Raw genomic sequence first — 101,025 nt, 5'->3', positions numbered from 1 at the left:
GACGGAACGGTGAGAGATGACGGGTACCTGTATCGCGTATAGCAGAGAGGAAGTCTACCGTGAAGCGCTTGATGACACCACCGATATATAGGGCATTTATATGCGTACAGGAAAGACGGGGTGTATTACAGCCCGCGCTCGGCTTCTATTTATTGGAACGTGTTCCAGTGTCGCTGGCTAGTGTGGCCCGGCTTGGAATTCGACGCTGTTTTCCGGTTCTCGGTTCTCCTTTACCTTTGCTCGTCGCGCAGATTGCATGCGGTCAAGCGGTGCTGGTTCGCGACGGGGCGCTGTCTTTCGTATAAATCGCGAGCTGTCACGGCGTGGGCAATGCTGGACACTGGGCATTGGTGGCGGGAACGTTTTGTTCAGGAAGCGCGAAGAGAAAGAACCGGTCTTCAAGAAGCAGGGTATGCTTTTTCGTCTTTATGGTCAGCTGGTCCTGAGAGATATTTGTGCCTCAAGTAGAAACCTGAACGCGAAAAAGTCGGGTGACTGGCACTTTTCCGTGAAGGACTTCATCGCGTCATACACGACGGAAAAGTGGTATACATATACGAATTGTATACATGTGACCAGCCATGAGTTCCCGCTGAGGGCTGTTCTTTTCGCGATTTTCACTGAATACTTATTGTACAATAAACTCTCGTAGGCACTGTCAATAAATGCTGTAACGTTGAAAATCCGACTGTAGTTTCATTTTATTCGGCTGTTTAGAACAAAATGTGCATGTCTCTTCTGTTAAACCCGGCATTATGCGCGCAGTCGGAAAGGAGGCTGTCCTACTTTACGTATATAACCGATGTCCTACTGATGTACACCCTACTAACGTCACTATTAAGATACACAGAACTGGGTTTTCGCAACGCTAGTATAACGGCTTAATGGAAGGACGCCACACAGAACAGCTCATCATATCCATTAAGAAGGCGCATACTTGTTCACAACAATACAAAAATGCGAAACTGCGCATGTCAAGGACACCGGTAGTCACAATATATGCGGGAGGGCTGACATACATCTGATGTCGCGGAGGTCATTCTACTGCTAGCTAACCTGAGCGCGACTTTTTTTTTCACTTCCCTGTTATTACACTGTGCAACCCTACATAACGGAAAGAAACGCACTCGCGGCAGAAGCGTGCGTTGCGTTAAAAGGCAGGCTGTGTACAGAACACGTACGCGTAAGCGGGGCACAACTGCGTATAATTCCGACGTGCTCTGCGTTTTATGTGCGGCACATACTTCTTGTTTCAGGCGAGCTGGTTGTGTATACACAGGCTTGCATCAACGTTTAAAGCGTTGTGCTCCTGCAGTTTTGTTTGTTGTGTGTTTTCAAGGCTGAGTGGAATTTCGACTCATATTGTACACGGGTAGGTATGCTTCAAAAGCAAATAACTTCGGGAAATATTTATTTATTCGTTTATTTATTTATTTATTTATTTATTTATTTATTTATTTATTTATTTATTTATTTATTTATTTATTTATTTATTTATTTATTTATTTATTTATTCGTTTAATTATTTATTTGTATTTCTCTCAGGGTGCAAATAATGGTACAAGTATATGCAAAGACAGAAGGGTTGAGTAATAAATGTATTTAAAACTCTAAAGAACCAAATTCGCTGCGGAAGTTCGCCCATTAAGTTAAGTAAACCAACAAGAAATAATAAAGTACAAATGCAATTTCTAGAAAGCGGAATTAATGTCAGGTGCTTAAGCGGCAATTAAAATTTTTAAGCCCCAGAAAACTAGCCCGACTACTGTGTCAAATGCGTTAACTTGCAGGTATTCCCAGTCGAAGGAGTTACGAACGCAATCAGGCACCATGCAGAACAACCCGGTATATACATCATGGATATTAGAAGGCGTACTGAACATCGTTTAAGAGCTGACGCTTCAGGTGGAGTGGGACATTTAGAAGTATTAACACTTAACGTTCATTCGAAGTAGTAAAATCAAATATGTACCAACAAGACGTGGCACAAGTAACGCGCTTGGTATAAAGTTGACTGATAGTTCTATCGCTCCAGTGTAACATAAATGGGCTTTCCACTGTGCTCATAACTTGCAAGTCCTAATATCCATGTTGTATATACCGGGTTGTTCTGCAGAGATGAACCAGAACTTTCCAAATTCGCTTTTTTTGCGATATCGAGATGGCTTCATCGGCTTGACAGTTCCAGTGTTGGCTGGAATGGCAACATATGAATTATGCTAACTAGTAAGCTGGTTAACTTATCTCGAGCCTTCATAGTGGTGCATTCTTTAGGTCGCTCGGCGATTGTGCCCGAGGATGCGGGATCGAATCCCGACCGCGGCGGCCGCTTCTCGATGGAGGCAAAAAGCATGGTGCCCTTGTGCTGTGCGATGTCATTGCACGTAAAGGAACGCCAGGTGGTCGAAATTTCCGGAGTCCTCCGCTACGTCTGCATGCGTACTTCCAGTGAAGACACCCAGCGGCTGAAGGCGGTCGTGGTGTCGTGCAGAAGTGGGCGTGCGCTCTCTCCAGAAATAAACCGGGGCGCTCCCATGGCATAGCCAGAGTCGCTTTGGGACGTTAGTGCTACTAACCAAACCCAACTCAACTCAAATATTTTACCGGGTCAACTAGTGCACTTGGGTGCTTGAATGTGACTGAAGACTTGTAGGCGGCCGTTAGCAATATCCAGATACAATTTTAAAATTTCTAAAAGGCGACTTTCTCGGTGCTGTGGCTCAACACATTTCGTCCTCCGCGCGCCGTGAAGTGACGTCATTGTGGAGCTCACCTGCGCCGTGACCTGCCGCGCTCCGCTTGCGCTGCAGTTTTCTTTACTCGCTCTTTCAGCACACAAGGGGCCACTTTACATGTGCACCGCGCAGTGATGCGTAGTGATGGAAGGCCGATCGCGGCCTGCCGTGGAGACGCCCGAAAAGGTAGCGCAGTGGGCGATATTCGTGTAGCCGCAGCGCCGACGGCAGTCACGTTATCAAAATTTTAAACTTTGATAGGGATCAATATTCAAGCCGCTAAATGGAATAGTTAAAATGGAAACTTTTATATTTCATTTCACCGACTTACTAGTTAGCGTGATTCCCCCTTTCATGACATCGGCCAACACCGGTATCGCAACGCCGAAGATATGCAAAAAGCATTAACCTTCGCAAAATCACCGTCTATATTATACGTGTACCGTGTTCCCGTTAAATATGACCAAGATTAAAAAGAGAGAGAGAACAAGAAATGACCTAGCCCCGCGCAATAAACTGAAAGCTGTTGAGAGTTACCTGACAAAGTCTGCAGAATTTTTTCTTTCGCCAAAGTGGATAAATTAGTAACTACTAATTTTATGTATTCGCATACGTTCTCGTCTACTCCCACGGCGCCAACACTGTGGCCAGTGAGCCACTCTGTCACAAAGTATCTGATAATTCCCTCAGGATCCTTCCCCCCACTATAGCTACAGGTCTCCAATTTCAAGCAGGGAGTGCCGCACCGTTCTGCTCAGACCAGGCTACTCAAGTCAGAGCCATGCAGCTAGCCATAGGGCTCGCCTAAGCCAATGCTCTTTTGGCCACTTAACGAGGTTGCGACCGCGTCCTTGTAACCCATGACTGAGAATAAATGTTTTGCGTCGTTCTCCACTCTCGGCTCCCCGTTATCGACATTTACGGATATTTCTCCTTTCATCAATGCCATAAGTGGCCTCATGGGACGTCGACACGTTTTTCACGTTACAGCTTTGTCCTGCTGTAGGTGCGTCGCGAGTATATAGGTCTTGTACCATCGGATGCGGTTGCCTAGAATTCATCTTTAAACGCATAAAAGCACAAGGACTAAGCAGAACACAAAGACCAGCTGTCAGGACAAAGCAAAATTATTCATTGTCTCCATGGTCATCATTATCATCGAAGTCATCAGGTCCGTGTTGCCGTGTCATTCGGAGTAGACCGAACGACCCCCCCCCCCCCCCCCCCCCCCCCAATTTCTGTATTGCGGCAACAGTGGGTAATACACGGCTTCAGTTTATATTTCGCTGCTTAAGATGTTTGTCTTTCTCGGCCTTTCTCTATTCATGCACTTAAAAATGGAGGTACGTTTCTTGTTATTTCAAAAGGGCGACTGTTCATCGCATCAAGGTCACCCTTCAAGTCCGCTCCTGGTATTAATGTAGCTGAAAACGAGGGGGCACGTCCACACATGTTTGTGCGACCTTGACATTGTGCGGCGGCATGCAAGGAAACAGATCGTACCGTCGATTGACGTCAGCTACCATGCTAACTAAACGAAACATAACTCTTTATGACGGAATCGCTTAGTTGAACTTTTACTAAAGAATTGTCGAGCGAAAACGACGGAGAGAGGAAAACAAAAAGAAACGCCTATGATGCAGCGTTGAAAGCCTCGCTCGACACGGATCGCTAAAATCGACAAATATATCATTCCGATATATATTTTTCTCAACCAAGTCTAGTTTTCGATTCATTGGCAAGAGACCAATTTCGAACTCGGCGCGTCTCTAGCTTCATTCTCGTACCCATGCGCGCGCTGTTAAAAATGAGCGAAGGATAACGTAGGAGGATATAAGAAAAAAACAAAGAGAGGGAGAGAGGAAGTCCTCGAAATGGAGTGCCGCTCGGCGTGTATCCGACACCGGATGAGATGTGCCAGCTCTTTTGTGCTATTCAGTAGCCGCTCTCTCTCTCTCACACCGTTTTTTTATCTTTCTTCCTTATTTCGCGGACCCGTCGCGGCGTCGCATCGCATGACTCGTGTCCTTATATATTGCCACAGCAGCTGCGGCGGCATGCATGCAACAGCTTTATGCGGGCGTCTTACACGCTACATCTCGTGCCCAGGGTCGTCGCCTAGATGCTCCTGCGCGTGCTCGTCGACAACGCTGCTTCACTCAAGGCCTCCATCCTCCAGCTCTGCCCGCATTCTCTCGAATCGTGCCGTCAATCACTGAACCGGGCAGACTTGCTGTCGCAAGGCGAGGAATTCACTCACTCGTGCACCCACTGACATACAGACGTAGACACACGGGCGTCGGGCGCGTCAAATCTGTTTTCTCTCTCGAGCGATTTGCCACACAGTGATGTGCCGAGAAGCGATGACGCGCCAACGGCTACCTTGACATTGAAAGCGTGTTCGAAGGGTTTCCGGCTGACGTGCGTGCGTGCTTCCTCCGGGTTAAGCGCGAACTGCTTGTTGTCGAGGCCTTGCTGGCTTCAGCCGATATCGGAATGAAGACGATCTCGATGCATATCTGGTTGGTTCAAACAATAAACCGTATAGGCACAGACCTTTTTATCCTGGTGGGGCCGCAATTTTCGACATGACCCTTACCAGCGCAACCTCAAAGAGTTTGTACTTATTGTTTCTCATGTCGTTTTGCACGTCGGACAAGATAAAAAGTCTCCCTGGACAAGGAACTCATTTAAAAAATGATAGCGGCGAAAACCACACATGTAGTTGCAATTAACATAGATGCTTGTGAAAGAATCTTCGTATCTGTTTCAAGCTAGCCCAGCCCAACTTCTAATTTCACAATTGGCTGCAGATCTTGCGCACCTCGACGGATCAGAAAGGTTGCGCAGTTGGTTTCGTTCTACCCGTTTTAATGCGCGAGTGACCAGACGTGAATATTTACCAACATAGAATTTAAAGTATATACCACCGTACGTAGAACAAACACTTAGTACAATCACAATGTCAAATATCTGGTTGTTGTTGCAGGCTTTCGGGTGTCTAGCAGTCTTTGATAGTACACGATCCTTTTTTTTTTTTTTTTGCGCGAAGGAAATTATACGTTCTTGATTGAGCCGTATTTGCTAACCTGATCTTACTCCTGTACACGAGTTCAACACACTCAAACTACGCCATTTCATGCTGGGGTAACGCCTATCATGTTCATCTTTGGCCATTAATAAAACACAAAAGCAAGCCATAAGCCTCATAACCTACTCCCCTCGAATGTCACCGTCGAATATTTTGTTCATGGATTTAAATGTTCTACCCCTCTGAGGTCTTTATCTTTATAATATTGGTATTCTATTCTTTAAGATTGTTCACCATCCGCTCCCGCTTAGCATTTTTACTCCCGACACGTTCAAAAACAACAGCCTTACGCGGTTCGCTCTACGTAATAATTTTCTACTACATAAAGTCAGTACTAATTACGGGAAACAATGCCTTCAATTTTGGTTAATATAATTTTGGAATTCTTTGAATTTCGACATTAAGCAAACTAATACACTTTCTTTGTTCTTAAATTTTTCTTAATTTGTGATTTCTCTGTTATTTAACTTTTGTGTCACGGAATTTGTTAGTGCATTTTTGTACCTTTTTCTGTATTCTATTTTTGTATCTAAATCTGTCTGCTATGCACTTTTACTATGTATTTCGTTATTTATTTGCATTGTTGCTTCATTTCACAATTTTCCTTTCAATAGTAGTATTATTTAAGTTGCCTATCGTAATCTATTACCATGGGAGGTCCCACCTGCGGTATTGTACCATCAGACTTCTCACTGTATATCCCTGCATTTTTTTTTTTATTTGAGAATAAACTTCAACTTCAACTTTAACTTCAACGTCCGTGCAAGCATCCTCTTAACTTTTTCCACTTTCGGCTTTCTTAAACTTACACACATATAAGGTAACTTATCGAACTCGTGCTGTTTTTCGCGTACCTTCCTCTTTTGGCGAGCTTCAGATCGAATATTATATTTCGTGCTTCACGTGTTTGCCTGCAAAAACACAGGTTCTTTTAAACTACCTGTACGTCATGGAATTTTCCGCGCGTATCGCGAGTTCCCCACACAACTGAGTGGTCGCATTCACCGTGAGGCGAGCTCGAAAACCTGCTCCTGAATTTATAGAACCTTTCTTACGCAGGGACAAGTTATGACGACCTGAAGTTCGCTCATGCCACAGGTAGTCCTAGAAAGGAGCGAGACGCAGTCCGAAGGAAGGAAAGATAAAGAAAAGAAGAGAGAGAAAAAACGCGGCTATTCATCTCCGCAGCGAGCTATTTTACATAAGATAGCTCGGACATTTTCTTTAATTCATACATTTACTCCAAATGGTTCCTAGAGGATTACAGCCCCGTCTTTTCTTTCTGCGGGCACCAAAGGGCAGACATATCACACATCTTATACTCATGTAATCAAGGTAAGCCGCCGGAGAGTCTGCAGCTCTCTCCCCATCTCAGTGGGAGGTCGCGCTGCTCGGCAAAGACGCAGTGGTTCAACTCCGAGTCACAGAGCGGGCCGAAGATGTCGTCGAACGACATCGTCGCTCGGCCACCTGGCGTCCGGATTAGACGAGGAACCCACCGCTGGAAGAGAAGTACTCCCCAACCCGCGCCTAAAACCTCTTCCTTAATAAAGTTTTCCTGCTCCTACACGTAAGACAGCTGACGCCAACAGCAAGTCCACACCGACACGTGTTTTCAGTAACGTCGTGTGACCTTTGTTTTCTTTCATTCAATACCTTTTTCTTTTTACATAGTTATTTATGTACTGATACAGTAAACAACGTTATGAAAAAAATATTAAAGGCGTAGGCTTTGGAGGTCCCCCAAAGTTCTCTCGAACGATGAGCGCGCATGACCAGGACCCGTACTCCGAATTTGAGTCGATCGTTTTTAGCATGGAGGAAGGAAACAACTTAAGAGAGGCCCTTGCCACTCCCCATGCATTGGAAAAAGTGTGGCGGAAGTGACGCCAAAATTTAGCGTTAGCCAAGTCGGGCCATTAGCAACGGCGGCGCTGTTGCTATGAAATTTCGGGCCACTGGCAACAGCGTTGCTAAGGTCTCTAGGTACGTGAGCGTCGCGGAGAAAAAAAAAAATGCGGAGGGTAAAGGAGGAGGAGAGACGCAGCGTCCGGTCACGGCGTGGCCGCGCCGGCTTCAAAAAAATGACGTCAGGGCCTCTCCTAAGTTCTTTCCTTCCTCCATGGTTTTTAGAGTCTTAGAAGTGTCGTTTTTGCCCTCACTTCGAGTCGCCTGACTGGTGGAAACACCGTAACTGGATGTTAGTTCGATTTCCACCACTTCCGGCTCCGGTGTTTAGATTAATCAGATGAGTGCGAAACCGGCGAAAACAACGCTTCTGAAAACAGCAGTAGCCCAAAATATGCACTCAAATGAATTAGACGGTTTCTACGACACCAAACGTTACACATTTTAGACCAAAACATGCTGCTCAAGAAAAAGTGAAGATGTTGCTTGAACACACGCAACACATCGTGGCTTCGACCGTCAATTGTATGTGTAGCACAATATCTTGTTCCTCGCTAGGAGTCGCAGCTACGCTCCGTTTACTCATGTTAAACTAGACTTTGAGTGCTAATTCGTTTTCCCTGTTTCCGTGAAGTTTTTCGCCCCTCACCCCATATTAAGCTGGCAAAAGACAAATTTGACGCGTCCCTGAGGGCTAATTGTCTTTCTCTGCTTAATTATAAACTGGACGTAATTAAGTAACACACATCACTCAGTATAATGATAGTGCGGCAGGCACCCAAGATGCTTGACATCTGTATCAGAATTGCTTGTTTCGAAGCTTCGGATTGTTATGGCTTCAAAAACTACTTGAGTTAAGTAAATATCGAGAGAAATACAACGGCCTTCGTTAGTACATACGTTTTCATTAGCTGCACCCAGTGGTTGAAGCAATGAGCTTGCAAGGGCCAGGGCAGACGCAGCGGGCAGGCTTCGCGCACTTGCCCGGGAACACACACTCTCCTTGTGGGAATTCTGACCAGTTTGCGAACTGCCGCTTAAAGTCCCTGGACCCTGACCTGAAGCTCCGGCTTCCACCAGGCCTAACCCGACGCGAAGAAACTTTGCTGTGCCACCTGTGGGTTAGTGTAGCATTCACAAACTCGTATTCTTTTATAATAGGCATGGCAAACAGCCCTGCATGTACAAACTGTGGATGCGACGAGTCTATATGCCACATTCTTTGTGAGTGCTCTATATACAGTGAGGAAAGACAGTCTCTGTGCCGTACGCTGGAGCATCTAGATGGACGCCCATTGACTGAAATTAAGATTTTAGGTCCCTTGCCACGGCGATCGTCTGCGGTGAGGGCCTCCCAGGCACTGCTCCGCTTTATGAAAAGCACAGGCCTAATCGAAAGAATATGAGTTTGCTGTTATGTTAAGTGATATGACTGTGACGTGATGTGATGTGGCATGTCTGTGATGTGACTTTACTAACTTCAACCATCCCTCTCTCACAACTTTTATATCCACTCACCCCCTTCCCCAGTGCAGGGTAGCAAACCGGTTGCTTTTACGGATTAACCTCCTTGCTTTCCTCCTCATCTTCCTCCTCCTCCTTCTCTAAGTAAAACGTAAGAATATCTTAGGGACATTTAAGCTGCGCCAAGGGCATGAACTGAGCGCGATAATATAATGAAATGGCTCCTGAATACGACTGCCCTTACTGATCCTCGTTATAGCGTACATGCACTTGCCACCTAATCACTGATTTCTATCTATTTATGATTGTGTTATTCGCGTATGTTCATTATCACCTACCGCATAACCTGAAATGCCACTCGACATGGGTATAATAAAGCATCGAGCCCGCATTGCCCAAGCTATACGAACACCTGGCACGGATTGGTCGGCATGTTGTGTGACGTCGCGCGACCAAATTTCATAGCCAAGTTGATAGGAGTTACCAGCACAGGCAGCTCCTTTAAGGCGAGAACCTAATCTAGAACACTTGGTTCCCGAGTGAGACACGCCTTAGTGGCCTAGGGTTATAGTGGTTATAGCAGTTTTTTAACGCGAGAGCGTTTGTGCTCCTATGTCGAAAAAAAATAATTAGTAGAGTGAAGTTTAAATTAAGACTTAGAGCATCAATCAGCCCTTTCTTAACCATTAGCAACCGACGAGAAGTTGCCCTTATCGCTCTGCTTAAATTTTACATTACGCTCTTGGCACGTGCTCCCCGGAGATTGAAAACGAACGGGATGAAGGCTTGAAGTCTACACCGCAGAGCGTCATGCGAGTCGGTGGGTGGGGCGGAGTGTCAAGCCCATACATAGGCAAAGAGTTTAGGCAGGGTGCCGGGAGCAAGAAAAAGTGAAGATGAAAAGAAAAAAAAACTGTCTTGCGGTCTAACCAGCTTGCTGGCAGCGCTTTGAGGTATTTACCACCGCGTTGCTCGTTCATTATCCCAGTGACCTTGCACGCGCCCCGAGCCTTTCCTTTAGTCGGAAATCAGACTTTTGCTCCTTTTATGTTTTGTTGGTCTCCTACTGGGGTCTGGTGCTTTAAAATGGCTGATATCTCGTAGCGTCCGGCGAAGGGTAGAGTAGAACAATCAAAATTCGAGAACTGATGTCAGAGCTGCCGCTGTCGGACTATAATACCTTGTGGTCGTTATCAACCTACATTTCGATCGGTGCTCCGTGACGCAGAAATTCGACATTGACGTCATCGCACTCTGTGCAAGCGGCTAATGGCGACGATGCCTGTATTTCATATTCAGACCATTAGCTCACAAGAACTGCAATTATAGTGAAAATTATCTTTTTTGTCAGCAGAGAACACTAATCTATTGATATGTGCACATTTCGTTTTCTTCTCAGTGGCCCATTTAGCAAAGGCGGTTTCCGAGAGCCGCGTCTTATCAGGCCACAAGAAAAACTAATTGCAGTCATTTTGCTTTTTTTTTTCGACTGAAAATACAATTTACAATTTTTTTTTCTTTTATAGGGTGGCCGAGGAGGACATTACAGTGAATAAAACTTTGAACCGCAGAAACCTTGTTGTGTAGGGGGCCACATAATGAACTGATCACTGTTACTGTGCGTAGTGCGAGCCTCGGCAAGAGTTAGATATTTAGATACGCCTCTGCCATATTTACTCAGCTTTGTTCCTCTGTGCAGTTCGGAAGTCTTTTTTTCGCTCGGGTAGTTTGAAATTCCGTAGCAGTCAGCCAGCTTAGTGTCCTCAACCTTTCAGCAAAAAAAAAAAAAGCATAGCCCCCCTGCTTCCCTCCTTCCCTCCCAAGTGCGTGCCTTAAATAACTGCAATCGTCAGGCGACGCAAAAAGAACAAAACAAAAACACACGCGAGCAATTATATGCGTTATAATGAGATGCATCTCGACCGGATCTGAAAAATGAAGCATTACACTATCCGCAAGGCCATTTTTACTGCTCCTGCAGGCGGCGGCGCCTATTCAGTTATCGGCTATGATATGTGCTTGCCGCGGCGGCTGAAGGTTGACCAGGAAGGGAAGCCAACCAAGCTGTCGTCGTTGGCGCTGCGCCCTTGACGAAGCATGCCCGCCGTAGCGCAAATCGCCGTGTGTGGGCAGTGTCACGGGTAGGGGAGTGCGGAAGAACGGGGGAGGGAAGAACGGAAAGTGACCGCCGCTTAGTGTAAATGCTAATCCCACGATACTGTCTCGGGGAATTGCGGCGGAGTAATTCGTGAAACGATTGCGTCGCTCCCCACCTTGCACGTTTTATCGCCGGTCGGAAGCCAGTTAGTTGTTGCTACGACTGCGCCTCGCTTTTCTTTTTATTTGTGCGTCAATAATGTTGTCTTTCTCCAAATAAAATGGCCAGCAAATGATAGTTCAGAGATTGTAGCGCGCACACACACAAATAAAAAGCAGACTTGTGTTTGTTTGAGGTAAGAAAACTATTTTAGCGTTATCTGTTGTGGGTTCTGCGGAAACAAGGTACAGCAAAACACTCAAAATCCAAGCGCGGCTTCATCTAGTGCCACTACTTTACGCAGAAGCTACAGTATGTGCTTAGCGAGCATTAAATCTACAGCTTAGTCGCATAATGCGGAAATTTTCAGAAGTGGCAATGGTACTAACAACAGTGACAATTCCAGTCTTCTTGAGAGTTACTACTGAGGGTCATCATCATCACCAGTCTGACTATACCCAATGCAGGGCGAAGGCCTCTGCCATATTTCTCCAATTAACCCGGTTCTGTGCTAGCTGCATCCACTTGACTCCTGCGAACTTCTTAACCTCATCCGCCCACCTAACTTTCTGCCGCCCCCTGCTACGCTTTCCTTCCCTTGGAATCCAGTTGGCAGAGATATCAAAGCTAATCAAATAGAGCAAAGTGGCCGATATAAGGAAGTATAACATGGAGAAAATTGAGCATGCTTTAAAGAACGAGGGAAGTCTTAAAGCGATAAAGGAGAAATTAGGCATAGGCAAAAATCAGATGTATGCGCTAAGGGACAAGGAGGGCAACGTCATCACTACTGAGGGTACTCTTGAATTATTATGACCTGTCGCAGTTGACGAAGAATGGAATCTGTGCCGTTCATCGCCTCGCGCATGGCCGCCGCAGCAGCCGATAACCTTCGTATATGTCCGACAGGGCCGATTGTTCTGCGTGTTTGTAGAGATCACTTATTTTATGCAGGTCTTGAGTCTCTGGTCGCAACGGACTCCAATGTGCTTATAGCCACTACAAATACATTGTGTTGAAAGTGCAGTCCGCGATTGTTCTACTGCGTTAGAGTTCTTGCAGAATTACTGCAGTGCAACATTAAAATGCGACATATCCTCGCCGTGGTGGCGCAGTGCTTAGGTCGCCCGACTGCTGTGCCCAAGGAGGCGGGATCGAATCCCGGTCACGGCGGCCGCTTTTCGATGGAGGCGAAAAGCAAGGCGCCCGTGTGCTGTGCGGTGTCAGTGCACGTTAAAGAACCCCAGGTGGTCGAAATTTCCGGAGCCCTTCACTACGGCGTCTCTCATAGCCTGGATCGATTTGGGACGTTAAACCCATTAACCAAACCAAACTAAAATGCGACCATCCCATTGAAGGACTCTGTTACGACTTATGTGCACGGAATGTTTTGTTACGTGAGAAGCGTATACAGCTCGTTCGTCGTCGCATTTGAGAAAAGCGTGCTGAAAAAGAAAAAAAAAAAAACTACGCACGTGATTTTGCATCCAAATTGTGACGTCACCATTCTTTGTGCAGCTTTCGGGGCAGTGTCATACCATTTCCCTTCTCATTTAGTATCAATCTGCAAGTAAACGGGGATGCTAGTTTCCGATAGGGATTGGAACCGACAGGATTTGTACCTCCAAGTGTATGCAGTTTTTTTTTTTTTTAATGCAGGCTCCACTCAAATATGAAAGAGATGCTACGCCTCCCTCTCCTCCAATATAAAACAATATAAAAAAAAATTGCGGAATAAAAACGTGGCTTCAAAGGTTCTCTCGGGTGAAGCTTAAGCGTCCTCCTTAATTTTTATTTGCTCTTCTACCCTCTTTCGCATTGAATGCTCCCACCAGCCACCCTCCTTTTTTTTCTTTCACTGGAATAGTCTTGCCATTTATTCGCCGACTATATTATTATATATGGAGGGCGTGCCAGGGACGAGGGGCGGAAAGTCCGCCATTTGGCGAAGACTGACCCAGCACAACTGAATCGTGCCTAGCTTCTCAACGGCAGCTATTTTCTCCGTGAATGCTATAAAATTGCGGTTGTCGAATGTTATATTCGCTTTTTTTTTTTTTTTTCATCCCTTCATTCGACGAACATGCACAGCAGAGTTCGCTGTAACGAGAACGTGTTTCCTAATTTACGATTGCGAAGACGCCGCATGAAAAGGAAAATGTTAGGCGGGGAAACGACGTCATGTGGCACCACAGACACGTTGACTAGCTGGTGCTCACAATAGTGATGTTGCATCGCGTTAACTTAACGCATTAGGCACGCTGTTCTCTTCGCTTTGCATTACGTACGCTTACCAGGTCGTGCAATGGTACAAGGCACGTGGCTATATAAGCGAAAGGCGGTGTTCTGATAGTAAAGCCCTGGTCCGCGTCATTTACTTGCAGCTGTCAGCGGAAAAGTCTACTCCGCTCGCAATGTAAGGCTATAAGCAGACAAAGCGATGCGTACTCGGTTGGCAAGACGTGCTCGGGTATAACCGACGTTGAGTCCATGCACGGGAAATTCCCACCGCTCTTTGTACGCGTGCCGCTTCTTGGAACTTAAACTGTGCCCGACAGCCGAGACGGCCCTCGCTCGTCATCGGGAAAATTAATATTGAGGAAGTCCAGGAGGCGACCCGGCCGGTATTTCTATTCACGCGTTCCGTAAGCCGACACTGGTTTCACTCAGAATACGCTTCCTCACCGGATGGTTTCTACGCGAACGATCAGACACTTGTACACGTAGGATGACACCGAAGTAGAGTGTGAGGCACGCGCAGGCTCCTGTAGAGGAAAAAGTCTACAGTACAAGGTGTGGAGAATAAAAGAATGTACAGAGGATGAATGAGTTTACAAGGTATAATTAAAACAAATCTGGCGACGAATCTGCAAGAATCACTTGCTGCAAGTGCGGCAAGAATCACTTGCAAAGATCTCGGATAGTATAAAACAATTCATTTCGCTCCACCAACGTTTTTTTTTTTCTTTTTTTCTTTTTCTCATACTGACTGTCTTCTGTGGCGGTAAGGCAAGTTTTTATTCACAGATTGTGCTACGGTTCATTTTGACGAGCACGCGAACTTCAAAGGAGAGTTAAGTGAGCGTACTGCGCGCCATCTGAATTGAAACCAACTTCGTTATATGATGTCAGACAACTTTATGGCAGTTGAAATGCTCATCCTCTCGTCGGTACACGGCGTGAAAAACATGTCCTTATATGCACTTGTGGAAACCATAAATAATATTACTGCATGTAGCTGGGACCAGATTTCATTCATCCGGTGCAGGGACACTATCTAGAACTAAGTGTCATGAACGAAGTTACGCAATAATTGGAGCCATGTGCTTTTTTTTTTTTAACATATGTATGCCGAGTTAGGCCATGCGCTCAGGGCAAGCTGCAGTTGAGAGTTCACGGCTGGCTGGCACTTCTGGGACTTTTTTAATTCTCAGAGTTTTCGCAATCCGCACACAGGGGTTTTGCTATGCTGATTCAATCGAATGCGTGTTTAATCCCTTAATCATAATTGTAATTGTCCGCCAAGCTTAACGTGCCGTTGAACGTTATGAGGTTTTCGTTCAGGAATTAATTCTTAATTTTTCTGCTCGAACTCCGTTACGCGCATCTAGATAAACCGGAAGAAGGTAGCCTGATAAAATAAATATATAAGCATTATGTTGCCGATATCACCCGAAAATATTCATATCCACACTTTGTACTTTCTTTTTTGTTTCAAGCACATATCGTAACCACATCTTGTTCTGTGCCCGCATGTTGAAGTTTCGGTGCCCGGATGAAGGGGAATCGGTCCCAGGTGAATGGAATCGGTGCCCGAGGTTCGTCCCCTATGTTGGTCCGACGTCACCTCAAGGTCGCCGATAACGGGGGATAACTTTTCAAGGTTTGAGGAGTGCTCACTAGAGGTTCGATCAGCTGCACGAAAGTATTTTCTGGCCTACTTGTCACAAGTATTTTCTGGCCTACTTGTTTTTTTTTTTATATATATATATGTGCCCCAAGTAGCCGCGGTAAGCACAAAATTTCGTACAGAGCTATAGTCCCGAGTGGTTTTTTACGTGACCATCGTCTCATCACTGGGCATTTTTTTGCGCGCGCCCTTCCTTTTTCGTTTTTACCTTATAACTGCTGGCGTATGGAAGGGGGTGACAAAATAATAGTCCAAAGCGGCATGCGATGAAAGCAGCCATGCAAAATAATTACCGGGTCAGCCGTTCCGCTTCCTTAGACAGGCTGTTCATTGCGTGTTGGGGCAACCCCTTTGCCCGCTGCGGTACGTTTCCTCGAAGGAAAACAACGACAGCTAAAGCATTGTGCTCGTCTAATGGCTCCGTCGTGGCACACGCCGATGAAACCTAAGCGTGGGCATTCGAATGGAGTACGCCATTCCAGCGTTCTATCTTTCCACAGCCCACCGCGCAGTGGAGAAAGTGCGTGCCGTATGCACCCGCCTATAAACATCCCTACTCTCAATATTTCTTCGCTGGAGCACCATTTAAAGGATGCACTTCTCCTCCGCAAAACGCATTTACACGCTTGACATGAGCATATTGGACACTTTACTGATGAACTAAAAAGGAAAATAAAAGATTATAATGGAGAAAACGCCTCTTCCTCGGGCTTTTACTTTTAAGGTGGGCAGAAACAGTTGCATGTAGACTTATAGCGCAGTTCTTCCTTAAGAGCAGGTTCCCTCTCAATGGCTAAGTACAGGTACGAGTTCCAGGGAGCTGTGAAGGCGATCAGGTATATGTCGTCTAAGACTCTCGGTCTTCCGCTTTTAGCAAGGTTTTCTATGCGGGGCCACAAAGCCTTCTATAGTTCAACTAATAATGAATGACCAATGCTTGATTTACTTGCGCTGTAAGGATACAAGTAAACAGTCGGCGTTTGACCGATTTCACGTGGCTGTCATCACATCACTGGCAGTCTATTTTATGATACCATGTGTTACTACTAAACTCATCTCTATTGTATAGGATAACATGCGGACAAACGCGGTAACTGAGGCTGATAGACGACAAGTACTAACCTTTGAGAGATTGTCCTGTGCGGGTCTCTTTCCCTGTGCCGAAGAAAGGCGAGTGGTCGCGACGTTCCTGGATATTATATACGCCGTTGGTTGCAACTAAGCGAATCCAAGCGTAACGCGCGTCGCACAGGTGGTTATTTAAGCTGGAGCTTATGCCGAGCTCTGCACCGATATTACGTACAAGCTTCGCAAGCTGAAAAACTCCACGTTGCTTTTTATATGTATAATTTTTTTTTTCGCTTGTATTCAGTGCCTTGGTTAGCAAGTGCCTTTTAAGGTATGAGCTCTTTCACACCGCGATATTTAACACGATGTTAACTTCAAGGCCTTTTTCTTTGTTTTTCTTTTCTTGCTGGATACAGCCTTATTTTCCTTTAGCCGCTGAACTTCGCCAACTTGTTCTTGGGTGGTGCAAGCTTAATCTGAATAAATTGTTATATAGTACAGATAAGGCGTTGTGCTTAACCTTCATTCAAAACGATTTAATTACGACAGCTAAAAGCACCTCATGCTTGTGTCATCGCTGGAGTGGTCTATCTCTGTACATGCTAACCGGCAATTAGATGTGGCATGCCGCCCAGAGGGAGGACATGACGTTACCGACAACGCAACTCAAGTTAACATCCTGTTTGTAACCGCATTAAATAAATTATCAACTTTTCTTCTTGCGACATTAACTGGGCAACAACCTGTGGCATTCTGCCGGCGCTAAGCAAGCCCGGGCTATCGAAATTAGTCCGGTGGCCATATACTGATCTTGAGCAGTCGACTGTATGAGGGAGATTTATTGGTGTATACTGAAGGCTCGTGACGATTGTGGTAGTAGTAGTAGTATGATAGGAAATCAAGAGAGAATATTAATAGTATAACTGTAGTATTGGTAGTGGTTGTGATAGTGATAGTGTTAATAGTGGCAACGTTGATGCGAAAATTGTGCACTGTAGGGTTTAAGTGAGCAGAAGCAACTTAACCTATATGTTTGACGTCGTAACGAAAGGTTTTTAATTAATTTGGACAACATGAGATTTTTCAACATGAGATTCTTCAACGTGAGCTGGCATTTCAAAGCATATGAGCCTGTTCAGCGTTTAGACTCCATCAAAACCACGATCTCAAGGTTGAGGAATCTGCAACCGAAAACTGAAGTCGCCGAGCCGTCGCAGAGGATCGCGAATGTTGGAAGAGCTGTAATATCACTAATGTTAGTAAGATGGCTATTATATTTAATTGTAACGAAATATTGTCACTCAGCAAGTTTTTTTCTTTTGTTTTTGTTGCATACAATTAGGAAACGTTTGGCTGAAAATTTCGTCTGTCATAAAACTGATGAGATACGTGGTAAATGTAACGGGAAACAATTTAAAACTTGTATTTGCTCTCCTGGTGACTCGTATTAGAAAGACTATGCTGTAATATATTAGAAAGACTCGCTGGCAGAAGCCTATTACTTCGTAACTTTTTTTTTGTTTTTTCATTTTCCCTCATCCTCTTGGTTTGTATTCGTTTCTAAACTGTGAAAAATTTACAGGAAAACTCCGATGGGTTAAAAAATATACCACATCTCCGCCTACAAATGGTTACTCTATAGCTACTCTATCCATGAAGCAAACTGCAGTCCACACGGGGCCATTATGCTACAAGCACCATCATGATCTTGCAGGAGCTAATGTCTCCTACGGAGTCTTCATTGTACATCGGAGCATGAAGTAAGTTCTCAGAATTAGCTGTAAGGAAAGAGTGGTTATATAGATGAGCGAGTGAAGGAATTAAAGGGATGACTTCGTGCACTCGGTTTTACTGTTTGTTCTATCATACTTGGCTCTTTCTGACTTGGTGATTGGTCGTGCCTGTCACGATTAATCATTTCATAGTTGCAGCACACCATCACTGTACATTTCTTCCGTGTAATACTGCCATCAGCGGTCAGTCTGGCGCCGAATGTTCAGATTGCAAGCTACGGGCGAGAGTCAAGCACGGTTGGTTTTGCAAACTGTTATAAAATAAGCAAAGCAACTGGCATTAACTGAGCATGTCGTTTTATTGAAAAATGAGACGTATGCGACTGTATAGCAATTAAGCAGGTCGTTGTTACAGTTTGCAAACATCGTGTGGTTTATAAACGGATGTTAATAACATACCTGGCCGCCGTGAACGCATATGAAAAAATAGCAAGGTATGTAAAGTGTAGCAAGAGACAGATATAAGAAACGTTAATGGACCAGCCGTATACACTTCACATAGTTGTAACCGATACAAAAAGAACAATTTATCTGTTGATGTCCTATTCCTTAGAATAACCAGACTTTGAAGTTCATTTCTTTCCTGATATAGCTAGCGTAGTTTACGGCCATTCAAAAAAGCTTCATCATGCATTCCTCTGCATAGTTTTATTGCTTGATATAAGGCCGTGTACCATGACCGTGAACACGGGCGCCAACATATCGCGATCAGTTTCACCATTTATTTCTCACACGCGTGATTAACTTCAGCCTTGCAGTCAGTCGTTGGTGCCTCATGGTCACCCTGGTATCTTTTTCATAAATTATTTAAGCTCGCGAGCTGGGCGACGCCTAAAAAGTAACTAAACTCCGTTCGTGCATATATATTTTTTTCCAATCCTATATGTCTGCATTTTCGATTCAGAAAATGTACTAGCTCCTTTCGAGCACTTAAACGTTTTCCGCACTTGCAAAGCAAGTAGACGGGACGCCTATAGTCTTGCAACTGGTCTGTTTGGCATCTTAGGGATTACATTTATTTAAGTAACTGCGAAAAAGCGGCCGTTTATGTAACATAGCCTGTATGTAATTATCATTGTTTTACCTGTCCTAGCTATATAGTCCTCTCCGGAGGAGCTCCTGTGAGAAGTCCTTTTTACATTTGAAATTCAATTTCAAGTAAACTGTATATCGGCCCACTTAGCCTGAGTAAGAACGTTTGCATAAGTAAACTTTAGGCATTATAGAATTAAAACCCCGGAAGCGACAGGCTGCAGTAAGCAAGGAGACAACACAGGGCGGCACTGTCAACTAACATTTATTGAAAACATACTTGACTTATATGAATCAGACGCCCGCAAACTGCCAACAATCACAAGTTGGTGTGTAAACATCAGCATACAGAGCAAATGCTTCTTACGCCTTTGATTTTCTCCTCTCTGACTGTTTTCTCCTTTTTGCTCCATTCGAATGCGTCTTCCTTGCTCAGTTTTCATTATATACTCGTGATGATTGCTACGTTTTTTTTTTTTGTTTTTTTGCTTTTACGTTTCCGCCCACTTTAAGATTGACTGTGTCTTTTTTTTTTTTTTTTCGCTGATTTCATGCCATCTACGTCGTGATGGTTATCGTAGGTTCGCATTTGCTGTGTATGCTCATGTTTACACACTCCCACTTGTAGTCATTGGCAGAATAGACGCATCTGACCCATATAAATCAAGTATGTTTTCGATACGCGTTCGTTGCCACTACCACCCTGTGTTGTCTCCTTGTCTCTTTCCTGTCGTTTAGGCGGTTTTATTTTTACGACATCCCATCAATTGGCCTACAGCCATGCTCTTTTACTTTAGGTAGCTGGGCGTGGAAAATGAGGACAACTGACAATGTTTGATTCTCCTACCAGCTAGCTAGAGCTTCAAATGCTATGTTCATGCGTCTGGGATACAAGGAGACGGAGGAAACGAAGTGGAAGGCATTACAAATGAAGAAACTTCATTGCTTTCTTTTGGTGCTCACCGCCTCGTTATACACAAACTACATCAACGATGGTTACAACTTTCTCAAGACGTGCTTTTAGCAGCCTTTCACGTACAAAACAGGCTGCCTTCATATATTGCGAGGCATTTTTTATGGCATTGCTGTCTTATATTCGAGATTTCTGGTGAATGTTTTTTGTTCATGCACTTTGCCTGAGATTATGAAGCGTCCTCTTTAAGATGCACATATGTTTCCCTTATATTCCTAATGAGAGACGAGGCTCAGATAACCAAAGCACATACTTTACCTTATTCCTTGATGATGGTATCCGGCCCAGCGTAATTGTCGTAGTAATATACGTTCGCAGCTGAAGGGCGATTCTATATTTCATTGTGCAAACAACAATCTATATGCCGAACCATGAGTAAAACAACAAGTGCTTGATACCCGTTAACTGCTTACAAACATATTTTTCGAAAATCTCGCGCGATTTACTGCTAGCAACTTCGCGATCCGGAGATGTACAGGACTAGTTTATTTTTTTTTTTTTTTCGGGCAACGAGCAACCACTTAGCGGCGAACTCTGCCTATGATCTGCTGAAAAAAGTGGGCACTTATGATTCAGTGGCCTTCTGTCAGGCATGAATCCGCGATCTTCCACGGCCAAGGCCGTGGGCAGGATATAAGTTTAGCAGACAAGTAAACGATCTGGAACTTAACCTAAATGTAGCCAAAAGTACGCGCCATTTGGTGCTAGTGCCATATTTGTATCCATATATAGAACAACATGAAGAGCAATAAACTTTGGCCGATTTGATTGGTCATGAAGCCACGTGTGTGCTGCAAAAAAATGAGTAAATCATTAAATCTTCCATTGGAGTGCACATAGATTATCTAAAATAGATATTTCTCTTCCCAAAGTAATTTTACTACAGGTGTAATAAGTGAATGATTAATCATTGTCATCTACCCTATGAGCATTCACTCCCTTATAACAAATTCTACTCCACAAAGGGGGTTTCTCCGAAACCTTGGACTAATTTTGCCGAAAATCTATTCAGCAACTCCACTCGAACGTCAAACCTTAAATATGTGCTTTATTGAACACGTAGATCAAATATGACTCTTAGAATTGCTATTAAGGATGTTCAACTTCATTTTGCCGTGAATTTCTGTTTTTGTCAAGTCCACACACGTTATTATGCCCTTAGGGAACAGTCTGAAATAAAGTGGCAATGACAAATAATCGCTTGCTACGCCAGTTGAGGGAAACGGCATTCGCAGCGATAGTGTCCTTGTACAATTTTGCTGCGTGCCACAAACTCAAGCATGTTTGATAAAGTGCACGGGTGTCGAGTAGTCGTGTTGCTTTTGTATACATCGCTCTTCATAAGCATAGACGTATAAAAGCACAGGGGGAGAGCTTCACATACTCGCGATGAGGCAAATGAGGCCTGCACAGTAATATCTAACCTCCTCCTCATCAGGATCCAAACAAAGCGCTGGGCGCTTCTTTCTGTGGCCCGACAATAATTTGAGTGGCAGCCGCCACTCTTGGCGCTGCTTGGCGCTGTCAATGCACTTAGCATGCATGATACTCACGGAGGAAGTACCTTTGGTACACAGTGTTCTACAGAAGGTGCACTTGCCGCGTCAACATCGAGTGTGGGTGCAAGCGAGTCATTAAAGAGGTGCCAAGCGCGTATTCAGGCTCTCTAGGCGAGCGCATGTACGGGACGCGCGGCTCCTCTACCAGAAAAGCAAAGCTTGAAAATAGTCTATTTGCTTGCCATTGCATTTACCATTGCTAAAAGAGGCTTGTAAATGCGCCAAAAGAAATGTTCTAGGTACACAGAAAGCAGCGAGCCAAATGGAAAATTTCATCGCCAGAGAGGGTTGCAACAAAATGAATTTGGCGTAAAGTAGCCACCAACGGCAACCACGGCCGCGGGAATTCTGGACTGGGGACTCCCACCGGAGCTCTGCAAGGTTTTTTTCAAGCACTTAAATGTTTCATTTCTCTCTCTGCAAAGGCCACTACTCATGCAGCTATGAAGTTAAAAGAATGTGCGTGAACACTTCACGCTGTTTCATCGGAATCGAATTTGGCCGTCGAAATTAGAGCCCTAGTCTGGTCGTGCGTACCTGTGGGCTCGCCAAGCGATGTGGACAAAGAAATTGAATCCCACAGGGACAGGTTTGCGAAAGCATGGTGACCATCACCGCGGATGTGGCCACCATCAGCTCTACTGTAAACTTCTATGACTCGCACCAGTTTCAGCAAATGATGTTTTCAGCGTAAACAGGCAACGCCTCGTCGAAGATGTCTGGAAAAGATGGAGGAAGGCGTATGTCCTGCAGCTTCGTTCCACGCATCATGTAATGAACAGGCCCGCCATTGAACTAAACGTAGGCGACGTAGTGCTTGCTCATACTGAAAACGTCCCACGACAGTTGTGAAAACTGGCGCGCGATTCAGAAGTTTTGAAGAGTGCTGATGGTCACATCCGCTCCTACAAGGTCAAGTGGGACGACGGATTTGTCACTACGCGAGCTATACATAAGCTTGTGCCCTTGGAGACAACACTTGACACTTCGCGGCCGGGGGTGCGTTAAATCTTAAGCGCCGCTCTTGTTACCGCGCCAGCGAGAAGGATGATGACGACCGGCAAGAAAGCGGGAGCTCGGGAGCGAGGATGTTGGAGGTTGCCATCTTGAGCTAAAGCGCACGCATTGAATGCACTTTTTATGGACATCGTTCCAGACTTCAGTTTTTGTGTGTGTGCTCATGGCTCAGCCTAAATGTTTTGGCTCCGGTTTCTAGAAAAATTGGCATTTAATGCGTGCGATTTAACTCAAGATGGCGACCCCAACATCCTCGCTCCCAAGCTCCCGCTTTCTTGCCGGTCGTGTTCTTCCTCCTGGCTGGCGCGGTAAGAAGAGCGGTGCTAAATATTTAACACATGGTTCTACACAGCTGCACGCATCCAAGTTTGCTTGAGAGTATTTTTCTTACCCCCCTTTAATTTTTTTTTTATTATTATTTTCAGACGCTGCCCCGCCGTGGTGGTGCAGTGGTTGTAAGGCTCTCGGCTGCTGTGCCTAAGTATGCGGGATCGAATCCCGGTCACGATGGCCACTTTTCGATGGAGGCGAAAAGCAAGAGGTGAAACGGCGTCTCACACATAGCCTGAGTCGCTTTGGGACGTTAAACTACCTAAACCAAACCAAACCTTATTTGCGGTTGCTAATTGTTATTTGAATGAGCATAGTTCGGAGCCCATTTTCAAAGGCTTGAAATGCACTCTAAATTTCAAAATTATTTCGCGTTGAGAAAGCCTATATGCAAAGGCTTTCAATCTCCTGCTTGGTTGAAAACTGTATATTGCTGCACTTCTTTTCTGTGCGATCAACTTGGGCTAAGAAAAAGGCGGATACATGCAACGGTACCGTCCATGTTTTCGAATGTCATTATAGTTTCCCAGAAGTCTGTGCGTTTATCTGTCTGTGTCATTATAGTTTCCCAGGATGTCTGTGCGAAAACGCTGTTACATGCCTCGAATAGAATTGGGCCGATGACCCAGTCGAGTGCAATCAAATTTTTATTTTTCCGTCGAAGGCTCGAAGTTGACTCACAGAAAGAATAAAAAGACTTTGGACGAGCGCTTGTTTTCACTTTACGCTCGGTTCGGCTTAAGAATAACGCACAATATCTTTACCGCCATAAGAAGTAGGCATGCTGTGGGGGACGTAAAGTAGCGCGGATGATTGGTAGCCAATAAAAAACAACAATTAACACGTTAACATTCAAGATCCAGAGCGGAATGTAGATTTGACAGTCCATACTGTAGCATTACAATATTACGCAATTCTCGGGAAAAAGAATGCAAAACCACCTTTGAGTCGCAATCAAACCACCGCTGCAATGTACTCCGATCCATGACACGGACATTTAAAGAAGTAAATCGCTTGCAGTCGATACAACAGGTGTCTGCTGATATTTTTGAGGAAATGGCTGCTTGACGCACTTAGCTTTGCGCGACTTTTTTTGCCTCTGTTCTAGTTTCTGGCGAACATGCAACTATTCTAAATTACCGAAAATTAAATCTTATCGAAGGCTTTTCAACAGTGGAACGCGAGAGGGAAAGGTCCAGTGCCTCGTACAGTGTGGGCATCTGCTGCAGGTGGGGATTATTTTCACGGCGAATGCCATGCCTATATTTGTCAGCTAATATCTCTGTACCCTTGCGCATACACTCCGCCTCATATCTGCCTTCAAAGCCTCGCTCTTCCGCAGCTGTATATAGAGGCCATATGTTTCCCCGCCGCCGTTCAAAGGCCATCGATGGGCGCACACTCGCGAGCCTAGATAATATGCATGTGTCTATGTGCTGTAGATGCTGTAGGTAAAGGCAACAATGCTGCTGTACGGATGACTTTCTTCTCGCTTCTGAGGTGTAAAGGAATGGGCAAATTAGTTTTGGCAAATTATTTATTTATTAACGCATGCGAAGTTACCGACATTCTAGTGGAAATTAAGAAGAAGAAATGGACATGGGCAGGACATGTAGTGCGAAGAGAGGATAACCGATGGTCGCTTAGGGTAACAAAACTGGATTCCAAGGGAAGGAAAGCGTAGCAGGGGGAGGCAGAAAGGTATGTGGGCGGATGAGGTTAACAAGTTCGCAGGGGTCAAGTGGATGTAGCTAGCACAGAACCGGGTTAATTGGAGAAATATGGGAGAGGCCTTCGCCCTGCAATGGGTATAGTCAGGCTGATGATGATGATAATGATGATGACATGCAAAGTGAAAGAAATATGCTGACAACAACATGAAAACAGTTTCAACGAAGTTTACGCAAACAACTCTGTTATCCCTATCTTAATTCACAATCAACATCATCGCCATCTTAATGTTCCATTCAAAGGCGGTGACAATAGGAGAGACAGCCGACGTGGACGGGGATGTGGAAGCAACCATGAAAACAAGAAAGCGGAGACTTACGTTCTAGAGAGAAATATCCGTGAAGAGTCATCGACTGTTGAATACCTACCTAAGTAATTCGGCTATAGCGCACTTGCGGAAGTTTTTTTTTTTCGTGAGCATTACCCGTTATAAAGCGAAAGCCGCAAATTGAAATCTAAAATCTATGTGATCAGTTCCCGAACCAAGGAATCAAGTGTTCAATTGTTGCAATGTGTGGTCCTATATAGCGTTTAAATATGACCTAAAATACTGCCTCAGAACACTCGGCAATGAAATCTTTCTGGAGTATATTATCCACACATTAAAATGGAACCTTCAATGTTACAAAATATGCCCAACCACCTGAGTTCAGCTTCAATTTATCGATTATACGCAAAAAGAATACCTCACTGGTGTCCTTACGGAATATAAAATAGTCAGTCATAGTTAATCATTTCTAAATTAAAGCTGTTGAAATCGGGGACTATGCTATTAAGTTAGGGTGGGTTCTTACAGCTGACAGGCTATGGCGATGGCTACGACGATTGGTTGCTTAGCCCAAGGATGCGGGGTCAAATCTCTTTCACTGCGGAGGCATTTATATGCATAGAAGCAAAATATAAAATTTCTATTGTGTTATGCGAGGTCAGTGCATATTATTGAACTCCAGGCACTAGATATTAATCCGGATACTATCACTACGGCATTTTTCTTAGCCCACGTGCGGCTTTGGTGATCTAAATTGTATAGTTCGACCTGATATTCACTGACTACTAGAGTAACCGCTGAACAGCGAAACATTTCAATGCACTGGCAAACTTACGCTTTTGCTTATGCACATGAAGCAGCCGTTCTAAATTTATAAAGGATTTCGTAGTCACCCCATACTACTCAAGCTGTCAGTATATCTAGTTACTACAAAGAGTTCCCGCTGAACACTAAAACATTGTAATGCGCTGATATACTTGCGCTTTTGTTTATACACATTAAAGAGCTGTTTTAAAATATCTTGACTTCGTAGTCACTCCATATTCTGATAACAATCAAGTCTGTTACGAATTTGTGTTCTCTGATATTTGCATGCATTACTATTAGTGCGTTACCGTGTCAATTTTCTTTCTTTTTTTGATTGTGGGAGCTTGGTTTGTCACATCCTCAACCTACCGAACAATATTTGGGGTCTTAAGCGGTTTTTCGTTTGTTAACCTGGCTTTTTTTTTTTTTTTGCCTGGAGTCGTTTCTCATTTTCTTGAAAGAAGAGAGACAATCTTTCACTCCCGTTGTTTCCCCCTAATCCTGTCTTGATTAAAAGCACGTGAAAACGCAGTTTGATTCCATGCCTGCTATTACTGCCTGCTTGCCTTTGAGCAAGGTATATGGCGTTATCTCGTCATTAGCGTAGGCGCAATGTACGTTCTTCACGTATCGTAGTTTATTTTTTGTTCCGCGACCCCAAGCACGCAATCTTTATCGCGCCTTCGCCTCCACTTCACCCTGGGTGGGTGGGCGATAACGTGCAGTGCTCCTGGCACGAGGAATCTGCTGCCCAGTCTCAACCTCGACGCACGCTGTCAAGCGCCTGTGGCAAGCGTCGGGGCCCCAGGTGTGTCATGCATTTTAGTTGAGACAGAATCCTTGACTTTAAGAGCTTCCACGTTTCCAATTGAGGTGTGCGCGGCCGGAATTAATTTGATGTGTGCGCTAACGAGCAATTTGTGTTCTGTTCCTGAAAGTCGTTGATTTGGTGATCGCTTTCGCACCGGTTTTGTGCATGCGCTTCGAATGATCATCGTATGATTTGAGAACAGCGATTATATCAAGTATTGGATCTTACAATGTGTGACAAGCGTGGCATTTGATAACGGTATCTACTGCAAGACAAAACAAACTTCACTGCTGTAGTCAGCACTTTTTTTTTTCTTTTTGCTTTTCCTCGAAGAATTTTGTGCGTGACCGCGTTATTTGTACTTGAAGCTGGTAAGGGTTGTTTACCTTCCACAAGTCACGACTTGCTCGGATGCTCTAAATAAGAGGTTCAATGGACCTTTTCTGTCAGTGGCGTTTTCGTAGTGGTCTTGCGTCAACCCCTGGATCCTTTAAGGCGTCGTTTCTACAAGGCTGGCCTGTTTAGCATTACCGAACTCTGGTGCGTTTCCATTAAAATCACTTTAGCAGAAGCGACACCAATTTTCATTACTTTGAGGACCTTTTGTTTTGCGGTAACGGACTGAAGAGGTACTGCCTGCCACGCATCGTCATGGCCAGCGGAGACGAAGCCGAGACCAGACCAATGCGGACGCACGTCCGGGACTTCCAGTGCGGCCTCGGCGCGTGGCGTCCCAAATGGCTGCAGAGTTTTGCGTCCCCACGGTGCCTGTTCTTCTTCCTCAACGTGCTCGCAATGTGTCAGTCTGCCTACAAGTCTTACACAATGGGCGCCCTGTCGACGCTGGAACGCCGATTCAGCCTGTCTACAAAGTCTATAGCCATCATTCTCGTTGCTGAGAGCATCAGCCCCATCTTCTTCGACATTCCTTTGGGGTACGTCGCCAGCTGGATAAGCCGACCGAAGCTCCTTTCCATGGGCATGATGGTTGTAGGGTGCAGTTCTTTGACCGTTGCCCTACCTTACGTCATTTTCGGGCCCGCGACTCATCTTCTTTCCAATGATGACAGCCCAAACCAGGTGCCAAATCTCGCTAGCTTCGAGTTCTGCGGAGGTGGAGCTGCAGACGGTGGTCCTGCGGAAATCAATCGCGACTGTGCCAGCCAGGCGACGGAAAGCTACCTTCCCTTCATGATTCTGTTTGTCGCGTCTTTTCTGAACGGATTCGGCCAGAGCGTTCTGCAGGTCGCCGGTAGCAGCTACATCGACGACAGCGTCAAGAAGAAGAGTTCGCCGTTATTCTTTGGTAAGCTCCTTGGATGCGTTTTATATATATGCGGGGTCAAGCTGAGCAGGCTAAGAAGACGTGAGCGGGGCAAATGGACAAATTAAGTTTAGCTTTAAAGCAGGTAGTTGTTTTTACAGTGCGATTTTGAATTTAAGCGCTGTCACGCAGTACCTATAAGCGCAAAAAGGGCACTAGTGCCGGGTCCCATTCATTGCAAATGCTCTGAGATGTCATTTTGTCTGACAGCGCGCCTCTCCATTGCTTTAGATAGGTGTGCTCGCGCCTGTGTGCCATGTTAGCAAATGAACTGGATGTTGGTACACATAGGTGAGTAAACAAGCAAAGATGTGATGCCAGGGGAAAGTAAGAGAATAGAGACAAATAAACCGAAAAGTAAAAGCGAGAAACAACATGTCTATACATGAAACCGTAGAGCTACCTATACGTCAACCTTTGGCAGGAGCCACACCTCCCTGTTTCCAATACACATCGCCTTGCAGGTTTACAAGGCAGCTGCTTGTTCCTTTCACTTCTGATTCAACTGCGCATGAGATTCATTTATATTTTTACCATTTCAGCACCACTAAGCATGCACTTATATGCGCCAGTAATGTGAGGAAACAAAACCGCATTATTCTTGCTGTTGCATTACATCGCGTAAACGTCTGCGTATAAGCTAGCTGAGAACGCGAGTGTATACCCTTAAGTGCATTCGCGCATTGATACGACACCTACAGGGGTTTTTTTTTTCTCTATAAATTAACAATTGAGTAACTTGTAAGTTCGTTAGGGAGGCTGAGAGATAAGCTGCTATGTTTACAAATTATTCTAAATAAAATCACTTCTCCACGAGAATGTACAATGCAAGTCCAGGCTCTAGCTGCAGCCTTGAGTTGCGCCGCACCATTAGCACAGTGCGCTCTATGTACCTAACTTGCCAGTGTCTGTTTTAGCGCCCTGTTCCTACGTTGTTGCATCGATTGTGCAGCTTGCAATTTCCGCGTCATTTGAAAGCTAGTAGCTGAGAGCTAGTAGCAGTTTTATTAGCTAGAATTACGCACTTTGAAAATTATACAGCTACTGTAGGTTCCGCTGCTCTAAAAAGCTGATACGCAATGAAAAAAAAAGGGGGGAGGGGGGAGGGGGGTCGCACCAACAGCGATCGCGAACGTCAGCTAAAATACCAGCATTGTAGGAGGGCGGACAATGTAATTAACCATGCCACACGGAACGGTTAATTCTGTGCGAGTAATTGTCACCTACGGCTTTCAGCTTCTACAGCAGCGGGCTTAAATCCTAGACATAGCGTCACCTTTCCCATTATTACGAACCATTAAAAATATTATATGCTGGCATATTCGGTTTAATGTCTCAGAGCCACTTAAGCTACGAGGGACGCCGTCGTGGGGGCCTCCCTGGAAATGTCGACCACCTGTATTTCTTCAACGTGCATTGACATCGTACCGTACACAGGCGCATTGCGTTTCGCTGATATCAAAATGCGGCCGCGCGACTGGGGTCAAACCCGCGTCTTTGGGCTCAGCAGTCGAGATCGTTATCCACTCAACATCCGCGGCAGTGCACACTATTGAAGCAGGGAGCCTGAAACAAAAGCGCTCCACACTTGCGAGGTTTTTATGGCGGCTGTGCGCGAGTAGCGAGACACGGAGAAGATTGTCATTTAATTCTTAAAGAATTGTCGACCTTCAGCGCGAAATGATAAAACGGAAAAAAACTGAGCGGCGCTTTTTAGGAGTTGCAGTCGAAAATGAAAAAGATATAAGCCCGTATCGGCTTCCTGAGACAAATTCGTTACTAAATAGCCAGCGCACAAAATTTATTTTGACTTCGATACAGATTGCCGCACAAACAGCTGTTTAGAAATAAAGCTCCTTGCACTGACTTATGCGAGTTGATTTGGCTGTAATTTTCCGTATCTTCTATGCACGTGCGTTACATAGACTAAAATACCTATACATAGAAACGACATTAAATATTACAACTAGAATCGGAACCTAAGCTCTTAGAGTACGTAAATGCCAGCGTTCGTCCTTTCAGTTAAATCTGAGCTATGACCACGTGATGGCACAGCTTCGGTTTCTTTTCCCCAACATCATTCAATATAAAGCTGTAGGCGCGTCCAATAAATATTACGTGTAAGCATGTAGCTCTGCAACCAACCACCTTGCCGTCAAACTCTTGGTTACAACAACGTGGTCAGCAGTACAATATTAAACAATCAATGTCACCCCCCCCCCCCCCCCCTCACCTTTCCCCCGACACTTGTGTTCACAGTCTGACTCGGTTAGAAACGATTCGACCTCACTTGCTAGTTTTCGCTTGGCCGTTATCTTTCTCGCTCAGCTAAGAGAGATACACACACATGAGGAAGCAGGGCTGCCTCTGTATACTCGCGGGCTTTATCGGTTTCCACTTGTTTTGTCTCTAGGTCTGACAAATAGAGAGGACTTCTTTTGTTTTCTCCGTTGTTCCTGTTTTGATAGATAGAGATAGGAGACATTTGTGCTCACTGTCGACTCTAGACAGCAAATTGAGTGGCTGGGAGGTTTCCAGCAAATTGTACGTATGTGTGACTCAAGATATTCGTTTCTTATTTGGCTAAGAAGGCGTTGCATCGGAACATTGAACACACGATGTAATAGGAAATAGAAGCGCTAAATTTAGCTGATCAGCAGTTCGCTGCGTTTGAGTGTTTTGGCGTTTTCTTGATGACAACTCGATAATGTCATATTTGTACAGGACGAGCTTTCGAAGTAAAACCCTCAGTGAGACCTGGTATTGAGTGCACAACAAATAACTTCGACAAATTCATAACTAAATAACATTGCTAAAATGTGCGAGCAAATAGATCTGAATTTTTTCAGTAATCAGTTATACGTGTTCCTTCAATCTACTTCTTGATCTCGTAATAATGTTCGTAAATATTTGAAGATAAGATACAGAGGAAGATGCACCCTTTGTTTCTCAGAAAAACTGCATGTGCTGGAGACGTGCCACTTCATACGCTCAAGATCGTATCCTGTAGCATTTAATTCGAATAGCATATTTTTTTTTTTATGAGTGCTGGATATATTCTTAGTTGAAAAAAAAAAAAAAAAACTACAGTACGATGTCAAAAATACGACAAGATATCCTGTATAGCTATTTTGTACTGTCAAAAGTATCTGTATGCCTGTAGTGTTTTGTACACTCTGTAGTTGGTTGTTATGTAGTCTGCAACTACAAAAATTCTCATGTTACTACAAAAATTTATGTTGTCAAATGAGGTTCACGGCCAAAAACAACACAGAAAGTATGTTTCTGCAAGAAAAACTTTCCAGTATTTTTTTCACTGGGTTAGTAGGAAATATATGCACGCTTTTTACGTGAATAAAAGTGCAGTGCATTCCGCGACACATTATTTCCAAGCAGAGGGGTCAAAAGCTTCAACGGTACTCGACCACCAGGGAGATCGCCATTCCTTCTCTGCTTGGCGTCTCTGGTGATTGCCGTGATGCCTTCGCGCAGGGGCAAGTTTCTCGGTCCGGTCCATTGGTCCAGCACTGGGATTTCTTGCTGCCAGCGTCTGCCTGTCACTCTACGAAGATCCTTTCCGTAAGTTCTATTCGAAGACGTCGCAATGGTGCCTTATTTCGAGCAAAACTTCTTGACGTGAGACTTGCCGCTAGCACGTAGCTGACGTAGCTTCCCGTGGTTGCTTCCGCGCAGTTCTTGTCCTGGTTGCATTTATCTGTTACTTTTGCATTTTTTGTTTACGCGCGGTGCTTTATTCGCTTTGGCTCCGCGCTGCTGACCCAAACGTTCCTGACTGACACGTGGCGCTTTTTGATGTGGTCGAAATATGAAAACACACGTTTTGTGGTGTCGCTGCACGTGACTGAATACAGATGGCTACGCAGTTATGAAACGAATTAAACGTTCCTGGTCACAACGGGCCTCTCACTAAGCATCGCTCTTGATAAATGCACTTCCTTATACTCCAAAATGTTAAAAAGCGCTATCAGTACGGCGATCTTGGGCAACTCTTTGATTTGAGAAAGTTTAAGGCTTCCTAACAGCTATGTGCTTCGCGGTTGGAAGTTAATAGATAATTAGCGGTTGAGTCTACGGTTTTCAGCTGACAGAGCCTGCGATATCCGCCTTTTTATTTGCAATGCCAAACAGAGCAAGAGGTTTCTGTAAGCGTCTGTGTCAGCCTTCGTTATCTTTTTCCTGGCATAGGTGCCTGTCCACATCACCCGGATGCACATGGCGGGCGTAAGCATTGCGATCTGTTAAAACAAAGAAACAAAGCGCGTTGCGACAACGCACTCCGCGTTCTTTTTGTTCGGGCACAAGGACGTCTAGTTCTTCCTGGATGCTTTTCAACTCATCACGTGTTTTTAAAGCAACGACCCTCCAGATTTCTCAACGAAGTCACTAACGTTACGATGTTCCGAAACGGCAACCCTGGATATGGGGTACAGTAGTGTGTGTGTGCGTGTGTGTGCGTGTGTGTGTGGGGGGGGGGGGGGGGAGCGTAATCAATCAATCAATCAATTGGTGGTTTACTGTTCCCTGACACAAACAAAAAATGATTAAAGGGTTTCTAGATGTCTCTTAAGAAGAGAATGGCGACAGCCTACCCTTCCTCTCCTATCATTTACCTCTCATCATTTGACTCTTATCGGCGTTCGTTGAAGGGTTACATGTAATTATAATTGGTGTACAGGAAAGGAAAGGCTCAATATCTGTCACACTTTCTCCGGCAAGTGTGTTTGGACGGTACACCACTACTCCTGTCGCGTGGCGTTCCTTGGCGCGCGTTCAAGTGTGGCATTGCAGGACAGGAACACTAAAGAACACATCTCGCGGAATCTCGCGGAATGACAGGTCTCACGCACAGATCTCGCGCACAACTCTCGCGCGTGGGATTTAGTTACGTGAGCCTAGAAAGGCTCTCGCTTTAAAATACACGTAACAATAATATTCTACAAGAGTTTCAGAAGCGGGACTGTCGGGGACCTCATATGCAGTTGTTATATATGAGAAAGTACAATGCACTGCGCGAATATAAATACAATTTGTTAAATATCTTAGGCTCATTTATTCTACAAATTGGATGCTGGCTGAATTATTAGTGGGCTGTTTGTTCGCACTCAATCTTGTGCAGAAGTATTTCGTGACATTAACGCGAACTTTAGTTTTCGAAAGTGATAACTGACTGAAACTGACTGAAACTGACTGAAACTGACTGAAAGTGATAACTGATAACTGAGAAGCCTAATGATAAACGCAATCACCGCAAAAACAAAAAGCCCTGGCTATCTGTTCAACTTAGAAGTACTGCTTAGACTTTATTAAAGCGTTATATAATGATAATAATAAATTGGTTTACAGGAAGTGAAAGGCGCAGTCTTTGCAACACTTTATTTTTTTTTTTTGCCCCGCCGTGGTGGCGCAGTGGTTACGGCGCTCGACTACTGTACCCAAGGAAGCGGGATTGCATCCCGGCCTCGGCGGCTGCGTTTCGGTGGAGGCGAAACGGAGTGGCGTCCGTGTGCTGTGCGATGTCAGTGCACGTTAAAGAACCCCAGGTGGTCGAAATTTCCGGAGTCCTCCACTACGGCGTCTCTCATAGCTTGAGTCGCTTTGGGACGTTAAACCCCACAAACCAACCACTTTTTTTTTGTGTGTGTGTGAAAACTTGAACCGTGCCTTAAGGGAAGGGAATGAAATTGGAAAGAGAGAGAAAAAGGAGCCGATAAGAAAAAAGGATTGTAGCTCGTATGTGCAATTACATCTTGTTTTCAAGCCATGACTTTATCCTTCCATTGTTTTTGGTCAAGCTCAATGCCATTTTTTTTTTTTTTCTGTATTGTGAGCAGGGGTGAAATGCTAGAGGTTAAAATTAAAACTTTAGTTCAGGCGGACCTCATTTAGCCTGTCGGTTTAAGCTGTCTCTCGAATCTCGCGTTATTTCTTACACTTGTTTTTTTTTTTTTCTGCAAAAAATATTTGATTGATAAGAAGCTATCTGAGTGTTGGACTAGCCGTTTGCGCAACTATCTTAGTTTGATGAAGAGTTATTCTTATATCGGAAAACTATAAAATAGTCGAATAGCGAGCACGACATTTTCACACTTAGTCTGATGTCCGCAGAAATTGTCATGTCGGCCTCATTGCGGAGAGAGACAAGGTGAACAGCACGAGAGAAAGACCCAAGTATAGGCTGATAAGTTTTATCGTAAGTGGTGCAACCACTTCTACTGTAGCGCCGCTTATTCATCCTTTCAATCGCGGGAATGTTGAAGCAGTGCGAGTCAGTGAGAGAGCCCTCGAAGTGCCCCTTTCCCTCCCCGCCCCCTTATGTTCTCTTTTCGACCCCATCATACAGCGCATTTCACGTGCCAAACATGAGAGGAAAGGTTACCGTGCATTTTGTTATTCCTCGCAAAATCGAGTGCCATAAAGATGGCACAAGGAAAGAAAGACAGGGCAAAATTCTCACTGTCTATCACATTAATGTGCTAAATCTACAGTGCGAAACGAAATCATGCAGAAAACAGTGAAAACACCAGGGAAACCGCCTTCACATGTCGACAGGCGATCAATGACACTGAATATTTGTATTGAAATGGGTGTCAACATGCCATCGTTGGTGGCGCGCAATTCGGCTGTCTCAGTTGGGTGACGTAGAGTGAAACCGGAAACCGCTCCTGTCGGTGCAGTGAGTCCGGACATTCCGACGACGGATCCCCGATGGGTCGGGTGCTGGTGGCTGGGCTACGTGTTCTGGGGCTGCCTGCTGCTGCTGGCGAGCGTGCCTGTGCTGCTCTTCCCCAAGGTGATGCCAGCCCGGTTGCCAGACCCGCCGTTGGTCTTCAAGAAGCGCGCCGACTCAAGCCACATCTCGGGTCAGTCGCTGCCTCACGTTCAGCTTGAACCAAACTGATCGATCGAAGTACTGATTGACTGACTGATAGTTAAACTGGCTTATCTATCTTACGGTGGGCTGATTGATCGCTACATGTGTAGCTGTCTGTTTGTTCTCAGTGGTCGGGATCAATTAAACGCAGCAGTAGCTCAGTGTCTGGGGTATTTGACTACCGAACACGAGTTCTTCAACAGGTGTGAAATAAAATATGTAGAATACATAGAGATAATTCTCAGCTCTCTAGCACGTCCATTGCTAATCCAAGGGCTATACAGCTAACCAGCTTCCGAAAACCTGGTTTGTGTAAACTGTCAGCTTGTCATTTGCTTCATATTCGTGTTATGGTGCTCATAACGCTGTAATCATTTGACACAGAAACAAGCGTTCAATAAAGGTGCCAATCGCGAGCCTTCCTTCAATTTCCACGCGAAGTAATCGGTCTTCTCTTTCCGGGGTTACGTAATCCACGTGTTTGGTGCTTGTCTCTATCCCTCTGACCTCAGAGATCAGCAAATCGCTGACCCGGCTGCTCCGGAAGCGGGTCTACGTGCTGCAGTTGTTCGTGTCGATGCTGATGTACAGCGGCCTGCATGGCTACACCATGTTCTCGGCCAAGTACATGGAGGTCGAATTTCGCAACTCGGCGGCCAGGGCAAGCGCTTTCGCCGGTGAGTCGACCCTAGCTGGAGCCACATCATGCTGCTCTCAAAACTAGGAAATTTGCCGGCGCAGGTTTTGGTGGCTGCAGCTATTGATCAAGTATAATGATAGGATAACTTGAAAGAGTCCCTAGATGTTATTTGTTTTCGCAAACTCTCTTTTCATTGGAGGTTTTATGTTGCCACCGTAGCTAGGAGTTCGGAACAGTGGACCGGTTCGCTCTTTTCCATCAAAATAAGCTAGTGAATGTAGTTTTCCTGGCAAAAAAAAAAAAAAAAAGAAGAAGAAGAAGAAGAAGAAGAAGGATGAGGGGAATACGTGATAGCAAATTCTAGCTCCCCACTGTGTGATGTTGCAATACACAGCTCGCCTACAACTCAATGTATAAGAGTGTGTGGACACATTGGTTGAGATCTGTACCGCGTGGAGGTACTTGGTTGCAAATTGTGTTTGAACCTATTTCCACTGTTTTTAGAAACATGGCATTAAACAAAGAAGCCATCAGCCTCTAGTTTAAAATTTTTCGTAGGTAAAAGGCTACAGCAGGTGTAGGTTACTCAAAAATCGTTTTGTAACCAAAAAAGAAACTTAAATTTTGTTTCCACAGAAGCCCAATAGTTTTGGAACCTATGTTTTCTTTCTTTTCTGTTCTTTTTTTTTTTTTTTTTGATGCTGTGAATCCCATCAAGGATTGTATCAGGAAGGGCTTTGAGGATACGTACACTAAAGCTGAAAAACATACATAACATTGCATAGTGTAGAGTGTTACATACAAGCTTACAATGCTCACAACGTTAGGCGAGTCATCGAGAAGTTGCTGCAATATGTAGGGGGGATCACTGAGAACATAAAATACGGGGAAAACCGAGAATCCACTATTTGTATACGATTAGCTTTGGTGGAAAACAAATTTTTCAATGATATGTAGATAGACCGCAGGCATTAGCGATGCTAGCTTAGAGCCGCCTCAAATTCCACAGAACGGGCATGTTGTACACTGAAGGTGCTGGCTCATCGCAGTCCGGAGAATACTTGAAATTCATATTTTGTCATTCTGTCGTCCCTGTTCTGCGTCTTCCACAATTTAGGTGCATGAGTGCTCTGGGCATTTTGGACGTTGTGGGATGAACGTAACGCTGACTGCCGACACCCCATTGGTGGATTCGCAAACAGTGAACGTGATCGATCCTTACGTTCTATTCGTTGACGATGGTGGGCAATGAGGAAATACGATCTGACACAGTTTAAAAGATTATATGTTGTGGGCTGTTATATAATTGTTTAAGTCAGAGAGTAGACCTTGACACATGTAAAATGGTAGCAGTTGACTATTGTGCTACTGCGTACCAAGCATTCTGGTAGAATTTCTTGACTACACGCTAATGAAGCTATTATTATTATTATTATTATTATTATTATTATTATTATTATTATTATTATTATTATTATTATTATTATTATTATTATTATTATTATTATTATTATTATTATTATTATTATTATTATTATTATTATTATTATTATTATTATTATTGCAAGGCAATTTTAAACGCTTCGTCCTCCAGAGGATCCGGCGTCGGCTTTGTCGACGTTCTGAGCGACATATCACGGACATCGCTGTGGCACGTGGTAGTTGGCACCTGACACGTACGGTTGTGTCAAGCTTGTGGGACGTAACGTGACCACATGACATGACCGATTTGGCAGGAGCCACCAACTCTGTCGGCTCTTTCGAGATGGGAGGGAGGTGGTATTCCAGCCCTTTTATGACACGCTTATTATAGGACACAGAAGCACGTTCGAACGGTTTGGTTAAAGCAGGGCGTTACATTTTGTTGTGTGGTTCTTGCATTTAATGTGGTAGCCCACGTGTGCATGCTAAATTGAAGCACAAATTATGATATTCTTGATTAAGCGAGTTACGCAGCGCATTTCTACGAATGAGGATCCACAAGGGAAGCCGCGGACGGGAGCCGTTCGCGCTGTCGCGTCACAGCGTCATAAAGGCAAAGCTTAAGTGTCCACCCAAATTTCATCTTGAAAAACGGCCGAAGAATAGGGTCAAGTATTGACACGACCAAGGTTCAAGTCGTGTAACGGGAGCACTGCGGTTTCAAAAACAAATGAAAGGGCATGTTTAGCTCTCCTAAAATCTCAAGTGGAAAAACCGACCACTGAAAGACGTGGCCCAAAGTGTTCGATCTTTCCCCCTGATAAATATGAGGAATTAGTGTATTGGCCTTCTGAATTTGGGATAAAGTTTGTGCTATAAAAAAAAATAACTTTTTTAATGTTTTTTTTTTTTTTTTTTTAAATATTGGAGTATTATGCTACCTGCTTCCTAGCAATCAAGATGTGTGTTCCGGGCCTCGAAACAGCACGATATTTTTCTTTCTCAGCTGCCAGTGTTTGAGTATGCTTCGCGTGTCTTTCTAACCGCGGAACACTTGCGCGATTCATGTCGTGTATCTGTTATCAACAGTGACAGTTCACCTGAAAACGATACATTAAACTACATAATCTGAAGCTTTCCAATCTTCTCGATAAATCTGAGCTTCAGTTTCGCATGCATGAAGGGTAAGCCAATGAGGTTCCTATACTGCTTCTTCAACCCAGGGATTGCAACAGGAAATGTTCACAGATGTTTTGCTGTCCTGCATGAGTTAGTACGGTGTCACGAGGCAAACCTTATTCAAAGAGTCCGTTGTTAAACGCCCTTATTATTTTCGAGAAATGTGCAAACAGTAAGGGTGAAGCCACCATTGATATTCATGTCGAATTCACGTTAACAGACATGAGTTACTGTAGATGTAAGCGGCAAAAAGAACCACAAAACAAGTTGAAAGCCATAAATAATATACAAAAGTCAATGGTACGCTCTGTTATCTCTTTCGCAGTTCTATTTTCCAGAAGCAATTTATTCGAAACATTTTTAATCGTAGCTGAAAGTTATCGTCACCGAATAATGCATGTTTTGTCATTTCTCTGCGAGTCATGCCGACGTGCGACCAAGGCGTTACCTCTCAATGAATGCGCGCAGAAACCGCAGCGACGACTTACTGTCGGTCGTATTCACCGCTTATCGGGGGAGTCTGTATGTTTCTAAAGTATCTGTGGCTTATAATTCGTATACCTTATAGCCTGACCTCGAGTAAGTTGCCCGCACGAGCAAGGTCCCCGTTCGTGTTCTTCAAAATCGCTGGCCTTGAATTGAACCATTGCGAGAGCTACACACGTATGACTTTGCGTGCACGCATTCAGTCGATCGTCCACTGTGTCGTTATCTCTTTGTTTCTCTCTCTGGTTACTTGTCGTGGCACCCGAACAAGTAGAACGTCTGGAACATGACGGCTGAAGCCAAGCGTCTTGGCTTTCACTGAGGAAAAAAAAAAAATACTTTTTTGATTCTTGTCATCGTGCATGAAAATGTGCTCTGCTAAGTTAGCCTCAAGGAAAGCGTCCAGAAGACATGTCAAACGTTGTATAGCAGCAACCTATAGCACATACTTAACCAGCCAAAAGGCGAGACACAGCAAAGAGGAGGACAGGACAAGGCTGGCTCGTCCTTTGGCTGGTTAAGTATGAACCCATACCAACGTGCCCAGTCGTCAACATATAGCACTTTGTCATAGCTGTATAAGGGAAAAGGTGACGGAACCATGGAGTTCATGCGTCCTATATACTCTGACGTCACAGGGTCGCTGCTTGCAACGCTTGGCAAAAGCTGTCCCGAAAAGGAAAAAAAAAAAGGAAAGAAACAATATCCTAAACGCCCCGCAGCACAAACAAATTGAAATCACCACATGAAATACATTAAAACGAAGCGCTTCTCCAACAGTAGGAGCAATGCTGCCCGCCACTTGATAATTCTACACAGTAATCTGCTTGTACAATGGGGGATCCGCTGGCACTGTCAACGCCACTAGTCGGCCTCAAGGAAAGCATTGCAGAAGGCATGCCAAGCGTTGTATATCAGCAACCACCGCAGCCATGGAGTTCAGCGTCCTATATACTCTGACGTCACAGGGTCGCTGCTTGCGTGGCACGAGGCGCGCGATCCCGCAGTCACTCAAACTGTTCAATAACCTAGCGTAAAGGATGTGTCTTTCGAAATAGTGCTTGATGTAATAACTTCACCAACGTCAATGGGAACGTGAGAGCAGGCGGTGAATACAGGGATTTCCGGATTTGGGCGTGCGTGAAGCGGAGTGAAGGCGCCGACGGAGAAGGGACCCTGACTTGTCAGCTCACGATGCCGAGATGTGACAGCGGATGACGTGGCGCGTGCCCACGGGACCTTGAGCTAGCCGCCAACGCAAAAGAAAGTTGGACTACGATCATGCTACTCGAGTTTTCGAGCTGTGTCATTTCAGCCCTAGCACGCATTGCTTTGCCTGTTCGCTCAAGCGACCTTTCAAGGACGCCGCGACTTACCGTGGTTCATGGCTCTACGCCTAACCATATCGCCCGTCAGTAGCAATTCAGCGAGGTTGGGTGGAACGAGCATCTAGCGCCGAAGTTAGAAGCATCATTGACAGTCTTGAAGTAACCTGCCTTCGCTCCTCCTCCGGGCATTCTCTGTGTGAGGGAGGGCAGGTGCACATCAGGCTCCATCCCCATCTACCTCCATCATGCGCACCAAATTCATGCTCAAGGAGCCTCTGTCCACCAGAGCCACGACAAAGCATAAAAGACAGCGAAAATGAGTCGCAAAGTGAAGGCGATCAATTCAAAAGCGAAATATGCACCCACAATACAGATTAGTCAACAGAGATAACAACGTATGATGTTATCTCCTATCTTTATCCCATCCTCCTATGTTATCCTATCCTCCCCTCCTATCTTTCCCTCTTCCTGCACCATGCATTTTTTTTCTTCTTTTCTTTCTTCCTTCATCTGGTAGTTCCCGGAAACCATTTTCGAAGTATTCGCATCCTATTCACAAGCGTATTCGCATAAGCGGTTTACAACTTGGAACAAGTCTCTTATTAATATTTCGTTCTTTTCTATTCAGAACGCTCTACGTGACAACTGAAAACTAAACGATGTCGCACGCCACAACGTCAGAGTATCACTACGTAGTACAGTAGAAATTACCTGTAATGGGCGTGTTTTATGAAGTCGCGCCCGCATGTACAGTACGGTCTACTGTTAAAGGGAACGGGAGATTCCGTGGCTGCAGCGCTTTACAAAGCACCCTCAGTGAGCCGGCGACAAACTATCGCACAAGGGGCATGTGCACTAAACACGGCCGGCTGCTCTTCCCGTGGGGCTGCCGATTCTCGCCACTGGTGGGCGGCAGCGCTTTGCAAATTATTTAGGCCACGCGATCGCACGTTCCCTTTAACAGCGGACCGTAGATACATGATATTATGGCGTCGCAGAGCCATCACATGCGCTGTGTGAAGAGTTCTAAAATAGCGCCTACACTGCGCGAACGTAGCACAGCGGCTCTTGTCTTTTCTTCGCTCACTAAGACGTCAAGTCTTCCTCCTTGCTTCACTTGAGCATTGACCTCTTTCCGTGTTGCGCTGCCGTTTCTTTTTTTTTTTTTTTTTCTGTTCAAGGCCTAATCTCGTCCGTGTTCAACATCACAAGCTTCCTTCTGTCGGGCCTGGTGATCCACCGATTGAGGCCACCGCCAAAGGTGCTGGCCTGGTACAACGTGGTCGTCACCTTCGTTGTCTCGTGCGGTTTCATCGTGGCGATGCTCGTCAAGTGCGACTATGGCACCATGCCCGGAGTATCAGTCGTCCGAGGGAAGTGAGTACCGCATCCAGGTAACCTGCCTTGTACGAGCCGTTTTGATAACTTCGGATACTCGGCATAGTTATCTCGAAAACGCAAGCGTTATGTGGTTGCGTTTATATTACCAATGACAGTATAACAAATAAGTATCTTATAGTTACGTTAGCTTGTTTACGGAGAGGACGCAACATCCTTCTATTAGCGCCTCACTGGGAAGATTTAAGCAACGGTTTGTTTGCCATTGTTTGCCAGATACCGTCCACTCCCTCATGTAATGTCTCAACCGAGACCTTTGAGGAAATAAATAAAATAAATAAACGGAGGGGCCGGGGATTTTTTTTTCTTTTTTTTTTTTCATCTAACTTTAGTTCAGTTAAGAGCACACGTGGATAAGCTGATGCCCACGTTTTAGTTCAAGAGTTGTGCACACAGTGTTTTAGCCCGGCACAATGTCGGAGATTCAGATCGATCCACGTAAACGAGGGGATAATTTCAGTTACAAGCATCTCATTATTCTCCAAGATGTGGATAAAGCGAGCCTGAAAGGAAGTTTCGCTCGTATGCAATTCTAAATTTGTTAGCTTTGTATTTAGTACATTCAACATGCTACCGAGTTGCTCAAGTATCGAATTCTGGTATTGTATAAAGCTTAAGCTTAGTAACCATCCGCGACTGGAATACAGCGAATGCAAATCTTGATTTTTTCTTTTTTTTTTTTTTTGCAGGCTTGACCTGAACAACAAGTGCAACGGCGAGTGTTACTGTACCCTGCATAGTTATCAGCCTGTGTGCGAACCTGTTGGAGGCACCGTGTACTTCTCTCCTTGCCACGCTGGCTGCCTGAAGCCGGAAGGAGAAGTCGGAGCAAACCTGACGAAGGTTAGTCTATTCAGGTCACGAAAATATACTAAGATCAGCAACTGACACTAGAAAACGATGAGCTAAATAGAGGGGTTTTTGTGTTAAGCAAATTCGAAATTAAAAACGAATTGTTTCCACACTCACATTAGTTCGACAATATGAGTAAAAAAATAAAACATATACCTTTGTTGCCACTTCTGTTTTTCACTATAGGGAAAGGCCAATTGTCACTTTTTAATTTTCTGCAAACATTTCATTGTAAAAGAAGTTTTTCCTTCAAGGTGAGATTATCGCTCCCTTTTAAAGGAAATGTAGGCAGAACTTAAAAGAAATGCGCAGCGTTGAACTGTACTATAACTGTCTAAATATCCCTCTTGAATCTGCGCGAATCAATCAGTGTCTGTCTTTCATATAATGCACGGAACAAATTATAGCCTTTCAGATCAACTACAATGTTGTGTGCGAAAAAAAAAAATGAAAGCGCAAGTTTATTTTATTTAGTATCGTATATTGAAGAAAGCCGAGGTACCGTCTTTTTTTTTTTTTTTTTTTTTTTTTTTTTTTTTTTACCAGTGAGATAAGCACCGAGCGATTTCAGCACTTGTAACCTTGTAGAAAAACACTTAGGAGCCTCCACTAAGCTACATCAGACGGCGGAGGTCGTCTTTTTATTTTTAATTGCCTGATTGAGTGTTTTTCTACACATTCAGCAATAACACCGCCAGTTGAACGCAATTCGGCACAGCACGTTTGACTATAGTGAGTGTGGCACTTTCTCATGGTTAGTTAACCGAGTTTTAAACGAACGAGGAGCTCAGTGACACATTAGGCCCAGAGTGGTGGTGCGACGCTGTCCACTTAGCCGATAGTCTCTTATTTCCGATACGACCCACGGCCATAAGCAAGCATAGGTTTTGTTGTTCACCGTGGCGGCGTCATCACAGGGTCTGCTATCTTATTTGGAGACGGAAGAGGTTAAGTGCCTCTACCGTGTCGACAAGTACCATTTAAACCTGCAGAGACGCAGACTACCAAGTACGTGCTGGTACGACTTTTAACTCTAAATAAGTTGGGAATATCCGATATGTGGGTACGCTGTGGACCGTGATGTTTTTGCTTTCAGTTTCTATACACCAGAAGAAAGAAATGTTGCGATTGGAAATGAAATTTCTTCTATTCCATTGCGCTTAAATTTCTATGCTGTGCTCATATTTTGATAGTACTGCTTAGATGTGACAGCTAGCCAGAGAAGTCTAGGGGTCAAAAGAAATGATATGCGAAGTCAGGTTACAAGAACAGGTGTAGTAGGAACTAAGCCACATCAGTCTTATACTTTTGCTTTGCTTGCGGTACAGATACACAGGAAAACATAGTCCAAATCATTAAGGTAGAGGGGAGGGGGGGGAGGGGGGCGTGTCAATTAAATAGTTACACGGAACCAGCAGATGCTATTACAGGAACGCATATTAGTAATTTTTCAGAACATATTTTAGATGACGTTTCCTACCTACTAGCCGTAAATTTCAAGACTAATACATGTGGAATACGTGGGAAAATACTTTCTCAAGGGGAGCTTGGAATACTTTAACGAGCTAATTACTGGCGCAAGTGTTGCAGCTGCACACTCACTGCACGTCGGCATTTGTAGACAGCCAGATCGTCTTTGGCGAAATTTGTTGTCGCCGGCTACGCATTTCATGGCAGCGAGAGTCGACCGAGACAACACGTGACGCGCCTTCTATTTGGCGGTCATTCAGGGTGTGTGATGACAGTATTGCGTGCAACCACGATGTGTGGCCATGACTGGAACGGCGAGTACGGGTCTGTGTAAAACCGAGTGTGAAAATGCAGTTCAGGAAAGGACGGGCATGTCTGCAGCCACAGCAGCGATTCCCTTCATATTTTTCTGCCAACTCAAGGTTGTCGAAGCGGCACGATCGGACGCGCTCAACGCCAGCTTGTAAAACTTTTAGAAGAGGAGCGGGGAGAAACAAACACAACAAGCTCCTCTCCAAAAGATGCATTCGTTCAGCTGTAAACGGAAATGTCAAAATGATATCCGATACCACGCACGTGACGTGCCTCCCAAATCATAATAGAAATTGCGAAAGCAAGTCTAGAAGGCTAGAGAGGGCTCCATTTATCGCCTGAATTACTAATGAATAGAGAAGGTAGCAAAAAAAGGAAAAAGGTAACACACACGCAACTCTGAAAAAGTTATGCATGGAGCCGCAACCAGTTTTCAATGTCTATGTGTGGCGCAGTTTTAAATTGCAATTGCACTAGCCATTTAACAATGAATGGATGAATTTGCTCAAAAGGAGCAAACAGAAACGAAGTATAGGAGAGAGAAGAGTATGGTAAGTACGAAATGAAAATATATGTGCGAATGAAAAAAATAAATCCTGCCTTACGCCCGAATGCGCCTGCCGTTCAAACGCCACGAGCTAAGGAAGTGAGGCAAATGTGTAGATCGAAGCTTGAGGCTTAAACGACGTTCGCAAATGTGCGCATGTACCTCGGTGTTTTGCAGCTCACCAATTGCAACTGCCTGAAGACATTCGATGACAGCGACTTCTTCTCGGGAAACGCGGTGCTAGGATTCTGCAAGGGCACCTGTTCCATGTTCGTGCAGTTCATCATCATAGTCTCACTTGTGCAGTTCATGGGCATGTCTACCTCCGTGAGCCACACGCTCTTCATGCTACGGTGAGTAGAGGTGAAACGAACGTGAAACGACTAGATATTATTGTGTAGGCATTAATAATAATAGGACATTATGCTGCTGTACCCAAACATCTCTGAGATCATGTGAACGCCATTCATGAAGAATGGATGCGTGCAATTTCGAGTATGGGTGAGAGGCTGAAAATTATGAAAAGAAAGTAAACGCGTGCTTCAGTTTTCCTTTAGCGCCGCCTGCCAGGCTCATTTCGAGTAAATGTTAAGGGCATCTCTCATTCGTGAGAGATATCGTGGCGAACTTTAAATGGACGCTGTGACCAAATTATTCTATCTTAAGCTTTATTATGCGACTCAAACTTCAGACTTCTACACCACGAAGGACTTCGTGATCAACGTTACGAAGTAAATAACGGTGTACCCTTGCCTCGGAGATCCGCACACCGAAAACTTTCTTGACGCAACAGTCTGTCTGCGGAAGCGAGCTGTTGTGGGAACAGCTACGGGAACACCGTGGTCCCGGGACATCTACTGCGCTTCATTTTGTTTTACCTTTCCTAGCTTGTAGATGCTCAGTTTGCATTAAAAGTGGCGTCTTTTTCTCCAGAACGTAGTAACCTATTGACACAGCCAAACTTCAGTTTACCCTCGAAATCACACTGAGAGCTTTTTTTCTTCTTTTTTTTTTTCACATTGCCTTACGTTCAGGTCGGCGAAGTTCGGGACTCACGTTTGAGAGCTCAGCCCTCCTCTCTCGAGAACGGTCGATGGTGTTCTCAGATTGTACAAGTAGAGCGATTTGGGCGAGTTGGTATCGATCCATCGCGTCAAACAGTGCTCAGAATAGACGGGGACTAAAGAAAGGACGACACAGGACGAGCGCTGACTAACAATTAAAACTTACTCTCCGTATAAGCATAATAAGTATAAGTATAGAACGCGTATAATTAGTCTACCATGGCGAATAAATTTTATTTTATAGTCAGCGCTCGTCTTGTGTCGTCCTTTCTTTAGTCATCGTTCTATTCTCGCGCTGTTTGATGCGATGTTCTCAGATTCTAACTCCGACTACTTACGCAGATTTAAAATCACTTATATCAAGTTGCAACAAACTGTCTTCTGTTTATCTTCACTATAACGAGGGAATAGAAATGATCAAATTGTTGCCGGCTATGACGTACCTGTAGCCGGAGTCGATGTCTTTCTCTAGTGGTTATTTTCACAGCTCGAATTACGCTAGGACAATAGTGGCAAGAAGAAACAGGTTGACATTAACAGTAGAGTAAATACGGTCTGTTATATGAGCCTTGGGATTAAAAGCTCGCTTCTATAACCTGCATTATGATACATTACCATATATATTGTAGACCAGGGATGGCAGAAAAGGCATATTTTATGGCCAGAGAGCCATAAAGAAATTACAGGACTGCGCTTAACTCGGTGTAAGACTGGAAATGGCGAAAGCCACTTTACAAAACTAGTTTCGCAAACTGCATCTTCACTGTCATCCATTACTATCGTCAACATCACCGCTATCGCTACTGCCACCATTATCAACAAAATTCGCTGTCACTATCATTGCTGCTACATTATCATTATCACGAACTTCATCGTCATTGTCATCGCCACTATCATCCCCACGCTAGACAAGGAGAATCAAGACTGGTTTACCACAAGCCTGGCGTGGAATAGGGGTTTGCGCGCTCGGCTGGGGATTGGATGGACAGTGGTTTGATTTCCTGTGGAGGTATATTGTGTTTGCGCACATTTCCTCACCCCATGAACCAAGAAAGATTTTCGCTTTAAAAATAACCTTTTTACTTGAGAGCCGCAGTAAAAAAAAAGGTACGCGGAAGATTTTTTTTTTCTTTTTTTTTATGGCATGCGCTAGAACTGGTTGATTTCTCATTCCCCTTTCGCACTGTGTTGCCTCATTCGTGAAGAAATCGTAGTGAACTTAAATTTGGCTCGAATGGCGTGGTTGTAGTCTGGAGCAGTTCAAGTAATGTCTAAGGAGGGGCGTGAAGACGCCAGGGGGTTGTGACCTGCACTTTGATCTTCATGTAGCTCGAGGCTATGTCTGCAAAGAGCACAAATGACCAAAATGCGTTATCGGGCTGCGGAAGCTTTCGCAGAAAGGAGATGATTCGAGATCGCGAGAAGAGATTTCAGAACCACTTCAAGGTACCGACACGCGTTCCAGATAAAACATCCGCTTTTTTCTGCGGTGCTGCCTCTGAAGAAGCTATGTGTGCACACTGGGCCAGTTATTTAAAGTGGTAGCTGGTCACGTGACAACTTTCTTTGTAGAACAATAAGGCAACGTAATTCACAGCTTAACCGAAACAACGTAGCTAGCCGTTTCTCGAGGCGGCTTGCAACGTTTGCATTCAGACTATATTCTTCAAGCCGATAATTAAAACGGTAATTAGTCCTAATTAATTAACCTTGGCGAACTAAAATACTGCAGATTAGGATAGGCGACTCTGAAAAGCTCTTAATTTCAATGGGTTAATGATGATCGGATATTTAAGACTGATTATATATAGTGGCTGCAGAGCAACCATAAATCTCCATAAAGAAAGTAACAAAATTCCTATAACGAAAGGTGTTCGGCAAGGAGACACGATCTCCCCAATACTATTCACAGCTTGCTTAGAAGAAGTATTCAGAGACTTGGAATGGGAGCAGTTAGGAATAAGAGTAGATTTTGAATACCTCAGTAATCTGCGATTTGCTGATGATATTGCCTTGCTAAGTAACCAGGTGAAGAACTGCAAAGAATGATTGATGACCTAGACAGCAAAAGTAGAAAGGTAGGCTTGAAAATCAATATCCAGAAAACTAAGATAAGGTTCAGCAGCCTCGGGAAGGAACAGCAGTTTACGTTAGGTGGCGAAGCACTGGAAGTAGTAGGCGAATATGTCTACTTAGGACAGGTAGTAACCGCAGATCCCGACCATGAAAGGGAATTATCCAGGAGAATAAGATTGGGATGGAGCGCATTTGGCAAGTACTCGCAGACTATGACAAACAGCATACCGGTAACGCTCAAGAGGAAAGTGTATAACAGTTGCATCTTACCTGTACTCACCTATGGGGCTGAAACTTGAAGGCTAGCGAAAAGGGTTCTACTCAAGTTGAGGACAACGCAGAGGGCTATGGAACGAAAAATGGTAGGTGTAACGTTAAGAGATAGGAAGGTGCAGAATGGCCACGAGAACTAGCTCGAGTTAATGACATTCTAGTGGAAATTAATAGGAAGAAACGGACATGGGCAGGGCATGTGTGCGAAGAGAGGATAAGTAAGGAAGTAAAGTGAAGTAAAGTACGTAAGTGAGTGAATAAATAAGTAATTAAGTAAAGCAAAGTAAAGTGAGTAAGTAAGTAAAGGAAAGTATAGTAAGTAAATAAGTAAGTAAGTAAATAAATAAATAAATAGGATTCCAACGGAAGGAAAGTGTAGCAGGGGGTGAAAGAAAGTTAGATGGGCAGATAAGGTTAAAACGTCCGCAGGGGTGAAGTGGATGCTGCTAGCACAGGACCCGGTTATGGGAGAGGCTTTCGCCCTGCAGTTGGGGGTGTATAGTTCGTCTATGAAGTAAGGCAACGTAATTTGCATCTTAACCGAAACAACGTAGCTTGCCTTTTCTCGAGGCGGCCTACAACGTTTGCATTGACACTTTATTCCTCAAGCTGATATAAAAAGATAATCAGTATTAATTAATTAACTAATCTTGGCGAACGAGAACAATACTGCAGATTAGGATAGGTGACTCTAAAAAGCTCTTAATTTCACTGGCATAAAGATTACCGGATATTTAAGACTGATTACATTTAGCGGGCGTATCATCCTTCGTCTACATACGTTCAGGCGGCCTTACGCGGTCCACAATAGCGATCCTGCGATCGTCACGTTCGGTTAGCATCGGAACCTGCACAGAATACCACTTTTGACACAATGTATTGTCTTTGAGTGGGACAAGAATGAATAGTCCGGTTGTCAGGAGAACTGTGGAAGTGCTGATTTATTAAACGGTGTATTTACCCGAAGGTGGGAAGGGGTTAGGCAGCACGGAGGACAAGGTAAAAGCACGTGACATTTAAGATATGAAGATAACTTACGGGGGGGGGGGGGGGGGGGGGGGGGGGGGGCACGATTTGATACGGTACAGCGGGGACACCCTGTATAAATCAGCAGCGCAGTTTAAGGCCTCGTAAAATTATGTTAAGAAACTGTATAGTGCGATGTCCGCATGCATGGTTTGTAGTAACATAGTACGCTTATGAGTTAACATTTTTTTTTTCAACTGCTTAATGCGCAGCAACTTTTCAATGCTGTTCCGCTTGCAATATTTATTCACGCTGAGTTCTGGACACGATTAGCAAAACGTTTCACGTCCAAAACGTATTTGTGCGCATTCACGGTCTAGAAAAGTTACTTAACGCTTACGTGTAGGTTAAAGGGTTGCACTCAAGAGTTGAGTAAATCGTCTTGGCCTTGGCGCGATCCTTATCGATGCGGGAAGGAAGCGATCTCAAGAGCCCCCGAGCCTTCTGCTGCACCGACACTTCACCCGATGGCTTCCAAGGGAGCTAAATTTAGCCCTCACTCCACGTTGGAGAGTCTTTAAAGTCAGTTCTTTTGCGATCAGAACGCGACATCCATAACGTCCCTTGTGCAACAGGTGTGCGCATGTGGTAAAGGCATTACGCAAAGCTGGTCGCATGCACTTCTTATGCTCTTGAAAATGCATCAAGTTGTGGGACCTGCGAGGGACGAGTGAGCGCGAAAATCTGAGAAAATACAGTTTTCCTTTTCCAATTCAGAGGCAAGTCCCTATAAACGCTATTACAGGGAGACAGTGACGTTTCCGAAAAAGTCTTGGATTGGGATATCTTGCATGTATAAGGTCCCCCCATCCTAGATATCCGGAAAATTGAAGATTATGATCGACGTCATATTTCAGCACGTGATATAACCGCGTTGCGGGATCTGTGCACGTAAAAGCACTCGCATGTGAATGTTTTTACGTCGTCAGTCTTACTAATGCTTCAAGCCTTATATCCACATTGCTCACAAGTTGGAGAGTTTTCCGTAGCGATGAAATGGGAAAAGGCGTTAGAGAAAGCCACTCCCAGTCACGGTGATGACGAAGCGATTGGCACATTCTTTGTGACTACCCACTGTTTGCGTGAGAGCGCACGCGCCCTTCTGGCTGCTACACCCCGCCGTTTGGACTCTCGTCCTCTTAACAAGTAAATATTCCGGGGCCTGGGACAAAACCTTCATCACAAAGGAAATCGGTGAAAGTGCCTCTGAAGTACTTAAAGGACTCGGAGTTGAGTTCCCAATTATAGACTTTAACATGCGCCCTCGGCCCTTTTATCATAGTGGACCATGTACACTTCAAAAACTAATATCCCTACCGCTCTTTCTTTTTTTCTCCCTTTCCTTTGCTTCCCTCCCAACTTATACAGTAGCTTATTGGGCACCGCCTAGTTAGGCTGCCTGATTTTTCTGCTCTCTCTCTCTCTCTCTCTCTCTCTCTCTCTCTCTCTCCCTCTCTCTCTCTCTCTCTCCTCCTCTCTCTCTCTCTCTCTCTCTCTCTCTCTCTCTCTCTCTCTTTGGGGCGTTATAACGAAATGCTGATGTTTTTTTTTTATTTAAGATTCGTATGTTGTCTTTTTTATATTATTAATCGAGGACTCGTGCGTGTACATGGTCATGCGTCTGAGAGAGAGCGCGTGGGTGCGACACACATATTCTTGCTGAGCCGAACGAGTTAACTGCTCATTCATTCAGAGCCCTCATATGCTGGACTAACCTGAATCGTCTTAACGCTCCGAATACGATTTGCTGCGACAGCTTGGCAGTCCATTTACGGTACTTTCATATCTCTTTTGATGCAGGAGCATAAGCCCAAGCGACAAGACCATCGCCCTTGGTTTGGCCAATGCTCTGGCAAATTTGCTATGTAAGTTCGGCCTTTTGAGGACGGAATCATCTTCTCATTTGTTTGTGCGGCTTCAACCGAATGCATGGAAGGCGGAGTGCTGGAATTCCTTGTGCGTTGTATGCTCTTCACATGTGGTTTTAGACAGCACTAGTCAAGGGGACCACCGCTACATAAATATGCGTAAATTCTTGCACGCAGTCTGCGATCTATTATTGTCTAAATGCTAAAATTTTACACTGAGCCTGCTACCTGCAGGTCCGGACTGTTGACTGTTTTAAAAATGTCTTACTATAACTTGCATTGCCACACACTTCGCTACGTGTACGTTTCTTTCCCTCATGAGCGTCCTACGTGTGATGACAGGCCAAGCAGCTATAGAATGAGAATATATTCGGCGATGTACTATCGTTGGCACGAGTCTAGTACATCCGAAAAACTGGCTACGTATACATTTGCGGTTATTGTCTACGATGACGTCATTACTCGAGCGCACTGTGCAGCATACATACGCCTAAAGCTTTCATCTCCATCGATATCGGCAGCCGCCAGCTAATAACGGAGCTAGCACCTTCAGTTGCTGCTCATACATCCTGGAGACTCCTTTCTGTCCCCTATATGCATCTAGTGGTGACACAAGTCGTCAAAACTGATTAACGAATCCACATTATTCTATACAGCCTGATAGAAGCCAATAATGCAGTGAAAAATGCCCATAAAAGGAGGCCCTCCGATTCATGGCGTCGACCTTTTATCATGACATCGCAGTCAACCGCATTGCATCTCCGAGCGTTTACCTGCTACCGGCCATGACAGGTGCAAGACAATTGACCATGACGTCATGAGTTTCAGGACCTCATTTGAGAGAATTTGTCACTCCGGTGTTCTGCCCTCATTACAGACACGTGGAGGCTCTTGCACATTCTCTTACCCCTTTCTCACTATGCCTTATGGCACACTTCTGAACTAAAAAGGTATTGAAGCCAACAAAAATGGTCCAGCAAAGATTAGAGAGGGAAAGAAAAATGGTAAGTGTAACGTTAACAGACAGGGAGAGGGCAAAGCTCGTCAGAGAACAAACGCAAGTTGATAAATTCGAAGTCAAAATAAAGTAGAATATATTAGCCGGGAAGGACATGCAATGCGAATTCAAGAGAGCTGATGGTCATTAATGATGACGGAGTGGATTCGAAGGAAAGGCAAGCGTAGCAGGTGGTGGCAAAAGTCAGTTGAGCGAATGATATTAGGAACTTTGCGGAGATCAAGTGGACACAGTTGGTACTGTAGAGAGTTGATCGGAATGATATGAGATCGTCATTCGCCCTGCACTGGGCGTACGATATTGGTGAGGGTGATGATGTCGATTTATATATCCGAAAACAGCAATGCTTTTTCTTTGCAGCGTACATTCCATACCCACTCATCTACGGTGCCGTAATCGACAGCTCTTGCCAGGTGTGGGAGAGCGCCTGCGGAACGAGCGGCAACTGCTGGCTTTACGACCTCACGCGATTACGTCACTCGTACTTGGGCACGTCGGCCAGCTTCCTGGCCGCGTCGGGGCTCTTCTCGGTCGCTGTCGCCCTGGTGGCGGGTGACCTGAAGGACTTCTACGGGGACGCCTACACGCAGGTATCGCACCTGGGTGGTGCCGACTTCGAAGCGCGGGGAAACGGCGTTGAGAAGCACAAGAAGACGGTCGCCAAACATGACAGCAATGGACATTGTTTCAAATGACTGGCGGGGAACTCGACGATATATAGCGCACGTCGTCCGAGAGTGTTATTGCTGCGCTTTTCATGGACGCTAAGCAAGCCTTTTCCGAGGTTCTTGGAAAGTATTGTGCACGTTGTACTAGCAAAGCCGCTAGAGTGAACCAACGGCTGCAGCGTTATGCTGCGAAGCGAACATACACGCGCGACAGTCCCAGTTCGATTAAGGCAGGGCGGAATGTCCGGGCACCGTGACTACGTTGAAAGGCACATTAACCCCATTTACAGAAATTACTAATCCTAAGATCTCCAGTGCAGCATCTAATATATACGTCTTGACTAGCCTTGGATCGTTAAACTATGATAATTTTTCATGAAGATATAGCACTGATATAGAAGATATAACAACTGGAGGTGATATGCAGCAAACAATCGCTAATACCATGTCGGAATATCGTTAAGAGCACGATGTACGGCTCCGAGGGGACGATTAATGTAACCTCATAACTACAAGCAACGCTCATAATTAAACGCCGTCAGCAGCTATAGTGGAACGGATAAACGAGCTCTAACTAACTACTCTCGCTTGACCACTACAAGTTTTTTGTCTAGCAACTAAAAGCTAATTTTGGATTTACGCTTCAACCGTTCAACGACTGGTGCATGCAAATCGACGTGTCAGAACTTGTTTTCGAGAATTTACACCGAATGTACTGCGCGCGTTTTGTTATGTTTTAAGAGAGGCACGCGCATTGTCATAACCTGACTATCGTGCGAATCGCACCGATACCAAGCCTTGCAACGCAATGGGACATTCTATCCCGTTCTCATACGCTTGTGGCTCGAAAGCAGCTTCTTAAGCCAATAAATTATGCTGTTTATGACATATCTCCTTACCTTCTTTGTATTTTATTGCTCACAGCAGTGATGCTGACTAAAAAAGCTCGTTGAAGTGGGTTTTGGATATGTACTTAGCCTTTCTTGTGAAGCTGGTATGGCCATTTCGGCCCCCACAGCCTGTCAGACATTTCGCATGCTCACTGAATTGCTTACTGCAGTGGGTATTTGCTGCATGAACACAGCTCAGGTTTATTGTTAAACAATACCTTAACCTTTTATGACTATTGTGCAGTAAACACGTTGTGCAAGGCAAAAAGTACTGTCGAGGAAGGGTAAGTATTGCAACTATCAAGCTACAGTTTCAGAGTGCAAGTGACAGGGTTTCTTGAAAGTGCACTATCGCGCTCAGTATGAGCTACACCGAGCGAGCGCATTCCGAGAGCACTCCGTGGTTGTTCAGTGGCGCCGATAGTGACGTGTTCGCGAATTATCGGGAGAGAAAGAGGCTGTTGCTGCCTGCGGGCATCGCCGCTTGTTTGCTGCCACCCTCACACTTATTTTCTTTATGGTAATATCAGCTCCGAAGATGATAACGGCAGCTGTGGCCCGACACCCAAACGTGATGCTTTGGCAAAATGTGTTTCGTGAAGTCTATCATGTATACGATATCTGCTCAGCCGCTTTTTTCTTCTGAATCACTGAAATTCAGACGAAGTCAAGTCCGCTAGTCGAAACGTTGGCGCGACTTGCGAACTCCGTAGTACAACAGCATGAACCTAAGCAGAAAGAGAAGAAGAAAGGCAAGGGTTAATCGGCAAAAGAAGCCGGTTTGCTACCCTGCTCTGAAGAAATGGGGTCAAGGGATGGAAAGGAGGAGACGAGGGAGGAAAAAGGCAAAAGAAACCACTAAGAAACCGCCGCCGCCGAGGCTCAGAGGGAGAGCCAAGACGAACATGAACCACCTTTGCAGGTTTCAAGGCTTTTCGAAACTAGATTTGGCCCACCAGGGGCGCAGCGGGGTATACGGAGCTTCTCCCAAGCGAATACCCCTAAGAAAGCCGAGCGCCAGGCCGAGGGACGCTTGTACCCATTTTTACAGGTGGGTGTCTGACGGTGGGTTTCACTTTACGTTTCAGTTTACCACTGTCAATAACCATAATTCGTCCCTGAGCCAAGTTCATTCCGGCGTTCCACAAGGAAGCGTGCTTGACCCCTTGCTTTTCATGATATTTATTAATGATTTACCTAACTCAGTCTCTTCTCGAATCAGACTTTTCGCTGACGATTGTTATTTATCGCAAAATTTATACTAACGACGATCGCCTAGCCCTTCAATCAGACCTCGACACAGTAACAGCATGGTGCTCTACTTGGCTTATGCAACTTGACCTTCCTAAAACAAAATTTGTGTGTTTTACTAACCGAATGTCCAGACTTCAAACAGCGTATTCTTTAAATAACAATCCAGTTGAGTTGGTAACCACGTATAAATATCTCGGTCTTAACCTTCTTTCAGATATAACATGGAATCACCGTATTAACCTTATTCTTGCCTTCTTCTAATCGGTCTTTAGGTCTCTTAAAACATAACTTAAAGCATGCTCCTTCCCACCTCCCATTACGTGCTTATATCACTCCTATTCGACCTAAAATTGAATATGCTTCGGCTATTTGGGACCCTCATCAAGCATACTTAATAAGTAACATCGAATCATTGCAGAATCGCGCAGCTCATTTTATCTTCTCTGATTATTCACGTCATACCAGCATCACATCTTTGAATAAACGCGCCGATCTTCAGGATCTATCTCCATAGTAAGCTTGCAAGTTTGTCACTTTTTCATAAACTGTATCATATCACTCAACGCTCCATAATGACTTTTTTCTTCGCCTTCTTTCATTTTTGACCGCCGCGACCAACCATTTAAAGTTAAGCTCTTGTCATGTCGTACATCTAACTATGCACATTCACTGACGGGAACGCTCTGCCTTCACATGTTTCTACCGTCACTGACGCGGATAAATTTTATAATCTATTGGCTGCCACTACCTCTGCTTAAATTGTTTGTGTTCACTGTTCGCTTACCAGTGCATCAGGTTTCTGTCTTTATTTCTGTTATTGATAATTCTCGTTTTATTTTCATGCCGTTATTTGTGCAACATTGTATAACTTATGTCAACGTTACTGTCTGCCGCTCTGTTCATGTTTTTGTTTTTGCTTTTAAGCTTCAATGTTTAATTTTGCGTTTTGTATTTTTGCAAATATTTATATGCTTTTATCTATTCTGTTGTTTCTTGTAATTGTGGTTTATTTGTTCACTTTTGATTACATTCCTGTATCCCCCCCCCCCCACCCCACCCCTATGTAATATCCTCGAACTAAGGGCCTGAAGGGGTTTGTTGTATAAATAATATATATATATATATATATATATATATATATATATATATATATATATATATATATATATATATATATATATATATATATATATATATATATATATATATACCCAGTCATCTCTAAGTGCAGTGTGCACTGATTCAGAAGAGCAATACATAAGAGTACTTCCACTCACCAAATTATCCGCCTAAGAGGAAACGTCTGTGTTTGCTTGGTTACACAAAAATGGGTACAGTATAAGGTTTCAATTGGAGCAAAGCCTGCAAAACCAGGACAGCATCCACGTATAGACGCTTAAATAAGCTCGATCTCTCTTGCTGTTGTCAGCATGTGCCTGAATATGGTGAACAAAAATATCCCAGAATTCTTATCCTTCTTTATCCTTTTTCTCAGAGCTATCAACGCTCACGTGTTCGCAGCTGCAGATCGCAGTTCAGCATAATCAATTCACTCATGCACTTCAGCACTTTTACTGTTAAAATTAAGTCCATTTTGCTATCTATGATAAGGCTGCTAACGCAAGGCGAGGCTGAAGACAAGCTCAGAGTTGCTCGCTCGCATAAACATAACCGCGCGCCTTGAAAGGCGGGTCAAGTACCATGCAAGCCTTTGACAATGCGAGCGTGATAAGTATTCGAGGAACGGACTTCGCCTTTGCATGGATAAACATCAATTTCTGTGCCGATTGTAGGCGAGCGGTCTCCTTATCCCAGGCGACCGACTTTTACTTATCGGTTGCAAAGTTTTCCACCTTATCTGAAGCGCGGTTATATGATATGTATACTCGCCAACAGTCCACGCAACAATGGCCAAGCACGCAATGACGCAGGCTGTGTCAAAAGGAATGCCCGCTTGACTGACAAGGAACTGCTCACTGAGCATGTCTGACGGATATGCGTAACAACTATGTCACCGTATATACCATTGCGCGGCATTGCAGAACTGCAGATGCGTAATCGCAGTTATTGCATAATTAACCTTTCCGTGGGTGCGGTCTGGTGCATGACTTCTGCACATGATCATACAATGTACGTCATTCTGCTATGGCACGCCCGTCAGCCTGGTAAATAGTAAACGCTGGATACTGATAGCAATGGAGAGGCGCTGTTTTTAAAGGCAACGTTCTGAGTAGTGTTATCTTTCGTGACATATTCTGAATTTGAATGTTATGAAAAATGGCAGGTTTTCACCAGACATTCGCACCTACTTGTTAAATGAACAAAACTTATCTTATTTCTAGATCTGGAAAAAAGACATGCATGTGACAACAAGAACAAAATTGGCTTCGCTTGGTTTGGTATGTGGAGTTTAACGTCCCAAAGCGACTCAGGCTATGAGAGACACCGTGTTAAATTTCGACCACCAGGGGTTCTTTACCATGCACTGACGTCACACAGCACACAGGCGTCTGTCTTTGCATCTCCAACCAAAAGCGGCCGCCGAGGCCGAGATCTGCATCCTGGGGACAGTGGTTGAACGCCTTAACTACTGCGCCACCTTGGCGGGGTAGAACAGAAATTAGGCACACGATATGCAAATTGGGCTCACGAATGCACGAAGATAAGAAGATAACAGAGCCTTTAGAGACTTTAGAATGTAACCACGTTGTTTTAATCCTTTACGGTGTTTTGTACACAATTGCGTCCAATACATGTTTCATCGCTTTTCTTAAAACAATGCCCAGTACTCCATCTTTAGCCATATTTTGCACATAGGCCAGCTTTTATCGACCAACTTACTGCAATTGCAGTTCCACCTGAACAATCTCAAAGAAATTATGCGCTAAACACAAGCAACGGCTACCAACGGACACTCCCATGCCGATAAGCCAAATTAACTTTTTTATTGCTAACACAGGACAGTTTACATGAAACAAAAATAGAGCTCAAATATTAGTGCGAAGAATGCAAGTTGCAAAGGGTTTATTGTATGTGTGGGAGACGTGGCAGTAATTGAGTTACAGTAATGGAATTGGGGTAATTTATTTACTTTTTTGCCTATTTGTAATGTAAATGTAACGAATCATTTTTCCTGTCTGGTAATATATTAATGTAATTAGTAGCAACATAATTAATTTCTTTCAAAATTACTTTTAGTAGAGTGTGCCAGTGCTTTTTCGATAAACAATACTGTAGCAGGATGTAAGGCGTCAAGGGGCTGCCGAAGGAGCATGGTGCAAGAGGGTCGGAATTCAAAACTAGTTGGAAGCGCGCAGTGCCACTGCCTGTTGCATCGGCTAGGGCACAGTGGTGCCTGGTTACACTCATCACCGAGCTGCAAGGGAGGTTTGGGTTGGGGGCAGACCGGCGGAAGTGTCCATAGCGTAATCATTACTGAGCGCAAGGTGCTGATGTCGATTCTTGGGACTAAGCACGGAAGCAATAAATAACCTAGCTTCCTCTGGGCTTTCAAACGGGGGTTATAGCTCCGGGCCAGCAAGGCGCTGTGTTTGCCGCTAATTTCACGAGCGTTCGACCATGGTTCTGTTTTTGTAGCTTTTTGTCCTCTTATTTTTGTGATGGCACGTGCTGTAGGAGAGAGGGAGGAAATGGTTGTCTGGGACTGAATTGGGCAAGAAGACGAAAGATTGTATGTGCGTCGCTCTGGGATAGAAGTTATTTTGCTTACTAGCTTTACTTAGTTTTGGCACGGATAAAAACTAGAAAGTAATTTAAAAAAGTAATTGAATTACTCAGCAAAATTATTTTAATATTTCATTGCACTTCGGGACTAGTTCTGTAAATTAATTACATTTCTGCTATTTTCAGCACAGTAATCAGTAATGTATTTAATTCAGTTTCAAAATTAATTTTGTCATGCACATCGATGCACACGACCTACACGAAACACCGAAGAGGTCGCAAGTTTAGAAATGACCGGAACAATTCTACGTTGCGTCTATGCAGTTTCCAGAATTCTTGACGTTGTTCAGCTCGTCTTTTCTCGGTTAAATTTCAGAACATAACCTACTTCTTCCAAAATTTTTTATCAGTTGTAGGGCGTCATTGCACCCTCCACTGCTTCGGTGGTGGACGACGGCTGTTGATGCGGCGCGCGTCTTTCTCTCTCTTCTTTTTCTTTTCCTCTCTATTTTCTCTTCTGTCCACACGAGGCAGCGGAGGTGGCTCAGCTACAGAGCCAGTAGCAGGCCCGTGCATTTTCTTTTCCTTCTTCCTACAGCCACAACAACAACAACAACGACACTCATTTCCATGGCACGCCGTCTAGGTGGCGCGGCGGCAGCCGTGTCCCCGATATCAGGGCTTGCAGACGCCGACTGCCACGACGCAGAACCAATAACAAGCTTCCTTGGGCTGTTTGGCACTGTCCCAAATATGATGCCATAGTACAGGCTCCTTCAGTCCTATTTTCAATGTTCATACCTACCTTCTTAAGATATCCGATGAAATAGCTTGAAAGTGATCCTTCGATCAATGGAACGGATAATACGCGTTGTCTAATAAGGTTATCAGCAGAAGCTATTTCCTAGTTCCGGAAAATATATGACGTTGTTTTAGTTGCATTGTTTTGTTGTAGAGTGTAGGGCTACCACTGGTGGTGTATCAGTTAGTTGTAGCGCTGACACTGCAAAAAAAGCCATATTGTTGTTGCATTAGTTGCAACTATTGCTGTTAATGATGATGATGATGCGTTGACCGTTTATGTAGCTCCCACTTTGCTAAACTTATATTTTGCCGCTTGTACCTTAACGTGTCTGACTGGTACGTTTCACGAAAGGCGCAGCAAAAGGCTGGTTGACGTCAATAAGCAGGGGGTGCAGTTTATTGTTTAGTATTTGCAGCCCCTGACGTACCGGCTGAGGTTTCTTCCACGGCACCTCGCCTGCCAACCGTACCTGGAAAGAACAGAGCAGAGTATATTCGCTGCAAAAAGGGAACACCGAAGGTGGGAATGTTGACAACCCAATGTAGACAGTGGGCGCAATATTCCCGGCCACTTCAAGGGCAAAGCCAAATACGAAACTGAATTTCTACGCTATAGGGACGTTACATATAAAAATACTTTTTATTTTGTACGGATCATGACGTAATCAATGAGAGCAGAAGCTGATGTTAGCAACTTGACAAACCTTTCAGTATCAACTACATACATATAAAGCTGTGTGCGAACGAATATTCATATACAAGTACTAGGTGCCTACAAGAGCGATGACGTCTCGAAAGGAAAATCGCGGCAATAAAGAAAAATACATCAGTTTGCTCTAGGCAAGTACGGTGCGCTCAGAAGATCTTCCTTCCTCTTTGCACAATCCACCACTTTTCAGCTCTTCTTTTTTTTTTTTTCTTTTTTTTTCTTTTTTTTTTTTTTTTTTTTTTGTAACGTCCAGACTCACGACTATCCTGACTGACGCCAGCCCCAAATAACAATTTGCGGTCGTCGAGTGTCAATCTCCGAAATCCTTCCATCAGAATCACTGCTTTTTCTCACTTCATTTTCAATGTATGCGGACGGATGAACTTTTTTCGCGACCGCGGAATAAGAGCGTTATGTGATTGAGTCACAGGGCTTAATACGTTAGAAGAGAAAAAGATATCTTAGAAAAATATCTTAAAGAAGCGATCTGTTTTTGCCTGCTCAGTCAGCGTCCAGCAAAGAATGCAATCGTCACAGGGCAGAATAAGTTCGAAAAGCCAGGTCGTTCGCAGGTGGGTCCATCATCTTGCCGTCCTTCGTCCACAGCGGTTCAGTGCGCTACCTGCGACGAGTACTCGGCTTGCGTGAGCGGCTGTGAACCGCCCAACTGCTTGCACCCGGCGGCCGAGGAGAACTGCCCCGAAGCTGCCCCGGTGTGCCTCGAGGGCCTTCTTCAAGACTTTCGCCTTACACTTCTTAGGCAAAGGTAAAAAGATAAATGTAGCGCTTCTGTCAGATTAATCGGAAGCGTCTTGCGCACGCTCATTGGCACCAGCTGGTCCCGCCTCTGCCAGTAAGCGTGCGCAGGACGAGTCCGGTAACGCGGCATGTGTAGTAGGACTTTAATGCGCAAAACTTCTCGAAGTATATTAACATGTTTGTAGACCTCTGGTAAATAATATGAATATGATTGCATCCATCTCAACACAAGACATATGGCTGAACTCGTAATTGCTAGAAAACGCCTTCTTCTTTGTGTAAGTTATTATCGCTTGTCGATAAATGTACTGTTCCGTTGTGGGTACCGACACTGCTCTTCCTTGAATTCGATGCAGTTTACCTAAAATAAAGGCAAAATAACTAAACGAGCGACTTTGCCTTGTTTATTTAGTTACGATGCTGATTGGTGAAGGTGGCTAGAGATATACCTCAGTGATCTCGACCCATAAGTTTATACTCACCAGGCTTTGAACCCAGAACTCTTGTGAATCCTCCTGGCGCATTTTACGGCCACTGAGATGTTGTCAGAGAGGAGAGCTGCGTAGGTAAAGTTAATTCCGTGAGATACCTGCACCGTCGTCTACTATCATTGTCATTGAAGAAATAAAAGACTCTGCGCAATTTACCAGCCTTTTGCATGTGTGAATTTAATAAAGCATTTCCCTTTCTCTTTAGTTACTTTCTATTTACTTGACCTTCTAGTGACTGTGCCAAAACACCTTTGAATAGGCGGCGTCGGTTTCAATGGAAAAGTGCATTTTAGGATTTAAAAAAAAAAAAAAAAAAGAAAAGGTCAGCTGAGCTGGTAAACGTATCTAGGCGGGAGTTCTTAATATAATACGGTAAGCTAACGGTGAAAAAAAAAAAAAACGCGAGTTTCTTATCGTGCACGGACAGTTTAAAAATGAAGAGATACACTGAAAGCCTCGACTTCTCTCCCTGGCTGCGTCAAGACTAGTCACTGCATGATCTCGTAGTTGTATCGGTCGAAAGTACTTACCTCTGCACTTCACTCGGCATATATTATGAGGACCAGGGCTGCACCAGTAGCCGCTGTTGATCTGGGATTAGTCACAGAATGCAAAAAATAATGAAGCATAGGAAACACCTAAGCTCCGCATTTAAGCTTACAACGTGAAAGCGTTAATTGCTCCCGTCTGCCGACTCCCCTTGCGGATCCTTGTTCGCACGCATGCGCATTGCTACTCGTTGTAATCACTTTCCTCTTAATTTGGTCCTCAATTATCTTACACGTGCTCATTAACATGCTGTTGTGAGCTACCACGATATGTAAAAGACTACCCGACTAAAATTGAAAACCTGCTTCAATCACGACGTACGAACCAGAGGTTTTGGATCATGCCAGTTGGGACACTGTTTCAAAAAGTCACTATTTTTTATACGCACCTTCCGAGTGGATACAAATTGTCGCGTCATATAGAAGTGGTTAAAAGCTTGCTGCAATAGCAGCCATTGCTTTCTTAAAATCCCTGTTTTTATTTCTTTTCCACCTTCATTAACTTTACGTATGTTATGGCTAAGAACTTTTGCTATTGAAACTCTTCAACTTTTTTTTTTTGTTTGTTTTCTAGATGATTGTGCATTTATCAACAATCTGAAAGTTTGCAACTTAGACACAGTTTCTTTTAATGGCCGCGGAAACCGTCACTTTTCGTATAGCACCCGAATTTTTACCAAACAAAACCGCCTTTTTAATATACACGGACTCAATGAGAAGTTTCGCAACTGGTATAATATTAAAGAGCTCTTGTACGAACGTGTCTGCGTGGCTTAGGGGTGGCGTTTCTCATTCTAGATCCAAGGACCCCGAAAAGTACCATTCCCAGTTGGTACAAAGGACCAACTAGGTCGTGGCCATTCCACCTGCCAACTGCCTCCTGTCTGAGGCATGTCCGTGATGCTTCGATCACAAAGCCGACGCCATAATTTCTCGACAGCTGAGTCTTTACCGCTGTTGTGTTGAAATAACAGGTGGCTCTTAAAAGAAAAAAAAAGGGCATACCATTACACTTGACTCGCCCACAGATTAGCGCGCTGTGGAGAAACCACTGAACCTAACAAAAGAAGCTCAAGAACGTTCTACACACTAAAGAATGCCTACTTTGTGGAAGCATTCCGTTACTTCACATCACGTTACTCGGTTGGGTTCTGAGTCATGCTACATTGCATAATGGCTATTAGTCTTGAGAGGTAACTATGACTGTGAGTCATGACTATACGTTATGCAAACATTTGCACATATGAAGCGAAAAAGTAAAACTGCGCGTAAGAGACGGGGCAGAAAGACACACAAGCGCTAACAAGGCGCAGACATAGAAGAGTGCCGCTTGTTTCTTGTCCTTGATGAGTAGGGAAGAGCCCAGGGAGAAGAAAGTAGGAGGCTCAAATAGGATAGTTGGTACATTTGAAGCGAAAGAGTGCTATGTCATGGATGAGGTATCAATGCTTAGTGCGAGCGCTCGCTACGCTCGCCTACCAGCCGAATCTACTCATCCGGCATCGCTCGCCGTGAAGAAGTGACACGTAGAAAAAATGAAGCTTAGAGAGCTAAATGAGCGATAGAAACTCCCGAAAAGCGAGAATACAGACTTGTAAAGCGAATACGCAAGGGGACAAAGAAGAAGATGCGACAAAAACAACAACAAAGAAACGATTCGGTCCCATCCACGAATATTACTGTTTTCGCTTTCCATATTCTGGCTTAGCTGAGTTAAGCCACTGCCAATTTTGACGAAAATTGACCCCAATTATAGGTCCTTTGTTGATCATAAGCATTAGTTATACTTAATTAGGCGTTATTTTTGTCTACTTCGGCACAAATCATACGTTCTTTTTACAAATGTGTGAGATATCTTCCACTTCCTCTACTAAACATTGACTTTAAACAGTAAATATGATTTTCAAACTTGGAGAGCTCGTTCGGAAACCCTCATTCCATTTATTTTCGATAAAGAAAGCCTCACGTGTAACTTTGACCAATTTGCAAAGAATACCCGCAAAAAAAAAAAAGAAAGAAAAAAAAAAAAAAAAAAAACAGGAGAGTGGCACATTCGCGTGCCACGATTGTGTTGCTCTCAACCATGGTTTGAGTGAACGAAATCAGCTCTGGCCGTGACTCCATTCCCCCGTTGCAAAGTGTGGCCGATATGTTTGCGATGGTTTCTTCGCCCGCGTCAGCCAATCGGCGCACGTGAGGGCGCAAGTTGCAGCGAGCCACGTTCGCTGCAACCATCGGCAGCCTATCAGCCTACCTCTAGAAGTGGGCAGTCGATTCACGAGCGCGGCAAATTTCGTTCACTCAAACGACAATTGGGAGCACCACAGTAAAATCTAGATGGCACATATTTAAGAACTGAACAGTGAACGAAACGTTTTTGTAATGACCTATAAAATCTAGAAGCGAAAGTGTACTCAAGGGCAACAATATGGCGGTGAGAACGTTGCGCATCTGCTCACCTCGTTCTTAGACTTGCTTTCTATCGTCCCTGGATGCAATCAGACCGCCATCTCCCATTATTTTAGCTTTGATTTCGTGTTGCACGATATTGAGGAAATATTCTGGCTGTAATTCTCTAGGAATCATCGTTTTCCACATCTTTTTCAATCACGGATGTATATTTACCTATATACCAACTGAATTGTATGAATGTATAGATTGAAAACAGCACGTTTACCTGAAAAAGGCCATAGTCAGTGCTGCCATTCTTGTTACGGTTCGTTGCCTTTGTGTTCATGCCGCTTTCGGAATTTACCAGGCACACCCCTGCAAACGAAAAGCCACAAGCTGAATTTACTCTCTTCCATCTCTCGCAATGTTGATGGCTTAGTGCATGCACACGACAGCTGTAAACGATAAAAAGTTTCAACGGCAAATAAAACTTCAGGCTTTACACAGTGTGTGTACACTGCGTAGGAAGCACCTAGGTCCGAATCCAGTGAGAATTATTAATGCGTGAGCATTAGAGCTAAGTGACATGTAGTGTAATGAGTACGCGCGAGTTTAATTCCTAGCAACGACACGTTGCTATTGGCCACGTACGCGTGCAGAGAAGCGAAAGCCGCACAAGGCTAGTCAGCGGCGCATCTCGGGCAAGCGTCGCTAGTCAATACTGCGCATGCGCCGTAACCATGAGTTGCTCCGAGCAATACCACCTAGATCCGAGTCACAAAATAATAATAAGAAGAAGCCGATGAAATGGAGCGAACTTATTGCTGTAATAATAATAATATTATAATGATATATTATAGCTATAGAATATTATATAGCTTTAGTTTTGCTACCGGAAGATTTGTTTGTTAGCGCTGATCTGTCTGGATTATTCTTACAAATAAAAATTGCATTTATTAATCCTTCTTTTATTGATTACTATTCCTATAACCTCAAATATTTTCCAAAATATTTTAGCAACACTAATTCATAATTAATAAATTATCTATAATACAGTCTTAATCGACATCATGAATGGTCACAGTAGATTGCTGATTAAGTGAGTAACAAAATGAATAGAAGCGAACGAGGATCTGCAAGTGAAGCCTTCAGACAAAAGTCATAACGCTGTCGAGTCGACACTTGCAATGCGCTCTGGGCAATCCCCCACCGTGGCTATGTGCCATATGCACCGAAGAGGAAGAAGAAGAATTGGAAGACTCCAAAAGACGCGCCGAGTCGCCGATCCTACCATATGGTTTGTCGCCAGTGCATCGACGACGAGAATGTTCCAGTCGGAACCGAACAAGAACAGGATAACGAAAATGCTGTTGTTCGTACTCTATTGGTAAAGGAGACAATAGCTTTGTGTCTGTGACCATTTTCTACTTGACTGCTCGTTATGACATGTATAGAGCTATGGACCCTTGGATTACAAAACGATACTCCAGCTGCACAACCATACCCCTTCTCCTCTTGCTTTCCCCTCAGCTTTGCCATTCACATCGCATCTGTCAGGAAAGTTTTGCTTGTTCCACTTGTTCTAGACAAACGCCTGTTGAAACGCGAACACAAAGTACAGGTGTGGCACTTGTGACCGCGATGGATCCGAAGCACAGCTGGTGGGTACAAAGGACGTGAAACAGCGACACCCGAGCGATAAAGGCTTAAGAAAAGATGAGCAATTTCTATATGTGTATTTCGAGATGTGTGCCACAAGCCATTGTCTAAGAAGCGGGGATGTTAGAAGAAGCGGTATGAAGAGTTTTCTTAAGAAAGAGTTTAATGATTCCGGGCTAGAGGTAGCGTTAGGGTACTTGCGACAGGCTTTTCGCGTTTCTCGTGAACGGGCGCTGGCTTGATGAAGTCCTCATATTCATTTCTTTCGGAAGAATTCCATTTTGCTTAAAGGGCTTCACCACGAAATAGTAAGTTCGTATTCGGGCATCGGTGCTCTCTTTGATTCCTCTGGAGAGGTAGCTTGTCATCCATTAAAGATATATATCTTTATTTTTATGGTCTTCCAACTGGATAAACAGCAGTAGACTAGGAAGCAGAAGGTAACCTTTTTTTTTTTTTCGACACATATATCTAGGAAATACTGCCTATAAGAGAAGATAAACCGAAATAATATTAAAGCAGTAAATAAAACAAAATATATCTGGCACTCGCGTTTGGCGACTCAAGGGCAATGCACGAGAAGGCATCGTTACGTTCTGCATATATCTACTATTGGTCCGCATAGACATCTTGAATGTTCATGTCCTTTTTTGTTGTTGTTGCTGTTGCGTTCCTCAGATGGTACGTATAGTTCTTGTTGATCACTCACATCCGCCATTTCAATTTGCAAAGCTGGCACACCATTGTCACATCATTTTATTACCTTGAATACACCGTTAGGGGTATTACAAGGGGTAGGGCAAAAGTAAAATAACACGTTTCCTTTATGCATGACGCGCAACAACACTTTCGTGAAATGTCGAGCGACAGGTGATGGCAGGAATTCGGTGGGGAAGGTCGTTCCTGTCGGCTGCTGTTCCTGGAAAGAATGAAGAAACTGACACACAGAGAGAAGTACATATAAGAGACTGACACAAAGTCGAAATTAGGTTGTTATCTTAAACGCACCATGCTTTTGTCGCTGTATCTTCGGTTCCGAATCTATTGTGCTGTAGACTACTGGCACGCTGGATCCCCCCCACGCACACACATCGTGTGAAAGGCCACCAGACATAGATATAAATCCTCACTTAACTAAGCCGGGTGAAGGTGCCTGCGTGGCCTATAGGGGTGGCATATGTCTAACTCAGAATCCATGCTCTCGGTGAGTTCGGTTGCCATTTCACCCACCCAGTCAAAAAATCTGTCCGAATTGGCAGCTCCTATACCATATCATGTGACCTCGTGACATCAAACAATCGTCCAGCCTATTAGTGCCCGGCCGTGTCACTTGCCAAACACAACCTGCCAGAGCCATGACCAGGATTTCACATTCCGATTGCGATTCCAAATAGTTGCGCCGATAGGTCAGTGACCCGCTCCGCCATAGGACACCTGACACCTGACATGTGCTGACTTAGATGTCAGCAAGTGCCATTAAATGCAGAGGAAAGAAACAAAATATCATTTACTATCTTTTATAACTGAGTGCTGAAACACTTAGTTATAAAAGATAGTAAATTATATTTTGTTTCTTTTCTCTGCATTTAATGGCATTTGCTGACATCTAAGTCAGCACATGTCCGGTGTCAAATTTATTAAATAATATAGTTTCACTCAGGAGCGCTCAAAGAGCTTCCGGCGGAAACACTTCACACTATGCACTGAGTATGAGTGCATCCCAAGGCACGTGGCAGCGCTATCATCGGTCTGCTGTTGGCGAAGCGACTACGGGCCGCCACGATGGAGCCACGCGGCCAAAGTGGTAACACGGGCAAGAGCGTATTATGAAGACTATTTTGGGCTCTATTCTCCGCACATTGGTTAATGAGATCCGAACTGTCGAGAACCCTAGTAGCTTATGTATAGCGGTGTGCTGAAAATCGAATCGAACAAAACTAAACAGTTGAGCAGCCGGAGGGGAGTTTCGATACGCATTCAGGAAATGTTACGTGAGTACACTTCTGTATGCTGGCTATGTCACCACGACCAAGCCAGATTGCAAAAAAAAAAATTAAAAAAAATTAGCAGATACGAAGGATTACACGGTGTTCCTTAAAAGACGCTATCATATAATACGCACGAAGTAAAAGAAACATGTAATCTGCCTTCAGATATGGATATCTCAACGCATATATTTTTTCAATCTCTCTCATGAGAGATTGAATAAATAAATAAATAAAGTTACGTTACTTTAAGAGATGGAGAGCAATATAAACCACACAGACGTAGCTCGGTATAAAAGAGCACTGAACCAGGGCAGAAGCGGGAAGCCTCAGTTCGCAGGTCGAGCCAACGTTTCGACAGGTGGGTTTGTCTTCGCCTGGGCCCAGACGAAGACAAATCTGCTTATCGAAACGTTGGCTCGGCCTGCGAACTGAAGCTTACCCTCCACCCTTGTTCAATGCTCTTTCATACCGTGCTATCCATCTTCCTCCTCTCGTTCTACACAGACGTAGCTCGTGATATATAGTAGAAGCACCCCGGATGCAAAAGGAGAGAAAACGGGACGGTAGGGAACAGTGATAAAGTTGAGAAATTTGTAATCGCAAACTGCATGAGTGCTGCTTCTGTAGGAAAGGATAAGAAGAAATCGTTGGGAGAGCCTTACCTTTGCATCCGACCTAGCCCAAGCGCTGATGAGGATGGTTAGTTGGATGAGGATAATTCTAGCAACTGTTCAAGTCACCAACCTTCGTGGCTAATGGCATTTTAGCACAGTATGTTTTTATGCTTTTCAAGACCGTAAATGGCGGCCAGACTTGAAGTCGCCAGACAATTGACACACATTCAGTGGTAATCGCGCAGTTCCAGGCAGTTTTGCAAACTTACAGTTGGGGATTTGATTTCTTGGTATACCGTGTCTTCGGAGTTCCTTCGCCAAGGAACAGAATGTAAACTTCCGACCCAGGGTAACGGCGACGAGCGCCAGCAAAATGGTTGTCTTTAGTAAGTTCATAGCAGTGCTCTATATGCCAGAGTTACTGCTGACACTTTCCCGGCTTACTTATACCTGTTCAGAACAGCTTCAAGACGCAGCATCTTTCCGCTTGACCCATTGTTTTTAGACCCCTGTCGGCCTCACGAGTCCTTGCGTGACTGGGAACAATGGAGATATTCAGCCTGAATATTACATCTGCGGATGTGACTCTATGACTATAATATCGGTTATTCCTAGAATTGTAAGTGACAGTGATGTATTCGCGTGCTGTTTGTTCATATATGTTCAGTTGTGTTCGGAGACATGCCGCCAGCCTTTATGTCCTTCCGCGTTACCGAGTGGCCTTTTTCGCATATAAAGAGTGCCCACTTAAAGTTTAAGCGGTCTTAGAGAGGTGAAAAGCCCTGAGGCAATCGTTCACAAGAAACAGTAGGGAGTCGGTTTCCGTGCCTCTGATTGTAAAGGATTTCCTGCTTGCGCTAATGCACGAACTATAACAACAGAGTTGAAACTTGGGTCAGTTGGTACATGTTCTTGAAAAAAAAAAAAAAAAGGACAAAGAGTAAGACGAGGCACACACATCGACCACCAGTCGATGTATGTGCCTTGTCTTCGTCTTTGTTCTTCGTCTTTTGACTGTTTTTTTTTTTCGCGAACTATAAATTTGAATATATTTTTTGTCGTGGCGCTAGCAGCTTCAAGGTCCTTTCCTGATTATTTCGCCGATTATTTTCTCTGTGTGCCGGAGAGCGCATGAGAAGCTGAGACAAGAAACAATCGAAGCCTTCGAGACACTTGTATCTCGAGTCAGGCCCGCTCTCCATCTATCATCTATGTCTGATTTAGGGCTTGATCTATGGTCGGTTCATCCTTCACACAACGTGGTAGCTTATGTCTATGCTAATAGTTTGTTTGAGATAACAGAGACGCTTGTTAATAAATGAGTACGAGTAGCACAGTGCATGCACGCGAACGGAGATCCGCAAGATGTGAAGCTTAAGACTGCCTCAATTTTTTTTTTTTTTTCTGGTAGTATGTCCAAACAGAACCCTAAAGACCAGAAACGGCAAGCGGGAGAGAAGTGAGTGCGCGTGGAATTACTCCGAAAAATCGTCGCTTCAACATGACAGCGTTAAGGATATACCGTTTTGCAGAGAACCCCGGATGCAAAGGGAAGAAACACGGGATGATAGGCAAAAGCGATAAAGTTGAGAAATTCATAATCTCAAACTGAATGCTGCTTGTGTAGGAAAGGGTAAGAAGAAATCGTTGGGAGAGACCGCGTGGCATAGGTGCCACGCTGGCCTTTCGTAAGTATTAGCCGGTTAATCTCCCCGCCTTTCTTTCTCTTTCTTCTTCTCGGTCCTCTTCAAATCTCTTCGTTAAAGCTGGGCTTTATATCTATGTTCCGCGGTCCGTAACGTATGCTAGTGTATGCTACTAGTACCGAGCTTATGTGTGAAATAAGGGGCATAAATTCGGTGATTAGTGATTATTCGAGTAGCAATTAAAGTGCATGTCAGCGAGGCGTGCGTGTACGCAAGCGAGGATAGACCTGAATGCGGAGCTTAAGTGCCCCCCCCCCCCCCCCCCCCCCCCCCCCCCCACACACACACAGAAACACTTCAAGTCTTCACTACGCCATATCTGGTGCAAGGTCAGCGGGCTTCCATGTGACCTCCAAGGAGCAGGAGGACAAGCTGTTGGTGGCTGTTCCTGGCCCTACGGGGCTGGGACGGTAGGCGAACGCCGCTTGCGGTGGGGACTAGCCAGCCACCGAATTTTTATCACCGATTATTATTAACATTATTAAAAATAATACGCGAACCGCCGCGGTGACGCAGTGGTTTATAAATAGCTGCAAAGGTGTTTAGGCTGTAAAGAAAAACGCAAAGGTAAGAAACAGCTCTGCAGCACTTGTCTCGGGAAATGCAAAATTGTGCGAAACCTTTTGCACCTAGAGAAAAACCGTCCGAGACGCTTTAAGATTAGATGCTAATGAACATAGTTAGGCATTTTTAATAGTGTGTATAGTATAGCGTACGTTATTAGACATGAGCCTTTGAAATGTGTAAGAAACAGGAAAATATATGCACAATAACTTCCAAGATATGCATTCCGCTACGGAGATTTTTTTGCATAGTTAGAGGTCGTGCAGGGTTTGCTTTTTCCTGAAAATATCACATGTCTGCCTCATTTAGCATAAAAGTTATTTTTGATCAAAGTTATCGTTTTTTGTTTGTTTGTTTTTTGTAAAATGGCTAAAAGAAAATGCTAATCTGTTAAAGTAACAAGCTTTTACCGGTGCTGAGGTTTCGCGTGGAAAACTTTTACACCTCGCTGTCAGTGGATAAGCATCGGTGTTGCTCTACGACTCTCGAGGAATGGGCACGCTCACGATGATTTCAGCTACTTTTTTCGTAGTTCGCTTGAAGAGCGCGAGCTCTCTATGAAATATTTTATGCACGACTGGAATGCTCCATGGCTTATTTTTTTTTGGCGGAATATAACTTAAAGTTTCGGGCTTTCGTTCCTTTATTCAACTGGTGACAATTATCAACTACAAGTGTTTAAAAACAAATAATAGTGGAATAGCAGAGCCACGTACGATAAATGTATTAAGTAGCGCCTTCTACAAAACGTACATGCACAAAAATGTCGAGTTCAGAAAAATTACGAGGTTGGCGCTACAAACAACCTGAATCTAGAGTTACTATATATACATTGCCAGAGTTGTGCGAAGGTGGCGGATAAGCAACGAAGTTGTGCAGTGAAGCCCTACGTCTTCTTTGCGGGAGCCGAGCATTTAGACAATGCAGTCGAGAAGGAATTACTTTATCTGTCCCAATCGAAAGAAGTCAACGTCAGCTCGCGCACAACGCGGCCCTTCGTACCGATTACGGATAGTGGAATGCAGCTATGGTGCCCGTCGCGTTGGCTTCACGGTGCTACATGGTTGCTTGGCGTCGAAAGAAAACGAACGCGGAACGCTGAATCGAGGGGTATTTACGAGAGAGAGAGGATATGATGTTTCTACACCTTTTTCTTTCTGTCATTTCCTTTCCATCAGACGAGGGTGGTAAACGCTGGCGGGTCGAATCGAGGTGTGGAGTCGAGACAACTCTGGCGCAGGGGTTTGGTGAACTCGACTCGACTCCAATGCAGAAAGCATGTAAACGCGGTCGAGTTGAATCGGGGCACGGTGGGACGACGCGAATTACCAGTGTACACATGGAAGAGCTGAAAGTTTGGCAAGTTGTTTGGTTGTCCTGGTCGTTCTTTCTCCGTCCTTGTTTCCAGCTCGAGCTTTTTTCAGCCATGAGTGTACACTTGTTAGCTTTGTGACTTATTTATCGGCTCCCATTTAGTGTGGCATACTGCTTGCGTACCGAGTTCGTCTTCGAACGAAATGACGCCAGCTAAAGCTCTCGCGCGTGCAGCTGAGGTGCGCCCCGGCAAACGAAACGTGCTTCCGGTCCAATACAAGTAGTGGCTTTCGTTACTTCGTCTTTGTTTTTTTTTTTTTTTTAGCTACACACATGATGTATGCGTCTGTTTGGCGAAAGCAGGCATCTCGCTGCTCACGGCGCTGCCTCGCACGAGAAGCGAAAAAGTTAAAGAGCACTGCATAATCTACATTGTAGTAATGCGAAAGCGCGGATGCTGCTGTTGGTTGCTTCTGGTTGCTTCTAGTTACTTAATTCACTTCTTGTTTGCCCATTTTAGTATTTGGTACTTTCAAATTGCGCGCTATTCCCTTCGTATGCCCTTTTTCGGCTCTACTTCCGGTCGCGTGACGTTACATCCTCTACCTCACATGAATTCACTTCTTGTTTACCCATTTTAGTATCTGGTACTTCCAAATTGCACGCCAATCCCTTCCTATGCCTTTTTTCTCGGCTCTACTTCCGGTTGTGTGACGTCACATCCTTGACGTCATATCCACTACGACCCCTTTTTCTCTTTCCGCTTTCACTCCCACCTTCCTCCCTTCCCTTACCTGCTTCCACAGAACAAGAGACGAGTTGCAAAGCCTACAAGTTAGCTTCCCTGTGAGGCAGGAATTCCTGCACAATGGCGGCATAGACTTACTTTGGAATAATAGTTGGGAGCAGCGCTGGCACAGCGACTGGCGGCAGAGTAACTCCCGCACCCCTTGCCCAATCGTCACAGCATTCCGCATCTCACCCAGTGTGGCAGTGCTCTCCCTTCCTTTATGCCCGCGTCAAGAATGTCCCAAAAAACCTGTTCTCGCACAATGGCCTGTGCGACGGGGACTGCATCCGAAGCTGCGTGGACTGTAGTAGATGCATGCACTGGACCTAACTACTGCCGCAGAGTCAGGTTCTGCCGCCATTGTGCATGAATTTCTGCCTCACAGGGAAGCTGACTTGTAGGTTTTGCAACTCGTCTAGTGTAGTAGATACTGTGCCTTACCTTTCATGTGAACCAGTTATTCTAATTAATTACCTAATTGTTTTTTCGGACACAACATTACGTCACCCTCTATCGATTGAAACCGCTCATTAACCTCTACCACTTCGCAATTACAACTGCTGCAGACACGGTCTGCAGACAGAAATCTGTGAACATAGCGAAGTAATACTTTCGCATTAATAACCGCTTGCACACTCAACACGGGGAAACCGACGAGGAAAGGAGGCATCTTTCCCTCCACAGAAACGACTAAGCGGAGTCAGCCATTCAATGAACAGTGCTGTCATAATTTCAACCTACCAGCTAGAGATAGATCCAGACAACGCGGAATCAATCTGCATTCTTAACGCCGAGTCAGTCTTATACTGAAAGTGAGGCGTTGAAGACTTGCGCGTTAGAAGGTCGGTATCACACAAACCCTCGAAGGGAAAATAAAACTTGATGCTATGGAAATTATCGAACGAGGAGAAGAGGCTGCTACGTGCCACATAAATTTATTGCACATGAAGATTTTGCCAGTTCCCAACAAAGAGAAAAGTGGTAAAATAAATAATAAAATTCTGCTTATCTCTGCAAACACATGATAAAGAATGCATCGGGCGTCAACTGTCGTTTATTTACTGGTACGTTTATCAGCCCAAGTACATTGCTGTTGCTGTTTATTTTCCACGTCCTAGGTAGGACAGGAAAAATGTGTTATAAAAGTGTGAAAAAACTTTGCTTTGACTTCTCTTTTAACCGACTACTCTTCCGACTACTCTCTGCAGCACCCGGATACAAACGCGGCCGATGGCGGCTGCGTTTCGATGGAGGCGCAACTTAGAGGCGTCCGTGTACTGCACGCAATGTCAGTGAATGTTGTTGTTGCGACTGTAAGAAGAAGGAAAAGAAAATGCACTGGCTTGCTATTGGTTCTGTAGCTGAGCCACTTCCGCTGCCTCGTGCGTACAGAGGAAAAATAGAGAAGAAAGAAAGGAAAAAAAAAACGAAGAGTGAGAGAGAAAGACGCGCATCACAACAGCCGTAGTTCGCCACCGAAGCGGTGGCGGGTGTAAACAACGACAGGTACAACCGCCGGTGGCAGGCGAGCCCCCGCTGCAAACGGCGGCGGCCTACCATTCCCAGCCCCGTAGGGCCAGGAGCAGCCACCCCGCTCCACGTCAGTGCATATTAAAGATACCAATGTGGTCGAAATTATTCCGTGGCCATCCATGATGGCACCTATTTTTTTATTTTATTTTTCCACTTTCACAACCTTTCTTTCTATTTCGGAGGAGGGAGGGGTAAATGAGGTTAGACGATAAACAGTACATATATTTGGTGGTCATATGTGTATAAAAATGCCTTCAGAAGAACGTAGAGGTGTGTAGGGAAATAACTGCTTCAGTGGGAGATTTAGATCCGGTTCCGAAGTTCCCAATAGCCCAGGCGGATTATGTGCTCTGTCACGGATTCGGCGTTCTGCTGGGAGGAAGGGCTCAACAAATTCTGCATGGCCACAGAGAACTGTTTCTGTGGGCAGCCTGAGCACAACTCCTCTTATGGGGCGTGGTAGCAACCTCGTGTGAGCCAGTTTTTCATTTTTAGAGAGCATAAATGAATACACGTCAGAGAAATCGCTGTCAGCAGTTTGAAAACAGCCAGCGTGACTGCGCCGTGCTTCGAAGAATTCAAACCTGTAGACGCACTTTTGTTTTTGAATAGCGATAGGTAAGCAAGATCCAGTGATTGTCAGATGATGTTTGCGCATAAATAAGGATTGATTAATTTATCAGTATGTCGCCTGAGTTCCGGAGACCCGACTCGTCGCCATCCAAAGGCACAAGGCATGCGAGTGGCAGGCGTAACCAGGGTCAGGGGGTCTCGGGGGTCTGAGACCCCCCCACCAACATTCAAGAGGGATCTGAGGCCCATTTGCGCCCGAATAACGACTAATAAACTATCATTATGTTATTAAGCTTAATTATTGACTTTAAGGAGCACTGATATATTGCTAAACAGAAGGCTGTCAACATCAAAGGTGAACCTTATTTTAAAGCTTTCTTAATTAGCAATACGAAAGAGCACTTAATAAGGATAAAGGATAAGGGTACGAAGCAGGCTGTCATCTTTTTTTCTTGTCAGTGGTTGTCAGAACATTCCTTCTGTTTTTTCGCCAATTTATCAGTAGGTTTTGAAGCCATTAATATATTTTCTAAAACCCCAAAAGAAGAAAACTGATTTTCTCCTCTTAAATTTCTATAAAACTATATGCGAGGCAGGCCCTCAGCCACTTTCCCCCTCACTTTTTATTTCCCTTTCCACCTGCGCTAGAATCACTAGAGACCTCCCACCCTTCCCCCAATGGAGCCAGTATTTAAGCACTGGGTATAAATAACATTTTAATACTCTAGCTTATTTTGTGGAGTGCCCAAGATGGTACGAATTATCGCTCTAATACCCCGTGTTTGCGCATTTCTAAGCTTTGCTATAAAGAACAGATATAGCTTTAACTGTACGCAGTGTATCGCGTGAAAAGTGTATACTTAGAAAATTGTTTCCTGTCCAAGTCGGACGCGGTGTGCGTGCGTGCGTAAGTGCGCAAGTGCGCGCGCGCGCGTGTTTGTGTGTAGTGTGTGTGTGTGTGTGTGTGTGTGTGTGTGTGTGTGTGTGTGTGTGTGTGTGTGTGTGTGTGTGTGTGTGTGTGTGTGTGTGTGTGTGTGTGTGTGTGTGTGTGTGTGTGTGTGTGTGTGTGTGTGTGTGTGTGTGTGTGTGTGTGTGTGTGTGTGTGTGTGTGTGTGTGTGTGTGAGAGAGAGAGAGAGAGAGAGAGAGAGAGAGAGAGAGAGGAGGCTGTGAGCACGCTTGATATGAAATGTCTTCCTCGATTTCACAGGATAGGTCGAACAGACGAACACTGGGCAAGTAAATGCATAAAAAAGAATCTAGATGCAGTGCCCTTCTTCAATAAGGGTAGCTGTAACGGAATTCACCAGGTCAGATTAGATAACATGATAATCCATGATGCCTCTCGACAGCGCCCAGCTAATCCCGCCCAGCTAATCCTGCCCAGCTAATCGTGCACCGTTGCCTAAAGCCCCTCCAGAGTGCTTTCGGTCGTTATCGTTGCTTAGAGACAGACTGCTCCACTTAACGCCACAGGTCATGATGATCCGACATGCATAGCTTAGATACAGATACTACCGGCTTGATCAGGTATGTGTACGCGGAGTATAGAAGCGCTCAGGCTCTCGCTGGGCCCATGGTGGGCTAGCATGGCAGCTGGCGTGAAGCCGGTACTAGCCAGCCATCTACTGGACTCCAGAGTGTTTGGTTGATTAAGACCAAGGATGTTGTATAGAATTGCCATATGCTCTCCCTCGTCAACAGAGTTAAGAGTTGCTACGACCGAAGGGATGACAGCGACTGAAAAATGCAAGCCATGAAGACAAGTCCCAATGTAGCTATTACTGCACATGCCTGAGCTCTTCAATACCGCTGATTACTGGGCACCGTGCTGCTGATATTGTTGCTAAGCTAAGACATTTGAATTTGGCGCTTCCAATAAGAGGTTAGGTGGATGAACATGAGATGACGCCACCGTTAAGCTTGTTTCATTTTTGTGTTTAAAAAGAAAAAGAAAAGAGAAACAGATGATGCCTTTAGAACACAAATCTATGCCCTTGGTTTTTGAGAACTTTAAAGCAGTATAGCTGCAAAACTGTTGCCTTGTGCTATAACTGTTATAGCTTGTAGCTTCCCACATAAAACAGTCAGGGCGAACCCGATCCAATCCGACTCAAGTTCAATCCACGAACTTACACAATGGCCGGCGTCAGCAACGTATTTGAGATTGTTAGAACTCATTCATCAGCTGTGCAGATGCGTTAGCTGCAACGACGCATTGATTCACCTTTTTTATATGTTTCTATGCCCCTCTGCGAACTTTGAACTGCTGTGAAAAAATGAATGCGAAAGAAACGGACGAGCAGCAGAAGCTACGCTTTCAGATTGAACTTGAGTTCGTGCAGTGCTTGGCGAACCCAAATTACCTCAATTTCCTCGCACAGCGTGGCTACCTCAAAGAAAAAGCGTTTGTGAATTACCTCAACTATCTGCAGTACTGGAAGAAGCCGGAATATTCCAGGTACCTGAAGTACCCTATGTGCCTGTATTTCCTCGAGCTGCTACAGTACGAACATTTCCGACGCGAGATATCCAACGCTCAGTGCGCAAAGTTCATCGAGGATCAGCAGCTTTTACACTGGCAGCACTATACTAGGAAGCGCATGAGACTACTTCAGCAACCCACTGCAGAAGCCACCGCAGCACCTGCCAGCGCTGCCACGGGTGCTGCCGCAGCGCCGCAGGCTCCGGCGCAAAAGTGAACTAGACCCTGTTCAAGAAGACTGGGAATGGACGCTGTTTTGCCACCATTTTGTTTGCTACGAGTCACGTCGTTGTGTCGTGTTTGAGATGTGCAGTTGCGGAGCGCACGCTTACTAAAATTTGGATGTTCCCATGGTTTGATTGCCCTCATGCGACCGCTTAGCAAACCACTGCAGAAGCCACAACAGCACCCATGACCTTGCAGCACAGGCTGCCAGCGCTGCAACTGATGCCGCCGCTGCGCCGCAGCTCCGGCGCAAAAGTGAGCTATACGTTGTTCAAGAAGACTGGGAATGGCCGCTGTTTTGTCACCATTCTGTTTACTAACATTGATATCAGTATGTCGTGTTTGAGACCTTCATTTGCAGCGCATGCGATTATTAAAATTTGATGTTCCCGTGAGTTGTTGATTGCCCACTGCATGGTGCGACATGGTGCACAAAACAGTGCAAAGCCTGTATCATTGATTTGCGAATAGTTGCTTCTGCTCTCGTGGCATTCTAGTTTCATGCTGCGACGCTTCACTCAACGCATTCATCTCAATCCCTCTTTTTCTGTTTTATGCCGTGTAAAATCGTGCAAATTCAGAGGCGTGTACGGGCATATAAACCATGCTGTGTGTGTGTGTGTGTGTGTGTGTGTGTGTGTGTGGGTGTGTGTGTGTGTGTGGTGTGTGTGTGTGTGTGTGTGTGTGTGTGTGTGTGTGTGTGTGTGTGTGTGTGTGTGTGTGTGTGTGTGTGTGTGTGTGTGTGTGTGTGTGTGTGTGTGTGTGTGTGTGTGTGTGTGTGTGTGTGTGTGTGTGTGTGTGTGTGTGTGTGTGTGTGTGCGCGCGCGCGCGCGCGCGCGCGCGCGTGTTTGAGTGACCAGTTGTGATAAAAAAAATATATACATGGGCCCGCATTGTCTGACGCTGCATAACATCCTGGTGCAGTCAGTATATGTAGGATAATGGATCTGCTGCGACACAGTCTATTCATGTGGTGGCATTTGTAACACTTAATTGCTTGCAGGTCTAGATGATGGCTCAGAAAGACAAATTCAACAATCCTTACCTTCACGCATGGTCTCAGGGTCCACAACTCGTATATAGCTATCCCTTGTCTTCGCCTGTGAGATGTATTTCCCGTTTTTTTTATATGAGCAGCAAAGGCAATTTTTGTATAACTTGACAGTTGTAGAGAATATACAGACTTCATGTTGCAACCCCTTGGTTGAGATTAGTTTAGCATTTTTTAACGCCTGTAGTTCTAACTTATATGTTATAGTGCCGTACAGCAGAGCTGCCACTGCTGTTTCAAAGTTTCACAATATTGATCGTTTTGTAGCAACATTTGCACAAGCACTGAATATTAGTTAAAACATGATTCACATTCAGTTCAATTTTTAGCTATTAGTACTTGATTCATAAGCAGACTTACACTATTCATAGTTGATTTGGTTTGGAAAGAGTACTAGTATTTGGACACCTCAGCGTGTTCGAGAGAGAAAAAAAAAAAGTTTATCATCTTGTGTTTCTAGAAACAAGAGGAGGGTGCACATTTAAGCTCCACCTTTAAGGCTACGATGCGAGGGCATTAATGGTTCCTCTCTGCAGCTCCCCTTGGTGATCCTAGGTCGCGTATGTGCACTTAGTTATTAATTACCAAATCATTCATTTGCACCTTTGTTATCTCACACATACTCATTATCACTAGCATACAGTCGTAAGCTACTACACTATGATAGGACTCCCAACGTCGAGGTAAAATGAAGCCCCTTTTTAACCAAGCTGTAGAAACCTGCCTGCGTCCAACTGTTGACCCAATTGGGATCCCATCTGGTTAGATTTGCATGTCATCCTTCTATCTTAAAGCTGCTTCCTGACTTGGCAGCTGTTGCCAGAGTGCCCATATCGTGTGGTCTTGTGGCACTGCACAACCTGCCACCCCATCAGTGCTCGGCCACGTCGCCTGCGAACTACTAGCTACCCGAGGCATGCTCGAGATTTTTCACACGCAATCCTGGTAATAGTGGTGCAGAATTCCCTGTAGAATGGAGCTTTAACACTATTGTGTTAAAATTGCACTCACTGCAGCAAATGGTCCAACTGTTTGAGCATCTGACTCGGGTTAGGTTAGGTTAGTGGGTACAAATTTCCTGCTAGCCTAGTAGTGCTCAGTTTTTTTATGCTGAAGTGTTTGGGAAATAGGTATTTGGTTTTACTTCATATAGACAACAAAAATACCTTATGCCATGGTGCTCTCTGGCCAAAGCTGCCCTTGCATCACAAAAATTTGTCATCATTGATCATGACAGCCTTTGGGACAGGCCTGTTAGCGAAGTCCACCTCATTTTTGCTTGTCCTAAGCCACATTTCCATGTCGAATTGCAAAAAAGCTTACCAGTTTTGTCAGCAAAAACAGAAATCTGCTACCCACAGCTATGATCAAAGTTTTTGTATTCTCACGGCAATGACTGAACAAATCAGCATGACTTCAACTAATTGTTTAATACTGTGTAGAAGCCACATTCTCCAAGGAACAATAACTCAACAAGCAGTCGATTTAAAGCAAATCAACTAGTGTGAAGAAAACGTGGTACACCATAACCCTGTTTATCCCCAGGAAAAGATTTCAACAGTCAAATCCATAGGGAAAAGATTAAGCAATAAATATGCATCATGGTCAGTAAGCCATACCAAAAACACTGGGAGTGTAAAAGGCCAAGCATTTGTATAATGCACTGGCTATCACAACGCACACACTCGTACATCCCATGCAACCATAGAAAAGCAATGTGTCGAGTAATAAATGCACCCCCATGTCGAAACTCTTAAACTATTAAATTACTACTGACAAGTTGGAAAAGTATTCGTGAAGAAGGCTGTAAGAAATCAGTCCACACTATATCAAGCCAAACGTACCCATATTCAAAAAGCTCTTATCAGCATGTGCACCACTGCCTCAACATGACTACTGGTAAGTTTACTTTCTGCCCGTAAGTCTTTTGTACACCATTATTATCAACTTCATTATGCTAGTAGAGCTATAACCTTTATTTCGAATTTAGAATGTTCATGCGCCAGAACTACAAAACACAGATAATTCACCAAAAAAAAAAAATATTGTGAGGCTGCTACGCCCTAAAGTATGTGTTACCCTGCCTAATTGAGCATGTTGTTAAACATGCGAGAAGATAATTTTTTCATCTCCCTGTTGCTCGTACACAGAACATGCAAATTAAAAAAAAAAGGCAGCCTTTCGAATGCCGGGGGCTGCGTTCTGTACGAGAAATTTACGCAGACGGCAAGATCATCACAGGCCAACATCGTAATCCACATTGTTGTCAAGCACACTCCTAGTGTGCTGCACCAAGTGCTCCTGGTTTAGAGTGGCTTTGACAGCAGCGTCTTTCTTCATAGCTTCGATCCACTTGTGAAGGAGAGGGAATTCCTGTGCAGTCGGTGCCTTCAGCTCAGGAAAGATGGTTGAAAAGGCTTCAACTCGAGGGAAGAATGGCCAGACCATGTAGTCAGCAAAGCCTAGTTTGTCTCCTGTAAGTTAAAGAGCATATATTATGCAACATTATGTTACATTATGTGCAGTTTATACTGTCCAAAAGCTGCATGTGGGCTATAAGACACCACAGTGGAAGGCTCCTGACCGATTTCAACCACCAAGGATTGTTGAACTCACGGCACGGAAGAGTAAAAAATGTTTAAGATGAACACTGTGATGAAATTCCAGACAAGCGGAGATACTACATAGCTGTACGGTAACAATTGGCTTTCAGCCAGCAGAAGAGTGAATCAACCACTAATCTGTCTTTAATTGCACAAATATTTAGCCGCTTCTCGCGTTACAATGCAGGTGAATGCTATGGCATAAGAAAACTCATCCATTCAGACATTTTGCTTCACGTAAGGCCTGGGTCAAATTTATTGATCAAATGTCCTTTAGTCTGAGGGGAAGTCACAAGGCCACTGTGGGGGAAATGGGGAACAAGCATTTTGTGAGCTCTGAGTCAGTGTATTGTCCATTTTTTGGATGGTATGGTTGCGTAGTGAGTAGTTTTAACAGCTAAAAAAAGCTCCTTCGGAATGTGTGTCCAAAGGCTTCAGCCCCGCTTTTACAAACAGGAGTAAAGATGACAATGGACTGTCTCCATTCGGACAAAAAAGTGAAAGCTAAGTACACACGTTTCATTACTTTCTTACCATTGACTGCATTGCTTCACAGTGCTGCTGTAAGATAGTAATAGCCACGTTGTATGTGTCATACAAGTAAGCATCATTAGTGCATACTGAGTGCTACATTCATAGCTTATGCAAAAGGAAGTTGAGTAATTCTTTCACTCCTCAAGACTGATAAATGCACGTCTTTTGTACAGTGATAATTTATCACAGTGAACGCAACATGTATGGCATCTTGTTTCACGTGTGGTTATGAATTGTTTCTGAGCCGTTTGTAGATCTGTGTGTTTGGATACACAAAGCGCTAGCCGTGAAGCATTGCTAGTGTGTCCATGCTACTCATTCTACATTTTGCATAGCTGGCTCTCCAATTTTAGTTTAGTTATGGAATACCATTTGTTACATGTTTTTATGGAACGGGTATGCTGTAGCTCTCATGCAAATAATGCGGTTTATAGCAGGCACGAGGTTATAATACTGGTAGTTGGTACGGTATGCCCAGTAATTGCATGGCACAAAGTTTTCAAACGAAGCTTTTTGCCTGTTAACAGATAAGGCAAAAATGCTGTGATACCAGCCTTTAAAAAAAAAAAGCAGACAGTAAAACAGACAGTGCCCGCGGCAAGCACTTCGCATGAATATGGATTGGGCCGTCCCACACTGCTGCAATATCGAACACATGTCCACATGAACACATCTGCATGTGTTCAAATGTGCCCTGTCCGTGCTTCTTGCCACCACCAATAGGTGGCTTTTAGTGGCACATAGCTGGTGCAAGGTGCATATAGACATCTCACACCTTTAAAGAACACTTAAAAAAAAAGATTTCAGTCTCAGTTACAGCCCTTTTGCCTAATTTTTGTCTGAACTCAGTTTGTAAACATAAGAGAACATTACATGCAATTTAAAGCCCTCCTCTTTGCAAAACAAGCAAAATAAAAATGTGCACAGACCAAAGCCATGCCAGCGCTACTCTAAAATGGGTAGGCATGAATCTTAAAAGTGTTCTTTTTTTTTTTTCTGTCAACCTAAGCACCTCGCAAATCTGGATTGAAATGGTTCTACAGTAATTTTGCCCCTTTCAACACTTCACATGGCATCCTCATCTCTGCACACTAACCCCTGTGTACAATGATCTGAAAGTGTCTAGATTGCATGTACAAATGTAGGCGCAGCACCTAGAGGCCTATGGACAACGAATTAAGAGATGCTTAGTGTGCATTATTTATGCGTAAACAATGTGGAACGTACATGTTAGGGTTCATGTGATAGTTAATTATAGCTAATTACAATTCCTTGTTCAGCCCTCAGCTGAGCATACCACATATTTATCAGAATGACACAAACGGAAACAGACGTGTGATGGGCATGCTTTTGCATATTTTATTTCAAAACAAAAATGAACGCCTCAATTTTAGTCAACCATAATAAGTGACATAGGTACAAATGAAGTCAGAAATGGAGGTAATTTGGAGCATTGTCTGCCTGCTAGGCCAGTGAGCAGGCCAATGCTAGGTCCATTATGAGGGCTGTCTGGTGTTAAATTTGTAGCATTGGTAAGAAAAAGTTCATTCGAGGCGCTTAAGTACTTTTAAGTGCGGTAAGACGAAAGCCTTTACGCGACTCTTTGTACTCATTCGCAGTGTTTCTGCTCATTTCCCATGTTTGACCTCATTTGTTTCTTTTGCATTCATTTTCTTCCTTTCTGTCAGCGTTGTTTTCATTTGTGCTCATTTTGTTTTTTCGTGACCATTTCCCTCTTTGCTTTCTTCCACAGATTCATCAGTTTCTTTGTTTTTGACCCAAATCTGCCCCAATTATACATGTTCTTTGGCGATCTTAAGTATTAGCTACGAGTCATTAGACGTTTTTATCTAGTTTGGCACAAATCTGATGTTTTTACTCATTTTGTGAGATCTCACACTGCCTCAACGTCTTTCCGCCAGATGTGACATCATCCTCCAAGTTTCCCTGTATATTTTTACCCACATTATAGGTCCTTCGGCAACCTTAAGTATTAATTTCTTTTAATTACACGATTTTCATAATATAATTCAACACAAATCTGGTGTTTCTAAGCCAATTTTATGTGTTTTGTACTATTCTGATATCTGACCAGTTTTCATGTCTCCTGACTATATTGAAGTCCGGCACTATTTTCAAGCAAATTCTACATTTTTGGCCTTAATTACAGCCATCAAGCTTGGCTTCTAGGTTCATTTTTTTTTCTACTCTCTCTCACACAGTCACTCCTGTTCTCCTATCTATTCAATCAAGCGCTAGCAAGGTGTGAGGAGCCAGCACCACACAAGAAGGATGCAGAAGAGGACGAAGAGGAGTGGGAAATACAAACACATGGTGCATTGAAAAAGTGCCACGTGGAGAAAGCAGCACATAGAGAAGATAGTGCGAGCAGAGCGGGGCAGTCAGAAGAAGAACAGGAAGACAGCAGTGGAGACAGAAGACGCTGCTGTATGTGTCTGTTGACTCGGGACTTTGATTCGGGACACACCCAGAAACACAGACTCTGCCGACTCCCAGCCACACCTCTCCGATGGACACACCACCACCCTGAAGGACATGAACTTATCACAGGACCTTTTCTTTTCTTTTGTAGGCTATTTTCCTGTTCATTACGCATTTGCTTTTTCGTTTTTCACTTGTACTATACGTTTTTTTTTTTCCAGCATTAAAATAGTTTGTTTGTTTTTTTTTAGTGCCGCCGCCTCGCTTGTTAATTTCTTACTTCAGTCCCTAGAACCTCACACAGGGGTGGATACCTTGCGCAGATGCACACTTTCCATGTGCGCCCATAAGCCTAGAAAGGGTTTGCCTTAAAAATGATTGACACATGAAGATAGTAGGTCCATTGCTTGTGAGGCTTTTGACACTCTATTATAGTATATACAGGTCCACAAGGCCAATTTGCAGTTTTAGTTATAAAACATCTAAGTACGTACTAACGTGATAAAAGCATATGCAAACAGCAAGGTGCCCAATTAGTTTCATCACCCCTGTATTTCAAAATTTTATTTGCAGACCTCTAACGAGAAAAATACACTGGTGCTATATTATTCAGACTTGCTTGTTAAAGATGTAGTACAAAGGAAGTGCAAATATGCGTGCACGCGTGTGAAGTATTTCATTACCCTAAGACGCTACTTCCTTTGAGTTACAGACTTCTACAGTTTACACCTTGTCGAGTTCCACACTGCCGCCCACAATACGGCACCAAAGACTTCAAAGTGTATGTTATCAGAATTACCATTACAGCAACAAAAACAGATGAAAATATCACACACAGAGCACACTATGTCATCAGTGCAACAGCACAGCTGAAGAGGATTGGAGTAATGAAACAAATCTTTGGTCTCTGCAGCTGCAATAAGAGGAAATCATACCTGCATAGTATGTATGCTGCAGAAGCTGAAACTGAAGCTGAATTACAGGCTGCCTGACTTAGAACACATGCCCCATGTGGAACTGTGAACTCACCAGAGAGGTACGGTGTCTTCCTAGTGGCCAGTTCCTCTTCATAGACACGTACCTTGTCCTTGAACTCCTTCCACAACTCCACCCTATTATCCTTGTTGTAATGAATCTTCAGCACTGGCATCAAAGCCTGTAAGGCGAAATGCGCAAATTAAGGGCAGGCACGGAAGTTCCCTACACCTAGACCCATAAAACTGAATAATTATAAAGGCTTCTACTATTAGTTTTTATTTTGTGATTTCTACGTCATATTCAAATCAAAACTATGTGTCACTTAAACTTCAGGAACTAGTGAGTAGTGAATCTGGATGCAGATGGTAAAAAACAGGCGCTTGTATCTCTTTCTGCATGATTTTTCACTCATACCGAACCTTGATATTTGTTCATAAAAGAAAGCTTGACAAGAAAATCAAGTCAGACATTTATGTTCATAAATACAGTCGAACCGAGTTATAACGACACCAGTAAGAAAATATATAGCATACTGCAATGGACAGATAAGCCACGGTCCGCTTGGCTGTTTTCCAAGAGATTGAACAAGACAGCCAAAGCACATAATGGGTACTAATAACTAGACTTGTTAACTTCCACACAACCATAAAAAGAGCAAGAGCATGAAAACACTACTACAACAGAGTGATGAGATGCCATAGAACCCGCCAAACCACGCTGACAATGAATCACGCACTTTCATTTCCAGAGGCAAACACAAAGGCACTTCTCATAGCCAGAGTTGATTTGGGACATTAAACCCTATACACGATTTTAAAAAGGGGTTTAGGGTGCTGCCATATTGGGGAGCTGGGCTGCTCTCGTAGCACAGAAATGTGTTGATGACTTCTCTCTTAGCAGGCCAGTCAAACTGGTTTCTCCAAGGGTCGTAAAATGGTCTACATACCGTTAAACCAAATATATTGAATGCAAGCTAAACTGAGAGAGCATGTGGTGGGTCATATTCCTAACCTCCTAATGTTTGCTAACTGGACTGCTTTCCGGGCATGCACCCCATAGTGCAGGCCCGCAAGCAAGCTGTTGCACTACTCGAAATGCTGCGCACGCTGTCATATGTTTCCCACATCTCAATCAATCGGTTGACTGGATGTTTGTATGCTGTCAGCAAGGTCTCAATGCTTCTTCCACCAAACATAATACAGGCTGGCTCACCAAAGACACTGGCATTAACTACAAGTTCCTCGTCACTGGAATGTGCTAACCAGGCTTGTGCTTATCAATGCCTACTCGCCTTCATGTTGAGGTTCATGCTACTAATGGCTGTGCGGATAGCTTTTGTCACATGCTCAGCTTGTTTCTCCACTAGCAAGACCTGTTCTTGAAAAATGGAAGTCACTCTGGATTAAAAATATGTAATTTGCACTGGGTTAGCAGTTTCAGCCTCATCCTTCCACTGAGAGTGCAGTAAAGATAAATGACATCATTAATGAGGACGTTGTCGCTGCCATGGGCAGTGATGGCAGTGATGAATTTACCCACGCAAATTGCACCACAGCAGTGAGAAATGTCTCTCATTATACTATGTGGAACCATACATTGCCTTGCACAGAGATGTGAGCATGAATACTAAGGAATAAAAGCTAACTACTAAAAGCCTTTTTTTTTTAAGCAATAAAACAGTGTGAAGCAATTTGCATATCATTAAATGCAGGCAAGTTGTTTCTGTTTCACTTTTCTATGCAACCTGTCTATAGCAATTATTGACTACTAGAACAATATTTCCTTTGCACTACAACATTACTATGGGTGGGTTAAAGAGCACGTTTGTGTAGCGTACACTCATGCACAAACGAAAACTGCCCTTTTTCATTTCTTAAAACTTCTATTCACAGCTCATTACTTTGGAAAGGACAACAACACCTTAAACCTTCAGGACTTAATGATTCACTAACACAGTACAGAGAGAAGCTGCACGTCACCAGAGCACATTAGGCTATAAAAGAAACTTGTCAAATAGCTTTTAAAACAAAATGAAAGCACAGTTACCTTCGTAATCAAACACCTTTCATTTCTTGCTGTACTGCTGCCATACAATCGGCACTGACCAGTGCATGCCTGATCTGAAAGAACTAATACTTAAGTCTTTATTTCACCGTTAGGCTATGAATAGCTGACAATTTGACATTTTAACCCTTTACATGACAGCGGGACACATTTGCCCCATTTGCTCCAAGTGCTGGAAAGCGGACAATGGCACACCAACGCAACATATTTTAACTTGCTGAACCCTACCGAACTATGAAACGGACCACTCAGCATGTTTTCACCTTTTACTAACAGGCCTGCTTGGTGTTTTGTGCATTTTTACATGTACAGTTCGACACGAACAATTTGGCAGAAAAAGTCTGAAAAATTTGCCTCTTCAGCCATTTCTATCAGTCCCTCATAATATTTCTTGAAGTAATTGTCAATTCTAATCTAAGTTTCACTGCACAGAGAAAAGAATGAGGTACCAATGCATACCACATTTGAGGCCTTTTTACAAACTTATTACTACCAATGTTTAACACTTCCTTAAAAAAAAACAGTGGTTAAAACTGCTTTAGAGTGATTACTTCAGTTTTTACAGCCAATAAGACAATTTTACCAGTTGTAAACAAGCGAGGTATGCACATAGCTTATTTCATATAAAAAGTTTCAGGCAACACTGCACTACACCATTGAGGCCACCATCATCATCACTACGTCCTTCCACCTCAGGTTTCAGAAATCAGATAAATTCTTTAAAAAGAGATGGAACTCAACTAGTCAGAGTAAAACTAATTATCAGGTTCTTTCTGGGTATGCAGACTTCTTTAGCAGCAAAAGACACATTTATGACAGAGAAAACTTAATGTAAATATTTTCTCCCATTATATTCAACCTCCTGATTGACATTTGCATTGAAAACGATCGTTGCCACTGTTTTGATATATATATCGACATAAGCTAGCCTCTGTTATTAAAAATCGCTCGCAATTGACTGATGGTGATACCTACATTTCATTTTTCTTTTTGCTAGCTTGCAAGGTTTTCGTTTTCACTGACAGTGGTCTCTGCAATCAAAGTGCACCAGCCCATTGATAACAGGCAAACTCTGTCTCCAGTGTCACCCTAAAGACAGCCACTATGTAGAATGAGCAATTGCAAGCTAGTGGAAACTAACAGTTAATTTTTTGATGATAATTAAGTGGCTGGTATGAAGCTGTCACAATAAATCTCCCGATATAAAACTGTGTTGTGTTGTGTGTTGTGTTGGGTTTAATGGCGCATAAGCAGCTCAGGCTATCATGCGCCAAGCACAAGGTTGTAAATGGCGTACACTATTTATTCTACAGTTTCCGTAAAACATTTGCTTCCTTTAAAAAGCTAAAAACACATGATAGATCGACAAGTCCGCTTTCACCTAAAATCAAAGCTGGATGGAAAGGAATGTGTTCATCATAAAATCGAGTAAAATACTTTTTCCTTAGCATTTCAAATCTTGTGCATGAAAGTAAAACGTGGTTTATGGTGAGTTGCTGTCCGCATTCTTCACACAAAGGTTTGTTTTCTTTTCTCAACAAAAAATTGTGCGTCATATGCGTGTGGCCAATGCGGAGACGGCATAAAATCACTTCTATAAAACGTTCTTGATTGCGACATGATTTCCATTCCCCTAAAGTGGGCTTCACCAACTGCAGTTTACTATTTACCTCCTTACTCCATGATGACTGCCATTCGTCCTTTAGCTTGTTGTGCACCAGCATCATACAGTCTCTGTATGGCATGTCTATGTTCTTTATTCGTTTTCCATGGGCCTGGGCAGCGCAAAAGTCTGCTCTCTCATTGCCTCCAATGCCGACATGACTCGGGACCCAACAAAACGTTATTTTATGTCCTCGAGCAGAAGCTGTTGATATGTTGTGTATGATTTCTCCGAGTAGTGGTACAACTGCATTTTTGTGGTGAAGGGCTGTGAGAACACTTAAGGAGTCTGTGTATATAATACTGTTTGTAATGTTCTCGTTTACTATTTTGCTTACAGCCACTGCCAGAGCATAACATTCAGCTGTAAAAATACTTGCACACTGAGGTAATCTCACAGTTTTTTCCCATTTTCCATGCACTATTGCACTTCCTACGTGTTTTGTTGTCTTGGATCCATCCGTGTAAAATTGTGTGCAATTGTCATACTTTCCTTTAAGAGCTAGAAATTCTTGCAGGATGTGTTCAGGTGGTGTTTTATGTTTAGAAAACTGAGTTAGTGTGAAATCGCACACAACAGGAAGGCTGTACCATGGTGGCAGTGAATTTTGCCTTGATGCAATATTGGGGAGGGCGTTTAGTATTCCTAATTCTTTGCATTTATCCTCAAATCGAAGTAACAAGGGTTTGATTGACTGAGGCCTATTTTTGGCCAATATTCTGGAGGCACATTTAGTGACAATGGGGTAGCATATATGTTTTGGTAGGGAGCGTATTTTCAGGATATATGAAAATGTGAGCATGGTCCTTCTAAGTTCTAGGGATGGTTCGTTGGTGTCTACATAAAGGCTTGCGATAGGTGATGTCCTATAAGCACCAGTAGAAAGACGCAAGCCTGAATTTTGTACAGGGTCCAAGCGCTTCAAATATGAAGGTCTTGCTGATCCGTATACAATGCAGCCATAGTCTAGGCAAGAGCGAATGACTGTGCGGTAGATGTGTAAAAGGCACGTCCGGTCAGACCCCCAGTGTTTGCGTGAGAGGACTTTGAGTATATTCAGAGATTTGGAAGCTTTCTTTTTCAGGACGTTTATGTGAGGAAGAAAAGAGAGCTTCCTATCAAATGTTAAACCTAGAAATTTGTGTTCGTGTTTTACTGGTAGTGTGATTTCATTTAGGTAGATGGTGGGGTCAGTGTGCAGTCCTCGTCTAAGAGAAAAGAGAACAGCCACAAACTTTTGCGTGGAAAACTTGAAACCATTTTTATCTGCCCATGATGCCAGCTTATTTACAGTTAGCTGAATCTGCCTCTCACATGTAGTTACGTTTGATGATGTGCACGCAATTTGCAAATCGTCTACGTAAACTGAATACATAATGGATTTCGGTATTATTTTAGCTATAGAGTTCATTTTTACTATGAAAAGCGTGGTACTTAAAATGCACCCTTGGGGCACTCCAGTTTCTTGTGTGAAGTTTTTAGAAAGTACGGAACCGAGACGTACTTGGAAGGATCAATTATGTAGAAAGTCAGCTAGACATTTTAGCATCCTGCCGCGAATTCCAAGCTCTCCCAAATCTCGCAGGATCCCAAACCTCCATGTGGTGTCGTAGGCTTTTTCAAGGTCAAAAAAGACGGCAAGGCAGTGTTGCTTATGTAGAAACGCTTCTCGAACTGTATTTTCGAGGCGGACAAGGTGGTCAGTAGTGGAACATGTTTTCCTGAAGCCACACTGGTGAGTGTCAAGCAGTTTTTGGGATTCGAGGACAAACATCAATCTTATATTTAGAATACTTTCAAAGCACTTTGCAAGACAGCTCGTCAGGGCTATTGGCCTGTAACTACCTGGAGAATTTGGAGACTTTCCAGGCTTCAAAAGTGGCACTACAATGGCCTTCTTCCAGGACTCAGGAATTTTTCCGGATATCCAGATTTTGTTAAACAGTTTTAACAATGCTTCTACAGAGGTTTCTGATAAATGGGCTAACATCTCGTAGTGCACATCATCAGGTCCTGGTGCAGTGTGTTTGCCAGCTGACAGTACTCTATGTATTTCTTCTAGTGTAATTAAAGCATTAAAAGGTTCATTCATGCTACCAGTCATTGGGAGTTTTTGTTTTTCAACTGTTGATTTATACTTTAAAAAAGATTGTGTATAGTGCGTAGAGCTTGAAACTGCAGCAAAATATTCTCCCAATATGTCTACTTGTTCTTCTATACTGGTTTGTGCACCAGAGGTTGTGAAAAATGGAACTGTGAAGGGGGAGTACTTTCCATCTAGTTTATGTACTTTTTCCCACATGTCCTTGGATGTAACTGAGCTGTTGATAGAAGATACATACCTCTGCCATGATTGCTTTTCAGCTGTGCGGCGGATATACCGAGCTTTAGATTTTGCCTTCTTGAAATTTATCAGGTTTTCATGTGTTGGGTAGCGGCGTAAAATTCCCCATGCTTTATTTTGTTCCTTTTTTGCTTTTCTACATTCTTGCGTATACCATGCTTTACGATTTTGTCGCACCACACCGGAAGTCCGTGGAATGGCTAGGTAAGCGGCGGCAATAATACGTGCTGTGAAAGTTTCATTTAATTTATCCACATCAGAACTGTCCGAAAAGATTTCTTCTAGGGCAGCTTCCTCGCGGAAGAGCGCCCAGTCGGCCAAATTTAGCTTCCAGCGCCGTGGTTTTGTTAGGGTGATTGATGGTGATGATGCTAGGCTGATAATGACTGGAAGATGATCGCTTCCATAGGGGTTGTCAAGGACGTCCCATTTAAAATCGGTAAAAACACTTGGTGAACAAAAAGACAAATCTAGGCAGCTGAATTTGCCAGTGCTTGGAGAGCAGTATGTGTGTTTCCCCGTATTTAACAAACAGACATTGTTGCACAGAATAAAACTTTCTAAAACCTGACCTCTGACGTCAGTTTGTCTGCTTCCCCAAAAATAGGAGTGAGCATTAAAATCCCCAACTAAAAGATATGGCTCTGGTAGTTGTATTAAAAGAGTTTCTAAGTCATGAAGTGTAACGGTTAGATGAGGGTCAATGTAAATGGAGCATATTGTTATGGCTTTAAAATGGAGCACTGTGACTGCAACTGCTTCGTATGTGGTTTTAAGGTCGATTTTTCGGGTTGGAAAACCACCTTGGACCACAATAGCAGTGCCACCTGAGAGTCTGCTTGGGTTCTGTCGATCGCAACGAAAGACTTGATGCTTTTTAAGGATGTTTTTATTCTGTGGTCCAAGGTTTGTCTCCTGGAGACACAATGCGACTGGGGAAAAAGAACCTAATATATCTGTTATGTCAGTGTAATTGTTTAAAAGTCCACGACAGTTCCAGTGAACTAAAAATGCCATAATAAAATATTAGTTGAGGATGGTTTAAAAACCTAGGCAGTTGGGTCCTTTGGACTTGTTATTGGGACTTTGTCTCTTCGTTTTCGCTCGAGAGAGCTTTGCCGCCGCTGACGCGGCGGCGAGGAGGGAGATGTGTCCATCACATCCTCAGATGTGTTGGACGTTCGTGCAGAAGGCACGGGTGCACTTGTTTTAGGCCTTGCCCCTTGGGACAAGGCCTTCGGGCCTGCTGACCTGGGGGTCAGCGCAGCCTGTTTTAGGGGTAGTGGAGCAGCACCAGCTACTTCCACCAGGGGCGCGGATGGCACCACCCCAGACTCATTTTTCGTTGCCTGGGTAGGTGCTGAAGACTCCTGTGGTGCCGCGCCCTGCTGCGCCACAGAGGAATAGGAAGGGTGTTGGATTGAATATCGTTTGCGTGCTTCGGTGAACGTGATGTTTTCTGTTACCTTTAGAGTGATTATGTCCTTTTCAGTCTTCCACACCGGACAGTTACGCGAATAAGCAGGATGGTTGCCCTGACAGTTTGCACAGAGATGGGGTTGAGCTTGACAGTCATCGGTTTGGTGCTCATGTGCAGCACACTTTGCACAAGTGAGTCGGCCTCGGCAGCTCTGAGCACCGTGACCGTACTTCTGGCAGTTAAAGCAACGTCGTGGGTTCGGAATGTATGGTCTCAGGTTGAGTTTTGTGTACCCCACCTCCACAGACTCGGGGAGTACGCTCAGTGCAAAGGTAAGGACAAAGTGTTTAGTCTCGATTTCTTTGTTGTCACGTCTTATTTTTATTCGGTATACATTTGTCACGTGTTGCTCTTTCAGCCCTTCCAGCAACTCCTCCTCTGTCATGTACTTTAAATCTTGGTCAGAAAGAACACCGCGAACAGTATTCAAAGAACGATGTGGGCTAATCACAACAGGAATGTCACCAAAAGCGCTGACTCCTGAGAGTTTCTCATACTGATGATGATATAAAAGTTCCAACAGCAGGTCTCCATTTGCAAGCTTCTTGATTTTGTAACCCTTGCCTATAGCTTCAGTCAGTGTCTTTGCAACAATGAACGGTGAGGCTTGTCTTGCTGTCTTTTCTGAGTGCTCACTATGAACTACATGAAAGTGTGGGAAGGTGCTCTTCGTTTTCAAAAAGAACTGGGCAGTTTGGTCGGTGCGCCCTCGTTTCGAAGGAGGGCGATCAGTTGAAGAAGAAGAGGAAGCCATAAAAAAAGTATATTGTTCGGCTGCGGTGCCAGCCACCCACCATGGAGCCCAACGAGGGGACGGGACAGGAGTTGGCAATCAAGTCCTGCCCACGCCAGCTGTACACCGTAACTATAACCCAATATGGCGTAACTCAGGGTGGTTAGCCACACAAGGTTAACCCTCGCCGCCTGGAAGTAGGAAGAAACGAAGAAAGGTAAGAGAAGACAGGAAAGTTGTAAGAGAGGGGATAGGAAAGTGAAAGATGGAGGGGAGGACAGGAAAAGGCGACTGCCGATTTCCCCCGGGTGGGTCAGCCCGGAGGTGCCGTCTGTGGGAAGCGTGGGCCAAAGTGGTGTGTTGCCTCCGCCGAGGGGCCTTAAAGGTCCAAAACACTCGGCATCGGCTCAACCACCAGGATCCCCTTTTCCCCAGACACGGCGATGCCACGCACGGCTAAGCGTGGGTGCTCGGGGTCCGTGGTGTCGCACAGCACACGCAAACATCTGCTTTAACAGATGCCCCCTGCGGGGATATAAAACTGGTCCACGAACAAATGGTGCCTTCTGGTACTCACCGCCGAACCAACTTCAATAAACATCTTCTGTCTTGCCTTCTGGTAAGGGTCACTTGGCAGAAGTTTTGGAGATCCATATGCATCGTCCAGGTACTCAGCTACTATAAGTGATTCATAAACTAGCTTGTCATCTTTTTGAAGAATTGGAACTTTTCCAGCAGCGTTCAACTTGAAGTGCCATTCAGGCTTGTTTTTAAGGTCGATATTGACCACTTCGTGCCTGTGAAGCGAGACAGTAGTAAACACTCTTACACAAGAGAGCACTGAAGCCATGACGAAAAGCTGCTTATAAGTTTCCTCGCACTTATACTGTTCAGTCTGATTGCCCCAGCATTCTGAAAATACAGTTAAACCTTGATTTAACGAAGTTGAGGGGAGTCCCAAATTATCTCGCTAAATCAGGAACTTTGTTAAATTGAGAGAGCCATTTCTCAGTCACTTGATTTTTATTTGATAAATTCGATTATGTGGTGTAGTGGCAACCAGAAAACTACCGCGGCACCATTTTGGCAAAGCATAACTACTCCAATAATGAAATTGTGGCCCGCAGAAACAACCTGCGCTAGTAGCGCGTATGAAAAACAACAAAAATTGTTACCTCAACAAGAACCCCAGGGGAATGCAATTTATCTCCCTGCAAAGATCTCAATCAAAGATTTCAGTGACCTCTGCTTATATCTCCTTTGTAAGCAATGAGCGCACTGATCTTTCTTAAGTTTGGAGTGCATCCAGCACGTCTTTCGTCTCCTCACACATTCCTGCAACTACCACAGCGGACAAAGGGCATCCATCACACCACCCGCCATCAGAGAGTTCAATTTAAAATTATAAAAATCGTTTTGAACAGCACAGTTTGGCAAAAGGGGATGAAGACAAACCATGATGTTACTGTTGGCTCGCAATCAACGCTTGCAAGAACTTTTTGGCTTTTTCTACAAATCAGACCAAAAATTACCTCAGAAAATATCATTTTTTAGCGCTAACAACACTGACGAAGAAGAAAAAAACAAAGACAACTGTCGTCTTTGTATACAGGGCGACGCCAGAAACATATACCACTAGCTTTTGTAGCATCTTCTTGTCGTTCTTCATCTATGTAATTAGCGATAAAAAATCATATTTTCTAAATTCAAACACCAACAAGCCCAGATTTACGCGTAAAAAATTAACATTTTCACCTCCATTTTCAGAAAAAAGGTTTGTAAATTGGGACAGATCACGAAGTTGGCCGATCAGACTCTATGGGCATCTGAGGGGGAATCGGGATAGCTTCGCTAAATTGGATTTCATTAAATAGAGCTGTGATTGTGTGTGCAAAACAAATTATCGCAATAATTATTACATTCAAAGTTTGATGGAAAGCAGCAATTGAAATTGTCACTTCAAAGATCTTAGAACACAATCTGGCAAAGATTAGCGATTAAATCTGTGAAAGAGTCTGTCCTGTCCGCTGCAAATGCTTTAAAAGAGTTTCTCTTGCACTGTAAGAAAAAAAAAAAGTCCAGCCTGCAAGTATAGCAATGTGCCCAGCAGCTGTTTCTAGAGTTACTACACCTGTAATAAATCTGTTATCAAATAAGAACTTCATACTAGGTGTTTATCAAACACTTTATAGAAAAGCCACAATGCACCCTGTCTCTGTGTTGCAGACTATAAGCATGAGAAGCTCAGGTTTACTTCGGCTGCCAACATGTTTATCACAGCTTTTTACTGTGTTCACAAAATGGATTCTTGACACCATCCCTAAGTTAGTGTAGTTTTGATTGAGAAATATTAGTGCAAGTGTATTTTCGATGTCAGAGAATGTAGGAAATAGGCAAGAACATATGTTGGTTGGTTATTTGATTTATGGGGCTTAACGTCACAAAGAGACTAAGGCCATGAGAGATGCCATGTGGAGGGCTCCAGAAATTTCAATCACCTGGGGTTCTTTAATGTGCACTGACATCACACAGAAGACAGACGCCTAGCTTTCTGCCTCCATCGAAAGTGGCCGCTGCAGCCGAGATTTGATCCCACATCGTTTAGCACACTAGTCGAGAGCCCTAACCACTGCACCACCATGGCGGGGCGCAAGGACATATGTTCTGTAGTTTCTAGCATAGTACTCTGTAGACTGTTATGGCATAACAGCAAACTTAAAAAAAGCAGAAAAATATCTTATTAGTTTAATCAGCTCTTACATGCATCTCGAAAATGATTAGCTTGCTGAAAAATAGGTGTCATCTATGTACCACTACTTAATGAGAGTATCGAGCTGAACCTTGCTTGAATATTGAAAGTGCTAGACCATAAATCTTACTCGAACTGCATGCCATCTACCACATATGTGTCTTAGAAAGTGAATATGCATCTGTGTAAAGGTCTCGTAAAAGAACTCTACAAAAAGCCCATTAAAAAATGAATTGGTATATAAAAGCGAGAAGTGCGAGAAAGCAATACTGTGTGCTGCTGTTCTTACCAATAAGCTGCATTTAAATTGTCTACACAATGACAAAATATAGAATTTTTGTTTCTCACATTTAGTGCAAAGTGAAATTCCACATCCCCATAATTAATAAAATATTGTGAACATTTACAACACCAGCCACCAACACAATTTTTTAACTTGACAAGCCACTTTTCGGCTATGTGACATTTTTCTGAATTTCTTCCCTTAATCTCCTTGACAGACACTCACAAAGTAATTTAATTATTAGACACCATTCAGATTAATGCTGATATCGAGACAAAGTCGTTGCCTTTTTGATTTATTATGGATATTGCGGTATCGTGATTGCAAAGAACCTTGACACATTTCGCACAGCGATTCGGACAAGGGAATTGGCGTCAGCGAAGGCCACACAGTGTCCTTATAAGCCTGGTTGCGCAAGCAGGAGAAATTTTGTGATTTGCAACAGAGGAATTGTATAGTTCCTACAAAAATGCACGACCAGCACTCACTCGATGTTTTTGGCATGGAGTACAAGAAGAGACCTATGGCAAAACGGGCAAAACCGCATGGAGTAGATACGGAGCTTCCCCGGTGCCAAAGGCGGGCATGGCATACCTGCACATACGTTTTAGGAACTATAAGGTGGCACGTATAGCTCTAGGACAGAATAACAGCAACTACCGCTACACATAACTGCATGTGGTTGACTCGATGAGTTCGAACCTATCATGAACAGCATATGCCTCACCTAGCAAAACACTTGGAGGCACTTTTTGCATACTCTAGCATACTAGGTCCTCTGGGGCGCTTTCGTATAACTGCAACCCTCCCTCTTTTTTTTTTTTTTTTTGAAACGCATGAGAAAACTTAGAACACCGAAACGCTTTGGCCGCATATGTGCACTTTTGCTCAGCTTATTATGCTACTGACACCAGGTCAGTCCAAATTCTGCCTTACATAACAGATCACAACAAAGGAAGAAAAGAAAAATCGCTTCCAAACAAGCGTGATACAAATTACAATTTAGTTTAGTAGATAAAATTACCTGCTTTGTAGGCCTTGAGTGACATTTTGCCGACTCCGAGCACGCTGTTCACACCCTTCAGCCTACTGCCGTGCGCCCTCAGTGCTGGGAGCAGCAAAAACCTGTATTCGTACAGCTTTCTGGCCACACCACGTTCCTGTGCACGCCACACCTGCAGCAGAGAAAATCAATGCAAACGAGTAACGGAGCGTGGAGGCGTGATAAACTAGAAATTGCCTTCTTGCCTCACCCAGAGATGGCGACACATGTCCAAAAACACCTACATACGGCAAGAACACCGTTCGCGGCGGTAAATTCAATAACAGCGGTAGGTTCCGCGCTGCCACTTTTCGCTAAAGTGGCATGGGATCAGAATATTGTTCCATTGTCGTGTTCTTCGACTCACTACTGTAGTAGTATAACCGTATAACCAAACTGTTCTTATCAGATGACCCGCAGTCAAGTAGCGGCCTCGAGCATTCGAACTGCTGCAGTGAACATTACGGGACCATTTGTCAACACTACGTAGGCATTTTCTGTAAATCGAATACCTTTTAACAGACGGCGGGGAAATGGCCACACACCAGAGCAGACGAAGCACTGCATGCACACCACATAATCGACGCCACTGAAAGCCTAATTTAGAGTATTCCGGGAAACAACGCATGGTAGGTATTTACAGCGAGCACCCGAATACACGTCGCAACCACCTGTCTAATCCCAAGCGGAGCTGAAGCTCCGAGCAGGTCCGCCCAGGAAAGCAGGCTATTATTTTGGCGCTCCGCAACGTTAAATGTGATGTTTCGCCGCCGTACAGCTCAGTTACAACCACCGCAATCAACCGATTTTGCTGTGTTCCTTTCCTTTCGTTCCCTCTCAAAGCTTTTTTCACCCTACTGCCTGGCCATCTACCTTAGCAAGAGAAATTCCGCTTCCTCCTCCGCGTTTGGCGGCAGCTGGCGTAGTGTCTGAATGAAGGCTGTAGAAACGGCGTAGCACACACAGTCTCGGAGCAGCGACTCCTTGTGCGCGACAACAAAACGGGCGAGAGAAGCGCGCAGCGAGAACCTGTCTCCGCCTACCCTTCACCCGTGAACGGACCAGTGGATGCAGTCTCAGTTTCCTGAAGGAATGCATTACAAAGCTTTGTTTTGTATTTTTACTGATTTCCGGCTCGCGCACTGCTGTAGTATTTTGAAGACGTTATCTCCGATGCTTTATCGAAGCTGGGCTTCTTTATTTAAAATGTAATACTCTGCATAGTGGCCTTTTAAGGAGAGGGGCAAGGGTGAGTGTCAAGGAGGGCCTCATCTCCGATAGCAGGGGAAGGGGGCTCATTTTCTAACCTGCTTCACATATGGAAGCACGAATAATGGAACTTCGAGCGACACGTGTAAAGAAAGAAAAAAAAAAAACAGAACCAGCTAGGAGACGGGGCTACACCACCTCATGCGACTTGTTGTTGGGGGCACCTGGTCGACCAGCAGAAACATTTTTTGTGCGCGATCTGAGTTTGTTTATGTATTAGTTGCATATGTTCACTCGCATTTCTGGGCGAGCTTCGCGCATTAAACGAGGCTCCCTTTTAATTCAGCATTCAGGTGCCGAACGAGGAATAAAATGTCGCATTTGGAAGGAAACACTGTTGTGGACAACCCTCATATCCTCTCTCACTCTTAATCTCTCACTCTGAATCCAATGCAAATCAATTCAATCCTTTCCTACATCACCATCTTTATCCGCAGCTAGCTCTACTCTTTCAGCAGAGTCGCATCCTCGCGTTGTTTTGACGAAGATGAAGCATAAAAAGGAGGCATTGGATGCCCATGAAAGAATGCAAGCTTAAAATTACGGAACGAAATTTTGATGCAGAGTATGCAATAACTTTCAGCCCAGTATTGATGGACTTTTTTATTCATTTTGTTTCCGATTAATTTCATTTTTGTTTGAATATATGACAATCTCAAGTTTAAACTGATGCATTCACTTTTTTGACATCATAGCCATCGCTTTCTTAATCACTGCACTCGAATTGTTAAGTTCTGCCCACTTCGGGTTTGCACCCGTTTGAGTGAAAAAAGCGCACTGTAGGCTTGCGGTTGCATGCAAGGCGCACAGATTTCAACCTGACTATCCTGACTGCTCCACTTCAGGGCCTGAAGGGTGTTCTTAAAGGTCTGACTACTTGCGATAACGGAGGGAACGAAGGTTTAAAGAAAACAAGAAAATAACGCAAATTTCAGCAGCTGGGGTGATAAGAAACTGAAACACGTAATTCGAGATGGTAGATTAGGTTAGCAAAATTTATCTTTAAGTTCAGCGGTTTCGGTGTTATAAGTTTCCCAGGCTTCGTTTGATTAGATAGTACAGCTTCTTTTGCAATAACGATCTCGAACGTGTTGACATGATCGTTAGTCACGCCTGTGTTCTCATTTCTGTCATGCCAGTTACCGCCTTGATGTGCTGCGCAATTATCGCATTCATTATCGTGACGGTGTCATCGACGTTTACAGCCTGGAATAAGGGGGAAATGGTACAATAAGCTCGATGCTGCTGTACCAAGAAAGCGTAGTTAATCCGTATGATTGCGGAGGCTGTAACACTCAGATACTGTGTGTAATTCTTGCGCCAGAGCATGTACGTATACTTTGATTAGCCGATTAGACATGTATGCCCACTTTTCGCACTGTGCAGCCACTGTCCTTGAGCATGGCTTCGGCTCATCGCTGTATTTACTATTGTAACGCATTTTTGAAAGCAGTTCCTTGTCGCTTTTCGCGCTCTGACCTTTTCACATACGTTAGAGGTGTAAAGATGCGCTGTAGGGTGAGTTATCGTGTTTATTTTTCTACGCAGCACGATCACCGTGGCTTCTATCTTTGACAGTTGGCTGCCTTGCGCCAAGCCGACGCACTGAGATTTGGTTTGGTTCATCGAAGAATATATAACCAATATAAAAGTGCATGAATGAAGTAGTGGATATCCCTATGCGAAAACTTCAGGGGGATCTCCTCAGGTAAATATCTACTGAGCATACAATTTCCAAATGACTTGGAAGAAAAGGGGAGTGAATATGACTGATAAAGATTATTGGTCTTTGTAGGTACATTACGCAGCACATTACGCCGTTGGAAAAAGTATAGATAATTAACTGTACTCACATAACTTATATCCGAGCCATCCATTTCCAGAAAGATTGTAGGCTGCCGTCCATGTTTTTTCATCTTATATACACAAATATATCAGTGAAAATAAGCCACCATGTCTGTTTACACTTTGTGGGAAGAGACCTTCCTGAAGTTCTCTCAGAAGGCGCCGTTGATGTGCTCTGTCGCGGTACGGAGCACGACTTGAATATGTGCCCTTTAGATGGATAGCTGCAATATGTGTTAAAGGAGTTCCTTTCTTACCTTCAGTATATATTGATCTCAAATCTAATTAAGACGGCACGCGTTCACAATGGGATTTTGAAGCCGCTTGTAAAGCTGCATGAGATGGGTGAGCTACGTTTTGTTTTCATAA

General features: G+C 44.1%; 4 protein-coding genes across 4 annotated transcripts; 2 read left to right on the top strand and 2 right to left on the bottom strand.

Annotated features, from left to right (window-relative positions):
• The first annotated feature begins 27,402 nt into the window (after nt 1–27,402).
• Nucleotides 27,403–53,475, top strand: LOC146207396 (solute carrier organic anion transporter family member 74D-like). Its single transcript, XM_084587106.1, has 9 exons — nt 27,403–28,060; nt 31,571–31,657; nt 34,774–34,959; nt 35,483–35,647; nt 41,207–41,402; nt 42,113–42,266; nt 44,782–44,957; nt 50,844–50,908; nt 52,290–53,475. Exons 1-9 carry the CDS (start codon nt 27,406–27,408, stop codon nt 52,622–52,624), a joined length of 2,019 nt encoding a protein of 672 aa, XP_084443232.1. The 5' UTR covers nt 27,403–27,405; the 3' UTR covers nt 52,625–53,475.
• A 6,081-nt stretch (nt 53,476–59,556) lies between these two features.
• On the bottom strand, nt 59,557–68,851 carry LOC146207395 (lysozyme c-1-like). The gene is made up of 5 exons (XM_084587105.1): nt 68,658–68,851; nt 64,414–64,502; nt 61,719–61,779; nt 61,180–61,255; nt 59,557–59,699 (listed from the first exon to the last, which is right to left on the bottom strand). Exons 1-5 carry the CDS (start codon nt 68,782–68,784, stop codon nt 59,633–59,635), a joined length of 420 nt encoding a protein of 139 aa, XP_084443231.1. The 5' UTR covers nt 68,785–68,851; the 3' UTR covers nt 59,557–59,632.
• An 8,122-nt stretch (nt 68,852–76,973) lies between these two features.
• Nucleotides 76,974–78,002, top strand: MED31 (mediator complex subunit 31). The gene has a single exon (XM_084587082.1). The coding sequence runs from the start codon at nt 77,146–77,148 to the stop codon at nt 77,566–77,568; it is 423 nt and encodes a 140-aa protein (XP_084443208.1). The 5' UTR covers nt 76,974–77,145; the 3' UTR covers nt 77,569–78,002.
• A 2,040-nt stretch (nt 78,003–80,042) lies between these two features.
• LOC146207393 (glutathione S-transferase omega-1-like) lies at nt 80,043–97,719 on the bottom strand. The gene is made up of 5 exons (XM_084587081.1): nt 97,525–97,719; nt 96,989–97,094; nt 94,046–94,265; nt 85,236–85,362; nt 80,043–81,101 (listed from the first exon to the last, which is right to left on the bottom strand). The coding sequence occupies exons 1-5, from the start codon at nt 97,547–97,549 to the stop codon at nt 80,863–80,865; spliced, it is 717 nt and encodes a 238-aa protein (XP_084443207.1). The 5' UTR covers nt 97,550–97,719; the 3' UTR covers nt 80,043–80,862.
• Between the last annotated feature and the right edge of the window lie 3,306 nt (nt 97,720–101,025).

This window comes from Amblyomma maculatum, chromosome 1 (assembly GCF_055883805.1).
Source record: "Amblyomma maculatum isolate TAMU_Amacu chromosome 1, ASM5588380v1, whole genome shotgun sequence".
NCBI lineage: Eukaryota > Metazoa > Arthropoda > Arachnida > Ixodida > Ixodidae > Amblyomma > Amblyomma maculatum.
This window is presented reverse-complemented; position numbering and strand designations above follow the sequence as displayed.

Coding starts and splice junctions, on each gene's coding strand:
- LOC146207393 (XM_084587081.1), bottom strand. CDS start 97,549: ATGTCACTCAAGGCCTACAAAGCAG. Junction 97,095..97,524: donor ACTCAAGGCCTACAAAGCAG/GTAATTTTATCT, acceptor ACGTATGTGCAG/GTATGCCATGCCCGCCTTTG. Junction 94,266..96,988: donor CTCCATGCCAAAAACATCGA/GTGAGTGCTGGT, acceptor CTCGCTTCACAG/GCACGAAGTGGTCAATATCG.
- MED31 (XM_084587082.1), top strand. CDS start 77,146: ATGAATGCGAAAGAAACGGACGAGCAGCAGAAGCTACGCTTTCAGATT.
- LOC146207396 (XM_084587106.1), top strand. CDS start 27,406: ATGGCCAGCGGAGACGAAGCCGAGACCAGACCAATGCGGACGCACGTC. Junction 35,648..41,206: donor CAGGGCAAGCGCTTTCGCCG/GTGAGTCGACCC, acceptor TTTCTGTTCAAG/GCCTAATCTCGTCCGTGTTC. Junction 50,909..52,289: donor TGCTCTGGCAAATTTGCTAT/GTAAGTTCGGCC, acceptor TTTTCTTTGCAG/CGTACATTCCATACCCACTC.
- LOC146207395 (XM_084587105.1), bottom strand. CDS start 68,784: ATGAACTTACTAAAGACAACCATTTTGCTGGCGCTCGTCGCCGTTACC. Junction 64,503..68,657: donor AAGAAATCAAATCCCCAACT/GTAAGTTTGCAA, acceptor TTTCGTTTGCAG/GGGTGTGCCTGGTAAATTCC. Junction 61,780..64,413: donor CTGACTATGGCCTTTTTCAG/GTAAACGTGCTG, acceptor GACTAATCCCAG/ATCAACAGCGGCTACTGGTG.